The sequence below is a fragment of the Conger conger genome, chromosome 2 (assembly GCF_963514075.1).
Source record: "Conger conger chromosome 2, fConCon1.1, whole genome shotgun sequence".
NCBI classification, from domain to species: domain Eukaryota; kingdom Metazoa; phylum Chordata; class Actinopteri; order Anguilliformes; family Congridae; genus Conger; species Conger conger.
This window is the reverse complement of record NC_083761.1, coordinates 63,900,358-64,044,536: the sequence shown is the minus strand read 5'-3', so window position 1 is coordinate 64,044,536 and position 144,179 is coordinate 63,900,358. Positions and strand designations below refer to the sequence as shown.

Sequence of the window (144,179 nt, the reverse complement as noted above, 5' to 3'; positions counted from 1 at the left end):
CAGGAATTGTTTCATTTCAAGTTTCAGAGGAATGCAGTGCTAGTACCCACATGACCTTTCCAGAACAAACGTAATTTGTTTTTCTGATCTTTTTTGAACATGAAACTCAATAATCGTTAAAATATTTCCCTATTTAGATTTTAATAGGGATGTGAACCCAAGTAATGAGTTTCAGATCTTATTGCAAATAGACAACATTATCTTATTTGCAGCCCTGGTCCTAATGAATGATATTCCTAGTCTAAAGTCCCATCTGCTGAATAACATGCATATGAGACTTTAGGCAAGCACAAGCCATTAAATCTGTGTATCACTTTTCTTACAAAAACAAAGTGATGAACAGTTGGTGTGTTTACACAGTTACGCAGGGTAAGAAAAAATAAACAAGTTTATGCTACATTTCTCAAATGAAAACATCTATATCTTGTGATCAGTGTCCCATAGCCTGCAGTCAATCTCTCTGCATTGTGTGAGAATATTGTGATTTATAACATCACTTAAAACAAATAATCATAAATAAATAGCATCATTTGGTCACTTACATCACTGTGCCATGCAAATAAAACACAATGAAGAAGCCATGACATGACTCATAATGATTATGAATTATTCTTAAAATAAACTAATATTACTAAATAAAGTGCTTCAGTGCATGAGTGACTGTGTAACTGGCCCATAGTGTGCAGTTTAAAAATATACATTTGGAAATGCTTGCTAACCAACATGAATATTAATTACAAAACATTGGCAGATGATTCACAGATTTCCAGACCTTTAAAGGTTCCAGCTAGCAAGCTAGTATCACTGTGAGTGGTGTTTCTAGTTAGTTAGTTTAGTCTCTAAGTGAGTAGTTCTAATAAATGCTAAAAGGAATAAGGAGATTAGTTCATTCCAATTAATTAGTTCTAATTAGTTCTGCACCTAGCTAAGTAATTTCCTTGCTGTTCTACCTATGGGGTATAGACATTTAAACTGAATTCAGAGTATATTCAGAGTTTCCAATCCAGTGTAATTATCTGACTAGAGTAAATATTTATCCAAGCTTCAAGTACTTTATGCAAAGCAAGGCAGGACAAAATAACTATTACAATGTGTGTCTTTATACCTTTCAGGAGCATCCATGATGATCCACTCATAGTAAGCTAATCACCCTCCTATCACAGGAACAGGGATCAATGTCACGCTAATGCTCAGACAAAATGGCTGTCTGAAATTCCAAAAGAAATGTCAATAACAGATGTGAGATGCCAGTCCATTGTGTAATAATTCAAGAGAATCAGTAAATAATATGTACAATACTGCTTAATTATTCGAATAATGATTTTAATAATCAGGATATTAATAATAAGAAATCAAAAATGGTTTAACTATTTGCAACTTCACCACTGCACCTCTTTTAGTTTAAGCAAGCTTACATACTGGATAGAATGTCACACATATATAAGTAGCTGCTGTAACTAAACTATTTCACCGTTTCTAGAGCTGGCATTTTTCCAATCGACGCTACTTACAGTAAGTACAGTTTTACTTCATGTGTCATGACCATGGGTTTTGAATTGATATTGATACCCGGAGAAATACAAAGAGAAAAGCAATCCATTAAAAACCCATGGATCGATGCATGGATAAATCAAGTCTGGTAATCTGATTTTGGCCATTCAAAGAATCTAGCTTCAAGCAAATCTGAAGATCTTCCTGGTATACCACTTTAAAACAATGGTGGGTTTACTGAAAGAAAGCCAAAAAAGATCTTAAGTAAATAGTTTACATAGTGTAGTGTAACTCTTAAAATCATAATGTAAAATGGTGTTTAAAATTATTGCTGCTTTTAATAAAAATAAACTTTTATTTAATCTGTCAGCAGAACATTAAAGGTCATCTGTCACCTCTTCTGTTTGTTCAACATGAAATCATAAAATATATCAGTTTGGTGCACACTTTTCTATTAACTCAGAAGAAAGCAATTCTGTAAAATATTCTACGTACATGCATGCGGGAGAAGAAAGTTACACCTTTCAGAATCCTATTGGGTCAACTTTACCCAGTGGCCACAAAGTACCGGGTAATGGACATAAGCTCAGCCTTATGAAATGTCTTTTTCATTTTTGCTGCACACCCAACCCCCTGTCCTCACGACACTGCATGTGAGAAAATAATGACATTTTAAAGCATTTTTCAATTCTCCTGGTTTCAAAGAGAATATCTGTAAACAAAGTCATCAAGGAGTTTGGTCCTGGGTTTAAATCTCTGTGGAGTTTGCATATATCTCCCCATATCATTGGGTTTCCTCCACGTGCTGTTTCTTCAGGTTAGGTTAATAGGAGAGTCTAAATTGCCTAGTTATGAGTGGGTGAGTGAATGTGTGTGTGCACTGCAATAGTTTGGCGACCTGTCCAGGGTGTATTCCTGCCTATCAGCCAATGCACGCTGACCAGGAGTAAGCCTGTTAGGTAATGGATGGATGGAAGTTTGGCAATGCATAGCTAAGTGACCAGCACAAGATGGAAGTTGGGCCCATATCAAACTGAACTCTTCAGAAGGTTCTCATTCTTCAGGTAGGATAATTGCTAATAACAGGAGGGCCCAAACATTGATTTGACCGCACGTGGGGTCCCTCCCTCTGGGGTTACTGTATCTTTATTTGAGATACCAAATGTTGCCTGTTGGCCTGTAAACTCAGAACAGCTTCACGTGACACACTGAGTCAGTGGGTGACTCCATAAACCACTGACACACACAACCAAGCTTGCATTCTTTTCCACATACTCTTTGAGAGGAGTTTAGAACATGAAAAAATTAAAAGCAAAACAATCACAATCTGCTGGTCACAGACATACAATCCCTAATGTTAAGATTCCCACACTGTTCTGTTTATTTGGAGATAATTATGTGTAATCTAGGAAATATTAAGTGAAAAGAATCATACTTACGAACAGCACTGGAGCTACTGCCTGCTTTTGGCTGTTTTGGTTAAAACATAATAAACATAATGACAATAATTACATACAGTATCTCCTTGAAAGTAGAGGCACATGCTGAGGTGCTGGTTCCCGAGTGAATCCGAGTCTCTAAATTCCACTGGCGAGCTTTTGCTTGTGTTGGAAATCGAACGCAAATCAACAGCAACAAGCAGAAAAGATAAGATTGCTCTACCAGCGTCAGAATGTTCTCATGTTTCTCCACAACTATAGGCAATTAAATATGTCGTAACAGTTTGTCCCACATGTGTTATTTGTCATAAAAGTTTTAAAAAATTAAAATAAATACTGATCAGATTATATTTCCTCAGTAATATCTCGGCTTGATTAGAAATCCAACTTAAATCATAAATTGAGACTGAGCCTGATTTAATTGAAAGTTTAAATCAGTCTCAGTCAGGAGCTTAGTATCAAGGAGCTTATACAGTCATGTGAAAAAGACACCCCATTAAAACCTTTGTCTTTTTTAACATATTTACGCATATTTACAGACATGGGAGATATTGAGAGATGGAGGTGATATAAATAATATAGTCCGAAAATCACAGGCTGAAGTACAAAAATGTCGATGAAGGCAGAAGGAATAAGTCAAAATAACCAAATAATCAGGAGGCAAACAAAACAGAAGGGTAAGGAAAACTCAGAGTCAATGGCAAAGGGTGTCGTTCATGCATCTCAAATAATCAGGCTTACTATGAATCAGCAACTGAAAATTGATCAACGTTCTGACAAAGTATCAAGCAGAGACTGGGGTATAGATACATGAGGGAAGGTGAAAAACTACGTGGGGCATGGGAGAGAGGTGGGCTAAACAAATAAACAACAGGTGGAAAACATAATAGGGTAATGATACGATAACAAGGCGGAGACCAAAACTCGGACTGGATGGACATAGACCAACTCGTAATACAGACGGCTCCGGGTTAGGGAGCAGACATTTGCATAGAGTTAGGAGGCATAATGATAGTGAGAGACAGGTGCGAACACTTGGATCAATGATCAGTGATAGAACAGAGAGGCAGAGTTTTAGAGCAGACTTGAAACGGGAGATAACGTTAGTAAATTAGTTACATATATCAATCTAAATTACCCAAAACAAGTGTCTGTTAGTTCATAATTTGTACTGTACAATATCTATATTAGTAGTTATTAGTAAGTATGGTGCTATACAACATTAACTAACGAGAAAAGCAGGAAGTAAGGAAATGCGAGACTGGGAAGGAATCTTGACACATAACAGGGGATGACGAAATGCAATGAACAGTAATGGATGATAAGCAGAAAACTAGATATGATAATGAAAAATAATAAATTACAAGAAATAAACAAATAAACTAACAGACAAACTCAGACACATAACAAAGGTTAGGACACCCCCGCATTTATTACTACTTGAAAATGCCTCCAATTAGAATCAAGTGCACCTCATCATTAGAGACTATTTTGGAGAAGCCTGTCTCATCTAAACCTCAGACATTTAGCGTGATCAAAAGAGCTCTCTGTGAGGCCTTCAGAAAGAAGGTTGTAGATGCGTATGAGTCTGGGAAGGGATTCAAAAATATCTCCAAACAATTAGAAATCAGTCATTCCACTGTCCCGAAAATAATTTACAAGTAGAGAACATTTAAAAGAACTGCCAACATGACCAGGTCAGGCCGTCCTAGCAAGTTCCACCCAAGTGCTGACCGCAAGATGCTTAAAGAAGTCTCCCAACAATCCTAAAATCTCATCACGGGACCTACAGGTAGCTCTTGTCACAGTTGATGTCAAAGTACATGCATCTACCATCAAAAAGAGACTGCAGAAGTTTGATTTTCATGGGAGGTATGCAAGGTGGAAACCCTTGCTATCAAAAAACAAACATCAGGGCAAGACTATCACCTAGACGAAGACCAGGACTTCTGGAACAATGTGCTTTGGACAGATGAATCCAAAGTTGAATTATTTGCGCACAGTAACAGAAGACATGTTTGGTGTAAGCCAAAGACAGCATTTGAGCACAATAACCTCATACCAACTGTGAAGCATGGGGGTGGAAATGTCATGGTTTGGGGTTGCTTTGCTGCAGCAGGGCCTGGCCAGCTCATCAACATAGAATCCACTATGAATTCTTTATTGTGCTTGAGGATAATGTGAGACCATGCTGAAGCGGGTGTGGACCATGCAACATGACAATGACCCAAAATATTCCAGTAAATCCACCAAGAAATGGCTCAAAATAAAGAAATGGAGAGTTGTGGAATGGCCAAGTCAAAGCCCGGATCTTAATCCTATTGAGATGCTGTGGGATGATTTGAAGCGGGCTGTGTATGCAAGAAACCCCTCAAACATCACACAGCTGAAGTAATTCTGTATGAAGGAATGGGAAAAGCTTTCTCCCAGTTGATGTCAGAGATGGGTAGACAGTTATAGGAAATGTCTATTTTAGCCAAAGGGGGCAATACCAGCTTTTAGGCGTGTGGTGTCCTAACTGTTACCTCAGTAGGAGTTGGCATCTTTGTTTATTTTCTTGTTCAATACACGACAAAGTTAAATTTTCATTGTTTTTGGTTCAATTACATCACCTATACATCATCTATATATATTGTTTGAAAGACGATCACATTGTCCATATTTCTTAAAAAATATTCCATGGGGTGTCCTAATTTTTTCACATAACTATATGAATGACCTACTCCTTTGGATAAAACCATGAGAATCTTAGTATCCACCTTCCATGATACTTTTTCAGGCTTTTCCCCAGAAGCGGCCACATTTTTTACTCTTTAGTAATCATATCCACTTGCCAATTTAGCTAGCGATCACCATATTAGTATCAGCCGTCCTCTGCTTGTCTCACATTTTGTATTAATTATTTGCACAAGAATTCTAATATCTGCTACACAATGTACAAGCACCAGATACCCTATACTTGTTTCATAATGACTTGATATGCCCCAAAACATAGAAAATAACATTGCGTAAGAACATGAAAGCAGAAATAATTAAGCTTAATCTTAAACAGCAGAATTTAACTGTGTAAGTATTCCTTTCAAAAAGTCCCAATATTTTACATGCTAGTAGAACATCTGGATGAGATGACATAGAAAGAACAAACCTTCTTTTTTGTAAAAACTATGTCAGCGATAAGCATATCATGTTTTACAGTAACATAGCTTTACCATGTCAGGCACCTAGACAGAATTCTGCCACTGCAACTCTGGCTTGCACAAGCTCAGTTTACAGGGGCTGAACATTGTTGCGCTGTAAGTCTTGGAAACAGGTTAACTTATGTAGTCAATAATATCCATAACCCACAATAGTAAAATCTAACAAAAAATCCACACATGGTCCTTGTCAAATTGCTATGTGAAGGCTTTCAAGAAACAGTTCTGTAATCTGTCACTACACTGTTTGTCTCAAGGAATGCACTGGTGTGTATCAGAGCATTACTTCAGCTTTCCATTTTTATTGTTGGTTATGTGCGTCGGGCGGCACGGATGGCGCAGTGGGTAGCACTGCCGCCTCACAGCAAGGAGGTCCTGGGTTCGAATCCCCGTCGGCCAGGGCTTCTCTGTGCGGAGTTTGCATGTTCTCCCCGTGTCTGCGTGGGTTTCCTCCGGGTACTCCGGTTTCCTCCCACAGTCCAAAGACATGCACGTTAGGCTGATTGGAGAGTCTAAATTGCCCGTAGGTATGAGTGTATGAGTGTATGAGTGTGTGAGTGAATGGTGTGTGTGCCCTGCGATGGACTGGCGACCTGTCCAGGGTGTATTCCTGCCTTTCGCCCAATGTATGCTGGGATAGGCTCCAGCCCCCCTGCGACCCTGTTCAGGATAAGCGGGTTCAGATAATGGATGGATGGATGGATGGTTATGTGCGTCGGTTGCACTTTGTCATTAGTGGCCCGTCATGTATTCAAGCTGATCACAATGAGATGGGATAGCTCCAGCTTAGACATCCTCCAGCTGAGATGGCCTGTGCTGCTCGTTCGTTTGTGCTAGTCTCACCCTCTGCTCACTTTAGGACACCACATGTGATAAAAGCTAAGAACTGTGGGCTAAATGCCTCTCTGTAAGCAGTGGTCTTCATACAGTAGATTCTACATCCTGTAGATAGGTGTTGTGTGCGTGTGTAAGTGTAGGTATGTGTGCATGCGTGTGTGAGATGAATATGTACTGAAGGATGATTCACCCTCTTAAGATCACATTATGTCAGACATGTTATGACATTACATGTTTGTTAATGTTTTGGTTCAACTATAGACTGTGATAGTGTAGTCACCAATTAAAAAATTAATTGAGCCTGTTTGTTAAAAATTAAGATTTCAGTGACACAATGACAAATTGCAATGAGCCAAACCAGCATACTGGAATACTGTCTGTAAAAATGTCAACAAATGCCTTCAGCAACATTAATTGATGAAGATGCTGGTTAATAGACAGAACAGACTGCAGGTTTATTGAATGAAGTTGAGTCTTCATCGCTGAAGCTCTTGTCAAACCCAATTCCCCAACATTCACTCTTCTTTAAATCACCGAGCCCTTGTCTTCTGGCCATGCCAGCTAGTTATAATTGCAAGCAACCAAGCCTGTCCGCCAATTTTTTACACGCAGCTTTGCATGCTGTGATGCTAACTGCTTAATGCTGAATTGTGTTATATCTACTGTTTTGATAGTTTGTATCTGTAATACAAAATGAGAATGTAGTTTTTGCTATTTACTTATGTACTAATGACATGTTTTTGCTATTTACTTATGTACTAATGACATATGTACTAATTACATGAACTTGAATATGATTTTAAATCAATTGGATTGCCAAAAACCCTGCTTTATAGCATATTTTATGATATGTCCTGCTTTTAAACATTTTCGCAATTGACTTAAACCATATTAAGTTACATTCAGTGATGTTCATAGTATACATTATTTCAACTAAAATGCTCCTGTAAAAAAGGGTGACTATTAACATTGTAACAATGTTTGTCTAGACATGATGCATGTGCTGCTCGTATGATGCTTTAACTATAGACTATAGAAGTTTGCATTTCTTATATGAAAATCACTGCCAACTATTAAGACAAATTTTAAATGCCTGTATCTGTCCAAGCATAAGACTATTAAGCCTTTCAGAGCAAAATTCAGTTAATAATTCTGTTTAATTATTACTGTTTTTCAAAAGAATAACAATAAATAAATAAATAAAGCTATTCTACATTATACACCTTAATGGTCACATTATTGGAGTAGAAAACATAATTATTTTATACTTTGAAGCACTTTACAACTTAAGTACTGAGGTAATGCTGAAAGAGTTTCTGTGGGATATGTATGACTGCCAATTTTCATAAGAATCACAACTTTAAAACCACAGAGCAGGGAGAAAATGTGTTCTACGCCACTAACAATTACTATCATGCTGTGACCGTTTCCTTCACTGGTTGCCTTTTTTTTGGAGTAAATTTGTATTTAAAGACTATTACATCACACGTTTAAAAGAGAAAAAAAGGTTATCCCACTTATCCCAAGGGTCTATGAGAGTTATTCTCATGTACTCTGTCTTCCCTGTAACTGTGATCACTGTTGAATCAACCATCGAAAATAAAACAGTCTCCTGAAATGATGTCACTGCAGCAATGGAGGCTGACAAAACGGTCACTGTGATACAGTGTCGGGCAGCCAAATAGGGTTCATAACAATGGGTTAATGATGGTGCAAAGCAGGACAACTTGCTCAGCTTTTCTCTATGTGTATTAGCTTGCTTTGTTTAGGCTGGGGTATTTTAAGTATGTATTTTATTGAAAGGTGCTGACGTCAAAATAAGGTCTGTATTTTGTTCCATTAACTTGTTTAAGTTTTGCAAATGGAGCCACGTGGAAGTGTGACAGGATTACAATGAATGCAGAAGCATATCCTGGACCTTTGCCAAGCGGTCAGGTTTGATTATTTTTCAGTGTTGTGGTCCGTATACAATGTATGTATGTACAGTGTATGGACATTGTATACGGACATTCTGAAGCTGTTCGACATTTGGGAAGAGACGGATACTTTTATTGTCTAGTGTCAAAAGAGTATAGGTTTCTCATTGCACATGGTTCAAGACATCATCTGAACTCCCATTACAATGAAATCACATATACTGTATTTTTTAATACACCATACCGGTTGGAGTACCTCGTATCACACAGTGAAGTAATATTATCCTGTCGTTTTGCATGCAGTGTTAATGATAGACTATAATTTCAGAGCTCATTTCAGCTCATTTCATGCTCAAGCAGGTTTTATTCATAGTGCACTGTGTAACTTTAACCAAAGTCTGTCTGCTTACATCACATTGCTGAGTATTGCTTCTTAAGGATCTGTTCACCTTTATGACTCACACAGACGATCATTTTCTGTTAAAATAATTCTTAACATAGGTGTCATCAGAGCCATAAGTGATGACGTGCAACATTCTGTTCCTTTTAGGTGTTGCATGCACACTACCAGGAATACCTCACTGAGAACTGAGTCATAGCCTCAGTGCCATGATGTCATGTATACGTTTCATAGGCTGCCCAAACACAATAGTATTAAGATTACAGGTCACCTAATGAATCCAGTTGGTTCAAACAAATTGCTGTTATGATTAAAGTACAGATTGGAAATGGTCATTTGAAATAGTAGATGTAGTAAAAATATTGAATATAATAAAATTATTTCTGCATAATTAAATCATTAGTATTTTCACTCAAAGATTGTGTATTTGTTTTTTCTCGGCTCAAACCAATCAGTTATATTTTCAGGGAATATAAAATATCACATGAGTGGAATGTGTTTTTGACCTTCACCATTGTGAAATGTTTAAACAAGTTGTTTAGATTCGTGGTAGACTGCTGCAGGTGTGCTGTATCAAACAGTGTTCCAGCTCAGCTGAGGACTGAAAAGTGGAAGCAGACACTTACTTTCTTGTGATAAGATTACATATGTGGCCAAGCACATTCGCAAAAGAAAGTTATTTTTCAGTTGGAAGATTATTATTTTTGATATAATTTAGCTGTTTTTATGTCATAGCTTGAGACTTTGATCAACGTCATGTTGTTCCATGTACTATAGAAATATGAATTATGCAGGTTTAAGTCATCTTTGGGGAATATGGATAATAGTCCGTAGTAATAATGAATCTTATTATCACAGTAGTATTCTAATGGCCTGAAAATTAACCGTTATTTAAAATACTAATTGTTGGATTGTTCAGCCGAACATTAGACGTATTGATTGTAAATGGGCCTTTTTGGTGATATCGCACTTTTGTATTTATGACACACTGATGGTTTCCCCTTTCCCCACTTTGTGCATTATGGATGTGTTCATATGTGCTTTAATACTTTCTCTTGAGAATAGATGTTGTGTTTGAATGCCAGCCGCATTCCAGTCCCACCCAGCTCTGCTCTGGCAGGAACACTGTGGCAGGCAAATGCTGCACAAGTGACGTGGCCTCTGACATCGGACAGAGCCGAAAAGCAGCCGTGTGTTTGAATACACAGTAGTCTCACGACTTGCGGCCTGACAAACAAGCCATATTAATTGTAAACGGAACACGTTCCCGAGGAGAATGCAGGCTGAGGGGTATTGTGTGCAAATGTATGAATGGAAACTCAGGAGGAGAAAGGATTCCAGGGAGGTCCCTGCTGTTTTCATGATGATGGGTATGGTGCGCTAAAGGTTGTCACACAAAAACTGAAGAGAAGTACACCTACTGTAAACTTTCCAGGAGCTTTTTAAACATTGCTAGTGCCAGCCCACGGTGTCAGTGCTGAAACAGGGAGACTCATGAGAAATGTCACACACAAAGAGTTTGCAAGCCTTGGAACAGATTATATGGTTTCTTGTATTTATATTATCTTATGTATTTAGATAACATGGCTTCTTTGTATTTAGCAAAGCACACTGGGCATTATTCATCATGCCATCTGGATACATGTGGTGTACCAGTGCAATTGGTTGGCACTTGGGAGTCTTGTTAAGTTAGCACTGACCAAATCACTGCGGCTTGAGGTTAACACAGGACAAGCATCTATCAGAAGAAGGCTGTCAGATAGTTGATGATTGTACTATAAAAACAATGATGGAAGAAGGTATTGAATCATATCACAAAGTCTGGAAATTGAAAGTGCCTATTTTATGCATGTAACTGGCTTCATATAATGCCTTAATGGGATTTTTCATCACATATCACACAGATGTTATGTTCCTGTAAACATTTTTACTCATTATAATGATGATGCATGTCATGAAAAGATGGAAAACATGACACGTTGATTGTTTAATTAGTAAAATACAGGTTAATTGCACTAAAACATATGGACCTTCAAAGAAATGGACAAACTATTTGTTTATCTTTTCTATAATAAATTATGTTAACAGTGTGCATTTTATGTAGGTCTCTTTACAGCACTAAAAAGGCACTGAACTGGTTAATGATTTTACCTTGAAAATGTAGGGTTCTCTGTGCCAAGAAGCATTAACGTCGAGCGTATCTTTCCTACAGAAGTGTTCAAAAGTTCAATATGAAAGATCTTGGTGTACTTTGAGCTTGCTTAACCTGGACATGGTCATTGTGTAGACACTAACTACTCTCTGGCCAGACCTGTTTCTCCTTTGTCCGATTTTAAGATAGGCAAATAGAAAAGAATGCAATTAATTTGAAGCACATTAGAATTATTGTGATAAAACGCGCCAAGCTGCACATAGGACTGACAAACATTAAATCAGAGTCTCCTCTACATGGTGTGCAGCACAGGGTCTCCAGGGCGTACATGCTCTTCCCTTCATCCGGAAGATTCCTCCAGAGTAGGCACTGTTCAGCCTGTTTATCATCAGGCAATCATCTCAATCCATGATTTAGCCCAAGCAGGATTTTTATCACTGAGCTGATAGGGCTTCTGTGATATGGATTGGTTTTCACCAGAGCCGCCTAAGAAGTTATCGGATATATGCTGTTTATTTATTAATTTACTTCACATTAACATACAATTATTTCCACTGTAAACTGTGCTTTTAATCCTTCATGGACAGATGCATTGAAGCCATTGTTCCCAAACCCTTTCAGCTATGCATTGTGATGATGTGTGTTCTTACTGTACAGATTTAGCTGCTTATGAAGATTAAGAGTGGGAGACAAAACTCGTCTACTTGTCTGTTACATCTACTTGTATCGAACTTACTTGAGCCAGCACTGTCATATTGATCTTTTTCACTCTTCCTAGGCTGCCCCCAAGCATGCGTCCTCCTGTCTGTATGAGGGCTGTCAATAATCACTCGTAAAAGTAATTATTTTGGCTGTATGATAGAAGTGAAGCATTGCCCTACTAATGTGTACAGTTAAATTAAATATTGGAATTACCAAGTGGCAAGGGTAAGGGCACAAACCTATTTTCTAGTTAAAACAGAACTATGTCACTATGCAAGAATATGCTGTTGTCCACTTCTGGTATCTGGTAAATGTCTGCATTTAGCGCCTTTATCCAAAGCTCTGTGCAATTGATGCTTACCCATACAATCATGCTTGGCTGCCATGCATCAACCAGCTCGTCAGGAGCAATTGGGGGTTAGGGATCGAAAATTGCTCCAGGACACTTTGACACACCCAGGGTGGGATTGAACTGGTGACCCTCTGCCAGGCGACTGCTCTTACTTCCTGAGCCAATGTCGACCCAGTCGTTGATGTGGGAGGAACTCATTACAATCATGAGGAACTTGCTCCCTTGCTTTTTCCCTATACAATGATGCCATCCTGTCACTCATTTTAAGGGCCAAGTCAACTAATTAACTGTAAGAAAATGCACAGAGACATTCTCATCCCCTGTGCCTCAGGTGATGGATTCACAGCACGTTTCTGTTTGTCACAGCTGCTGGAACACATCTTCTGAACTGAGACAGTAACAGATCCTAGTGTCTGTAATGTCTAACAGTAATCTTTCTTGGCAACTCTTGTTGGACCAGCTCATGTTTTTCACATGGAATTCATATTATTTTCAGCTGAATTTAAGCATAAGCACTCTTACATTTTCTGTTGAATTTACATTACAAGTAGTCTTGGAATGTTTTCCATTTGAACTGTTATCGTGTTGATATCACAGATAATTAATTCATTTTGTGTAATTACACGGAGGGTACAACACCGCTATAACACGATAAGTGGGGTCCAAAAACTTAAATCTCGTAAGATGCAGGCTTGAGTTATTGCAAGTTTAATGAAGAATAATGTTTTTTCAGTCAGTCTTCCAGTTACTTTGTGAAAAAAGGGAGAAAATATTTCACCCATCGCCCGAACTCATATGTAGACTACGTGAGAAATTCACTTCTTTTATTCCATTATGAATAAGGAAAACATCATCATTTCTGGTTTAACTTTATACACAGATGCTCACGTATAAACAGAAGTTAAAGATACAGACCGATTATTACAAACAAACAGGCTTGTGACAAATATAACCAAACTTTACAAGAAATGTCATTGCTTTGGGCCTGACCAGGATGTATTCCTGCCACTCACCCAATGCATGCTGGGATATGGTCCAGCACCCACCGCAACCCTTACCAGGTAGAAGCTGGTTAGATAATGGATAGATGGACATTGCTTTCTAATACTAATACAGTACTGAAATAATCTAGCCTCAATTATCATACTGGAGTGATGCTGTTGCATATAGACACTTCTACTCAGATAAATGTCTTCATCGTAACAGTAAGATGTATTACATGCAGAGTGTACATTTCGCAAAGAAATGACTGAGTTATCCGCTTTTTGGCCACCCACTGTTGAGAATGCTATGCTGCATTCACTGGAAGGTGAAGGGACCGAAGCCAAGCGATGATTGCATTATGTATACATTTGCATTAATTCAGTGTTTTATTGTATTTCTTGTGTCATTTTGTGCAAATCCATTGCTTACAGCTACACATTTTTTCAACACTGATCTTTCCTCATTATCTGCTACTTATCCTTTCCTAACATGTCTTATGCTTGCTATTTGAAAGAAAGTTGGCAGTTATTTCATAAAACAGAATTTGTAATTGCTTACATGTACATGACCAAATGACAACCTTTATTCTGGTTGGGATCCTATTTCGTATGCTATTTTGCATGATAAAGCAGCATGTGAAAGGTCTTCCTCTGACTCTGTTTAGCTGGTGTGTGTGGTGTGAAAAAAGCAGCTGGTGAGCTTTGGGTTTGCACATGAACAAGGCTGCGGTTGCTGATAAATGGATATTACAAATTAGGGTGGGATTGGCTATGTACAGCCCACTTTGGGCGCCAAATTTATGCATTTTTTTAAATCAATTTTTTGAAAAACACTATCAACATTAACATTGTTGCAATTATTTTTTTGAATGATTGATTGATGATTATTAGAAATCGGTCATCTCAAATTAGCGTATGGATTATAATACAAAAACAAATAAATTAATTTTGTTTGCCACGCATGCTTTCCTTCTGTGAAAAAGATCGGCAAATAGCTCCACAGCACGAGTGTAGCCCTAGCGTAGCCTGTTATCTACCGTAGTACAAGTACTGTATCTTTAATGCTTTGAATGAGGTACAAAGGCCTGGTGCACCCCCTCTGCACAATTCTTCTTAGTGGATCTCTGCCAATATAGGATTTACTGTTTTACATTGAAATGAACAGTCCTGATAGCTATTCATGGCAACTTGCCATTTGGTCACCTGTTATATGTCGAGTTGCCATGCTTGGCTAGGTCAGTAACTTCAAGTTAGCAAGTTGCGAACATCAGCAGCGATTATGAAAATAAAAATGTTTTTGTCACTTTTGCAGTTGACAGCTGTACTGCCGTGCCATCACATGCAATGCATGCCCTCCTTCCATATTCTCCATGAGCCTGTGATTCCTTTCTGTACTAGCTACATAATTTACAGGTACAACAGGGGTGTTCAGTCTTATTGGAAAAGGGCTGGTGTGGGTGTATTTTTTGGTTTAGACCAGCACTACAACACTTGATTCAACTAATGAACTAATCATGGTCTTCAATCAAGACCTTGATAAGTAGGATCATGTGGCTCAGAGCTGCACCTAAATCAGCTCTTTCTGCATGAGATTGGCCACTCCTGATATAGAAACATGCTAGTTCACAGAAGGTGGATTTCTCACTGATGACATTTTGTAAGCTGTGTTAGAGCAGTACCTTACTGGTAATGTACATCCGGCCTACTATGCCATCCTATCTCAGCTGGACAAATGGGTTTTACTCCTAGTTTTATTGACTGCTATCTGCTCTTCTGCTTTTTTTTTTATTGTGAGGGAGATGTATAAGGTACATTTGTCCACACGCACACACGCACACACACATGCACACACGCACGCACACACACACACACACACACACACACACACATACACAAACTGTTGGAAAACACCTTGACATAAAAATGTTATTTAAATAACCATTAAAAAAATATATTCAACAAATTTCAAACATATTCATTTCAATGTACGTGTTCCATGTAGTTTACGTGTTCCATGTGGTTATTATGTACTGTATAGATCTGCAGTTAACTATGCATAACAGCAACTGAGTCAATAGCCATGGCATTATGTCCTGACTTTAAGAATTCCTATATGTCCTTATACAATAAAGTTCTTACTCTAATTTAAAGAACTTTATAAACTTGATTGAGTAACATTCAAACTAAATTATATCAATGTAAATAAATGGCTAAATAAACTGCTAAATCTAGTTTAAGATAACACTGACTGATTATAGATGCTGTTGATGATTTGACTTTGTAGGCATTTGCTATGGGGACAGAGGCATTTTTATTACTGTACAAAAGCTTAATAATTGTAAATAAGTAGTTAATCTGTGGACGGTTCCATTTAAAATAAACTAATCAGCAAATATTGTCTCTTGCAACCACGATATGTTCAGAAGAGCTTTTGTCCTATCTGTATTTATTTAAACGTTTAACCATTCAACATTATCCATCAGTTTACATAGCTAATCTCACATAAGTTACACTACAGGTCTGTATGCATCAACTGTCACCCGCAGCTTTTAGTACACTTTCTAGACTAAACCAAATTGTTCATAAAAAAGGTAGAAGTAACCAAAAAGCTTGGGTTGTTTAATGTATTTTCAAATTAATATCCCGACAGCCATTTCTGAAATAACCTCAAAATAATTCAACGTTTTAAAATAAAGAGATACTTAAACTGAAACATCACTTGTAAAAACCTATGCATTTTTAAAATAGCATTTTTTAGGAATTATCTGGAACATTCAGCAGCAAAACAGAAAAACCTTTATCAGCTGAGTTCTGGGATCTTGGTGTTTTAGTTTGCTCCTCCGTTTAAATGAAAGGATATTTGACTACTGAGGTGGAAACACAATGAGATCAATATCTGCATTGTGTCTACAGTGTACAGTGAACACCTCCCTTGCATCAACATTTGCAGGTTGATGTTTCTTTACTCGTGCTGCACAGACATTTGTAAATGCACAGAGGGGAAAGTTACATTACTGGAATTATCTGGATTGTTGTTTAAAATCCAAACATTCTTATGACTCTTTTTTTTTTTAAAGGGCTTGGTTTCAGATGTGCAGCCCTGGAGTCTTTTACTGGGTTGTCTTGTCTGTCACTTGACAGTTGACTGCTGTAGTTATCCCAGCTTAGCAAACACTTGTGTTATATTTTCCATTAGAAAAACCGGGGGTCACTGGCATGCCTGACTCTACTAGCCAAAGCCAGATGGGGTTTTCCTATAAACAAGTGCACAGAGAATATTTATACAGGCTGTGGCACCTGACGCCATAACACTCATGACATTCTATTTAGTAGCCAATGTTGCCATAAGTCACTTTGGAGAATTAAGTAAATATTTTCAATATAGCCATGCCATTGTTTATTATAGAATGGCAAAAGCTCTAAATCTTGCCAAATGCTCTGTTAAAAAGTCATTTAATAACAACTTGTCCCGCAAATCGGGGTGTATGTGAAGCCTGTATCTTTTTTATTATTTGCATGTCTATTTATTTAAAACAAATCTTTTTACACAGGCTTTTCCATTGTAACACAAGTATGGTTTCATGGGAGGTAAGAGCAAGATTCTAGTGCTCATCTGGGGCAAATAATTGATTGTTTGGGGGCAAATAATTGAGTTTTGCCAAGGTTTGGAGAATAATAAAACATCCATTAATTAAATGTATCAAAAGTATAATGTACAAGGCAGGTATGACAGATACATACATATATGAGCCCTATGAAAGAGGTTTACATTACCTCTCAACATTGCCAATTCTACTGTCTTAGTCCTTCCATTTCCATTACTGCAGCTTGTTTTTCAGGATAGACTGTGTTTATGCCTTGAAATGTATGCAGAGTTTTCATTCTTTGTGAAATTGTGGAGGAGGTGTTCTTTCGGGGTGGCCTGCTGCATCATTATGTCAGTGTCAGTTGCATGGAAGAACTGGGCACATCCTAATGTACTACAAATAACACCTTCATGTTAATTTAAAGCTGGCTTTTTGGTGCGTTCACAGTGGATTTGGACTAGTACTAGCCCGCTTCCCAAAATAAATGCTGTGTACTTATAGCTATCATTCTAATCTCTGTTAACTTTTTGTAATACACATAATTATTATTGAACATGGCAAAAATTACACTTCCTAACGGTACTTCCCACAGCTCATAAACAACTGTGATAACTATGATAGCTAAATTAATCCAAAATAAAGACATTTGCACTTGTTCCCAACTCATTTTTCTTGGCAACCCACCGCCATGCTCTTTGCCGCACCATCTCTCTGGGATTATCATGCTTTAGAGAGAAAGAATCATGTGTATTAATTTCACAGTTAATTAACACGTCATTTTGGAAGTCCTGGGATAACCCTCCTTTTTATGTGGCATTAATATGAAAGTAAATGAAAACCTCCCATAATTCTGGCAATGGTTCAGCACAACTGGTGGTCTGTAAAAGAGAAGAAAAGAAACAAAACATTCCAGATCAAACAGTATCAGGAGGGAAATAATCTCTGGATGGTGAGGGCATCTGGCCTTGGTCAAGATGGAAATGATTGGTCTGAAGACGACTCTGAGTTCCATTACGCCATATCTGAGCGGTGAACACTCAGGGATCAGCTGTTCTGAAACTTGAACTCAGCTCCGACTTACACTGATGATTAGGCAGGGAACTACCTCAACTGCAGTCCTTTGATGTTCTTTCTTGCTTTCAAAAGAAAAGAGCACGTACTGTACATTTCAGATGATACTAATCAGTCTACAGTGTGCTTGAATCATTGACTATTGCATTTTAATAGACAGAACAAACAGAACACAACTCTGTCAGCATATGGATGTTTACTTGCATGCTATATCTCTTTAAAGTGTTCATGATTTATACACTGTTCTTTGGAAGGCAAATAAAAGTAATTACATTTTTCATTTCAGTCCAATGCCCTTTTAAAATGTCATGCATTTCTTAGAGCTTACCATACCTACAGCTCCACTGCTGTCTCTATAATAAGACCATAACTCAGAGTGTGATTTTATCGAACTTCAAGTGTTTGAGCTTGCCTATATTAGTAATACCTTACGTTAATTTATTTTACACAACTTAAGATATTTTTATTAAATCAAACCTTAATATAATGTAACATCATTTCTGAGTGACTAAGCCTGTTAGAAGATGGTCGCTACAGTTTTAGGTTATACTGTCCGGTTTTGGTTCGGTTGACACTGGTTGGTTCTCATCCTGGTATTTTAACTAAATTTGTATTTGATATGAAGAAAAGAATATCTATTTGATATTCTGGGAAATATGAAATAGAACAGACATTTGGATAGCGGAAATAATGGTGAATAACAATATACAGTGCTGTGAAAAAATATTTGGCCCCTTCCTGATTTCCTCTAATATTACAGATCTTTAGACAATAAGCAGTATTAGACAAATGGAACCTGCGTAAACACAAAACACATTTAAATTTTCATTTAGTTTCACTAACTGACGATGGGTGCATGGAGCAGTAGCTGTCATATCGTGCATGAATGCTCTAATGGGAGAGAGGCGTGTCCCGTCCTGCAACTTCTCACCACCGACAGCGACTTAAACACCTTTACTTTTCACTATGGCAATGGAGGTGATTATGGTGGTGAAATGGTATGTTCTGCCATTATCCCAATCCCCACTGCTGCCATGACGTTGTATAGCTTATAAACTAAATGCGTTCCACAAAAGATTATGCGGGACTGAGCCAAAAGCATTTGCAAGGTCCAAAAACACCACAAGAAGATCCATTCCCTTTTGCTGCCTGAATTTGGTGCCAAATCATACTAGTATGCTCTAAGCACCCTGAGAATCCCAGAATTCCTGCTTTCTGGACAGCTGTGTCGATTCATTTATTTGGGTCTAAATATGCAACGACCCTCCGAGCCACAATGCTAAAAAAGATTTTCTCCTCAACATTGAGGACGTTGATGCATCGAAATTGCCCAATGCCTACTGCCTCCTTGTCCTCCCGTATAAAAATACCCCCTGCTCTCTGCCATGGCCTTGGCATAACTCCCTTTTACCACACCACAGTCATTAACATCCATAAATACTTTAATACATCAGGTGCTCATTTATAAAAACCCGGTCAGGCATCCCAGTAGGTCCAGGAGCAGATGTAGCACTAGCACGACACGGTTTCTTGCACCTCTCCCCTCCGAGGGGGGCTAATATCTATCTGACATTCGATTTATCAAATTGGTGGAAAGTCTGCTGGCAGGACCAGTTCCTTTGCCCTTTCGCTATGTGTATGGATCTCTATGGAGATACTCTTCCACCTGCCTTTCTACAATTAAATTGCCTGATTTGCTAAGGTTTTAGTGAATTAAATGCTGCCCTGGTTCATTACTTCTCGTTCCTCCTTATCCTGAGGAGCTCAGTCCTCCTCAACACAGCTAACCTTCTCTTCATCTCTGCCTGCAGCTCATTAATACCCTCTCCCTCCTCATAGCCTGCTTGCTTCCAGCATTTTTTAAGCTGCCTCATCTCCCGAATAAGCCTCTCTATTTCTGCCTGTCTCCTTGATTTTACTGGACTCTGCTTTCCTTTATTCCTTACCTCTAGAACATATCTCCCTCCCATAATTATAAACTACATTGTCTAATATATCTAGCAGTCTCTCAGCTGTCCCTTTTACATTTGCCAGAATTCCTTTCAAGTCACTGTTAATACTATTCCACTTTTTAGTTTCAGTAGCCCCAGGCCATCTAACCGTCAGTATCTACCCCATAGACTTTTTCTTTCTGAACTGGTAACCTACAACTTGCTCTCCACTTACCCCCTGGTCTCCACCAACCTGTAATTCAGTGCTAGGTCCTGCCTACTCTGACAGGGGTACTTATATCCTGTGAACATTGGTGTGTAACCTGCCACTGGACTTCATCTGTCTGACTTGAACTACTTCTCAGTAGGTAGTGATCAATGCGGGGCCCCTGCTCTCATTCATCCAAGCACTTTTTCCACAAGGACATACCTGTAGCTTCTTCCCTTCCTGCTCCAAGTTAGTTGCCTTTAGGCATTCCTCCTGCTCGAAGTCAAAGCCGTTCCAAGGTCAAAAGCCATGTTATTCATCTGTCAGTCATCTTCCATCCCTGCTCTTGCATATTCTAGGGGTGTCATGAAATTTAAAAAAACCATTGCAACTAGAACCATGTCATACATTTCTCATCGGATTCAACAAGCGCACCTAACTTCAGACATCTTCATATTCCTAAACAAAGATGTCCATTATAATACTATATATATATATATATGTGTGTGTGTTACTCTACATGGGCTGCATCGGATAAATGGCCAATGCGATTTACAAGAACAAGGGATGACTGACACCTGATTGGGTAGACTGTTAATTTGTTAATTCATTATAATATGGAGGACCGTTGATAAACTTTCTCTTTTTTCTCTCTCTAAGTCCAGTGAAATACATTTCTGAAAACATTTGAGGTAAGAAATAAGCAATGCAGTTTCTGAATCTTTATTCATATTTGATTTGTAATGCCTAGCTGGAAAGTTTGATCCAAGTTCTCTTTGCCACGCTAGCTGTGCTGACTTGCATGCATGTGCTGTTCCTACCTAAGAAAAAATTCCAAATAAGAGAAAATTGGTGAAGGCGCCAAGTTATCCTAAATCACTTGTTTTAAGAGATTTAAGCGATTTAAGAATAAATCTGGTTGTACAAGTGGTTCTTGCATGAGGCCCAATGTACCATATAGTGGAGCAATTTTTGTTATGTACTGTTGTGTTCAGACATTTAAAACCACCAGTCATTACAAATCTATTTTTGTTAGTAATCAGTGACAGCAGGGATAGTTAAAGGAATTGATCATTCTGGCACCAATATGTAGGAGAATGTATCTTGCTATATGCGATCCCTACATCTTAATTGCACATAAAGCTCATGTGTCAGCTCTTAATTGTGCTTTAATGCTGCACTTCACTCAGAGTGCAGATACTATCGAGCAGTAACGTATGTCTTTGAAGATTGGTCTCATTTTATTGTGGAGATTAGGGGGTTTCTTATACCATGAGCCACTCAGACTCCCCACCCTGTCTAACCATGGAGCAGGCATATGGCTCAGTGGAATCACTGTCCCCTGGGCCAGAGACCACTGTCAAAGCTTCCCCGGGTCCAGCTGTCACTCCCTTGTAAATTGCCAGGATTCCATCTCTGGGTGGACTTTAAAGTGTGGCCCATCAGTTAAGGTCCATTAAAGAGCGCATTTCTGAGCTAGGAAGAGAGGGTGCTCTCTGCCCTTCGTTTATTGAACATAATTCAAGTGTTGTCTTGTGTCTGAAGTCAAGGGTTGGTTTGTTATTGTTCCCTCCACGCGTGTTTACATGCGCATCCTGTTTCTCTCCCTCCTTAAACCCTCTCAGCCCATATCTGCGGAGTGTGAGGTCTCAACTCAAATATGCGCAAATGTTCTGTCCAGACAGCGCTCAGAATCAAACATGCATATCGTTACGTGCTGCTGCGACAGAGTGACGGAGACCTAAGGAGACCTAAGACCTTAATGATTTAATTCACACAACATAATTTCAGTGGTTGTTTGATACATCAATATTCGTTCATACTTAATAGGCAATATTTTCTACATTTGGCAATATAGGATTTTCTTAACAGTACAATCTAAAACCAAGTTCACCTGGAATTTTCCAGTGGGAATAGTTTATATTATTATATTGCTTAATACAAGGTACTATACTCATACTTTTTAATAATAACTGTTTAATTAGGTCTTTTTAGTGAACAGTAATTCTTGAGTCTGTATAATCCAAGCATCAACTTTGTCATTTGTGAACAAACAAAATGTACCAGTCAAAAAAATGTTTAGACTTTTTAGTTTAGTTTATACTTCCATTAGTCATACAAAATCAGAACATGAAATAGAAATGTGAAAACATTGTTTTTATGTAATAAAATGATCTAGTAACTTTCCATTAAAACTGAAACTGCTATTAGAATAGGGAGCTGTGCTAGTTCTGGAATTACAGATTTGCTTGCAGTCTGAAACAACCAGAGGCACACACATCAGTATTAAAAAGTAAATGTGTACCCATTTTACATGAACCGTTAGCTCTTATGCACTTATTTAACCGTTCGTCTCTCTGATATGTTTTGTTTTTTCTTGTGCTTTGCTGGTGTCTGTGGGGAAACATAGACGTTTGGGTCAATGTGACATATGCCAGGAACACCCTGTATGTTTCTGACCTCTGGTGAAGCCAAGATACTAGCTATTAAAGACTTTATGGTTCCTCTTGAAACACTGAAATGACACTTTGAATGTACACTACTTCTCCAACCCTTGATATCTCTCATCTGGGCTATTCTTACATCATGCTGGCCTGCTTATTGACCTGTGCCATCAGACCATTCCAGCTGATCCAGAATGCTGTGGCCTGGCTCTTCACACCACACCATTCACGGACAGTGATATGCTGGTTGTTAGTAGCAGGTATCACACTTGCCCAGAATAAAGAAAATGCCACTGCACTGCACTCTATTATTCATTACAGATTCAATATAGTAAATATACAGAACCCTTGAAAACTGAGTTCCGGCACAGCACACCAATTTTGCAGGTCACACAGTGAGAGGGGCAGAAAGTGCCAATAGCTACCACTGTTAGAATGGAGTCCAGATTACTAAAAATACAGTATGTATACCTACAATTATTATACTACACTACCCTGCTATGCTCAAGAAAATGTATGTTTGACCTACTTGTACAATATTGTACATTATTCCTATAGTCCACAGTATAGCACTACAATTCTATTGCACTCTACCCTGCTCCCAATACAACATCAAATTATATTGCACTTAACCCAGGTCACCATACAATAACAGGCTCAGGTCCACTCCTATTTATGGTAATAATATTGCACAGTACTCGCAATATAGCACACTCCAGAAAACACTTTAAACTCAGCACTACATTGGCAATTACAACAGGTGTTACTGAGCGGTGTGCAGATAAACTTTAAATACAAAACTACAATATGGGAAAAACAGTGGTTATTATTTATAATAGCAGTTCCACTACATCCGTTTCCCTTCAACACTAATCACTTTTCCCTGGGGAGCCATGCTGGACCAACCCCGTAGCCGTTCCCCTTCTTTATGGAGTAGATTTAGCACACACCTTCCCAAGATGGATATGCGACATGGGGGTGACATGGCTCAGTCAGACTGCAGTCGTCTGGCAGTCGGAGGGTTGCCGGTTCGATCCCCCGCCCGGGCTGTGTCGAAGTGTCCCTGAGCAAGACACCTAACCCACAAGTGCTCCTGATGAGCTGGTCGGTGCCTTGCATGGCAGCCAATCGCCGTTGGTGTGTGAGTGTGTGTATGAATGGGTGAATGAGAAGCATCAGTTGTACAGCACTTTGGATAAAGGCGCTATATAAATGCCAACCATTTACCATATGCCTTACTTTGTGGATGCTCACTCCATTCACCATGCTTCTTACCAAATGATAGTTAAAAACTTGCAAGAGTCACCTGGCTATGAGAGGCAGAGGGCTTAAAGGTACGCAGCCCTATGCAAGGCTATGCTCTAGGTCCAAAGGTCACACCAAAAAACCCATCAAAATGTATGTATGTACAGTATATATACATGCAAGCATGCATGTACATATGTACTTATGTATGTATGTATGTATGTAAAAAAACACAAATTCTTGAAAGGCCTTGAAGATATTTGCTGCAAATAAAAGCTGAGAATTTAGAATTTATGATAAAAAAAAAAAAAGAAACACAACCGCATTTTATAATTAAAAAGATTATTGGTGTTGACATGGTATACTTTTTACTGAAGGAATAGTGAGTGACCCAAAATGTCTTATTTCTTTTTACACCAAGAATTACATAAAATCCTAATGAAAATGTATTCAAGGTCATTAGCATTGTCCTTTGCTTTCAGAGGGAAGAACTGTGCAGACCCATGTTGTATGTATGAAAAATAAATGCTGACGGAGTAGAAAGACAATGTTTTTTGGGACTAGTAATATCACTTTTTTAAGATGCCATCAAATTTCCTTCACGTTTTGGCTACCCAAACATGTAATAAACTGCCCACAAGGCCCTGACAATGTAGCTGTTTTTATTGCATCCAGTGACCGAATGAATCATTGGTCTTTACAAATCTAAATGGCTTTCTAAACACAGCTTATTAAAGAAAACAGATGTGTGTTTGTAGGGCCCTATGGGGTTTGTTTCTGTAGATGATGTACTCTACCCAGGCTTGCAATAGAGAAAGATTGGCCTGTCCAACAGAAGATGGTGGCCTCATCATATTTCACACAGACCCACTGTGGGGGCTCCCAAAGCTACCGAATTCTGGACTTGTGTGTTTAATATTTACTGACAGGTGGAGACCATGCAAAGGCCTGCACTTTGTACGTTCTGTAAATGAATAAGTTGGCTGAAGTTCTTGAGGACACGTTCGTAGGCTCAAAAAGTGTGCTTAAGTTCTGTAAATAACATCTGATTAAGCTACACGTTCTGGGAACTGCAGAATGTCTTCCGGCTAAAAACCGATTCAAAGGAAAACAAAACAAAGAGATTTTCTGTGCTGGAACAACATGAAGGGTGAACTGTCACAATGAAAACAAATAAAAAAGAACAGGCTCATTTCTTAAATCTACACAGAGAGAGATATTGGTGCATTAATCTGTGCAATTTTTTAAAAGGTACATTGCAGATTTCTATGTCATGCCTTTTTCCAGGTTACATGAAGTACACTTCAGTGTTTTGACACTTTTTGACTCCAATTATTTCCCACTGTATTTGTATGGTATCCCTGTCCTTTTATCATGTGACACATGTTGCCGTGTGTGGAGATGGGACTGATTGTGGTGACTTGTGTGACAGGCTGTCCAGACTGCGTCCATGGCGATGAATGGAGCGGTGGCCAATGAGCCGCCCGCACAGGATGAGAACACAGGGCAGCACAGCTGTGCCAAGGCCGAGCGTCTCTCTGACTGCGCTAAGAAGATGAGCCTCCCCCCCAGCACCCAGCTGCCCCCGCTGACTGAGAGGAAGAACGGTGGGTCAAGCCCGTCACCTTCTTCTTCCACTAGTATGTGGCATGTCCATATTCTCCTTGTGTGTTTCAGTTAATATCTCTTGATTATTTATCTAGCTACATTTTGAGAACTTCTCAGTCTCTTCACTGCAATCGGGTCCAGCATATTATGTTGCCTGAACAAAACTTCTTGAGAGCTTTTGGCCCTCATAAAACCTCCTTTGTTCTTGTGGCCTAGTACACATTCCTCCTCTTCAATAGTTATCAAGATTTTCTACACACATTAATGAATCAGATACCAGGGATCATCAAATCTGGCCCTCAAATGCAAATCCAGCCCTGGTTTTTTTTCCTCCTGGGTAATTGGTGCTGTCTTCACACCTCCCAGGAAAATTGAGGACCTAGACTGCTGATCCCTGCAGTATGATATACAATGAATACAACAATGATTAAAATGAACCATCTGAATGATATCTAAGGAAAAGCAAGGTATTTGATCCAGATGAACTTGAAATAAGGCCATCTGGGTATGTCATACTTGATAACAGTCCCAATTGGTTTTAGGTTCAGTATTTCACAGTTTTAGTTTTCTTTAATGTCACCATAGGTATGTTGTGCTGAAAGGGATAGCTCAATCAATAAGGATTACTTTGACTGATTTGTAAATGCACTGTTGAATGATTCTACATGAGACTGGGACATTTAGAATTTTGTGCCAATTGCAATAGCCTGTTTGCAGTTTAAGTGGTGACAAACATTCACATACATAAGCTTGATAATGAGCATACTTTGTGGAGACTTTTTGGAGACTTCAGAACATTTTACTTGATTTTGTTGTAAATAGCAGTCCATTCTCAATCCATACATGTGATATTATTGCCAAATGGAGGTACCATCTTTCCAGCATGTTAGCTTCCAAGAGCTCTCCTCTCTGCATTTCCCCTGTGGGCACAAATAACTCTACAGTTAGTTTGATATTACAAAAATGGGATTTGAAGGGAAGAACCCAGGCTTGCCAGAGTTGTGCAGTAGCCTGCATATTCTTTTTTGCCAAAAAATACAGGCAGACACGACCAATGAAAGCTTATATTTGCCCTTGAAATATGAGGCTGTCAATAATCACTTACAGGCTAATAGGTAAAAGCTCTAAGGCTCTAAAATAAACAAAGGATGAATTGCCATTTGTTTATTACTTTGTGTGAAGTGGTAGGATTTAGTTTCTTTTTAATTAAGATAAAACAGATTGAATACAATAAAAAGAATAAAAAAGAGTAGTCCTGGCTATTGAAACTAGACAAGGATTGGTGTTTGAGTTGATTCCGTTGACAGCTACAGTGTAGCTAGTACACCAAGTCTCTTGCGGCCAGAAATATTTAAAAACCTAAAAAATAGGAATAGTCCTCTTTAAGAAAAATGTGTATATTTGCCAGCATACATACCAGGTAAATAGGTAAGTATGCAAGGCACAGCTTTGCCAAGTAACTCCTTTGGCCAGATAAAACAAGATTGTTTGAACATTTTATTAAAACCAGCTGATGATTAATCCATGCTGAAATATCAGTACGCTCTGCTTTTCAACTTCATAGACTAATGAAACCAGCTTAAATGCCACTAGAATCACAAGGTTCGAGATGAAAGTATTTGAGGAATCCTATGATATAAATTGTATTTTTAGAATGATACACCCATGGACTCACGATGAAAAAAAGGGCAGCATTTCCTACCTTTAAGGACCACTAATCTTTCCATGACGTCATGCGCAGTAGTGGGATGAAAGTAAATGAAAGAGGTGGATGAACATCTTGACCTGCAACCATTATTTATGTATTTAAACAGGTTCAGGGCAACTATAAGATACATTCCTCTATGTCTGCCAGAATGTGAACAAACTACAAAAGGAAAGTAAAAAGAAACTGAGCTATGAAATCGATTATTGTAATTATATGATAATTCCCTGTACATCTTCATTAACACCGCTGTTTTTTTTCTGGGAGTTTTTTGTTTGGGGATATTAGTATCTGTAGTATGTGTGTTTACATTATAATAAAAGCATATGCTTGTTTTATGTAATGTAGTGTGTACATTATAAAATGTAATATACACTTTCATACAGAATTGTATACATTTATGGGTCCAAAAGTAATTACACTGTAAGTAATTAGCTGCTTGGCTGTTTCCTGGCTAGCTGTGTGTCTAACAAAAGGCCTAGATCTGATTCTAGGTGTATGTAGGTGCCATTTGTATTTGGAGTGTGCTGCTCTCATGAGGACCAAAGAACAGGGTTTCCCCAGGGCTTCATGTGGTCAGCCTCCCGTAAATTAACCAGCACCTCCCCTAACCTTAACGAGTAATGAAACCCAGTCTCCGCCCACTGCACAACTTTAAAAGATGCAAATTGGAAGAAGACTGTGGTTTCAGTTGTGGGGAGGGGCGATAGAGCCATTCAGTGACACATTAAAGTCAAAATGCGACAAGAAAATATGGCTGTGGGATTCTATAATGAACAGACTAATGTTAGCCACTGCTAGGGGAGCACCAGTGGGTTTCATTCTACTGGCCGCATGGCAGAATTTACACACAGTATGTAACATAAGCAGGTATACTCACAGAACACAAAAATGAATTGTCGCTTTTGTTTTTTTGCAGCTTTGCATAGTCCAGCGTTGTGTATCTACTGCAGTAAATGTCTCTACCACCGCAGCCAGCTAACGTGGCTGCATTTCCCCTTCAGCGGATCACTTTGAATAGCTGCCCTACCAATCAACAAGAAGGGCAGAGTTGCGGTGTTCACTTGCTTATGTCAAAGTAGTTTCCTTAGCCTGGTCGGTGCACTGATGCCAACAGTGGTTTCTTTAGGACGCACACATCTTTCTCAGTTCTGTGTGAAACGCTCTACATTGTCAAGTGGATTTGATATTGTAAAGATTCCTTAAATGAGGTGAGTTGATTTTTGCATTTCTATTGGCGTCGGTGCACCGACCACATCACGGATTGGGGTGCGGCTCAAACTAAACTTTGCAGTCAGGGTGACAGCGAATGGCTCTTTATTTTTGCTCAAAATGGCTAGCACGGCTTAATTAGATATGATTAATATTATCTATACAATCTAAGGAAGACATGCCACTTTACAACTCACAAAAAGTGATTTAGTGTTTATTACCATTTTAAGGGATTTTATGTTATAAAATATAAAAAACAGGCTTGTGATTATATGTAAGATGCAACAACAACCCACTAACTAATTTCTAACCTAATCACTGCACCGTTTGCTGATATTGTAGACTATTGCCATTTTTGTGTCAGTTCCCACAAATGTGTTCACTCAAATGGGTCCACACGTCGGCTATTAACAAAATATGTTACTGACAGATGAAAATGAAGCGGATAAATTACATGACCAGTGTGTAACAGTAATGAATCAATGTGCTTAAAATAACATAGACATTCACAGATCATTTTTGTCAGCAGTGGTAGTTTAAAGATTTAAACATAAACAGAGTTGACGTGGCTTCTAGGCTACTGTATAAGCAAATGTACTTCCAAATGGTCAACTGGAACGATGGGTCTTCTTAATGTGTGTAGGGCATAGTATGAAACAATACAAACAACAGATTGAACAACATAACATAAGCAACATATTCTGTTATTGTACACACTAGTATGGTAGGCGACAAATAGATTGGGGTCTGTTCAACATTTAAATGTATTTCTTCACATGTGGATAATATCTTGTATGATGCTACCAAAAAGACTGAAGGAACTACTTGCTCAAGGCGGCACAGATCCAGTTAATTTTATTTTCATTCAGCTTCTACCCCAGGCAACCACAACTATACTAGGTCATTCACATGGGTAGAACATGAGATTCACACTTTTCACACATCATCAGTGCATTTAGGCCCTATTTTTGCAGTTAAGATGCAATTTTCACACTCTCACAGTAACTAGTAATGTAAATTAGGACATGCCCAACTCAATTCAGTTCATTTCTGGACTCCATTTCTGGAGTTATATGAGTACAAATGAGGGTGGTGGGGGTTTGGTTTCATTGTTGCTAGTTGATCACCCCATTTCTTTCCCTTTGAAGAGTAATTGCATTTGCTGTTTCAGCCTTGCTCTGCCTTATACACAATATTGAAAAAATGTGTTCTGGGGTGAGTGGAGTAGGTGTGTCCATTTCATTAGCATAAAGTATTCTCTAACCAATCAGGTGCTGGCAGTGTCTCATTTCGTATCCATCCGTAACAGCTGGCTTGAATTTGTGTATTACAAATGTAGACTTATTTGTTGCACTTGCTGCATGTGTCTTTGTGTCCTCTGATTGTCTTCTTCTGATCATATTGATGGATTATGGAAGTGATGCACACTTCCATAATCCATCAATATGATCAGAAGAAGGTGGGTCACTCGGCTTGGGACATTTTCTTTTGGCCATATGTGTATAACATGGTGAAGGTCCAGTTCATGAAATATGCTGCAAATCTGATTCTTAGAAAGGCAACAATGTGAATGTAAGTATTCATGTAAATGTATATGCAGAGGTGTGAGAGTAAATTAGAGATTAATGTAGTGTGACAAGAAGAGAAGAGCCCTTTTGGTTCATATTTACCGTGATCTCTTGGTTTTCACCAACAGTTTCAACCCTTTCATTATTGCCCGGTCAAATTGACCGGAAAACATCAGATCAGTGACGTAAATTTGTAGGGGGGTGTGGCATGGGTACTCAATTACAATGTGTTCTTTTACATGTTCTTTCAGGTTTTAGAGTGTCAGGTTAGAAAAATAATGTCCAGTATCACTTTTCTTTTAAATTTATAACGGGTCAATTTGACCTGAACACCACATGAGGGTTAAGACAAAATGATATTATTTCACAAATGTTGAAATGATGGCTTGGATTATTTAAAGATTAATCCAAGCCATTATTTCAACTACATTATGAGCATCTCTGCGAACCATTACTTGTGATATAAAAAGAAGCGTGCTACTGAATCGTTTGAATTTTTATATTAATCTTCCCTCAAAGTATATTTTCCGTTTATTTGCCAGTGCAAAGAACCGTAAGAAATGGTTCCCATTTCACAACAAGTGCGCAGGGTGAATATTCCCAGTCTGGCCAGGGGCAGGAGGCACCATGGAGGGACACCCTCCCTTATTCCTCTCCATCAGGGATACTCAATCTTTCCCAGAAAGGGCCAGTGTGAGGGCAGGCTTTTGCTCCAACCAAGCGCTGATACACATGATTCTACTAATCAAGGTCCTTGTAAAGACTCCAGTGGTTGATTAGTAGAATCAGGTGTATTAGTGCTTAGTTGGACAAAAGCCTGCACCCACACAGGCTCTTTCTGGGAAAGATTGAGTATTCCTGCTCTCCATTGTGCTGCCGACACAGAAAGCATCATATGTGTGAACGGGAATGAAGATGGTTTGAATTTAGTATAGGTTTTTGTTCATTTTTAATACCCTCAGAGACCTAAGCATATTTTGGCACACACCACACTCCCCCCCCCCCCCCCCCAGTTTTTAGCTCATAACTTCAGTCGGTCTTTACTTTCACCACCAATTCATGGCTCAATGTATAATTTAGAACTCTCTGCTACATGAGCAAACAACTGAACAGTCATTTAATTGTATTATGTCTGTGTGAAGTTCAATGAAATACCCAAAAAAGAGAAAACATGTAAGTGAAATTATTGTATTTTATAACACACAGCCAACACATCATGTGTTCCAAGGCCTTTTATTCATATTTCTGTCACTCCAAGGTCTTGCCATGAGAAACAACCAAAGCACAATATCGCACATCACAAAAAACTAAATATTTATATAATTATAAATACTAAAATTGGAGAATAGAACGTAATTAACAATGTACATCTAACAATTTAAGTAGCCTAACCTACATGTTAAACTACATACAACAAGCTGTATATACAAATATATAGTATATACCCAATAGTGTTGTACATGCTATATATACTCCTCCCACATTTTTGAGAGGGTATCTGCGGCTCTGATTGGTTTAGAACCGTGATTAAGGTGTCTACGCAAAGATACAAGGATCAATTTTCAATAGGTTGAGAAGCAACTTTCAGCCCAACTCAACTCAACATATGCCCATATTAATTTCAGCCTGAGCCCGACCTGAACCTGAACCCACTTGTTGCAGCATTTTGAAAGTTCAACCCAGTTTGAACCTGGCTTTAGTAAGTACGTCAGTACACCCTGGTTTGGGGTGTCAAGCCCAAATGTTCTGTTTTTGGAGAAGATGCTAGTGATATCTGGGTTGGATCAGTGGATGGTGCATGGCTTATGCAGTGTACCATACATGGTCACATCGATATTCCTGTTTTACAGCTACTGTACACTCTCAGAAAAAAGTGGTTCCAAAAGAACCTTATCTAGTTCAAAGGTCCTTTGTCTGGGAGATTTCACACTTCACACCTATGATATAGGGTTATATAAAGAACTGAAAAGGGTTCCTCTGTGGAGACAAGCCAAAGAACAATTTTTTTTTTCTGAGTGTGTTACTGTACTACATGACAGTGACACACAAAGACAGCTGTGTGAAATTAATGCAGTAATGCTGTATAAGCCTGACGCCGCAGGGCATCAGATATAGCGGTTCTACTGTATGTAGTAACACTTCTATGGCATTTCTAGTGTTAAGCAAAAATTCAGCTACATTTTACTGTAGCACTTACTGTATGCATACTGCATATGAGCCATCAACTGAGGGAGAGGTCAGTTCACATCGCATTGTTTATTAGAGCTCCTCCAATGTCACATTTGTCTCTTGTCCATTAGCAGACACTTGTTGCACTTGCTCTTGTGTTTGATTTGCACTTTGTTGCACTTTGTTGAGTGTCTGCTAAATACCACCATGTAAAGGCAGAGGACAACATGCTCCAAAATAAAAATGGCTTGGACATCATGTGGTCAATAGTATTATCTCAAGTTGAAAGATAACTTGATTTTTATGTCATGTAATTATGTATTAGGCCCATCCATCCATCCATTATCTGAACCCGCTTATCCTGATCAGGGTCGCAGGGGGGCTGGAGCCTATCCCAGCATACATTGGGCGAAAGGCAGGAATACACCCTGGACAGGTCGCCAGTCTATCTCAGGGCACACACACCATTCACTCACACACTCATACCTACGGGCAATTTAGACTCTCCAATCAGCCTAACGTGCATGTCTTTGGACTGTGGGAGGAAACCGGAGTACCCGGAGGAAACCCACGCAGACACGGGGAGAACATGCAAACTCCGCACAGAGAGGCCCCGGCCGACGGGGATTTCGAACCCAGGACCTCCTTGCTGTGAGGCGGCAGTGCTACCCACTGCACCATCCGTGCCGCCTGTATTAGGCCTACAACTGCAAATTTTCACTGCGGTTTCTTTAAGAAACACACATCTTTATTCGTTTCAAATCTGTGTGAAATACAGTTTGCATTATGAAGTGGGATTTGATTTAAAGATTTCCTAAATGAGGTGAGCTGATTTTTGCGTTTGATTCTGGCATCAGTACACCGACCAGCACCTGCAATAAAAAACATAAAAGGTGCTTTGAAATGCACTCCGTGCTGGTTTTTTGGTGATGGTGGCTGAGAGATTAAACGCATATGGATATAATTGTGCCCTGCTTGGAGGGCTCACAGAGACGGCTACGAAGAAATTATTTCTCGGGTTACCGGGCCTTTCGCTTCAGCAGATTAAAATATAAGCATGACCAGAGAGCTTGTCATTAATAACAGGGCTTATGTACGTAATCTGCTCACATATAAATGAACTCCTGGAGTTCTCATGTGATATCCTTCCATAAATCGTATACTGTTTTTACATTTAAAAACCTGAGTAAACCTGGACAAATGCAGTGATCATAGATGACAAAGAGCTCATTTCTACTTTTTGTTCATTCATTCAACATTTATTTTGGTAAGGCATTATAGATGAATGCTTAGGCCATCATATGTATTCTAGTTTGTTTTTAAATATCGTAAACATGGTGATGTGACATTATGAGCAGCACAGGATAAAGAAAAGAACAGTTATGACATATTTTAAATTAAGCAACAGGCATATTGTGTACAAGTACAAGTTTTCCTGGTATTTTGGACACTTATCATTTCAATTCAATTTTGCCTTTGATGGAACCCTTTTAGGAAGATTGCTTCAATGATACTTCAAAGTTTTCGGGCACAAGGGTGTGGGTTTAGTCAAACAGGCCTCAATCCAAAATCATCAGACAATACAAGTTATTAATGAATTTAAGATTAAAATAAAGAATAAATACATTTAATTTGGGATGGAAGTGTAGAATTCCCACCTTTGCATACAGTGCCATGAAAATGTAATCACATTATTATTTTGAATCACATTATTACTATCATGCTGAAACATTATTGAACGTTATGCTGTGGTCTGATCTCAGGCACATGAATAAGGCATCATTACTGTTGCTGCCAAAACGTTATTCACATGGCAAGTGTTCAGTGGTCTGGACATTGATGCTTAATTTTGTGGTAAGCTTCAAAAAATCCAAACCCACAGCCAAGAATTGTTCACCTATTAGGAATGTACAGTTTGAATCTGTTTTTTGCTAATATAAATAAGAGCAACGGCACTGCAGTATGTATTGTTAGGTGATGGTAGCCATGCACTGCAGCACTAATGAACATTGGATGAGAGTACGGGCACTGTCACTGAACTTGCTCTGAGATAATAGAGAGGAAATCAATGGCCCTGTAAATGTACTTGCATGCAGTGAAACACTAGATTTCACTGGAAAAGATTAGTGTGTTACTGAATACTTTGTAATTGGCTGTATGGCCGTATTTTAAGCTGCACTGATGGCTTTTATTGTTGCTATCCCACGTATCTCAGTGGGACCAGAAGAGGCAGTGACATTATAAAATTCTGGTAGACCACTCATGTAGGAGGCACTTATGTGGAAGTTTTTTTTCTTTTTTTCTTACATGTATGTATGGGTATCTTTATATTCATGAATGTATTGGTTCAGTAAGTTTTCAATTACTGGCTCTTAATCTTTGACTTTACGTATGTAGAACAGTGATATGAAGATCTGTGGTGGTTTATGAACCAGGAGATGGCACCAGTGCTGTCTATTTGAAACAGTAATCAGGTTCCTGGATAAGGATTTGTGGGTGTGTGTGTGCGCGCATGTGTGTGTCTGTGCATGTACATGTATGCATGTGCATGCATGTGTGTGTTTGTAAGTGTGCATATCATTTAAAGTATGACATTGTTTTTGGAACTATACCATTAAATTCATAGTGACATTATTTACTTAGTATTATCAACAATTTGCTAAATAAAATAAATGTATTTCCATTCTTCACTTTGAATATTATTTTATTCAATTGCAAAGTAACAAATCGCCCAGAACAAATCTACAGTTTACAAGATTGTAGAAGATTTGCTTTCAGTGATCTAGTGCACTGATAAGAAAATAGACTTTTTAGGGGAAAAAAAACTATGTCTTGAATAAAAACCGTCTGGAAGAAATTAGAATGTGCATGCATGCACACAAACCAGAGCAAATCCCTCATGTTTTATCAATACGATTTCTGAATAAATCACTATTTGTTAAATATGTTACATGGGATGATTTAATGCTCATATTTTGAAAGAATGATCTGATCTACAGCAGCGCATAATTATTCTTTCAGCGTTCAATAGAAAGGGAAATACGGCTGTCAGATTTTAAATGTCCAAAACTGTGCAGTGTGACTGGAAAAGATTAGGTCATTTCATCCAGTCTATTTATAGACATTTAACAGCTGCATGTTAAACAAAATGGTACAAAAATCAATTAAGGAACTACTGGGCCACGGCGACCTGAAAACAACCCGCAAAGTTATTCTAAAACAAAGGGCCGCGGCGTGCACGGTACTTGATCACATGTGGTTCGAGAGGGAGAATGCCTAAAACCGTGGATTTTGCAGAAGCAAAGATTAATGAACGGTTTCTTTTTCCAGGTGTTGTATTGTGGATACAAGAGATTTGGGTTGTGCATTTTACCAAGGGAAAAAATCCCTCTCCCTGGAAATGAAAACAGTAACAGAATATACAGCCCTGATCCAGCTCAACAGGGAAATGAAATGAAGTTTGTGTTCCAACTAAGGAGGTGATTTAGTGACGTGCCGCAGATATGAAAGGGTCGTGAATTCCTACATCCCTGCACGTAAGCACAACGCATGCCGTACGTATGTATAAAAATCGATAAATTGCTGTTATTGTTTGCCTTTCTTAAATATAACAGATTTATTGTTTGGATTTAAGACACTGTCAGAAGGAGTTGCTTGGATTCACATATGATGCGAATGAATTTAAAAGAAGGTATTTGAGGAATATGCCAACATATGCCAAATCTGAGTGGTAGCTTTAACCACACGTATGCCCAACAACATATAATATTGAGAATCTTTTTAACAAGACAGTGTCTGTTAGAGGTGCATGAAACTGAGAACAACTGGCATGTAATTGAAAGGGAATGTGAATGTGTGTTTCACCAAATGTAAACAGATTAATTCATCAGTATATGTAATAGAGAAGTTGATTGTATACCGTACACAGTACAGCTGTATAAAAACGATGTGTACACCAGCAAGCCATTTGTAATTGAGTGGGAAAAGGAATGCCTTTGCATGCAAGGTGAAATCATTTTCAGTTAACTCCAGACCTGCATTTTGAAACAATTTCATGTGTTGCAAATCAAAAATAAGAATTCATTGTAAGGTTTACAAGTCAGAATCCAAGGTATGTATGAAAAGAAAAAAGGAGGGAAAGTTAAAACCATATGTTAATTTCAACTGGAAACATATGCTCATGATTAAAGACATGGAGTTCATGATAGGAACACACTTGAACATGGGCTTTACGAAACATTTGGCAGAAAAAAGAACCCTTTTAATAGAAATAAACTTTTTATTACAAATGAATGAATGCCGCACACCAGATATGCATATGTGACCCGTTCTATCAGTCATAAGTTGTGACGGCCAATTTCACATAAATCGATGTTGATGTAAAAATATAAATTTTGGGCTGTTTTAGGCTTTCATCTTCATTTTGTGAAACAATAGGCTTTCATAATCTGCATGTCTTAATGCCAAATTCAGAGTAAAAATAAAGTTTTTATGCTTTTAAACGCAAGATGTCAAAGTGAAAGTAACACTGGAGTTGTGCATTGTTTGGAGGCTAGCCAGCTTGTCACTGTTCCCCAGGCAGCTCTGTTCATTGCTACATGTTAATGTGTTTTCCTTCATGGTCTGTATGTCTTAAGGTCAAGAGTAAATGTTCAGAGTAAAAAAAAAGAATATATATATGTATAGTTATAAAGGGTTATACATAAGATGACAAGTTATAGCAAAGTTTCGGTAGTCTCACAACATAACTTTGAAGCCATTCTTTTCAAAAACATGGTTTGGTGGCTCTAAAAATGCAGACTCCCTTGATATCTGGAGTAGTGAGATAACTTTGATACTGTTTGAAAGCTTACATTCTCTTCTTTCTAGTAGTGTCTGAAACTGAAAATGCCTTTTGGAGTCAATGTGACTGATTTTCATTGAGCGGGTGACATATCTTCCCATTTAATTTGTGTTATTTTGTGTTTTTTTCACTTTGTTTACTGAAAAATATGTAAATACATTAAATAATTAAATAAATAAATGCAAAGTTCATATCTTAAGGACCTAGGTTTATAATGTACAACAAAATAGTATCATTAACAAGCAATGTTAATGTTACTACTACCAAAGAAATGCAGTGCTTTTTTAGTTGCATGTTTCACTGTTTATATGTTTATGATAAAAGCAACATCACACAAGAGGGAACGTACCACGGCTTTAGCTTCTAATGCTTATTTACAGTTCTATTTCAATTATTACTGTGCGTATCACTGCAAAGATAAGTAGTCATTCATGTCAACATGAAAAACCGCTACATGTAGCCGATAAGCCTCAGCAACATTGTCACCTTGCGACAATGTTGTCCAGGATTTGTGAGCAAGCAGGGATGCAGAGCTACACTTTCAAAGCTTGCACATCGGGAATGTACAAATAAAGATCAGTACGTATTTATGTTCATTACTGTGCTGGATTATAATACTAGATAAAATTAGTCAATCCAGGGAACAGGAAGAAAGGGTACAGAGAGGAATAATATTGAGAACAGGCAAAGTGCCAAGTCTCTTGATATTTATTTCTCATGAAGTGAAATGAGAGTTAAAGTATTCAGTCAGATAATGGCCTTTGCAGAGCTTGTTCAAGTACACAGCACAGAATCTTTTAAAATTATTTTTATAACAGCAGTTTGCTGGTAATTCCTAATCTCCTATACGTTTGTCTACAGACAGTAATCTAGGACAAGGTTTCTCAACTCCAGTCCTCGGTGGCCACTTGCCAGAAGGTTTTTGTTGTAACCAGAAACACACACAAACACCTGATCAAGGGCATTAGTTAACAAACAAAACAAAAACAACAAAAACTTTCTTGCAAGTGTGCCTCGAGAACTGGAGAAACATTGATCTAGGACCACAAACCTAGAACCTAGTTAGTTTCCGTGCACAGGTTCATGTCATTGTTTCTTTCTTTAGTTTCTTTCTTTCTTTCGGAAAGCACATTCTCACATTGGGATCCTTGTAAGGCAGTTGCTAATTATCCACTGAAATGCTCAGCAGTGAGTGAAACTGCATACACTGTATGTGGGTGTTCTGCTCAGTTTATGTATAAGAAAACCCTCACAGCTCTGGTTCGCGACTGTCTCACCTGCTCTCTTCTTGTGCCTTGAGTTACAGATCAAACAGATGCTATTTTGACTTGGTTCCTCTGCAGTCTCATTCTTCATTGACATTAGAAACAGTAGGTCTCAGAGTCAAATAATAACACTGCAAATACCCACATTTGCTGTAAGCACATAGAAAGGATTCTATTTTGAACATTCCTCATTTATTTTATTATGAAATGAATCCCAGAGATTGATATTATGAGGACCTATGTCAGAAGAACTGCCATTTAGAATAGTAATAACAGATTTAAGCCAATTACTGGCATGATCTTAAAACCACAGACAATAATAGCTTGGAAAACAAGACTGACATGTACATTACATTAATGGCATTTGGCAGACGCTCTTATCCAGAGCGACTTGATTAGACAATCCTCCCCTGGAGCAATGCAGGATTAAGGCCCTTACTCAAGGGCCCAATGGCTGTGGGGATCTGTGGCTGCACCGGGTTTTGAGCCACCAACCTTGTGGGTCCCAGTCATGTACCTTAACCACTACGCTACAGGCCGCCCCCTGTATCTTGCGTGAATTAAGCCACATGTGATGTGGACTGTTACATCTAAAATGGTGTCCATGAACTAAATGTGACTTACAGTACAGTCTCATACTGACATCCAAAATATGGTGGAATAATGGTTCCATTTATTTGTGTGCTAAATAGTCACTGCATTTCGGCCTGTTGTGCGTATGTGATTAAGTTGCAGGTTAAGCAGTGTATTGAAATGGGGGTACTCAGACAGGGTGTAGTTATTTTAGTGAGCCTTTAGATAAGTCTGGGATCCCCTGTCTTAATGGACCAAGTGGTTGGTCTGGTTCAAGCGCAGCAAAATAAGTTGTATATTTTTAGTTGACTTCGGGATATTGTAAATTCAACATACTGTTCTCAGAGAGGCACATTACTGATATAAGAACCCGGTACTGCATATATTTGGGAACCAAAATTAGCCAGATTAATTTGCGAAAATTCCTGATAGAATGCTTTATCTTATCTGTTGTGCTAATGGGCCATTTGGAAAACATGGGAAATATTTTAATTTTCTTGTTTTTAAACGGGTAAATATTTATGTATACAATAGATATGCAGCTATGGCTTATGCACATAAATATTGTATCAATGAATACATTTAAAAGAGGAATTGCATGTACATAAAATACAAAAATAGTTTGCAAATTAAAATTCAGACCAAGTAACAAGCTGTACATTTTTGTGTCCATGTTCAGTGGACTGTATGAGACACTGTAGGTAGATGAAGCTACTGGTGAATGTGTAGCAAATGTAATCTCTATTTGTCATCACTCTGAAGGAAACAGATCTGCATGTTGGTTCCCTGTATCACAGTGCTATCAGTAACAGGGCTCTGGACACTGTTGTGGCCAATTGATTGCAGTGATGTTTCATCCCCTATGCTAAAAAAGAAATCGCTATATTTTCATCATGCCAATTACTTTGTAGCTGTGAAATTTCTGGGACTTAGCACAGAGAGCATTTGTTTTACACTTTAGCATGGAATAGTATGGTTCCCCTGAGTACTGCAGAGATGCATGGCTTAGTTGACACACCTAAGGGGGAACAGGTGACAATCTCAGTGCCATAACAGAGCAGTTTGATGTTGTATACTGTATGCCGAGCAGTCCCAGAACAGAATGTGAGGTGATTCAGTTATTGTGTGAGATGTGTTAACATGTAGCAGTACATCTGAACCATTTTGGTTAGGAGCTCAAGAATGGTATGAGGTCCTTGACTTTGTTTTGTGGCCAATGCCATTGCTCCTGTCCCAGAACATTAAATCATACAGCAGCTAACTTGATCTCTGTACTTGAGTCATGTGGTAATCTATTATCAAGGTGGTGACTTAATAATAGATTACCACAGTTTTCCAAGTGCCTAATGAATGAAGAATCCATATTCATGCCTACATATGTTCGGGCATGGGTTTATATGAAAAAAAAACTGTTTTACTACATAATCAAATCATACTTTATTATTTACTTGGTATAGTCTACATCATCCAATATATTGAAAACAATATTGGCCTACGTATAGGCAGTCTCCTCAACAGGAAACCCTGCTAAAGTCTTTGAATATGTTCCATGTGGTAAAACCAACATTTATTCTTTAGTTTATAATCTTATTAGCTAAATATACATGCTGGGTCTCTTCCAATTACCTTCAGCCGCATGTTGTAAGACACATTGGAAGGATTAGGTCCCCTTAGTGACAGTCACTGTGGTTATACACTCGCTGAGAGCTTTATTAGGTAGGCCTGTACACCCGCTAGTTAATGCAAGTATTTAATCAGCCAACCAAATGCATAAAAGCAGGCAGACATGGTCAAGAGGTTCAGCTGTTCTTCAGACCAAATATCAGAATGGGAAAGAAATATGTGTGACAAGTGACTTTGACCTTGGACTTTGACCACCAATGATTGAGTGGTTTGAATATGATCTCCTGGAATTTTCATGCACAGCAGTCTCTAGAGTTTTCAGAGAATGGTGCGAAAAACAAAAAACATCCAGTGAGCAGCAGTTCTGCAGGCAAAAGTGTGTTGTTAATGAGAGAGGTTAGTCGAGATGGACCAGACTGGTCAATGCTGATAGGAAGGTGACAGTAGCACAAATAACCACGCATTACAACAGTGGTTTGTGTCTCTGAACAAGCAATGTGTCAAAGTGAATAAGCTACAGCAGCAGAATACCAATAAGTCAAAAAGATAAGTCTAATAAATACCTAACTATGTACTATGTACAAAACAGAGGAAAAGTTGGTGAAAACATGGTTGTATAGACTGCTTCGGGCAAGATCATTTATTTACTTAAGGACAGTATATACCAGAATAATGTTCTGAGAGTGTCATGCAAGACCCCAGAGACATTACCCCTCCATGTTTCTTTTTGCAGCTTTTAAATCTGAAAAGACAGCATGTTTTGTATGTTGTAATTATCTCATATGGTGCAATGCTGTGTAATGTTCTGAAACAGCCAAGCAGTGTGACTAATGTAATTTCACACTAAGAACACAAGTCATGGTGGAAATCCTTGTAAAAATGCCACACAATGGAAAAGTCAGACATTTTCTATGAATGCATCATGGGTTAGACAGGGCCTTACTCCTAGGACTATTTATAATTCGTAATCCTGGGGTCAAGTGGAATTGGCGCATTCAGATAGCTCACATTTATCTAAGGAACAGACTGAGACCACGATGGCCTTTCGCCCATTTCCTTGCCATCAAGCAAAATGTCATGCACTCTGTAACATGGAGTCTAAAGGGGATTGGGCCATACCAACAAAAACATTTCTTTTAGTTGCCTCGGCCTTTCTTTCTTGCGTTACAAATGTGCTGCTTGACAGTAGGTTTCAACCAGGCAGTTTGGAAGTGTTGGGTTCAGTCAAAGACATGAAAGATAAATATTTGCACTATTCAATATCCCGCTTTTTTGATGTGAGGGCAGCTTTTTTATTTCCTCTCAGAGTTATTTGAAGCAGACGATTTTTCAGCGTCGGCTGCTGTGGATGTACGCGGTCAGAGTGAGATGAACGTCACTGGGGTGATGGAGCCAGACTGTGGTGGATTGAAATGAGTGCAGTAACTGGGAGGGGGAGAGAGAGATCCTAAGTCTTAGCAGCTGCAGGTTGACATGGCTGTCTGTGTTTTGCCCTCAGCATCTTTTAGCTTTATCAGTGATCCATGATATCATAGCCTGTCTGCTTTCTCCCCAAGGGTGACAACTGCTTCAGCTTTTGTGATAGGATGAGGGTGACAACAATGACTAGAATAGATTGTAGTGAATAATTTTCACAGGAAAACTGAGTTTCGTCAGACTTGTATCATGGGGTAAGAGATGATGTTGGAAGTGAACAGGGTTGAAGGGGTTTATGCAAATAATCATTGTATTCACAAGTTGTTGTAACCAATTTTGCTTTCGCTACATGGACTGCAAGCCCAGAGCATTGAGTTGTAGGGGGCCTCACAAGCAGAAATGTTAGGGTTCCAAGCACATAGTGCCGGAACGCTATTGTTTTTGCTGGAATTTTTTCATATTGATGTCACTCTGAAAGTCCTAGAGTAAGCATATTCAGTAGGCTGCTTTGGCCCCCACTGCTCAGGGAAGGTATCTGAGCTGGTGTTGGTCCATACCTTTCATATTGCAATTCCATTTGATGTGAAATTTGATACTTGAATTTGGGCATTCCAGATCTGCGACTCCAATGTCCACCATCTTTATTTCTCTTTTATATAACAGTTTTTTTCCCATAATAAAAAAGGTTTGCATTAAAGGTATGCATCTTCAGGAGACCGGGATACACAAACATCCTATCATGCATGAATGGCTGCTATTAACTATTGATATAGTACATTAATGAACTTGCTATTAATGAATTAGCAAAAAACCTGTGGCACTGATCTTTGATTCTGTATGGTGTGTGCAAGTGGAGTGCTATTCACAGATCTATGTCTGCCTCTTCGATTTTTAAGTTGCTTTCTTCACCGAATGAAGCAAGCTGGCAAGCACCACATATCAATGGCAGAAATTAACTCGCTAGTTATTTAAGCCTACCTTGGATAACTTAATTAATTATTTCCATTGCATTTTAATGAAAACAACTACACATATAAGTATTGATTTTTAGCCATGAAACCATGTTTCCTTTGACTACTAATTTATCTCAGAATCTTCAGCTGTTGTGTTAGTATGATTTGAATCATTGCAAAAACGTAGGTCCTATTCAGCAGACGTGGCTGTTTTAAATACGAAATAATGTAATATTTATCATGTAATGCTTCAGAGGGTAGATATCCTGCCTTGCCTAGATTATCTGGAACAGTTTTTTCATGTGTGAACAGACTCTAGACATAATCTTTCCTTAGCCTAGCTACAGGGGGTGAATGGGGAACACCACTACCTATGCCCAGATAATTTAACCTGGCAGTGTTGCAGGTTCCATGTGTGAAAGGGACTTCAGTTAATTATTTGATGTAATCTTGACTGATTTAATTTATGCCTGATTAATCTTCCTACAGTGAGACTATGCCAGGGATACTTCAGCCAGCTATCACCAGTGAGAATGTGAACAAAGACTATGGCTGACAACAACATAGTAGACTAATAATACCCCACGTTACATTCAGAATTTGGAGGACACCTAATAAAACCGCTATCCATCCATCCATCCGTCCATAATCTTAACCCGCTTATCCCAACATACATTGGGCAAAAGGCAGGAATACACCCTGGACAGTTCGCCAGTCCATCGCAGGGCACACACACCATTCACTCATACCTATGGGCAATTTAGACTCTCCAATCAGCCTAACGTGCATGTCTTTGGACTGTGGGAGGAAGCCGGAGTACCCGGAGGAAACCCACGCAGACACGGGGAGAACATGCAAACTCCGCACAGAGAGGCCCCGGCCGAAAGGGATTCGAACCCAAGACCTCCTTGCTGTGAGGCGGCAGTGCTACCCACTGTACCATCCATGCCGCTGTAAAACTGCTATTATGGAGCTTTTTTAGACTAATCAGAGAGGACATGCTTAGTTTTTCAAAAGGTCAAAAAAACTTAAGGGAAGTGGTGGATAATTTGTTTAGTACAAAACAATGGCTCTTGAGGGATTACTGAAGTAAAATTAAACACTTAAAGGAAATATTAATGCTCCACTTAAGAAAACCATTGTATAACTTTAACTGAACTTTAAGGGATTCTTAAGGGTAATTGTGATGGAGAACTTCAGGTGTTTTATTCAATTGGGCACATGCCTTTGAAACAAAAGTTCAAGTCACCATCTTCAAGACATGAGCAGTCAGCTATCAAGAAGCTGTTGGTGCAATTATTTTTATGATACCACACAGTTCAGCTATCACACTCGTTATGATCCAATGGCAATGGAAAAAACTTTTGCTTGTTTGTCTGTCCATCTTGTTTGTGTTCCATAATGTTTCCTCTGTATATTTTTGTGTGCTGTGCATTGCGGCTTGCAGCTATATTTATGTATGATTTCATTAAGCTGGTTCATGTATTTTTGTTTTGGTATTTCTGATATCTGCCCCAGTGTAGACACAGCTTGAATGAATGTCAAATTGGCCTTATCCAGTTCCTCAGAAGCATGACACTGGGGTACAGAAACACAAACACCCCCAGCTAAAGTTAGCTATAACAGAAACTTTGCTAAAAAATACACTGAAATTAGCATTATTTTGGAAGTCTGCCAGGCAGTGCAAGATGGTAAAGATATCAACAACAACAAAAAACAGAATGGCACTTTAGCAAGCAGAAGAGAAAAAGCCCTGGGCCACACATTTGGTTAAATGGGGTTCAGGCATTCCCTGCTACTATAGTTCAAAGTGGCACAAAACCTTTTTTTATAACAATAGTGCATATCTGGAATATATGGTACTTCTTGTATGTGTTATTTAATACTTATATTATGTAATTAATAGCCAAACATTGTCAGTAGCTTATTTTTTGAAGCTTTACAGATAAACACTCAGAATTTTGTATACCTGAACGTATTTGTATGTGAAAATGTACTTATAAAAGTTTAGCAAAAGTGTATATATTTTAATAGTGGTGTGTTTTCCTACTAAAGTAAGCACACAAACATTTTAGTAGAATGGCCCAGCAAATGTATAAAAGGCGTTTGTTTGGTTTTAAAGGCTCCCTCATTTGAGGTGATTTAAAGGCATACTATGCAGCATTTTCAACTTGAAAATATTATAAAACAAACATGCTCAGTCATTACTGATACACTGACAACCTGCATCTGTGTTCAGTTCTGCCAATACCTTGCTTGTCTACTTGTATTTGTGAACTTTGTGGGTTTTTTTGTAATTTTTTTACTGTATCTGAAAAGTATATATTCTATACAATATATCCAGTAGAAAGAGGGCAAGTGGAGACGTGTTTGGATTGGCTACTTCAGTGTTGAGCTGGGTTTTTCAGAAATTGGCCTTCTTGGCAAGAGACTGGCTAGCGATTGGTAACATTACAGTAGGTAACTGCCGTTGTCATTAGCTAGCTAACTAAATTTAGTTTCATATGTCAGCTGACAGGCCATGATAGCTGGGTCCCACTGCACAGTACTACTGCTTATATTTTTGGGATATTCTACTGCCTTATTTCCTCTCCTGGTCAGGGAGCTCATGCCTAGGCTCCCAGACTTTCAGAAGATGTCTGATAAAAAATAAAAGCAATAATGAATTGATGTGTTAGTGAGAATGCATGCTTATGTTACAGAATTGTGCTTTCTTCCAGGAATGCTAGCTAGAGCAGACTGAAATCAACTGGTGTTAGCAGTGGCTAGTATCACCACTAACAGTTTCTGTAGCTAAATACAAACATGAGTAGCATTAGTTAAAAAGCTTACATTAGCTAAATGGCTTGTGTGGAATATAGTGTATAGTGTTCTATCACACTATAGTCTGCATAGCCAGGATAATCTGGGAGATGTCGGTGGGCAAAATTGAGAATGGGCCGCATCAAGGCCTAAAATTCTGCAGTCTGCCTTTAAATGGTGGTTTCTTTTTACGCCCCTTACTCCAGTTGCTAAAAGTTAATACTTGTTCGAGTTTCAATTTTAATGTGAAGCTAAATAAAACATTTGTTTAAAATTTATTTGACTTGAAAAATAAGTAGAAAATGTACACTGAAAGTGTAGGTTAGGTTAGGAGGTTAGGATTTTTGTTCCTGGGGGCTTTGATATGCATGTAAATGAGATCTGTGGTGCAGTACATCAGAGTGCCTGTTCCTGCATAGTTACATAATCTTATAGTAGCACGGTAACCCCATGCTCAGGATGCACAACAACAGAGATGTGCTTTGATGAACAGACGTTCATTACAGCTTCATTAGCTAGCTAACTCTGTAGAGTAGATACTATGATGTAGCCTGTAATTTTCAAGCTGCACGATGTGTCCGTCCATCGACCTAGACCAAAGCCATGCAGCTTTATGTAAGCTGATGATCCTATCTGAAACAAACATAGAAGATCTGACACTAAGCACATTAGGTCTGTTTGAAAGGCTTTATTGCTGCTGTCATGATCCGACCTCTTGACTCTCTTCCTGCAACTGCCATTTTTATTTATCTCTTTCTCTTTATGTTTATCAGTAATTAACTATTTCTGAGACTTGAAACATTTCAATTCCTGATTCAACACGATTTATCTCTTGAAAATAGTTTTCCAACTCAGTTTAGTCCAAAAAAGCTTTATTCTGCTTAGTTTCTTATCATAACGATGTTGTGCAAAAGTCTTATCCCTGCAGCCTACTCCAAAATGTATGCAGAGGCAAGTATGCAAATGGTTAAAAGATTTCAGTTTTCAGTGCAAATGTGCTTTTCTTTACTCTCCATCATTTATATAAGTGCTGGTATGATTGACACATTAAGGATAATACATAAAAAAATGTGTGAAGACATTTTAAGCACAGCTGTTTTCAGGAATACCATAGAAAGTCTCTCATAACCCCAAGTGATATCCACCAGGTAATAGCAGGATTTGGCGATAGCAAGGCTATTCGATTTCTCTGCTTTAACCTGAAGTCACTGAAGTATTTTCTGACTCCTGTGGCATGATGCCAGTTTCCTAGGATGCAAGCAGAGGCAAAGTCAGTTACTAAAATATAAGCACCTCAAAGGCACAAAATAATATTACAGTGCTCAACTTTGTGCGCCCAGATTTTGTGTGCGCAAACCTATGTGATTGCGTCCTTATTTTGTTTGCTAGCCCAAACATTCACTCCAAAGTTGCCTGTGTCTGCTGGACACAGCAGACTTCAGGCCCCAAGCTGCTCCCGTCACTTTTAATTTGGTGCTCCTTTCTTTGTATTTTCCTTTTTTGAAGCTCATCATACTGAAGTAACTCATGTGGCACCCTATAGATCCGCCCTCGTCATTGCCTCAAATTCAAAAACACAAAAGAGACATACACATACACTTACACAGCCATTTCAATCATACATAGTCATACATTTGAGTCATACACTGAATCATACACAGCTATTTGAGTCATACCTAGCCATTTGTATGTTTTGAAATCCTAATGGATGTAAACCCTTGTTGGTCAGAAGTGATCATAACAAACTCTTTACCTCTTTGTACATTTTGAGAGGGGTGGTATATCTGGTATTTGTTTTCAGCACACTTACACGGTCAAATTAAATCAGTGATGATAAAAGCACAGAAAGTCAGCAGTCTTGTGTGTAGACATTTTACAAAAGATTGTTTAACACTCGAAAAAAGGGAAAACCTGCAGATAGTGCTGTCCCTCTGTTAACTGATGAATGACTTAAGTGCACCCTTTCTGAATGTTTACCTGTGGATGCGGCCATCTCTCCAGGCCAGTGCGCACAGCGACAGTAAGCAGAGAACTGTAATTAAAGCAACACTGAAACTGAGACCAATGGGCTTCAGACAGATAAGAGCCAGCTGCTGCTCCAGGCCTTTCTCGCCTGGACAAAGCAATTGTTCACTGTTTGTAACTTTCACGTTGTGTGTGTGTGTGTGTGTCTGTCTGTAGGGGGGGTGGGGAGGGGGTGCAGCCGTTACTGGCCTCTCTGGCTCCAGACAGTATGCGGCAGGCAACATCCATTCTCTGACTGTCTGCACTGGGAGACCCAGTATGACTATGTTTGAGGTGGAGCCAAAACCATGACAGAGGAAAGCTAACAACCCCACAGTCCACTTCCCAAAAATAAGATCTACAATCACAACCAAAAATAATAACGCTAACTAATTTCTGATCATAACCGTTAGAGAAAATTGATGAATGAGAATGGTTTAGGATAATTAAAGCAGGGCCTCATTACACATAACAGCTGATGTTATGGAAACACTAGTCTTGTCACATCATACAAGCTAAATTTGGCTTTGCTGCCGCTGGGACTGAATTGACAACACACAGAGCTAACTAATCCATCTGACTGTAAGCACCATAATGAGCTCTATATCTTTGATTCAAAGACTTAGACCTGTTTCAAACAGTGCTTTAGTTCTACATACGGTATAGTAAACCATACAGTGCATTTTAGTTTTTGAGAATGGTGGTTGGAATTTATGCCAGGACACTTCAAAATGTCACCTGTCAAAGGAATGCCATTGGCCGCAGCAACAAATGAATTCCTTGGGCTCCGTAGAAACTAAGACATGTGAAGCATTTTGAGTATGCCACATCTTTTTTTTTTTGTAATTACATACTCTTGGAGGAATATCCCGACACATGAATATTATATATGCATAAATATTAATGAGACTCATGGCCCAGATTTATGTTTAACAATATGCTTATAATATATATATATATATATATATATATATATATATATATATATATATATATATATATATATATATATATGTATATATATATATCATATGTAATTGTGGCTATTTTCCTTCTGCTTTGAGTGCATCTAACTCTGTGAAAGGTGCCAAACCTAAAATGCATGCTTGAGTATAAGTGTACTTTTTTCCATTAAAATGTAATTGTATTGTAGACCAAAACCTTCATGTAATGTATTCATACTCATCTTTATCAATAACACTAGAAATTAAGTTTACAAAATTTTCATTGTATACTTAGCAAATCACACAATTCAGAGTGCCAATAAACATCTCTTGTAATAAACAGAATTTATACTTGTTGATGAATTCAATGTGGCCAAGAACCGCTGGAAAAACAGTTGTCGCTGATATAGCATGCCTTTAAAATTAATATTTTTCTAAGAACACTAGTTGCCAATTTTGTGTGCACTACTGTATACAAACATTAACCATAAATCCAGCCGAGTGATTTATGACTGGCAGTGTTACACAGAGAAGCTCCAGTATGTCCATTCAGACGAAACATGTCATCTGCATTGACACCAGGCCCAATTAAGGCGGGGATTAAGACAGGGCTCTGTGACCTTCACTGGTATTTCACAAGGATGCTATGTGTTCGTTGTCAAACTCACTGGTGAAACCTTCCTTTAAGCACTTTCACCTGCTAATTAAGCTGTCCAACATCGAGTCAGTAAAATACGTGGGTTTGGGCCTCTCCGAGACAGAACAAATGAATTTGTAACACAAGATGTTTTAATCTAAACAGTTTACTTTGATGGCATAATGGAATGAGGTCTAGCACGTGTCACACTCTGACGCTCTGTGTGATCCAGAAGGCATGGCTCATACACAGAAATGCTGCTCAGAAGATTATTTTTTTAGCCTCCGTTGTAATATATGTCTCTTCTTCCGATGTCTGCATTTTCTGTGATTAGAGCCAAGCCCTCTTAGCTATGGGTGACATTTTGCCAAGGGCAGGGCTCACCGCTGTGTCCGGAATCAGGGGTAGAGAGGGTGGAAGCGGAGGGGCGAGAGGTCTCTTTTCGGTGGTTGTTACTCGGGCTCTGTCAACAGTGCGTGACCAGTCTCTGACAGGAGTGTAGGCACGGTGACATTATACATGTCACGGACATTTGGCAGCTGCATTCTCAGCTGTACCCACAAGAGCACTTCAGCTGGGAGGAGGGAACGACCCGGAACCCGGAAACAACTGTGGCCGAATATACAAGGTCACTGAGAAAGTGGCTCTGAAGCCAATCTGGTGAAAAAATACAGATTAATCTATTTTGTTTTCTTTTGTAAAGTAGTACTTTTTTTTTTTACTACTTTAGTATAAAAATCAAAAACTGAATATTTTGCTGTAATGATTATATTGTTTGTTGCTTGAAGAATTGATCATTATCCTGAAATGTGTTTTATCAGGTAGTGGGGGAACACAAGCAAGCAAACAAGCGTGATGCAGGCCAAGTGGTGCTAAGGCTAATTCAATAAATCTGTCATGTTCGGAGAGATTAGCAGGAATAAATGTTGGAGGTCTCAGAGACAGTTGGCATGCAGTGTGTTAATGTCTCCATGGAAGAATTGCAGACATTTAACAGAAATCTGTAGAAAATACAGACAAATGTTATGATTACAAGTGGGAGCTGGAGGAAGGACCGACTTTCGGGTTTTTTCTCAGGATCATTTTTTTCATGTCAAGAGATTTGGTCAACAGTATTTTCTGAACAAGACCGTTCAATTAATGAATTATTTGAGGTTACTTGTGTAAAACATTACGCGTTGACCTCACAGTGTGTGTTTAAACCCCCCACTTCAACACAAGGCTTTTATAAATCAAATATCTCAGGAGGAAAGACATTACGCTCCCACTTAAAGGCTTTTTTTTATGTTGCTCACGGGCAGCATGGCTTCACAAACCATTTGCCTGTCTCTGTGCAGTAAATCCTCTTTCTTTTTGGGACAGAGAGAGGCAAGGTGCTTTCCTCTTATTCGAGGGCCACAGTAAAGGATTGAGGCTCTTATTCCTGCTTTTTTTTCTGTTTACTTTCACTCCCAAGTGCTCCCCGTCCCCAGACTGGTCTGAAGAGTGGTTTATATTTGGAGGGCAGACTGGGATCCCTGCGTGGTGGCGCTCCCGAGGGAAGGTGGTTTAGAGGGGAGTCTCCAGCTCTGATAGTAAACTTCGGGAGGAGGGTCTACTGAGTCTGGTTTTTTAGACCCTCCCAGCAAGGGGGATATCATTCGCTCTCCGGTGGAGGATCAGGGCTAGATGGGACCAAAACCTTTCACAAGTTTTGCTGGCTGACTGAATCCCTGCTGCGGCTCTCAAGGGAAAGTCTAGTTATTAGTGTGTAGAAGCTGAAACAGGCACACTGCGATTTCTTCTTCTGTCAGTTTTCTTGTTTATAAAATAGTGTTTGATGAAGTGCTCTTTATTAGTTTTGGTTTCTCTCTCCTTGGAACCAGCTATTGGTTTAAAGTGAGGGGTGTGCTTTATTTATGTTGTTGTTCAACTGACATTGGAATTGTATACAGAACACCATGACTCTTCTGGGTTCTGAGCATTCTTTATTGATTCGAAGCAAGTTCAGATCAGGTAAGTCCCTCTGAATTCCCTGCCTGCTCTGCCAATTTCATTTTAGTGATGTTACTTATTATGTTTTTAATGTAATGTGTTTTTCTTTGAGCTTTTACATGGAATGCATTTTATTCATTTGTGATATAGCATTTTGCTGAGGTGGTTGTGTAAAATGTGGTTTTAATTAAGAGAAAGGATGTGTGTAACTGAAAGGTGAAAGGTACTAATAACAGGATAAGGTGATTTGATTTGTCTATAATAAAAACAATATTTTTATTATACTGTATTCTGAAAATAGAATCATGTTAACCATATTATATGTAAAGCATTATGTGATGAATGGCTTATTTATATATATATAAGAATATAAAGATTCACAATTTCACAATTTGTGGAATTATTTATACTTGGCATGATATATTTAACTTTTACATCCATTTCCATTCTAAAAACCTATTCAACCTGTTAAAGTTACATTTTAAGCCACCTAAATATGTCATTGTGTGTGCGTATACATACAGTATATACTCTATACAGTGTGTGCATATACAAAACATGGTCAATACTGCCATCTCTCTGATGAAATTGTAACTGCTCTGATCAGTCCTTTGTGCAAGGATTACAGAAATAGCATTCATATGGATGATTGAGAACATGAATTTATGAATTGGGAAGGGGTGGTTATATGTTTCCCTGTTTTGCAAAAGAGTGCCCTTTTAAACAGGAGTCTGCTGGATTAAAGCAACATTTATCATCTTAATCCATCACAGTTTTGTTTAATTTTGAATTAAGTAGGTAACTACTGGCCCATGAATCCAACACAAACCTTCAGTTTCCCACCAAAATGTAATGCATTTTTGTCGTTCTACATGGTAACTGCCCGCTAGCAGTCTGAATGCAAATTGAGCATTTCCTTTAGCTTGTTTAGAATACCTAACATTGGGGAAATTACACAGCACTCAAAGGAAGTGAAAACGGAAAGCTTGCAGTCAAAACTGTAGCATGGGCCGAGACATTGAGAAGGCGGCTTGTTCTATCCACACACACTTAACTGCTAATACACAGCAGATGTTGAACTCTTGTTTATGCATGCAAGTTCAGTTCGTGAGAGGCTTTCTCTCTTACTAAAATGAAAGTGTTTTCCTACTTTGTAATAGCAGGGATCTATGTGTTCACTATGGATAACAGGCACGTTAACTCAGCTTCAGAGTGTGGTCACTGTACACGTGTCCAGGCCCCGTATTGGTTGTAGGGGCAGGACAGCCCCGTGTTCATAACTTCACATGCTGTGAGATTAGATGACATAACAGCATGTCTGCTCGCACTCTCACAATTACACCAACTGTTTTGTAATTTGGTGTAAAGTTACATAGGAGTTACTTATCCACAGCCACGTTCACCTTGTGTGTGTACCAGTATGACATGATTTTCAATTAATCTACAGTAGGATTGTCCACCAGCAAACAGTCACGCACATGCACATGCACATGCACACACACACACACACACACACACGCACGCACGCACGCACACACACACTGTGCCATGGAATGATTGTGGACAGGCAGGTGGTGGGCTGCCATCAAGCGATTGAAATGTTTTCTGGGAAGAAGTGGGGGGGCTTAGCAGTGCCAATAAATCAATATGTAGTATTATTCATAGTCTTGTCATAGCTATTCCATATAACACAGGCATTGCAGGTGTGAAAGCAAAATAATTTCAGCAAGCACAAAGACAGTATGGTGCAGCCTGTGTGTGGCAACTCTATGTGATAAGCAAGGATATTAGCACAACCTAGCCTTTATCTCCTCCCTAAACGACAGTTCACATAATGTGCTGACTTTTTTAATGATAGTGATTGTGGGTGAAGGATGAAGCATGCTGCAAAGAGAGAATGCCAGTCATGGAACCTCAGTAGAATTTAAGTGGATGTTTGGAGATTATGCTGCAAATTCATTTTTGGAAGGCTATTGAGCTTTTTTTGATTCACGCTTAAATTAAGATACTGCAAATGCATACAACTGGATGATTTTTTTAGGAAATTGAGGTTATTTATACTTACAGTACATACCAGAGTAAAAACATACTACAATCCTGAACATTTGCCAAAAGGTATCTTCCATCATATTGTTGATATGCAACATAAGCAACATCCATCCATCCATTATCTGAACCCGCTTATCCTGATCAGGGTCGCAGGGGGCTGGAGCCTATCCCAGCATTCATTGGGCGAAAGGCAGGAATACACCCTGGACAGGTCACCAGTCCATCGCAGGGCACACGCACCATTCACTCACGCCTACGGGCAATTTAGACTCTCCAATCGGCCTAACCTGCATGTCTTTGGACTGTGGGAGGAAACCGGAGTACCCGGAGGAAACCCACGCAGACACGGGGAGAACATGCAAACTCCGCACAGAGAGGCCCCGGCCGACGGGGATTCGAACCCAGGACCTCCTTGCTGTGAGGCGGCAGTGCTACCCACTGCACCATCCGTGCCGCCCATAAGCAACATAATCTTCTTTTTTATGTTGTGTGAATCTTAGAATACAGCAATTATTTTTGCTGCCTGGAAAGGATACTGTGAAAGCTGTAATGCTAGAACCATGCTTCATTATATTAGTACTTAGGCTTAGTACTCTAGTACACTATAACTGCATGGAGGAATAGTCAAACTTACAGTGCACCTCACGGGAAATGCAGCACATTGCCAGTATTATCTAGTCCAATTGCACTATAATGGCTTTCCATTTGGTTCCTGCCCCATGGTCAGCAGGGCAGAGTAGAACTTATGTTGGCAGGTGTACATGCTGCAGACAACTGCTGTTACTATTTATATGCCATTCGTTTTAATCATCTGGTTCTTATTGCTCAGGGAGATATCTGATCCAGAGAGACTTTGATTACACTAGTGCAGTGCAGTCACAGTTGGTATGATTCAGGCTGGCCTATAACCTGCCCAGGTGGTGCGCAAACCACCGCCAATGATGCATTTTCGTGTAATCGCCCTTTATGTGTCACTGTTTATTAGCCTATATTAAACCGCATATTCTTGGTTTATGTTCCATGTATGTTCACCTGACAGGTCCCATTAATCCTACAGTATAAATGTGGGCAGGATCAGGCACAAGTATATTTCATTTCATAGCTTGTGGAAGCAAAATAAATGTGCAAATAAACTGATAAATAAGTAAATACATTTTCAAGTGCTTTCGCATTTGAAGACTATCTCATGCTCATCTCTGTTTTATCTGGGAGACATGGTAAATAGCAATGATTTAAGGGCTAGGAACTCAGTTCTTGGAAAAAGGCTTTTTCCTGGCCACCAGGAATGGCAACTACTACATATCATGCTGGGGCTAAGGCCTGGACACATACAAACAAAAGATAACATGCTTACAGTACTTCTTAATTTACTTGAAATCAAAGTGTGTGTTCCTTTGAGGGCCATTTCGAGCACAAGTCTGGGGAATGAAACTTTAAAGCTTGTCAGTAATGTAAATAGTGAAATAACTTGAAATGAAAAACACTTAGGCACACGCAAATAAAGTCAGCTGACTTCATGTTTGTGATGAGTGGAAAAGTTTGAAGTACACAGAGGATTTCTATTAGTAATTACAGTAGCATGGCTCTCTACAGCTTGACAGTAAATCTATATGCCCTGTATGAGTCAGTGCCCAGTGAACTCCCAAGCCTCTGGCTTTGCCACGGTGGTGGCACTTGATGCCAGATTCAGAAAGGTTAAAGGTCATCCAGTCATTGCTTTCTAAGCAGCAACAGATGCCCTGCCCTGATTGCTTTCCAGAAAACTTGTGCATTATTTCCAGAATATTTCACATATTTGTTTTTAATGGGGCAGTGTACAACTGTATGCACATTTTATAGACAGAATAATGTCTTCATTGGAGCACAGGACACGTTTATTGATACCACAGAGGAGGATATGGAAACATATTGAAGTCAATTGAGGAACAGTTGGAGCTCACACATGTCTTGTTTGGCAGCCTTCAAATGTGCCTCCTTAAAGCTCAGTAATGACTGTGTCTGGCATGGCAACAAAAGGAATCCAGTAAAGCAGCTGGAAAGGGCTCTGTGTCAGTGTGCAATCCTAATATCCTGTTACTTTGGTATTTGGATATTGTCACAGTCAATTACCTCAAATTTGCTTCTTGGATATGTGCTTTGTAAGTCATAAACAGTTGTAAGTTTTATAAAATATTAGACACACAAATTTGGTTACGGTTTGGGAATGTGTGCCTAATTGGAAGACTTTTTACAGAATTACAGATTTTGCAGAAATATTTTCACTGAATTTCTTCCAAAAGACTCATGTGGTTCTTTTAGAAGAATCCTCTGTAATACACGACTCCCACAAAAGAACATGGCTGCATTTTAGTTTCGACACCAGTTGAAGCTTGCTAAGAAAATAAACGGCACTGGTAACCTTTTGTTTGTTTGACCATTAATTCATAGACAATCAATAGCATTTTAATTACACTGAAATACCTAGAAGTTGAAAGCAAGAAATAGTGAGTTCACTGCACGTTGCATCATTGTGACGGTGTGTCTCGCAAACAAATTTCAAATGCATGTGCAAGAAAGTTCAGCAGAAGAGGTTTTGTATCCTGCTGAAACAGCTCAAGCCAGGTTTTGAAACAGCTGGTAGCTGGTTGACCAGCTCAGACTAGCTCCATACTCAACACAGGTTGACCAGCTCCAGCTATGTTTTGAAACAGCTGGTAGCTGGAAATTTCAAGATAGTTATAGCTTGGTTTTACACCAGGGTAGAACTCAATTTAGGCTTACAGTGGGTGACTAAACACCTAATGTCTGCTTTTATGAAGTGATACAACCATGGAGACCACACACTGCAGAGAAATTTGTTTAAAGGCAGAAACTATGTTTACTATCATTGTATATCCTGTTGCATGTTTCAGCCCATTGCTTCATTTTTGTTTTTGTTTTCTGTTGAAGTTTTTTCACCCAAAACACCTGTATGTGTGTCCTGCATTTATAAGGCAGATACTGATACAGTATTTTGACGATATGAATTTATTTTCTTCCTTGTAAAACAATGCTTCTCATATGGAGCTGGGCAATTAATGCTCAGAGATTACTAGCACATTCTGGATTAGCATTGTGATATACACTTAGTGAGCACTTTATTAGGTATTTATTAGACTTTTATTAGACATTTTTAGATGTATTGGTCTTCTGCTTTTGTAGCCTATCTACTTAAGAAGTTTGTATTCAGAGATGCTCTTCTGCATACCACTGTTGCAATGTGTGGTTATTTGTGTTACAGTCACCTTCCTGTCAGCTTTGACTAGTCTGACCCTTCACCACTGACCTCTCTCATTAACAAGGCGTTTTTGCCCACAGAACTGCTGTTCACTGGATGTTTTTTTTTTGTTTTTCACACCATTATTTGTGAACTGTGTTATGCGTGAAAATCTGAGATATTCAAACCACCCTTTCTGGCACCAACAGTCATTCCACAGCCAAAGTCACTTAGATTACACTGCTTCCCCATTCTGACATTTGCTCTGAAAAACAGCTGAACCTCTTGACCACGTCTGCATGCGTTTATGTTGCTGCCACACGATTGGCTGTTTAAATATTTGCATTAACAAGCTGGTGTACAGGTCTGCCTAATATAGTGCTCACTGAGTGTAAATGAGCCTCTAGAATTGTTTTTACATGCTAGAGGGAACCGTACACTATCATATGGACAACAGATATGGGTCCAGATATTTTTCTTTCTCTGTGCTGGACTGGATTATCATAGGGTGAGTCATCTTACAGTAGCTGTGAAGGATGCGCGTGTCCAAAGTTATCCAAGCTTTAGCCTTCCACCCACTGCACAAAATGTGTGATCATGCTCAAAGTTTGTTTTTGTATGTTTATATATGAAAATTACTGTTTGCTGCATCTACAAGCTGAAATTTAGTAAACGTGCTGCAAATACAAAATAATGTGTGCAAACTATCAGCCAAAATCATATTTTACTGTTGGCTTACACTACCTTAGAGCTCACAACCATCAACACCAGATGCATCGTGTGAAAAAGCATCATAACAACATCAATATGCCAGACGTCAAAGACTAAACACGCTGAGGAGATGGAGCTTAGGGATTATCTAAGGGTTATCATGCTTGCCCTGCTGTGATAAAAAATGCCCATATATCACTGGGCCTATTTACACTTCAGTGTGAAAATCCAGTAATGTCAAATATACCGTATGTCTTGTCAATGTCTTTCAATCTGTGCGTTTTGACAACAGACCACAACGGCGGGGAGTCCTATTCAGAGATTACAGTCATGCCCCTTTAAAGAAAATGGTGAATGTAGTTCTGGAGTGAGTGAGTGAGTGAGTAAGAGTGAAGTGTCAGCCTGTTTTTTTCCCCCTCGTCCCCTAGTCCTGCAGTTACGACTCCAGCAGAGGAGGACACGGGAGCAGCTCGCAGACCAGGGCATCATGCCTCGTGAGTAACACCTCCCTCCCACAAGTGCTTTCGCGGGCCTCCGATCTGCATCATGGGCACAGTGGGAATGCAGCCCGAGCTGAAAGGGCTACGCAGTAATGTCAGACAACACCCGAGAAACACAACACGCCATGGCACTGCCTCCACAAGCCAATGCGCTTACCTCATGAAAAAAAGAGAAACCTGAGCCTCAAAGTGCTTTTAACTCCATCTGTATGCTTGATCTTTGAATCAGCGCAAGCAATAAACATCTTATATGTCTCTGGCAGCAAACAAATAACAGCAAGGCCAGAAGCTGACCTCGGTGGAATGCTCTTGTGCTCGAGCTGCTATTTGGGCCTGTGCTATTCGGCTTTGCGGCGGGATAGATTTACGCCAATGGCACCTGTTTACATCAAACCAGATTAGAACTTCATTTTGTTGATTTAGCTTTGCCACTCGCAGGCTGGCATGTGTGCAACCGAATCTCGAGTTTTGTACTTTTTCAACCAAAATTAAAACACACACTTTGTAACATAACAACACACACACACAAAACAACACACACAAAAGCAATAAATCACATTCATTCGGACCTCTGCTCCCACCCTCCCAGAATCCAGAGTCCTGTCAGCATATATTGTGAGTGTCAGGAGACCAAGGTTTTTCCACCTTCCATGTGGCCGAGGTGGACTTTTAAACGGCAGTAGCAGATTAATGAAATGAGCCTTTCTGGATTGCTTCAGCTGCTGGAGTATGATTTTCACAATCAAAGTAGCGTGTAATGCAGGATAATTAAATATACCTCCTTACATATCTATTAGTCAAACAGAACAGGGGTTCAGGAGTTGGTCACTGAGGCACTTGGATTATTGCACAGGGTACTGAAACATTAGATCTCCACCTCGAATCAGAGGCTTTGCTAGATATTTCAGTTGTGCTGCCTGGATTCGGGAGCGTTGTGGCTCTGCAGTTTTCTTCAGCTGAACAGGGCCTTTAAAGAATAATATCAAACTGAGCTGCATCATTGCTGCGCTTATGTATTCACATCTTTGATCTGGTCATGTGTGTAAAGATGGGGAAGGAACTGTTGAGTGCTGTCTCTGGCACAGTTCTGCAGAATGGCATGAACAGGAACATTAAGATAAGTCTCCCTAAGTGTGCAAGCTAAAGGAAACCAGAGGCCAGCCCTATCAATTTCTTGGAGTCTGCCACAGATAAAGCCCCCCTGAAAATGTGATTGGCTGGTCTGCGGCTCTTTTAAAAGAATTTTGGATTGCCGGTTTATCTCTGGATTGTAGGCGAGAGGCTGGTGAAGCAGATGGAAAGGTTTTTGAAGTCCGTTAGCGTCCCCACACAGACCCCATTTGCTCAGCCCATTTTAATCTGCTCACGTATTGATTCCATGGCTGGTTTATTATCCTTGTTCCTTGATACTGTATTTCTTAAATTAATATAATTGCCTCCCTCTCAAATGCAAGTCACCCTGTGTGTATGATAAATTACTTGATGAAAATTGTAATTATGCAGCCATTGTTGAACAACTCTTCAGCGAACGTAATAAATATTATTTGCTTTGCTGACTGTCTGGAAGATTGAGTTACAGCACTTTACATGGTTCTCTCTCTCGCTGAATTGATATTCCAGTTATTTCAGTAATTTCAATCTTTTTTTGGAACATGGTTGGTGTGTATGGTCTGTGTATACATTTCCACAAAGAACATCTGGAGTGCATTATACTCCTGAACAGGCTGTCAGGCCCTCTGTGGGTCGCCTGGCCTGTGGTTTCAGAGGCGTTGGAGGACATGTGGCTCAGCGTGTGTGTGGCTTGTTCCCAGTTTGGGTGGGTCCTAGAGGGCGGTATCTTGTCTGCTGAAGCCCCTCCCTCCCCCTATGCTTTTTAGGGATGCATTTCCTTTTTACTATACTGTGGAGCTTGTGTTCAAGAAGCTCAATAAAATACTCTGCACTAAACAACAAGATGTGGGTTGTGCACAGGCAAGCTTACCTATATTAAATGTATATTCAGTCAGACTGTGGCTCCTTGATGTCATCAAAATAAAATTCAAATAAATAATGATCACATACTGTTTCAACAGTTTATAGAGGAATACACTAAATGCAAGTCTGAGCTGATTGTGCCAGTATTTTTGAAAGGTCATTTATCCAAGGCAATTAAGTACTGTCCACACAATTAGTGCTGGGATTACAAAACAATAGGAGGGAAATCATGGTGAGTTAATAAAAAATCAAATCAAATCAAGGAAAAGGACATCAGCTGTTATTGTGTCCTGTTGTGTGGATGAGATTGATACAATCTCTACAGTATGCCTGAGATAGAAGGCTAATTTTTAGTCAGTAGGCATTAACTAAGACATTCATTCTAGTGGCAGATTACCACCAGCTTCCTAACGTGTGACAAAGCTATCAGAGAGACAGTGCTAACTCTTAATGATGCATGGGATACTGGGGTAAGGCTGAAGCTTCCATTAATCCCATGGTATAGACATGTCCATATCATACCATAAAACTATTCCCAGCTAGACTAAAGAGGAAATTCTTAATTCAGATACAAAACACACACACACAAATACATATTTAGTAATTAAAGTAAAGAACACAAAAACAAGTATGCAGTCAATTCCTGCTTATTAATATGATTCGGCTAACCTGGATGCGTCGCACTTCTTCTGGTTAATTATGTAATCACAGTGAATATATTTTGCACAATGTAACACTGATGTGAAGTTATCCCTCTTGAGATAATGCTGCATTAAGCTTGTGCAAGAAACTGCATTTCTTAATTAAAGTATGCAAATTAATCCACCCTACAAAAAAGTAGGCCTTACTAAAAAACTGAAGCCTCGTTAAAGCATTAAAAACAAGCTTTTAAAATGTGCAGCTCTTACAGTAAGGTACCACACTGCCGTGGACCAAACATAGATTGTCAATCCCATGTTACTCTAGTCTGATAAGCCATTTCTGATTAAAAATCTAATTTACTAATATGAGAGCTCAAGACCTGACCAAACTGGAGTTGCGCGACAGGCTAGTCAGATCATCGGGGTTGACCAGATCTCTGTTAAGGAGCTCTATGTTAAACAAATGGAAAATAAGGTCACACAAAGTCCTGGTGATTTGGGATTTGTGATTTGGGTCCCTATGGCTGTGCCTGCTCAGCCATAGGGACAGATGATCCTCCTGCAGTAGGGGAAAAGGACTAAAGCTATGCAGGCTCCTTTATCAGGCTCCAATGAGCACTCAATCACAGCAAAAGTAGGCGTATGCTAGTAATACGTATTTACTCCCCATGTATTATTTATCATTTGTGTGTGCTGGAGTTGAATGTCTTTCCTCTTTGTGTACTGGATGTTGATGTTTTTGGTTTTATAGCGTATTTATAGTGCGTAGCCAAATTAATTTCCCCACTGTGGGATAATTAAGCTGACTCGACTTGACTTGATCAGCATCAACCTGTTGCAGATTAAATGAAATGCAGAGGTCTTGCATTAAGCATTTGAAACAGTTTGTGCAAAACCTTTTTCAATGGTGTTCGCTCCCTCATTAAAGTACAGAGAAAAGAAAGAATAAACAGGCGGATGGTTTGGAATAAATCAGTGGTGGCGACAACAAGTGATGTTTCAGATTAATGTAGAAAAACATTTATATCAGAGCTCACTCACAGGCTGTTGCAGTTGTACAGGCAACACAAATAACAAAAAAACAGCTGTTTTTGTTTGAGTGTTTTTCATGTCATATTATTCTTACAGTACATGTAATTGACTATTGGCAATACATCCACGTTCCCAAAACCCAGTTCTTTAACCATTTGGGGGGAAAATATATTAATATCCATTCATAGTGCATAAGATGCTCTCCAGAGAACAACAGGACCCACAGACTATACCATCAAAGATACAGTTTCATCACCCACCTGCTGGGATTGGCTAAGAATATTAGCTTTCTTTCCATTTTTTCAGTTTTTTTGCTTGATAGCGGCTTGATAGTGATCAGCGTGGGGTCTGCCTGTGTATATTTATGTAGGGTAATTGTCAAAGTTTACACACAGAGGATTATCGGTATCAGTTGTTGTTGCAATCAGCTTGATTTCATTGTTTGTTTTCTCAGCACTGAAGAGCCCAGCTGCATTCCATGAACAGAGGAAAAGTCTTGAGAGATCCAAGGTAACAAAAAGGAACTCCACTAACTCCATTTCAATCAGCAGAGAAGCAGGTGCACCACTGCTCAAAAGCAATGCCATCAGAGGCTCTCAGTGCTGAGTCTGCAGGATCAGACAAAATCAAAAAGTGACCTTGAAACAATCAATCATACTGGTGGCACATGACACCTTCATGGCCGTGAGAACGAATTGGAGTAATGGTACTTGATATTAGAGTTTTCAATTAAAATTTGGAGCATTTTTGGAGCTGCCAATGAGGCCTACCATGCATGGGAAGTAGCCCTCACTGACAGTTGCCTCACTAGACAACAAACCCAGTGTATGCATTTGTAGTAATACTGCAAAATGCCCAGTGTATCAGTGGTTGCCTTTGGATAAAGCCAGCTATCACCAATACTTTACTATGTTCTTTGATAGTAACCAATAGCAAACGGTGAATGGAAAGTTTCTGAAATCTCACTTCAACCAACAGAAATGGATAAGATTAGAAGGCTGCACGAGCCAAAGAACAGGCTATAGATAGCTGTCATCTGAAAGGTCAGGAGGCTTTTAGCTTCATTCCCTGTATTAAACCCAAGGGAAATTTGTTTTACCTTACAATATGCTTATGCATTTATTCATGTATGCATTGTTTTCTCAGATGTACTTAGAACACCTCTTGTTATAAATATGCAAGGTTTTCAGGATATTACAATGGTAATGCACTCTTTTAATATTACAAGCCTAAACACCGAAATATACAGTGCTTGATAAAAGAAAGTGAAAACATATTGGCTCTAGCTCAGTAAATGGTAAACAATAAAAAACTATTATTTTTCAAGGAAGATAAAGCAAGGTGGCAGTATTCACATAAATCAAACAGTTTCAGAGGTATCTAGACTTGGGCTAACTTTTTCTTGCAGTAAAATTTTCTGTGAATATAGCCTTTTTAAATGATAGATAAACACTTTAAAATACAATAGTAAACAGGCTGCGGTTAGTACATACAGTATATGACTGTAAAAGTGTTGTGCTTTTTTTACAGACTGGAGATTATTTAAAACATAAAATTAGAAGTAGACCGGATAAGGCAGATTTGGTCAACATGCATATTTTACAAGGTAAGAAACTATGAGTGCATTTCTGTCACATTGAAATACATATTTTATTTTTTGAAAATCCAAAATATAAACCATGGTCAGGATTGTTGAAAGGTTTTTGCAAACATACTGCTGGCACATGCAATAGTTGACGAAATAAACATGTATACAAAAGCATAATGAAAGCAATTTGGCTACCCAAAGCGATAACACATTATATGTATGTACAGTGTGTTGGCTAGACTAAAGAGCTATTACTCATTATTACACATTTGGGAGATTCGAGGTTGCTTTCTCAGTGCCCTTTCTGATTCAGGGACGCAATTTGTTATGCTAGTTCTGGCAAGGATGGTGTCTCCATTAAGTGGAATCCGTGGCATTAAGTCAGGAGTTGTGGGATCATAAACGACTATGTAATGTGAACTAAGGGGATGAGTTTCTCTCTGATACAATGTCTCTGTACTGGAATGTATAGAATAAATAGTATAAAATAGTGACTTTACATATGCAGACCTTACATACATAGCTCTTAATTGGATGCATGTATTAATAGGGGTGACATGGCTCAGGCAGTAAGAGCCGTCGTCTGGCAGTCGGAGGGTTGCTGGTTCGATCCCCCGCCCGGGCTGTGTCGAAGTGTCCCTGAGCAAGATACCTAACCCCTAAATGCTCCTGACGAGCTGGTTGGTGCCTTGCATGGCAGCCAATCGCCGTTGGTGTGTGAGTGTGTGTATGAATGGGTGAATGAGAAGCATCAATTGTACAGCGTTTTGGATAAAGGCACTGTATAAATGCCAACCATTTACCATTTACCAATGCACAGCTGTTTACAGTCCATGTCATGCAGCCCTGCGGATGAGTCATGGCTGAATATTTTAGCATGGACAGAGGCGCTCCTGAGATAGGAAGCACACACAAACTGTTTACGTCATGAAATGACTCCGCTCATGCCTCATGTATGTGGTTCTGTCAGAAGCTACTGCAGTGGATTAACGGTGCTTATCGTTATGTTTACTGTGCAGACTCAGCCACGGGAGGCTCCATACAGGCCACTCAGATGAAACTAAAGCGAGCCAGGCTTGCCGACGATCTTAATGAGAAAATTGCGCTAAGGCCAGGCCCTTTGGAACTGGTAGAAAAGAATATCATTCCTGTCGATTCAGCTGTCAAAGAGGCTGCAATGAAAGGTATCTTAAATAATAGAAGCTATGCTTTTACTCCTGACTTTATCTGAATGGTTGGGTCACTTCCCCCTCCCTCTCTGTAAAACCTAGAGGGCAATAGGGCTTCTTTTTATAACAGCTCACTAGCTTTAACTGATGGTAACATACATAGTGCATCTCCTGTGAAAATCAACCCATAGTCCTAAAAGACCTCAACTAACCACATCCCAACATCTGTTTCAGCTCTAACCAGTATAAATCTAATTTTATACTGTAGCTGTGTGCATGTACAGAATGCAGTAGTACTATAACAGTAAATACCACTAATGCTAGAATGGTTTATAACACCTGAAATCTGTAACATCTATGCCCTTATTATTTTTAGCTTTCAATCAGTAAATTGTCATTTTGTCAGCATTTAATTTAATTAATTCTTGGCATTTTCGTCTGACTACAGTGAGCCAAGTGTTTTAAAGGTCTTTACTATTTTGAATTGCTGTTTTTTGGATCGGTTAAGTACAAAATATTTACTGACATTATGAGTGACATGAGGTTACTGCATAACTACTGGTGCTCTTGTATACACTCACTGAGCACTTTATTAGGAACACCTGTACATTTACTTATTCGTGTGATTATCTAATCAGCCTATCAGGCAGATTGACAGGAACGTGACGGTAACATAAATAACCACACAATACCACAGCGGTATGCAGAAGAGCATACAACGCGTCAAACCTTTTAAGTGGACAGGCTACAGCAGCAGAAGGCCAATAAGTAAAAGAAATAAGTCTAATAAATACCTAATAAAGTGCTCACTGAGTGTATATTCCAATGACAACACAGTTCAAAGCAAAAAGACATAACAATTGTATTGCAATGCCAAAAATAAAGAGGAACCTTCTAAACATTTCCTATAAATGGTGGATTCAAATGTCCACCTGCATCTTCTTTATGCAATTTATTGCAGAATTGTTGGGTTGAAACACATGCACTATTAACTTCTTTCTGCCGAGGTTTCCCCCGTTTGTGTGTTCATACTTGTTTACATTTGTTAAAGAGTGTTGCACAAGACTGACCTAAGGTTAGCTTTGTTAGTTTACTTGACCGACGTACAAACCAGAACATGTTTTATTGAGATAAACAGCAGCTGTATTTAGAACCGCGCCTTTCTCCAGATCAATTGAACGCTCCCCTCTGTTTCTCTGTGTTTTGACTTCTCATGATTTATATGGCATTGCTGAACCACCTACAAAGGTGTTTGACATGACTGTGCTGTCACACAGCTGTCTGTCCTTCTGGTCAGCTGAGAGGGCCTGGCTTTGGGTGGGGAGGTGGCAGCAAAGATTTGGTCAGCTACCATTGCTGGCCATCAATTTCTTTTGGAAAAACTTTTGGTATTTGGCTTTTTTTGATAACTTTATTTATTAGGTAATAGCCACCTATGAATTTGGCTCCTAATTGTATGGACTTTGTTTATTTCATAGTATAACCTAAGAAGACTGTTGAATAAATGAGTCCTTTTGAAAGTTCTAAAAACATCTTTTAGCTCTCCTGGACAAGGCTGAATAATACAGAATATTTTTTGACATTTCAATACTGTAATGTGGAAATCCTTTATTTTAAAATGTGACATTATATAATGGCTCCCTGTATTATATCCCCCTCGGAATAAGTCCTCTAAATGACCTAAAATGACAAAGAGCAGACAGCTTGTGGTCAGGTGCCAGTGTGAATGAGAACAGAATGAACAGGTGGAGGAAATGACAGTGTCCTGACGGCCCTGCAGTTTATGAGCAACACGGCGTCGTCATTTACCAAAGCTGTGGCTGAACCTGTAGCTGAACATGTAGCTGAACGTGTAGCTCAACGTGGAGCTGAACGTGTGACTGAATGTGTGGCTGAATGTGTAGCTGAACATGTAGCTGAATGTGTGGTTGAACGTGTAGCTGAATGTGTAGCTGAACGTGTGGCTGAACGTGTGGCTGACTGTGGAGCTGAATGTGTGGCTGAGCGTGTGGCTGAATGCATATCTGAATGTGTGGCTGAACGTGTGGCTGAACGTGTAGCTGAACATGTGGCTGAATGTGTGGCTAAACATGTGACCGATTGTGTAGCTGAACATGTGGCTGAATGTTGTATCTGAACGTGTGGCTGAACGTGTGGTTGAATGTGTAGCTGAACATTTGGCTGAATGTGTGGCTGAAGTTGTATCTGAACATGCGGCTAAACGTTTGGTTGAACATGTAGCTGAATGTGTAGCTGAAAGTGTGGCTGAACGTGTGGCTGAACATGTGGCTGAATGTGTGGCTGAACATGTGGCTGAATGTGTGGCTGAACGTGTGGCTGAATGTGTGGCTGAACGTGTGGCTGAATGTGTGGTTGAACGTGTAGCTGAATGTGTAGCTGAACATGTGGCTGAATGTGTGGCTGAACGTGTGGCTGAATGCGTGGCTGAACATGTGGCTGAATGTGTGGCTGAACGTGTGGCTGAATGCGTGGCTGAACATGTGGCTGAATGTGTAGCTGAATATGTAGCTGAATGTGTAGCTGAATGCTTAGCTGAATGTCTGGCTCTCATGATTAAAAGCAGGGTCTGTTTCTGGCAGGTCACATGCTCCACCCCCTACCCCCTCTGTGACCCCTGAATTTGACTTGTTCTGATAGTGCTGCATCTCGGTGCTCTGCTTATCAGGGCCCTTCCGTACTCAAGTGTTCTCTGACAGTCCTCCTGCGCTGCACTGTGGCCCTTCCAGGGCTGAGTGCTCAACTAGGTGCAAGTGACAAACAAGCCAATTCTTAATCCCATCATTAGACCGTTGTTATGATAAAGTCCTTGTGCAGTATGCAAACTGTAACTGCATTCCACACAAAAACACACACTCACACACGCATGCTCAAACATCAAACACGCTCGCAGGCACACACGCACGCACACACAGACACAAAAGCTCAGACAAAGCGTTAATATTCTCAATGCATCTGCTAATGTTACTTGGCTGAGAATTTGTAGTATATTTACAAGCCTTACTAAAACAGACGTGCATGCTTGTTTTACCTAATACTAATACAAGTATTTTAATGTGTGTTGGTGTGTGTGTCGTAAGGGGGCTGCAAATTCAGTACAGCACTGTGTGTCCTCTGTCTGTGTAGTGAACCACGGCAAGTTCCCCAAGCAGGAGGACTCGTATGCGTTTGAGGAGGACAGCAGCAGTGACAGCCTGTCCCCTGAGCAGCCCCACAGCAATGAGTCCCAGGGCTCTGTGTGCTCTTCGTCAGAGGCTAAGAGCAGTGACTCCTCTTCCCCAGCATTAACCAGTAGCAGACAGGTATGATGCATGACCAGCCCCCTTTACATTTCACATTTCAGTGTGCAGGGCAAGGCAAAAACATTGTCTGACTCCAGAGACCTGTACTGCCTCATACATTTGTACATATACATACTCATACACAATAGTTAATCGTTGATTAAATCAATCTTCTTTTATCTGGACAATGATCTCAAGCATATTATTTCTTGTTAAATGTGTACAATCCTTGTGGCTCTATTTGTCATTATAGCCTTCATACAAAACCAGTTGTAGCTTGTAGCTTCACATCAAATCATACCAAAGTTCAAATTGATACGGGCTGGCCAACATGCTCACGCATGCGCAGTGTCTTTTCCTCTGACTTCATTCTCAAGTTGTCAGCATGTCTGTACTCATGCCGTATGAGCGCTGTGTGAAGTTGTTTTATGGTCTGCAATCCATGTTTTCCTTGGCAGGAACTCATTTCATTTCGGCTTTTAAATGCTGGGAAGTGTCTGGCATCATACAGAAAAGCAATAATTTTCCTGTTACTATAGATCAAATTCACGTTGAAATCCTCTCATAAATTACATGGCATAATGAAGAATAATTTAAACCAGCAAAAGGATGATTTTACTGAAGCCATGACTTGTATTCTGGAATTTTTCTAATCATTCCCAAGTTGAATGATGCTACTGTAGTTACGTAAATATAAGTAACTTAGCTAAACCTAAATGGTTCACACATTGCATTGTTTATCTCATATAAATCATTAGTTTGTCCCCAGCTTTGTTAAGGTGATTATTTATGCCAATATATGCTTTGGCCATTGTTTCTTGTTAACTATTCCTTTCCATACCAAAAATTGGCGTGAAGCCATTTTTAGACACATATGTGGTTCTCCCATTTACCAAACACACCCCTTGTTTATCATTGTTTATATTTGAAATGAGGTAGAATGAACTTTTTGATTACATTACACTCCAAACAGAAGGAAAAAAGTTAGGATCGAGAATTTACTAGTATTGCGTCTGCCGATAATATGTTATTTGACACAACATCTCTTACATATTAAATATGGGTAGATATATTACATAATCCAGTGTAGTACTGGACATTCTGTACAATACTGAACACATATTTATGCATATATTAATGGAATTCTTATAGCCATGTTTTGGAATAAAATCAAGATACTTAGAGCTGGGTTGGTGGATAAGTTGCCATTTTACTGGCATAACCAACTGTAAGCAACTGAATTATGGCTTCATATGTGGGCAGATTTTTTTACAATTACTCATTGGCTTATACATATGTTGCCTGCAAGTTGTTGACAAAAGCTGTGAACAGTAATCCTTTAAGCATTTAGTTTATAAAGAAAAGACAGTGAGATCATATTTTATTTTGTTCATGATTGTAGGACCCATGACTATTTTATTTTGAGAATTCATAATAACCTATGATTATAGATGGGTTGTTGGCCCATGGGATATAGTTCAAGATTTGCATGGCAAAATACATTTTTTTCCAGACCACATAACTTTATAACATAATACATAACAGCACTGTTCTCAGTACACTTTAGGTTTTTTATATTGCATAAACCATCGGTATTCAGCTGTCATTCCAGTAGTCCAGTACTGTCCAACAAAAAATGGTTTCACAAGGTTTACGTTAAAGGGAATTCCACTGCAAACAAGCATCTAGCTAATTTAACAGATAAAGGCATAAATTATTAATTCTCTCTGTGTGGCTGGTCAAAGCAATACATAAAAAGATATCGGCACATTTTGGTTGAGGTATGCATCATAATGACATACACCTCTACCCTTACTCATTTTTGATAAATACTAGTGGGACAGCTCATTTGAATTTATGAATAGCTCCTTGTACCACCTTCGAGTTTATCTATTTCGGGAAAGATATGAACAACACTGGTTTAGTAAAGCAAGTACCTGGAGCATAGTTTGGGGCTGTATCTCTGCACTTGCTACAGGTACAGAGCTGACTGAGAGCTCATTTGACATTTTGACAGGACAGCTAATCTACAAGTAAATATTTCATTGTATGGTGCAATTTCCCTTTAAGTTAATTAATTGAAAATAAATAAATTGCTGTAACTCGAAAGATATATGTCTGCTACACTATTTATTTCTCAGCATAAGACAGTCATGCTTTCTGTTTCAATGGTAGCACTATATTAATTTGACAGTGATTGATTTGTTTTTAAAGCAAGCTATTCACTACCAATTTAACAGTTACTCAAATCATTCCCTGGAGGTATTTAATTTTTTGGGCTTCACTGAAATATTGAATAAACAATTCAGTTCAGCAGTCATTTGTCTTGAAATATTAATAGACTTTTGAATGTAAATAAAGTGTTATTATACTGTAGAGGCAGGCAGATGCTTCAGGTGCCCACTAACATGAGTGCATGCTGGTCCCCAGTGATGTCAAAGGAGCTTATCAATCATCATTATTTTCCCTGTGCTGACATGCAACATGTGTTTTCAGAAATCTGAGCCATGGATAATATTTATTGAGAAGTAGGCACTGAGTTACATGTTTTTAAAAATGTCATCTGAAGGTGGTGTGGTGACTCAGAAGAGTAGGTGAGGTCTGCCCCCTGTGGCTATTAAGAGAACTGCAGTGTTCTGCAACAGCTCTTGTATGACCGTTAACCTGAATGTGACAGGTCCTTGGCTCATACCTGACCCCTGCATGCCAGTGCCTTTGTTACAGAGTGGATTTGGTGCTGGGCTCTTATTTTCCAGCATGGCTCTAAACATTCCAAAGTATTGTTCATCGTGTGAGTACCAGTGGCACGAGACTGCTAACCTATTATTGGCGTCACACGTGTCTGGGATGAAATGCAATGGAGCAAGTGAATCCACATGTCTCCTAAGCCCATTTCCTCAGTGCCAACTGAGAAATAACACTGAACCCTTGGACAAAGTAAAGCCTGCAATACTGTTTCTGAGACTTTCTTAAGCATCTGACTTCAATTAAAGCAATGAAATAAGGCTTAAATTTGAGTTCCTTATCAAGGTCTTTGATGTTTACCTGATTGATGGATTCTTCTGCACCACAATCATGTTGGGGAAGGGCCTTAGTGATATTTTTTTGCCAAAGGAAAAGTGGAAGAATAGAAGTTTTTTGGGTAAAATTCCATGGTCGTTTTATGTGTAGATTTTCTGCATTATGTTTATTGGGCTGATTTACTTTCATCAAATAGCCTATACTAATCCTTAAAATGTTAACAATAAAAAACAGCAAGAATGTGTAAAAGTTTCATTCTGACATTTACTTTGGAAACAAGTAACAGAATTAAGTGGAACGTCTGTGAGTTTATTTTTATTGACCAATATTTGCTCACTGACTAATAGTGGTAATCCACACTTTTATTATTTTCCAGGGATTTCAAAACAGGGAGATGAATGGCCATATTGCTTCCCCTAATAATCAAACAAGCCAAGAAGAAAGCCAGCCTATGATGAACAGCAACCAACTGAGCCCACCGGTACCTGTTCCTGCAGTTGTCAAGGTAAGGAGTAGTTAACATACACTGGTGTAATACAATAATACAACAAGTGAATCATACACATTGTAGTTTAATTAGCTTTGTTTAATAAAGAAGGGGCTTTAAATGAATGTGGGAGAGAGCCAAGTCTATTTTCAGTTATTCTATCAACAAGAATTATTTTTTGTTCAATATGAGACTCGTCGGCAATTATATTATATATTGCATACCATACATGAGTGTCTAGCTTCTGGTTATCACTTCATGTATAGCATGCAATATACGACATAAGTAGCAGTTTCGTCCGCCGCATATGGTCATAATTATTATTAACATCTGTCGTTTGTCGCACGTACGGTCCTGTTGATGGAGCAGTCGAAATCATCGGATAAAAACCGCCATAAAAAGCTGAAGGACACGAAGCCCAAGGTGAAGAAGCTGAAGTACCACCAGTACATTCCGCCGGACCAGAAGGCGGAGAAGTCCCCTCCCCCGATGGACTCGGCCTACGCCCGCCTCCTCCAGCAGCAGCAGCTGTTCCTGCAGCTGCAGATTCTCAGCCAGCAGAAGCACCACCACAGCACCCAGCAGAGACAGCAGAGCTTCAGCTTCCAGCCCCTGCACTCACTGCCACACAAGTGAGTCGCATACGCCCGGCAAGCCCCTCTCCCACATCTATGGGGCATGAGCCATTTCCCTGAGCCACTTCCCTGACCCGGGCAGTTGGTGAAATATGGAGGGAGGCCAACTAGAATAGCTTAGAATATGTTGCGATTTGTATGTTTTGTGTGTTCAAGGGATCTGTTCAAGGATCATTTTATGTTTGTTCTTTTTAGTAAAATATTTTGTTAGTCATTTTTATTTTCTAGAGCACTAGTGTGTGTACTGTGCAGTAGCAGCTTGCAGTTTTTAAAGTTTACAGTAGGAATGTTATATTTTCAGTCCTTTTTTCCTACTTTGTAGCAACTTTTTGACAGCAAATTATTTTCTGCTTTAAGCAGCTGTTTTAAGCAGCTCTCAAAAACATTTACCATACTTGAGAGATGAACTGCAGTTTATCTTTATTTATTTTTAACCTTAATACAGAGACGAGAGGTTGTTCTGGCTAAATATGTTGTCAAGTAAATATTGTTTTGTTGCATAAACTCTAGGCAGTCCACTGAACAACTTGCAAGGAATTCAAATGCTTCCACAAGCACCGTGACCAGTAGTTCCTCATCACCTGTGAAGACAACTTTTTCTGGGCAAAGCAGCATTTCGCCAATAAAGCCAGGACCCTTACCCTCTAATCTGGATGATCTTAAAGTATGTTCAATTTGGAATATAATTTGGAATGTATTTATATTAGTAGTAATATTAGTAATATACTTCTAAGCCAGAAGCTTGCAGGAGATTTCAATTGTATTTATATCATCTACAGATGCTAGGTCATCAGAAGGTCGCAAGCCTTTAAAACTTAAGCTTCTTTCCATTATAGTATATGGTTTCCATAAATCATCAAATTTACAAGCACATTTTTTGTACAAGGATGTACTGCAAATAGAGAATTGAAGTGCTTTCAACATTTTATAAACTATGGATAGATGTTCTGATGTATTTATGATTTTGTGTAATTTTGTGTAGCTGTTTCTGATGCAGTGATATGTGATGTGCCCCTCGCAGGTGTCTGAGCTGAGACAGCAGCTGAGGATACGAGGCCTTCCTGTATCTGGCACTAAAACAGCCCTCATAGAGAGGCTGAGGCCCTTCAAGGACCCCAATGCGAGTCCACCGTCCAGCTCCGGTGACATCACAACAGTGACCTTTCCGGTGACCCCCACCGGCTCTCTGTCATCCTACCAGTCTTCAGGCTCCGCGGGGGGTGGCGGATTCTACCCCTTCTGCAGCACCAGCTCCACCCCGCCCATTTCACCCGCCTCTTCCGACTTATCGGTCAGCGGGTCCCTGCCCGACAGCTTCAGCGACGTCACCATGTCCTCCCCCCAGTTCGGCCTGCAGCCCTCCCCGGCCCACCTGAGCGCAGACGAGGGGCTGGCGGCCGGCCTGACCGGGGGCTGCCTGCACGGGGAGGCCGAGGGCCCGGACGCGGAGAAGGACAAGATGCTGGTGGAGAAGCAGAAGGTGATCGAGGAGCTGACCTGGAAGCTGCACCAGGAGCAGCGGCAGGTGGAGGAGCTGAAGATGCAGCTGCACAAGAGGAAGCACAGCCAGCAGGACCTCCAGGCCTCTCCGCAGCAGCAGCGCCACCTGCAGGCCTCCCCGAAGCACCCGCTGCACCTGCAGCCTCCGGCCCAGCAGCACTTCTTCGGCGTGTCCATCAAGCAGGAGCACGTGGCCTCCAGCTGCCCCCTCTCCTGCAAGCAGCTGAAGAGCTCCCCCAGCAGCTGCATGGAGGGCCTGGGCCACCTGTCCGGGCTGGCGGGCCCTCGCTGCATGGACCCCTCGGTCGGAGGCAGCCCCTCCACGCTGTCTGCCTTCCTCAGCCCCCAGTGCTCCCCTCAACACTCCCCCATCCCCAAGGCTGGAAGCCCTCAGCACAGCAGCCTGCCCTCCTCCCCCCACAACCCCTACCTGCTGCCCGGCTCCTCAGCCTCTCTCACTGCAGAGAACCGGAGCCACTCTCCCCTGCAGACCAGCAGCAGGCCACAGGCACAGGTAACCAGCAATAACATCTCAGTTTAAGGTTCTAGGATGTCACAGCACTGGTACTCATTATTACTGTTATTAGCTGTACTAGAGAAGCTGATAAATTCCACATATGGCTGAGTAGCCTTTTGAGATATTTTCATTTCATAATAATCTGGGTATGGATGTAATTCAGCAGTTATGACTGACAATTTGTGATCTTACAATTAAAACTGAGAAAATGCACGATTTACAGGGCCAGCAGAAGAACCTTGGGCAGCCTGTGAACTGCTCCTACTCTGAACAGCGGAGCTTACAGTCCCTGTTCCCCAGCCCTGCCAGCAGTGCCTTTCACCACAGAGATCACCCCAAAGCAAAGAACTCAAACATGCAACACAAGGTATGTTCCAATAAAACACTGCCCTGAGAAACAAGCACGTAGCTACTATTAGCAGACATAATTCATTCTTCTAATCTTCATCTACACCAATAATATTTGCCCAGGGAAGTATAACTTCCATCACTGTTTTCACTGTTTTCTGCTTTTCTTGAATTAAGCACCTTTTCCTAAATCTGTTGGGGTGGATTACTGTAAACATATTTTACTTCTGAAATGGCTTCAATCTTTGGAGCCTTCCAGCTGAAATTCTCCAGATGCACAGTCTACCTTTCCTTCTCTCTGTTATTCTGCTGTTTCCTGTTATCAGGCAGCAAGAATGTGAAAAAAGTAGTCATAGAAAGCCCATGGAAACTACAAAATGAATGGATCAAATCTGTGTACAGATACAAGGGCACATTCTCAATTTAAAAAAAAATCATACTAGTCACAGACACCTATGGCAGCTTTCAGGCTCCTTTTAAGTTCCCTTTTTTGAGCAAAAAACATAAACGTAACTTCTTTAATCTATTTCCTCATGTAGATGGCACTATTACACTCTCCCAGGCACGTGGGTCAAAAGTTTCCCATCTCCTCTGCTACCTGCTGTAGCTCAGATTCTGCATCAAAGATTAAACGGCCCCCCTGCTATGAAGATGCAGTAAAGCAGGTAAACTAAATTCAGCGCAAAACTAGCCAGAAAAGCAGATGCTCGTTTCTTCATTAGAGTCCTGTGACTTGAGGCTGGCCTGGAATGTTTTCAGCTTTACCTCCCCGCACTGCTCATTCTGTTTCTTCCACCTGCATTCCACTCCTGCTCCTCTTCTGTAGTAATCCATGATACAGGTTCAGACTTCAACCAAGCTTGTGTTATTGATTTACATCCATTTTAGTCATATCTGGTGACCTGTGAAATGCTAATGCTATGATGCCAATATGGTGCGCATGCTACTACATCCTGAACTTTAAATTAAATTAAAATGAACTTTTAGCTAAATTAATTTTAATGGGAAGAGTAACATCAAAATATATGTGAATATTTCGCTTGATGTTAAGCTCTGTGCTTAACCTGTTTTCTTTTTTTTCAAATGTACTCTAGTAACAACTTATTCAAATTTCAGCAATTGACTAGAAGCCAGCAGATGGATGAACTTCTTGATGTGCTAATTGAAAGTGGAGGTGAGTATAACCTAAAGGATATTATAATGACATTATAATCCAGCAGTTTATGTGCATACTGGTACAGTAACATGTATCATGCAAAACAAATTATCAAGCAAATAATGTTGCTTTTTAAAAAGGTAGTCTAATTACTGGCACTGAATAATATAAATGTTGAGATGCAAACCTCATTGTTATGAGGCATGACAGCATTTCTTTACGATTAAGTCATCTTTGGGTCTCTATGGTGCATGAATTATTGCTTCATAAATTCATAAATGAAAACAGTTTGGGCTCGACAGCCGAAAGGGGGTGCTTTCCCGCTTACCTACAGCACTTTTGACGCAGGGATTCTTTTTTCAAACTTAAGCACATCCAGATTTCACTCCTTCTTGGACATTAAATCATATCTTGTGCTGTGATGTTTTTCCCCCTTCTTTTCAAGAAATTCCAGCTAACGCCAAAGAAGACAGGCCCTGTGTAACCAAAGTTGTGCCTCACATTACAGTTTCTTCAGGAAGCTCCAGCCTACCGGTCCCCAAATTCCACAGGCACTATGAGCACTTGTCCCCATCCCAGCTCTCCTACGAACACGGCACCAGCAGTGGGGACCACCACCTGGAGGCCTTGTTGAACGGTCCCATGGGCAGAATAGGCGAGATCGCCATCCACAAAATGGCCCCCGAGGAAGGGCAGCTGGAGGACACAGGGGAAGGATTCACAGCTGCCCGCCAGGAAAAACTGCTCAACAACCGTGAAATGATGGGCACGCCTCTGTCCCCAATGGATGCCAGGGTCTCTCCAGCCAATGAGGGCCAGGGGCTGAGTATGGCCTTCACAGAGTCACCATGGGAAACCATGGAGTGGCTGGATCTCACCCCTCCAAGCTCCGCCACCGGGTTCAGCTCCATCCCCCCGGCTGGACCCAGCATCTTCAACACGGAATTCCTGGACGTTTCAGACATCAACTTGAACTCAGCCATGGACCTTCACTTAGAGCAGTGGTGAACATGAAGCCCCAAGCACCAACACAGAGCAACCACCCACAGAAATATTTTACAATCACAAATATATTTTTACTTTACATGCCTGATGTTGTTTTATAAAACTTATAAATACTTGCATAGAACGACATCAGGTGCCTTTTCGACAATCTTTGCCTTCTCTGGACATGATGCACAGATTGGCAGTTTGAAGTTATATAAACATTTATATGCATTTTAAAAGATTGTCAGAATGATGCAAAAATGAAAATAAGCTTACACAGGATAACTGTGCACAGTTGCAATAAACATAGTACGCTCACTATGCAATTAGTTTTGGACAAACAAAACTTGAAAAGCCACACTTCAGTATTATGAAAGAATGCATGTATTTTACTGGAAGCAAGAACTTAAAACTGAAAAGATGAAGTCTTTATTTTGGTCTTTGTATTGGCAATAGAAATACATATTTTCAATGATATTAAGTTTTTTTTAAGCATCAACCATTTGTAAATAGCTTATTACTGATATTTGTAAAAAAAAAACAAACAACAAAAAAAACCTATTAGACAAGTTAGTTGCATTTTATTTAGCAAGGTGAGACCGAGCACTTCAGCTGAATTCTCAATATACAAATGATACTCTTGTACTTTGTAAATACAAGAATGTTCACATTGCACACTGAGTAGTGTAGAAAAAGTTGTCACACTTGGTATTTTCATGTTTATTTGAAGGAATAGCATTTTAATTGCCCTTCCATGAAAGTATTTTATCACTTTTTTATTCCCTTTTTGCTTGAAGCTTGAATATATTTATTTGCTACACTGCAGTTGGACTAAAGTGTATAGAAAACACATATTTTATCAACACTGAGCTTTTTGTATTCTCACGGTTCTAGAAAAAAAAAAAAACAGGCAATATTATCACAATGTAAAATCTGTAGAAATAAAATGGACAGAGGAAAATTCAGAGTTAAGTATTCGGGTCACCAGTTGCCAAAACATTCAAAAATATTTAGGGATGAGGTTTTTTTTATTTCCACTGAAAAGTCATTAGTTTGAATGAAATTTGCCATGTGTAGCAAATTAAAATGTGTTGAAGCAGACCAAAAGAGATCACAGTTAAATCAAAGTAGGGAGATGGAGTTCTTTGTCAAACTGTGTGGAATGACAGAATGACTTACTGCCATTACATATGATTCATTGGTCTTATCCTGTATGTCAATTTAAAGACATTTTAAATGCCTTTAATTGTACCTGGATCTCCTCGAATTGTGTCCGCCTTTACTTCCTGGGATCAAATTTTGTCTACAGATTTAATGTGATTTTTACATTTGATACTGACTAGTTCTCCCTCTTGTTTTAGCCAAGTATCTTATAAGAAAGGACTTCTCAGATGTATTTATTATTTTCTATATTAGTATTTATGTGACATTCCTTTGTGAAAAATTGGAGTATTGGTGATATTCAAAACCCAAATCCTGTCATTTTAATCCCCCCTCCCACATTTATTCTGAAAGGCTCACTTGAAAACCGTACATTTATAGACATACAAAATCAATTATTTATAGAGTATATTTTTCTAAAAATCAGGTTTCTTGTTCAAAAGCTTTGCCAGCCTTACCTGCACTTCTAATGTCAATCACTCTATGTTTTTGTTTTTGTCAATTAAATTCAATGGCATGCAAACTCCCTGAAGTAGTTGGTACTATGTGACAACTAAATGGTTTCATTTACCGCCAGATAACATTATGAAATCATTTAAGCTGGAATGATTTCCATTGTTAAGGGGGTTATATGCAGCATAACACTATTAGTCAACTTGTTAATAAAAATGAAAGACTATTTAGACGTGAAAATGATGTGATCACGTTATCCATGGGAAAGCAAAGAAATAGCAGTCACCCAGCAATTTGGTCCAAATGCGTATCTATTATCGTTCTCATCATCACAGATAGAACATGTCACAAATTGACAATAATGGTAAAACCACACAGAAGCTTTGCACGAGCAGATCATGCAAGCGCAGTGAGAATTGTGTATTGTGTCTTGACATCCACCATAAATAGTTTCACCGATGGAAAATGTTAACTAGGAAACCTAGGATGTATTCATTGATGCATCATCGACCAAGTCTCACAGCTTTCCATCTGCAAGCCTTTGCAAATTTAAATGTATACATCTTTCACTCACAAAATACCATACTAAAGCCATTACAGCTATTAACTTTATATTAGTATACATCTCTAATGTGCTGAATGGACTACATGTACATGTAGTTTGTCAGTTGGACCAAAAGCTGTGAAGTATTTTACCCTTAACATTTTCATGGTGTCAACTGATTAGGTGCTCCTGAGGATATGTATTCATTGCTGTTATAGCTGCATTTCATAATGTTGGAACTGTAAGTACAGTATACAGTAGATTACCGGTATGTATTCTAATCGAAGGCTTTTTCAAATATTCACTTTCATCAACACAAGGAAAAGGGACATTTTCTCATTTTTAATAAGTGCCTTTGACCTGTATGCAAATTAAACTTTTACCGATGCAGACATCTGTGATATCTGTAATGCATTCAAAAATAAGTCTCTACTTAAATAAGAACAATGTGTTACATAACAATGAATGCATCTATACAATATTTTAAAAAGTGCCATGATTGAAAGGTTTAAAGAAAAAGTCATGAAACAATATGGTTATATGCAGTAGGTTATGTTTTCTTGTTTAAACAAAGTATCATAGGTGCTTTGGTATTTGGTATATGGCTTGGTTATGGTACAGTTCTTTATAGGTTTAAAAATCATACATTCAGAACAAATCTCTTAAAAATGACCAACCCTTTTGAGTTTCATTTTTTTCCTTGAGGTTTGTAAATCCCAGAGAATTAAGGATGCCTTGGGGTAAATGTCATATTTCATGATTCAGATAGTGACTGTTTGCAATGGGAGCAAACTCGTAGCTTACAGTACATGTTTTGAGGCTAAAACTATAATACAGTTATGAGTGTATTTTGTGATTTTGAACAGGCCTGTGAATATTTTTTTTCTAAATGTCACTACCACACCCAGTTAGGCTATATTTGCCAGTTCTATGTTTTATTTACACAAATTCATTAAAAAGTCCAATTAAAAGTACAATCACTTCACCCTTTTACTTCAAAGAGGCAGAGCAGGATAGAGCAGCTTTACTGAGGCACTTTTAAGTCACAATGTATTGTTGCTTCTACTGATACACATTCAACTAATCTGCTTATTCTGAACCAAAGAACATCCCCTTTGTATCCAATAATGTAATGAAAATATCAACTGAGATTTCTTGCCTTACAAGAAATCACATCTGATATACCCTTGCAGACAATATACCTTGTAATAAGTTGTTGTGAGAACAAGGTTACATTATATTGAGATGAACCAAGGATTAAATCTGACAGAAAGCTTTCTTGTTGCTTGGCCACTGAACTGTTTATGAATGTAAACATCCTCAGTATTTGTCTACACCACTGTATTACTGTAGATGAAAAGACAATAAATTAAACACAATTTTATTTCCATATGGAGAGTAATTTCTTGAGTATCAATGTCCAATATAAATGATGTATATACACCCACAGAAATGTAGGGAAATGTTGAAGATCAACTAATCTTTCAGAATATGCTCTTTTCTCCATCAGGTTGGGCAGAATATATTTAACACAACTGAAAAAAGCACTGAGGCTAAATAGCTAACATTTTAGTACTGCATGTTATACTTTTCAGTCTGTTTTATAGCCAAGTGTTGTTTTCGAGTTAGTTAATAGCAATGACACAACCCTGAACATACCAGTAGCATCGCATTAATTGCAAGTATTTCCCCAGGCAACAAACAGTAAAAGGCTAAATGCACATTGTATCCATTTCATAAAAGTAGCTACTTCATCTGATTGAGAGCCAGATTCAGAAGATGGCCATACATGTCTCACATTTTCCAAATCTTTCAATGAGATTTTAAAACTCTGAAGTATTTCTTGGAGAAATGACTGCTGAATGGGATCCCTATAATTTCTAAATGATACATGCATTTTATCAATATCTGTACAAAAAAATATTTGTATGCAGAACATGGATCGTTTAGTGGGATTTTGACAGCTTTAAATACAAAATTGTAATCAATTTTGCTTTTGTTCTAAAGTCCTGAAGATCATTATTATGAAAACATATCTACTTAACACACACAACTAATCTCTGTGACAGTGCATTGCTTCAGCTGATGAGCAAGCACAACGGGTGATCCCAAAATAAGCAATCCTGTGTTTTTCAAAGGGTAATTTCAAATTACAATTTAAGACCAGTATTCCTACAGATTTTAATCATCATCATAGGTTTTCCTCAAACCGAGTCCTAAAATATGTTTATAAATAATATATTACAAAATAAATCTGTCCAAAATATTAAGTTAATCATAATGTTGACACTTTGTTCTTTTCAAACACCTTGAGTTTGTCAAGGAAATACCTTGTCGTCCAATTAATTTGCACCGCTAACATGAGGGGACTATGAATAAAAAGGGAGGTAAGTCCAAATGGATCACCCAATAAGGAACAAACATGCCCAAATTAAAGTGGAAAATCTACTTTTGCTTTTAACTATTACAATGAACAAATGAGGCAGTTTTGTCCCCGATGGAAAGAGTACAGTATTCAAACACAATGTCAAAGAATACAATTACACTTGTGATGTTCTCAAAGCCTGTACTGCCATCTGCATTTCACTGGAATCATTACAGTTTATAAAAAAAAAAATTAGATCAATATAATGAAAACCAGTAATTATGCTCAATATAACAGTCTACTAATAAGTCTCTCGTTGCTCTTACTCAAGTAACCTTTTTTTAAATGATAAAAGATGTTCTGCTGTAAACTCACTGACCGTCCCAGTGTTTGGATGCTTGAGTTATTTTACTCTGAGACATTAGAGAAAGCATTGGATTTCAGTAGAAATCACAATGAAATAGAGACAAGTTGCAGTCCATTGGCATTATAATGTAATAAAAACAGTTTATTAGATTTACTGGTCTCCAACAATAAAGCCAAACCATATGGATTTGACAACCAAAAGCTATTTAATCCTTAAAGCTTAATTCTAAAGTTTGAATTGTTTTAGACTAAATGGACAAGGTAAATGGATGAAGTATACTACTACTGACCAGAAAATAACTTCTCTAGCTGTGAACAGCTCGAACTTATAAAAAAAGCATTGTAATGTTTAAAAAAAAAAAAAGTTAAACTTAACTTAAAGAGCAGTATACATTCATATATACTGGCCCATATTCAATATTTTCCTTATTTAAAGTACATAAGTGATAAAAAAAATTAGATTAAATAAATAAATAAGACAAACAGAATGCATGTAATAGAAATAAGAATTAATGACAAATGCTCACTGGTCCTGTGCCAGATCCTCTAGGCCTTGGAAATTCAGCTATTATCAATCCTAATCATAGGTAGACCGAAAATGAACCTCATTTAAATCTATTACAATCACAGATGTGCAGAGGGCAGGTAGATTTCAGACTGAGGCTAATTTCCTTTCTTCTTTTTTACCATGCTAGGATAGGATAGTTCCCCACAAAAACAAAAGGTAAATCATTGAGAGAATGAGTATTGTATTAATTACATTAAATTATGATGGTAATAATAATAATGACAATGATAATATATTATTATTATTGTTATTATTTCTATCATTATTATCATCATCATCATCATCATCACCACCACCTCAATCAGCATAAACATTTCCATAATGTCAACATGAAGAGTCTCATTTCTGGCAGATTGATTTGTTTTATTGAACTTTTTGCTTTTGTTTCCAGACCTTACAGAACACAATGACGAGGTCACGGTCACATCCGTATTACAACTGACCTGCAGGCAGATGCTATATCATATCTTTACTACATGAACATTTAGATTCCACTGACAATTTCTTAAATATGTGAAGTAAATAGGGTACAATTCCTCTTTGAATTCAGGTGTTGCGTTACCTGGGCTCCCATTCACGGACATAGAAGGCAAAATCCCTGCACATCTTTAGTTCTTGTTTTATATTTTATACATTTTCTATAGTACAGGAAACAATCAAAGTTCACAACATACAGATATGAGATCTTCACACTATATGTGTGAACATTATACATGTCTTAACTCCTTAATACCGATACAATGTGATACTCACCACCCTTAATAGTATTTTAATATTATTATGATGAATTGACATTTGTACACTATTGTATTCTACATTAGAAACTGTCTAGACAATTTCCATTATGTTCATCTTCCACAACCCCACAGTAAAACGTGTTCAGTATATATAGATCATTTAAATCCAGGGCAACGTTCATATGATTTTTTTTACAAGCAGTCAACAGTGAAAAAAAGCAATGGTACAGCATATTTTCTCAACTCCTCTCGCAACTTTGACACGTTCTATTGTAAGTCACGTCTAAATTGGTTGCTATTATGATGCTGAATATGATCAGGTGCATGCAAATAGTCATCCTGGCATTTAAAAAGATGACTAAATAAAGGTTATTTTTCATTTTCGAAACCCTAATTTTGAACATACAGTACGTTCAAATGAAAGAGCCAAGTATGAGTTGGTGTCCAGCACAGCATGGTTTCGTGACTGTGAGCTCAAATTAACGGACATATTGTGAGTTATTGTCTTTGAAGGGCAAGGTAAAAGCGCACATAAAGAGACCCTCAGGGAGAAAGGGAATAAAACATGCTGCATCGCTCTAAAGATGCCGAGTACACTGCTACAGCTGTAAAAAGGGAAAAGGGATCTGTGAGAATCTAGCATATTAGTGAAAAGGGACATATGCACACATTTGCACTCACTGAAAAATGCCTGAACATGGTGAACACTGAGGATATTCTATTGTGGTAAACAGGATTTGGACATTTCAAAAAAATATTTATGCACTAAATACTAATGAAAATACAAAACTTTTTGCATAATAAAGCCACTTTACATATTCTATATATTTTTTAATTGGACAACATTTTGCATACCTATTTATTTACAAAGTGTAAAGTTGTCCATGACTTTGTAGGCAAGCGTACATGTGTTTGCATCCCACATTTGAACATATATTGCAAATGCAAATACACCCAAGTTTATGCCTCGTGTTTCGTTCACCCTCTAGTTTCTCTGTCCAAGAACATTTTTGGTAACATGTTGGCTGACATCACTTTTAGGTAAATATATACTTTTTTTTTTTTTTTTTACATAAATAGTCCCATAATATCAATCATGATTTTGTGAGCTACTTGTTTTTGATCCTTTTTTGAATAAAATTTCTAAATAATATTCCACAACTGATTTGAATAGAATTTACATTTGGTAAGGTGAAAATATATGATTCACCTTATGGATTTAAGGCAGACATTGAACATTCAAATTAATATTTACCGAGATGTATTTTCCAAAACACTGGACATAATTCCTGATTTAAAGACTATACCATCTACACACAATCTTCTAACATCCCCTCATGTAGAAAAAAAACAACAGTACGACAACCACTGATACAGAAATGGTTGAACTTAACACCACGCTTGGTGTGCATGATGTTAAGGATTATGTTCTTTTTTTTAACACAGTACACATTAAAACAAATGTTTACACCATGTGTTTGTTTTTGAGACCTCAGCTCACTATAGATCCACAAACATGGGGGAGCTGGGGGAGGAGGGCATCTGATCCAGGATTTTACACACGTAGCTAGCAACGTCCACGGTCCGTTCTTCATACATCAAGATGAACGGGTGTTTCTAGAAACATAGCAAAACTTTTTACTTCTTCACTGCTAAGATATTAATGTGCATTGTCAAAAAACACAAAATAATGTGCACCTACTCATGTCTAATACAGTCTCGACTGTGCCATTGCCGACTGTTTCCAGCAGGCATTTTACAACTTCTCTAGCATTGCCCAAGGATGGGAGGGTATAATCAGTTGGGATTACAGAGTGGAATTGCTCACTAGTGACCCCTGCTGCTGGATTGGGTGCCTACAAGTCTGCCTGTTGAACTGCAGATGAAGTGTCTTCACCTAAGTTATGTCAGTGCAAGCCAATTAAACTGTAGCATAAGAAGTTGCAGCAATGCTTTGCAAGGGCACACATTTGTAAAGAGCACTGATACAGTACATGATTTAACATTCCAAATTGGGAAGAAAAGAGAGAAAAGCATACAAAATATTCCTGTATTTATGTAATGAATAAAAACACTTACCAAAAGCTCTCTGTACTTTGGCCTCTTTGAGTCATCCTTTGTAAGGCTTGAAAAGAATGAAAAAAAATATATATATATATATATATATATATATATATATATATATATATATACAAAACATAACACATAGGAGACAGACAGCATTTAACATTACACATCTGTCCCAATCAGTTCATAATGTTAGAATAGCCTTAGAAATGACATTATTCTGATTAAGCTAATGACAATGTTAATGTCTGATTATGCTCATGACAATGACAATGTTAACCTTTGGACCCATGACAGCTGCTGATTTCAACTGTGATCAAAAGACATGTAACCAACGAGTTGTTTCTACATGTAAGTGTTGTGGTGTTTGTGTTGCTTTTTGAATTAAATTCTCTGAATGCTTTCACTGATTGATCGATGATTGACACGTACCACAGATTGACGAAGTTGATGAATTTAGGAGAAAACTGCCTCTCCTCTGAATTGCTGAGCTGTGGGGGGTCGCCCCTCACCACCTGGGTCAGCTGATCAAAAACACTGTTCCACTTGGGGTAAGGGAAGCGCCCGGTAGCCAGCTCATACTGCACAGAGACGGGACACACAACCATAAGATTAGGGTGCGACTTGACTTGTCATGAAGCAAAGGTATTCAAAGCTGCATGCAGTCTACACAGCCCTGTAATTGGCATATGAATGATGATTCTTGAAAAAGAGGCCTAAATTATTCATTTAATGGTAGGAGAAAAATGTCTATCTGTAAATATAGATAAGCAGATTACAAACCTATTTGTAAAAATGTTTATATGGCATATTCAAAAACAAACGCATGAATTCTAGCAGGCTATATGACAGGGCTATTAAGACAGACGCAATATTATATTCAATTAAATTCATTGGACTTATACAAGAAATCAATATACGTATCAAAACGCAAATCAATTCATATTCTTGGCTATTAAAATGTTTCTTTGAAGTTCCTGAAATACTTCATCTTGAAACTGAAAGGGTAATAGACAGTGACTCACAAGTGTGATTCCCAAACTCCACACGTCTGATCTGACATCATAGCCTTGCCTGGAAGCACTGGGGTCTATTCTCTCAGGCTGAAAGAACAAAACAAGGCCATTTAATACAGAGCATTTAAACAGACTGAAAAAACTGCCACTAACATTGACAAACCTTCTTCCTACCATTTCTGGATAAGGGTGAATTGAGATAATTAATTTTTTTATTGTTCGGAAAATGGGAGAAAAGCAATATTATTGTTTGAAAATTAAAATTCTGGGCAATAGGATGTAACATTTCACACGAGTGACAGCACAAACAGCTGCTCCACATGATGACTTGGAGTAACTGTGGGCGATAGAGGTCAGGCTATAGGTCAGGAGGGGACATCCAGTGAGCTCAAATGATATACAATTCATCTGATCTACATCATAAAAGTCAATCTGATTGAATGACTCACTAAACCAATTAGAACTCTGTCGAGCCTCACAATATAAAGTATGTATTGACCGGTCACATCCTGAATAACAGTTATATGAATCAAGAGCCATATGACCAGGATATACTGTCATACATGATACTTCAAATAACCTTTAAATAATTAAAAAATAATATTACAATAACATAACAGCATCTGCCACATTTCCCTAAAAAGGAGGACCAATATAACAACAAGGTTTTATCAAATCATTGATTCAGATACTACCTTGGAAAAAAGTGATTTACTTTTCTTTTCAAGATGATCCATGATTTAAGCAGCATATTAAAATTACCATGGGCTTAACAACCAGAAATGTTTTCATCAGGCAGATGTTTTTGACCCAACCACAGATCAAATAATACATTGTAAAAGGTATTCAATACGATATTTTTTACTTGATTTTCTTTATAAATATGAAATATGCTAGGAATTAAGTAGGCATGAAGGAAAAAATGTCCATATGTACATAAGGACTGTGCAGAGGCCTCTGAGGGTGAGTGAGAAATCTCCCTGTAGAAGGCGATGTGACAGCTGGGCCCAGACTGCTATAACAATGACATCAGCAGCGCAGAACATGGTTAATGAAATGCCTAAGCTCTGAGCACAATCTCACTGGATCAAAGCGGCGACAATCACGTAATGAGGGCAGTGGATGAACCTTCTGCTGACTCATAAGCTGAATTTAGACAGTGATGTCATCCGCTGCTAGTGAGCAGGGCTCACTGATAACTCTTCAGTACCGACACAAGTACAGCTAAATTTATATATTTAGCAACACCGTGAAAATAATGAAACATTCTGAAAACTGTATTTATTCACGTGTACTATGAAGCCAGATTAATAGTATTGTAGAAGTATATATTTGCTCCATAATTGTGGGTTTCATCTGAGGCATAAGAGAAAAAAAATGTCGAAGCTTTTAAACTAGGCAGATAGATAAAGGAGTCACTGAGAAATTAAATTTAGTTGAAGAGATCCAAGATGCTGATGAAAGTCAAAGTGGAAGCATCAAAAGACAGGAGACAGAAAGTATCAAGAACAGCACTAGAGGTGAAACTAGACGAGGAGTGCTCTACATTCCTATGCTCTGAGATCACAGCCTGGGGATGACCAAACCGCTTCACTCTGAAAGATGCAAATATGCCATGTTCAACACTGGAGACGCCTTGCATCACGAGAGCACTACCAAATTTAGAATGGAAAATAGCGAAGGGGCGGGTGGCTGAGGGGACTCCAAGCTCCCTTCAACACGCACACAGAGAAAAAAACAAAAAACAAAGTTATTTGAATGACGACATCGAGCTCAAGTGTTCTGCCAGCAGTTTGGGGCACTTCAACAATGTCAAACATTAATGGCACTGAAACCACACCAGTAAGAACAGCCATGCTGTATAAAGAGCCAATATCCGCAACGAGAACACACTAGCTCCTCAACCTAGTCGAGCTTTTTCATGTTTTGGCCTGCTTGGAAATAATGATGCTGGCGAATTTGCAAGAACATTAAGAACATTAAGAACATTATGTGCAATTCCACCCAAAATGCATACAATATGAGCCAGAAGGTTCCTCGACCCGTTTTTTTAAAACTGAATGTCTTTCTCGCCAAAAATGCCCCGCTGACTTACTGCCATGTAAGGCCTGCATCCTGCATCTCTGGTTTTGGCAATGGAGTCCACAAGCTGTCCGCTAATGCCAAAATCACAGAGCTTAATGCTGCCGTTCCTGTCCATGAGAATGTTGGATGGCTTGATGTCTGGAAGGGGGAAATGAAAACAGGACAAAGTAAAGTAGTGTTCCTGATAACGTACTTACTTGGGGTTTTACTGTTCACTGTAATTCCTGCCTAACATTAACATGATCAGCAACATTTATTTAGCTTACATCTCAACGTGCCTAACCACAAAAAGGAACAAGACCCAACATAACCAAGGCATTTTACCATCACGTTACACCTACAGAGAATGTAGACATCTTGAGCCATATTTCAGCAATCATTGGTACAACAGGAAATATGACTGCAGATTTTTACTGACACATGCTTCTCTCTCAGACTCTATCTGACCAACACCAATCTTGATGGGCAGCAGAGTTTACCAAATAGCTAGACATTCACAGAGCTAGAACAGATAGCTGGATAACCAGTACTAAATAGCCACACCACTACATGTTCTGTCACTGTCAGATTATTCACCAATTACTATGAGCAATTTATGAAGATGACATTCTAAACAAAAACACCAAAGACAGGTAGGCTAATTACAAAGAATGAAAAATAACCTCACCTCTTACTAGCATTTCAAGTTTTTGTTGTTTGCAGAAACCAATTAATATCTTAATTACTGTACAAGTACATACAGTTAAGAACAAATGTTTAAAATGATTTAAAGCATAGTATATTTTATACAACCGTAAAAAAAAAAATTAAAACATTAATTTTGATTGAGGATCATTAACATCAGAATCAGCTCTTTTAAACTTTGCAAGTGGCATAATAGTATATTAAAAGTAGGTTATGTGTTTGAGGTGGGATACAGCAGGTAACCTTGAGCATTCATGTTAGAGACTCCAGTGCTAACTGAAGATGTTAACTTTTTTGGTCAGTGGACTAATCATATTTTTAGATGAATCCACTTACCTCTGTGAATTATTTTCAAGTTTTCTTTTAAGTGGTTTAGTGCTTTCACAGTCTGGAATTAAATAAGGATAGAAGATTCACATGAATATCAGATACATTATACACTCACTGAGCACTTTATTAGGTAGACCTGTACACCGGCTTGAATCAGCCAATCATGTGGCAGCAACTAAAGGTATAAAGGCATGCAGACATGGTCAAGAGGTTCAGCTGTTTTTCAGATCAAATGCCAGAATGGGGAAGAAATGTGACCTTGTATTGATTATAATGACTGTAAAGCAAATAACCACACATTACAACAGTGAGAAAGCATCTCTGAACACACAATGTGTCAAACCTCTTAAGTGGATAGGCTACAGCAGCAGAAGACAAATAAGTTTAAAAAATAAGTCTAATAAATACCTAATAAAGTGTTCACTGAGTGTACATACATCACATATGATATACATATATATACCTTTTATTTTTTGTGAAGAATTCAATGACAAGTATTTACTCACAGTTAATGTTATTTTGCCTAATATTTCCTCAGGAATCACATCATCTAATGCACAATATACATATTTGTAGAATTTGTCAAATGAGGTAGACATAAGTTCCATACATATCCAACAGTCCCCCTGAAAGAGAGAAAACAGATAATATGAAAAAGAATATACATCGAACAAAACTGTCTGATACATTCCAATATTTAAAATATAAATAGAAACACTTTTTGTTATTTATTCCAGGAATTCAAATACTCTGTACAAATTTAGTAAGTCTCTCTTTTAAAAAAATTCTAACACATGGTTAAATCCAAAACAAACAGATTAACATATTTATTCTGAGAAAAAGAAATATATATATACTTATTTTGAAAAAGAATTTCCCTACAAACTAAAATTACATTTAATGTCATTTACATTGCTAGAACCAATAACAGAACAAAGACAAGTGAACAAAATATATTAGCTAACCTCTCTGAAGAGAGCCCCATAAAACTGAACAATATATGGACAATCGCTACTCCTCATAACCACATCTAAGTCCATTAGCAGCTGCTTCTGCTCCTTTTCATCCACGGTCGATCGAATCCTCTGTGACAGGGACACAAAACATTGGTTATCATTTAATGCAAGTTTAAGCAAGCCATGGTTTGTCTATCAACTTAATCAAAATCCAGCTATGATTTTCTTTATTCCCAGGTAATTAATTGAACAATTATTGCTATTGATTGACTGTCTTCATACCTGATGGTAAAGAGAGGGTGGAAAACCAGGGAGAAAAAAAGATTGAATGCTCTGTTCAAGATTGTTTGTTGAATAATAAAAAGAGGGTGGAAAATCAGCAGTTCACAGCCCTCAAAGACCGTGATTTGAGTGTTAGATCAAGAATAGCATTTTTTCCAGCATATTTTTGTAGCGCATGATCTCTTATAATGAGTGAAGAGTAAAGATAAAATGTATTACCTTAACAGCCATGATCAGGCCTGAGGGTTTATGCACCATCTTGTTGACAGAGCCATATGCGCCCCGCCCGATCTCTCCTAAATCTTTCAGGTCCTCAGCAGTGAAGTCACAAAGCTGCTCTGGAGAAATCTTCAGCTTTCCTGAAGACTCAATACTGTGCGTCCGTAGCCTCTCTCTAGAGATGGATAGGTGACAGGCTCAAAATTGAGAAAACATTAGGATACCATCAACACAGATGTATTTTTCAGATTTCTTTTGATGTGCCATAGTTTTTGAGTCAGAGGAAAACATTAAGTCAACAATATTGGAGAATTTGCAGTAAGACTGATAAAACTGGATAGTCATTACCTTTCCTCCTGTAACATAAATCCCTGCATCAAGAGATTTCTGTCCTATGAATACTACCCTGAATTCTGCACTTTGATTGAACCAGCCTTAAAAATGTGGTTAATATTTCTGCCCAAAATGTGGTTAATAGGATGCAATGGCACACCCTTTTCTTGTCAGCAATATTCCCCCACATCCTGAAACCACATACGTTTTTATCCATCTTAATGTGACTGTGTACAGTGTACAGCTACAATACTGTACAATGTGTTCTGTGCAGCACTCCTGAACGTGGCTAGTTTTCAGGTTATAATGCCCATACCAGAAGGCTGTGGCATTCTTTGTGAATCTGTGTTCAAAGCATTCAAGTGTGAGAAACTTGAGAAAAGGCTAATTTAAACACATATAGTGAAAATAAGTTGCTCTTCTTATAGTTGGCAGCCAGCAGATGCTGTCATACAGAGCTGCCAGTCACGACAATGTCAGGCAAAGTCCGGATTTGATACCAGACCGTGGAGCACATCCACACACAAGAAAAATGAACCATACACAAGCCAAACTAACTCTCGTTTTAGTCAAAATGGTGGACATATTTTCACATATACACATTTTTAAATACATTTTGTCCACGAGAGAACCTTCTGGCTCACACCTAATTACAGAAATATAAAATAAGTTCAAAGCCATGAGCGGCAGCCTTGGTTGTCCATTTCATAAACTTCTGAACCACACTTCTCTTAATTCCCCAAATCAGAATGCTGAATTGCAACTGTGAGCCTGTCCCATTCTTGTGACATCTTGTGAAATGTGGGGAGCCAACCACCACTTTTTTACACGGCAGTCCACCAGCCAAGCTGTGTAGCCTCTATGGAGCATGACTGTGCAACTTACAAAGCTGGGGCAGATAAACAGTAGAAAGGCAGTGTGACGACCCTCCTGTTTCCGACCGTTTTGGGTTTTCTCTCTTGCTTATCTTTCAGGTCGGCCAGTGGACGGGAAAGAGAGGATCATCAGTGGTAACAATGAGCACCTGCGCCTCGTGCACTTTGTGCTTAAATTACTTGCCATTCCTGCAGTTCGAGGAGGGATTTTTTTGTCCTTCCTCCCACGCAGACATGAACTTTGTTTGACTGACTAAATAAATGCAATTTTTTTTTGTTATTCCTTAAACTGGTGTGTGTCCCTTATGTTATGATTTCCTAACGGTCATAACAGCAGTCAGAGGTGACACCTACAGGCAATTATTTATCACCCTGTGGGACTAATGCTCGCATCTGATACTGCCAGGCAGGATTCAACACTGAACCAAGAGGCTTAGAACTGCACCAAGGGCTGGTGCTTCTGCTGGAGACCATGCACGAGTCCTTCTAAGTGGTTCTTGTAGACCCAACACTCAAGTAACTATCCATCAGGGCCAGGACCTCAATGACGTCCCGCAATCAGATCGCTACTTACATATGCGGGTTCTGGAAAGGAGGTCCAGATGTGCTGAGAGTGAATCTTGTAGTTGGTTTAATTGTTGGATTGGCAAAATTTAACTTCAGTGCTTTGCGTTTACCTGAGAGGGAGAAAGGGAGAATCATTCACAAAAAGTAAGTTTGTCCAAAGGATGCACCCATTCCTCTACTGCTACTGTGCACAGCAAGCAGGACACTGAGAAAATGCAATTATTTATATGCAGCCAACTAAAATGGTCACAGGAAATTAGAATGTGGTAAGTTGAACTGAGCTCAAAAAAACAAGTACGGTTGGAACATGAGGATGCAAGCCAAAAACAAACACTTTTGGATTGTGAATTTTGAGATCATGTGCAGCGCGCTATAGTATACACTCTTTATACAGCCAATGATCATTTTAAGGAGTGTACAGTATGTAAAACAAAACAGAAACAAATGCAAAGATAAGACGACATACAGAGTATTTAAGTATGTTATGTTATAACATAATGATGAGAATAGGCCATTCAGCCCAGCAATGCTCGCCACTAAAGTGAACTACTCAGTTTGTCTAAAAGCTAGATTGTATCAAACACTGTATCAAGGCTGGTCTTGAAAACCTTCAGAGTTTCTGCCTCCACTACATGTCCTGGCAAGCTATTCCACACAGTGCCCACTCTCTGTGTGAAGAAATACTTTATTCTGTCAATTTCCATTTACGCCCCCTCGTTCTTCTAACCGAACTCACCCTGAATAATCGCCTGTAGTTCACTTAGTTAATCCCTCTAATGAATTTAAAAGCCTCAAATCTCCCCAAAGTCTCCTTTAACTATGTTTTAAGAGATTAAGCAACTTGAGTCATTCCTGATAACTTTTATCATTTATACTTGGAATCATTCTGGTTGTCATCTTTTTTACCTTTTCCAGTGCCTCTATTTCTTTACTGTACTACAGCCCCCAGAACTTCCTTACATTTATACTAAATACTGGCTATGTATCCCAACATCCTGTTGGCCTTTGAGCAGTACATTGAGCAGTAATGTGGCAGTCGGAGGGTTGCCAGTTCAATCCCGCCCAGGGTGTGTCGAAGTGCCCTGAGTTAGACACCTAACCCCTAAATGTTCCTGATGAGCTGGTTGGTGCCTTGCATGGCAGTCAATCGCCGTTGATGTGTGACTGTGTGTGTGAATGGGTGACTGAGAAGCATAAATTGTACAGCGCTTAAATGCAGACCAAGTCTTTTCCAACTTGAGCACATTCCAATTTTGTCCGTATGTTATTTTTTCCCACATGTAGAACTTCGCATTTAAATTAGCCCCCACTCTTAAAAACAGCCTCAGCCTGTATTTTATACTTCTATACTTCATACCTTATTTGTTATACTATTTTTTTTACTGTCATTTAAAGACATTTCAGACTGTTGCTTCTATACATCCTCTCCTGTTCTCACACTTCCTGCTGCCCCAAGCCACCATCACCAAAATTTGTCTTAAAATTTTTTTTACCATTATATCGCATACCGCATCTGTCTGGTCAGTCTGCAACTCCCTACCCATTTCACTCTCTCCTCCCTGCCCCCAAAGTTCTTGAAATAATCCTGTGCTACCCTAAGCATACGCTGACCGAGTGCAAAAGTTCAGCTCCGGTTCAGGTGCAGCCCATCACGTGAGTGCAGCTCACCCCTGCGGTGGAGGTTCTGCACATAATCTTTTCTGCTACTTCCAAGAATGTGTCCTGCAGAACCTCAAACCTGCCCTTACCTATGTCATTGGTCCCTACATGGAGCATGGTCACTGGATTTAATACTGCACTGTTTAATGTAATACTGCACTAAATCGTATGTTATAGCCTATGTGTTGCAGATATTGAGAAGCGGTCATAGCCAGTCAGAGTAAATTCGACCGCAATACATAAAGCAGAGTTTAAAGGCTTAGATTGACACCAAAAAATGTTGGAAAAACAAACAAGGAATACAACTACTTGTTATTCTTATGATTTATCGGATACATTTATTTTACTGGAAATGGTTTATTTGCGACAACAGCAAAAGCCTATTAGTATTATTTCCTACAGTCATACAGCAGCCAAAACATTTATGACTACCACCTCCCCCCCCCCCCCCCCTTTTTTCTTTTTTTTTTTAGGACACACTGCGCTGATGTAGCATTACTTTATCATTACTGGCAACACAACATCCATTAGGGACATTATGAAGGGAATGTGGGAGTGGGGGTGTCATCATCCAAGACATGACAAACTTTCACAAAACCCACATCTTAAACCAAACCTTTCCACATTTTGGACCTTGGTTTATTACTGCCTGCTCCATCCCCTTCAGTTCAGCCCTGTCAAGGGCACATCACCCTCTTCCCTATCTGTTAAAACCAAGTTTGGCCAGACTCCTCCCTATCATACTCTCTCCATATTTCTTCTTTGACTTATTCCTGCTGCTTGGCCTTACACAATTTTTATAAAATTAGCTACATTCTCTTTGCATTGGCCTTTGTCTGTAGTTCACTTTTTTTTTTTTTACTTCTCTGTCTCGGAAGGTTTTGTAGCTGCTCCCTTCTCAGATCAGTACTTTTAACTCACTCCTACACTAATCCGTTGTAAGTTCCTGTTCTTGCTTACTGCTACAGTACCTGTGCTGTATTATCTAAATTAATGCATCGCCTAACATACTCCATGAACTTTTAATGTTGTTCTCTAAATCTTAATTTTGTCATCTTTCCTCCAATGTTCTTTTTCCAGTGTGAGATAATGATCTGCCAGCCAACATGGGAGCAGCACTGACTCATAACATTTTACCTTCTCCTAAATGTAACCGGTAAAGTCCAAGAGGGACTGAAAACAGTGAGCTCATAGTCTCAGACATAATTAGCTTCCTGCATAAGAGACCCTGGTCATAGATCACACAGGGGAAATATCAAGCTCATATGACTCCTAAGGGGTTATGTCACCATCCTCTAATTTTCATTCCACAGAACTCTGCCATCTTAAGGTGTATGGACATTTCACTCTGAATTTCTCAGTACTTCAAATGTGCATTCACATTCTGATTGCTTCCAACAATGTAATACGAAGAAAAAGATATCAGAATAAGTATATCAAGCAATTTACCTAAACTAAAGCCAGCGATGAACACAGATAATTTGTTTTGTTATTAAACAATATCAAGTAACAACAGTTGAATGAGTCAAGAGTTTCAAGGAACCAGAAATGTCCTGGATCATTCAGACCCCGCGAATCACCAGATCTGCGTACTTGCTTTCTCAGCAGAAAAAGAAAATGACAATGCAGACACAGCAATTTGTGGTCTGGATCCAGGGCTTATGATGTTGCCAAAATTGTTTAGTCAATGCGAACACATCACATAATTCACAGTGTCTCAGTTTCAGTCTTAACAACATTTCTCATTTCTCCATTTGAATTGAAGAGTGATGCTGAGAGAAAAGGTTGTCTGTGCTACACACAGATGTTTTAAATGACACACTTCATCCCACATCTGCTCATTTTTAGCCAAATCTTATAAATCATACGTTATTATGGCTGAAATGTAATTGTTATGTTTGGTGTGGTGGATAATCTTACCTATATTGTACAGACGTGAGAACAAATATCTACTGCAAAACCTAGCCGAGAGTAAGGATCATTTATTGAATGCATCTTTTCAATATTATTTTTTTGAAAGTTGGAAGATGTTTGTTTTGCCTAGCGTTCATCTCTCTCTTCTCATCAAAGTCCACACCAGGCCATCCATGCAAAGATGGCCGCCATTTTTGGCTGCCATACCAACCAACCCAACTTCCGCATTTTGATGAATGCTGATGAATGTTTGTACAAATTGTACTATTTAACTGACATTACTTGTGTTTGTATTTAGTTATAGTTAGCCATCACTAGCTACTGTAACAAGAGTGGATTTCAGTTATTTAGCCTGCCTGGAGGCACAATTCTGTGTAGCACACATACTCATAAACACATCAATTAATTGTGGCTTTTATTTTTATCAGACTTCTCAAGTTTTCTGAAAGTCCAGGAGTCTTTTTGATTTAGGCATGACCTCCCTCTCCAGGAGAGGAAATAAGCCAGTAGAATCTCCCAAGAATTTAAACAGTAGTTCTGTGTTGTGGGACATCATGGCCAGCCAGCTAATGTAAAAAACGGAATTTGGGATACAATAGATTGGATCATAGAGTATATGAGTTCAGTGTATTGGACAAATGCTTTTCAGATATAGCACAGAAATAAAAAAAAGGTCCGCGTCCAGAAGGGGCCTGAGCAGTTTTTAGAATAACAAATACAAGTAGTCAAACAAGGTATTGGGCAGAAGTGAACATTGACACAGGTTTCCAGTGTATCAGTGTATCAAATAAAGTTATGTAAATAAGTGGCTTCATTCATGCATTGCCATATAGATAACATCTACCAACATGCACTACTTTCTGCAACACAAGTAAATTACATTATTTCTACTAAAGAGACTAGTCTACCCAAAACTCATCAAACATTTCACGCTGCCACTTTTGGAATTCCAATAATTATCCACAAATACACAAACCTTTTGCCATGCATGGCAATCAAATGCACATATTTTCTTTATATGTTATAGTCCTTTAGCACAGTATGTCAAATTGGCATCTTTGGGATGCCTAAGAAGATTGTCAACAGATGCAATTCACTGTTTGCAGAGAGAGATGCTAATCTCCTATACCTGCCACACAGTCACCACCAAAAAGATACAGCAAATATGTAATTATTGAATTCATTGAAATGATAAAGAACATGAAATTTGTAGCCAAGAAAACATACTGTTCATGTCAATGCCTTCAAGGAATTAAGTGTATATATGCAATATAAAACTACAACTAAAAATATAATAAAATAATCACCATTTTATTATCAACATTAAAATGAAGAGCAACCCATGCAAAAAACTGTAACTGCTTCCTTTATATAAAGAACATAATGTGAACAGTCTCACTTGGTTATTAGTACTTGAAGGTAGTGCAAAAAGTCTGGTAGAGCTTCCATTACGATACTTTAGGGAAAAGGTGTTTTGCATAATGCTCAGAAGGATTGGTACTCAAATAAAATAGAAAAGATCAATTGGAAGCAGGAGCATTGATAGTGTGGAGAATTATCTAAGCACCGTAAGTACCATAAGCAGTGAAGATTTGCTTTATGCCCCAATGTAAATGGAAGCTCGCCAACCACTCCACCTTGGATTAGTCAGGAACAATAGTGGACAGACTCCCCCATACCAGACTGTCAAACGGAAACACAGAAGGTTTGGTAGAACATAAAATACTTGGCTTACTTTGGGGAACTCCAGACAGGTTTATCTGAAACCCTGAGGTGGAAAGAAAACATTAAAAATGTAACTTTTTGTTTTTCCACACAGCTTGCTTGTTACAGGAAAGTTGGCAATAAGATAGCACAAACCACAAATTGTAGTGCAGTATAATGTATACCATAAAACAAGGCCATTCAAGTGAATCGCTTCCATTTTCAGCTGTAAAAAACTTTTTATTATTATTATTATGGAAGCACATGATAAAATGCCCTTATCTCCTTTTATTGAAATACAGTATGTTGAAATGCCCCATGCAAATATCCATTTTCAAATAGGTAGTGTTTGCATGGCCAAGTTTGACACAGTAGCCTAACACTCGCTACATATACATCGATACAAACTGGTTACAATCAAGTTGGCAAAGCTACAGTATATCCCAACTGCATGTAATGTTATGTCGATTAAATGTATTTAACCCCCTATCACTGGGTTCCTGAGAGTTCTTCCCATCACGGAGTTTTTTCTCACCACTAGGGAGTTATTTACCTCATATGCTATTTGGGGGCTTAGAGCTGCTATTTCAACTTTTTTCTTCCCTTCTGTTACTCTGTAAAGCGTCTTTTGGACAGTCTTCTGAGACAAGCACTAAGTTTAATTGTACAGGCCTGTGTCACTATGATACTATGAACACGAGATGGCAACCGTGAGACACACATGGTTTTGTTCCAGTAAAACATTGGCTAGTTTTTCTTGGGTTACATAAGCACCATCTTGATATCCATCTTGATTGACCTTTTTTATTTTATATTTAATTGATTTAAAACGTGCGTGAAGAGTGAAGAAATGAGTTATTGGACAAATGCAGGAGTGTAGTGTGGTCTATTTTTGGATTTGAACGGCAGCTTGCAAAAAATTCAAACATAAAATTATGAAACAAAGACAACCAAGTTGATTAGTGAACTCCAATAAAGCATGAGCAGAAGTAGTCATTCTTTTTTTAAAAGATAATCCAAACAAGTTGGCCGTATCAAGTCAGCTCCTAAAATATGTATTGTACTATTGTCTTAAAAAGTATTTTTTGCCCCCAAAATACATCGAAAGTATATCAAAGTCTATCAAAGTCAATCAAAAAACCTCACGTGACTTGCATAACATTTACTGAATTTGCCAGGTTTTGTGGCAGCAATGCAGTTTAACCTGTTGGGCTCATCCCATACAGTTATATGATTATAGTGGGCAAGAAGTAACATGCTCCAGTTCTCTTCCGCCCAACATAATTCCTATCTTTTACAGCTTGATGAAAATGTTTTTATGTAGAAGGACATGGGAACGACAGCAAGTGCTTATAAAACATGTTAAATTTAGTCACTCTAAATACATAATATTCCACGGTTTGTTTCATAACCTACACTAATTAACCTACAATAATCTATATATTATTAATTGTGTCACTGATTCACTGTGTCACTGACAAACTGTGGCGGAAACTGTGATTACCGACCCGTGCACAAGCAAATGGGAAGGGCCCGTTTCACGGTCATATATGAAGCCTAGCCCAAGACTAAATTAAATTTTAAATTGAAATCTTCCATTCTCTCTATGTTCAGCCTTATTTTGCAGCCTCATAATGGCTTCCTTGACTTTGACTGGCAGAAGTCTGGTCCTCATGTTGACAAATGCCAATAAGACTCCAAAGGTAATCAAAAGCCAAGAATCAAAACAAGATACTGAGAGATTCCTTGTGCAAGAAGCATTTAAACAGGCCTGACTCATCAGAAACACCTATGAAGCATTTTGTCCCAAACATTATGGTGTCCTATATGTTCTGTATCAGCATTTAATGAACATATCTTCAGTTAGTGCACATACTATTAAGGTGCAATATAGGGGCAAAAGAAAAGCAGTTTAATTGTGTAGATGAATGAGATGTATAATACAGATGAAACGACTTTTAGTTCAATTGTGCTTGTTTCACACAAGAAAGCAAGGCGATTCAAATATCAAACGTGACAGTATAATTTAATGATGTCAAGTAATAATATTTATTGTAGGTTGCATCACACAAGCATGTGAATAGCAGCAGAACAAATGATAGCCTAATCGTTAAAATACATAGCAATAGCGGTTGAGTGCAGAAGAATATGAACCGTAGACATCAATGGTAACATTTGAAATGCTTCACCTAAGCAGATCACAAAATGCCTTTTCTTGCATACAATTAAGTTGGTATATCAGATATATCATAAGATTACACTTCTCACAATATACAATACAGGGTGGGATATATATATATATATATATATATATATATATATATATATATATATATATATTCCAACCATGAGTTAAGCCTATACACTGCTCATAACAATGGAATCAACTAAGCGTCGACACCCAAGACAAGAATACGAAACATTGCACACTGCAAATGATGATTCTATTTCCCGGATAGTGATAAAACCATGTACTTTTGAATCTGACATTATATCTTGAAGTCCTGATGAACTAATAATGAGGTTTGAACACGATTAGTCGATTAAATACTTACATTAACAAGTTGGTGTACAGGTCTACCTAGTAAAATGCTCACTGAGTGTATGTGGCCACCTACAAATCCTCCTGTGACCCAGCATAAAGAAAGTTTAAGAATGTCCATTTTGATATAATACAAGTGTCTAGGATGACAAAAATATGTTACAAAGTATTACAACAGTATTTTCAAATATTGCTTTTTATTTCATTTTTATTGAATGTCCCTTGCAGTGGACAGGGGTCAGATGGTATGACATTGCACATTTAAACATAGTAGATTGATTTTTAAACAGTTTGTTTTTGAGACGAATGCAATGAACAAAAACTTGCATCTCCTCAACGGTCAAAACATCTTCAACCTTTTCAGCTGGACCTCTTTTACATCATTTTGTTGTCATATCAAGCAGTGGAATGTTCAGGAATGATACTCAAGGAAGCAGTCTTTTTTCTTGGACACACATAGAAACATGTTGCATTTGACACACTTCACAAAAGTCTTCCCATTGCATCCTGGTCTTCTGCATCGTGATGCATTAGTTGCCTCCACCATCTTTGGCAAATGTACTGATCCATACTTTCTCACACTGTCAGTAGGCTGTGGCTGAACATGTCTTCTCTTGCATGGAGGAGTATATGCTTCATCATCACTGCTCATCACCTCATCAATTTGACGACTTTCACAAGATTGTGCCTGGGTAATCATCTCCTCAGCCAAGAGAAGCTTAAAGTCAAGATACTGGAGTATCTCCTTTCTCTCTCTCCCAGAAGCCTGACTGTCTGCCCTGTACTGAATCCAGCTGTTAGTGACAGACAGATCAACAAAATGGAGCATTGTGCAGACCGTCCATTTCTTTGTGTGGCTTGACATGTGGTAGGAGCCAATCATTCGATCACACAGATTCACTCCTCCTGTGTTGCGGTAATATTCAGCCACAACGGCAGGCCTGAGAACACTCACATGAGACTTCTCTTTGCTAGACCACCTAATGCAGTTATCCTGTGGTTCTATTCCATGGACTGTGGAGGCCATGAAAACTGGTTTGTTGTCCAGCCACTTTGTCACAGCAATCCTCACAGGTTTTCTGATGAACATTTCAGAAGCTCCTCTTGCTTTCTCTGGCAGCTTATAATCCTTGGTCCGCTTTGCCTTGCACTCTGCAGGGATCATATTTTTCCTAATGGGTCCTGTTGCCGGTAGACCATTCAGCTGTAGGGCATCGAGTAATTTAATCGAGGTGAAGTACCTATCAAAATACAAGTGGGTTCCTCTAGGAACAGACTCTGACAATTGAAAAACTGCATTTCCTCTGATTCCCAATTGCTGATCTTGGAATGTGCTCTTGCCCCTGTAAACTTCAAAGTCCAACACCAAACCATTTGGACTGACAAGGACAAAAACTTTCAATCCAGTCAGACTTGGCTTGCCAGAAATAAACTGATGTACAGGACACGGGCTGGTAAAGGGGATCATGTGTTCACCTATGGACACCTTCCCCGGTCTTGGCAGATTGAGGCAGCCTTGCTGTACTCTGTTCAGTACAGGCCTCACTCTCCAAAGGATATCATTCTTTTTTTCTTCCTCAGAGACAATGAGATCATTTGTGACTTTTAGTGAATTTCTAATCTTGAAGAAACGATCTCTCGTCATAGAGTCTGCAATGACGGGAACCCTAGTCCTGGCTGCCCAATACATTGTAATTCTTGGGTATCCGAGACAGGCTACGTACAGAGACACTCCAATAAATGTTTTTATTTCCTCTGGAGTGGTGTTGAGGCTGGCCCCAGTGACTAGCACCTCCCGCTGGTTTGTGAGTGCAGACATTTCTTCAAACATTTTGACATCAATGTACTGCTCAAAGTACTTCCAAGGCCTCCATTTCCTGTGGCTTTGGGCAGTGTCATCCCGCAGTGTACTCTCCTCTACCACAGGGATGAATCTTAAATAAAGAAATAAAAAAGAGTCAAGTATGTGCAGTACAGGAGACAATATAAAATGCATTTGAACACTGAAAGTATACAGCTATGAAAATGCAGAAAATATGAATGTTTTGTTGAAAATCTACAGCTGAATGGTTAAAAAAAATCCTTTCTTGAAAACAATATTAAATTAATATATCTCAGAACCCTAGCTTACATGTTACTTCTGACCCAAAATGGGCCATGGAAGGTGTCATCATTTTCTTCTTCCTCATCCTCAGCCTCTTCCTCTGAACTCTCAGCCTCCTCTACTGCAACCTGTCCTTCTTCATCCTCACCATCTGACAACTCTATGTCTGAGTCACCCTCACAAATTTTCTGCAAAATTCTCTCTGCCACAGTCAGTGCCCTGTCTCCTGAGGTATTATACAAATCAGGTGGAAAAAAATAGTTAGGAAGTCCTCTAAGGACCACAAAGGACATTGCCAAAAGGTGTAATATTCAGAGGGTTACATTTATTACACACCACTGAACACCAACTAAACTGTAGTTAGCACACTTCTTTACAAAAAACAAACTGAATATTAGCTTCAGAAACACCATATCTGCATAATTTGAATGACTTACCTCTCTTGTGCCCATAAAATGTGCTGGTTGAGATGGCTGACATTTTGAAGAGACAGGGCATGTGTTGTCACGGTTATACCCCAACAAATGTGATATCACTAAGCTCAGGTTGTCCTCTACACAGAATAGTAGAATATAGGGTTCTTGAGATTAAGGCCAGAGACTCATGTCCCCTACAAGGGACAAAAATGAATTGCTGCGTCTTAGGAGGATATTACTTCTTAAGAGATGGAACAGACCGTCAGGAGTCATGTTAACCGGGCCTTTCGTATCTTTACCTAATCAGGTCATTTTAGATGATGTTACAATATACAATCTAATCTTCCATGAGAGACAGTCATGCAAATTTACATACAATACCACTAAGCAATTAAAATGAAAAAGGCATAGAAGCATTCCAATGACAAAAAAATTGTGAATGTTTTGTCCATCTTACCACAATCTAAACTAATGGGAAATAAAACACAATACTATCACTTAGCATGTCATGCAAAGCTACTCTCTGGGTTTGTCCATTAGTTATCCGCAATTACAGACATGTATCAACCTATTTTTTTAAACAAATGTGTTGCTAACTTAATTATATATCACCACTGCTGCATATTACAACGACAAGCTGAATAGTTTAATTTTTGGACAGTAAACCATTAAATGTTTAACGCTGTCTGTGGATTTAGAAAACATGACATGAACTTATGATTTTTTTTTTTTTTTTTTTTTTTTTACAATATACTAAGCTATTTTTGCATTCCTATAAAATGATTAAGAGTACCTGTTTCATTCTGACATCTCCAGCACGTGTTGGTTTCTGCAAGGTTTAAATAACACAACAACATGCTTACAATGCAACAGTCCGAAACATCCGAGACATAACGTATCATCATAGCGTTCCAAGAATAGCTACATCTGAGGCACGTAAGCTTGTTGAATGTGCATTAGAGGTATGTTCAGGGTTTTTTGTGTAATAAACAATCATTCCGACCTCTATTTACTGAGTGGAGATGTAAATCCGTGCAGTCTCAGTTAACCACGTAACGTTAGCATGGACAGTAACGTTATTCGTCAACATCTTTCACACAACTCCTCAAAATAGCTATAGCTAGCCTAAGTTCACAACGTTAGCCAAATATAAGCTACACATACAACAATATTTAGCTTGGTCTCGACTGGACTACGGGTTGTGAGATGGTGTAATATAGCTAAATACAAATCAAACCATCCTAGTTATACCAACAAATAAGTTAAAGCCAGATGACTAGCGAAGATGTATGCATTGTGCTATAAACCCTTAGCTATGTTGCAGGCTAACTCTTTCATGCTTTCACCTAGCTGCCCAGCTAGCTAGTTTCTCTGAACATTTTAATTTTTAATCATAAGGTCGTCATGTTTTAAATACATCACTGGCAAATAATGACAATAATAAAACAATTTATGCAGTTACATAGAAACTCGTACTCATAGATATTTAGCTAGAACTTGGCTTAGTTAAATTGCTAGCACAGGTCAGTATGGATGTAGCTAGCTAGTACATGTCAGTGGAAACTTGGCAATAAAAACACGCATATCCAGTGAATTGAACATTTAATTTTCAAACCCACGTGTCTCTCACGATCCTCCATCTTTACATAATCACAGCGGAGATTAATAACTATAAAAATTCTAAACACCGAGGCCTAGCTTAGTATAACGTCGCCCATAACATAAGGAAATGCAAACTGCACCGTTACGATGCAAGTAAGGGTAGCTAGCAACTTTACCAATCATGTTCTCCAGTATTCTGACCAAATGTAAAAAAATAAAATAAAAAAATAGTTTTTTTTCCTGCTCTTACCCTGCATGCTGCTCACAGTCGTTATGTGTTGTGACTGGGATTGGTGGTGGTGTGATGTTAATGTAGATCCTGCGTTATTGCTGTTATTGCTGGAGGAGGTTGTTGAATTGGTGCTGGGGCTGGGAGTCGCCATTGTTGTGCGTTTATGTCAGCAGGCAGCGGCGCTTGGCTGCAATGCAGGGGAGTGAGCAACTTCACCCTCTCAAGCCAGGACACCTACAGGAATCTTTATAGCACAACTATATTCGGGCCTGGATTCAGTCTTTTTTTTTTTTTTTAAAGCACCAAAAAGCAAGATTTCATCAAAAATGCAGTTTGGTTAGTTATAGTATAGTAGTACTGATGCCTGAACTCGCCAAACATTGTTAAAATCAATAGGCATATTGCATTTTCATTCTTAGTCACATATAAGAACAACTTAGTCACATTTAAGAACTGCAGTCAAATTGGAACACTCGTAGGGTAACATTACATTATTGGCATTTGGCAGACGCTCTTATCCAGAGCGACGTACAGTTGATTAGACTAAGCAGGAGACAATCCTCCCGTGGAGCATTGTAGGGTTAAGGGCCTTGCTCAAGGGCCCAACGGCTGTGCAGATCTTATTGTGACTACACTGGGATTAGAACCACCTTGCGTGTCCCAGTCATTTACCTTAACCACTACGCTACAGGCCGCCCCAGGTTAAGAGAGCTCGTGTAGTTGCAAAAACTTTCTTAACCTCTTGGCAGAGTCGATTTGTGAGTATCACGGGTTTAATTCGGAATATGGTAATTTACTAGGATTGCTAAATAACAATCCTACGTGATTGTTCACGCAAAGCGTAATGGGGTTTATGCAAGAGCCTGGTTACAGGACCATTGCTCATTTGCCTTAACAAAAACCTACACACGCACCCGCCCCTTTCAGATAAGATTGCACACCTCTGCTTTAGACGCTTCAGCCCATCAAGACTACAGTTTGACAACCCTGCACTAAATAAATATTTGTATCGTACCTCCTAGATAGATGGCGATATAGTGCAGAATGAGAATATTACACGACCCGACCCTCATTGTGCTATTTCGAACTTCGTCTTTGAGTACGGACGGTAAGATACCGGAAGAGTCGTATTTTGATGTTGAAGTTTAAATGTACCTTTCGTGGACATGGTGTTTCTGAAGGAAGATTCCTCGGGTAAGTGGAGTGACAAGCATGCTCCATAGGAACATAGTTAGCTATGGGGTTTTTTTCGCGATAGCGTCAAGTATGGAATCAGGTTATAGTAACTTATCCATGGCTTCAGACTCATAGCATAACGTACCGGCACGGCAGTAGTTTAGTTAGCTAAATTAACAGGATCATTAGTCAACTAACCATCTAGAAAGATAGCTACCTATCATCGTCAGTTAGCCGGCAGATGATTGGCTAATCGATAAGCTAGCTTGCAGATTGTTTTTCTTACCATTTTTATCTAGCTAGCTATGTCCAATTTGACCAGCTAACCAGAACCATATGTAAACATTTTTTTTCTTAGATGGTGGCCAAAAAGTGGGAGCCTGACCAGCAGATTTACCTGGATTAAAAGAATGGACGAAACCTTGCCACCGTTATTTACATTTGGAGTCATTGCCGACATCCAATATGCTGATATTGAAGACGGCTTTAATTTTTTGCACACAAGAAAGCGATATTATAGGAATAGCTTGCGCTTGCTGCACAGAGCTAATGAAAAGTGGAAAGAAGAAGCAGTACAGCCTAGCTTCATTATCCAGCTCGGTGATGTCATTGATGGGTTCAACAAGAAGTACAATGCCTCGGAAACGGCTCTGGAAACGGTTGTGAATGAGCTGGGCAAGAGTGCAATTGAAGTACACCATGTGTGGGGCAACCATGAATTTTATAACTTCAGTAGAGACGAACTTTTGATCTCGGCATTGAACAGCAGAACCATGAATGATACATTGTCTGAAGACACAACTGAAAGCGGTAATGTCTCTAACACAGAAGAGAGCTATGCTTATCATTTCAGCCCGGCTCCACATTTCCGCTTTGTCGTGCTTGATGCATATGATTTGAGTCTTATCGGGCGAAAAGAACCCAATGTGAGCTATTACCAAGCACTGGAGCTCATACAAGCGCACAATGACAACGATGACCTCAATTTCCCGCCAGGTAATTACGCCTGTAACTTTTCTTCCATGCTTTGGTAAACTATCATTTGCCATTCTAACAAGAGAGAACACTAACGTTATGTGAAATGTGTGGATCCTAGTCGTGTGCCCTAAGATATTTTTTAATTTTTAAATTGCAGTTAAGAAGGGGACAATAACATTCATGTGCTTCTTTGTATTCCATCAAAACAGCACTTGGGGGACTAGAACAAAGATTTGTGAAATTCAATGGAGGATTCAGCCAGGGCCAGCTTGATTGGTTCGACCGATTGTTAACACTCTCAGATGAGAAACTTGAAAAGGTCATAGTTGTCAGTAAGTAAAATCTTTGTAATCCTGCTATTCCTAATTCATGGCTTCAAAATGTTTGCGCTGCCACCACCGCCCCAACATCTACCGGTGAGCTCTGCCTCTCAAGATCTCCATTGGGAGGGGGGGGGGGGAGCTTTGCAACAGGGAGTGATGAGAGGCAGAGCCGACGCCAAAGTTTGCATTTACGTTAAACCTAAATATTAAGCTCAGTATTGCTCAATTCATTGTGAGTTGTCTGACTGAAATATGTTTATTTTTAGGTCACCTGCCTGTGCATCCCTACTCAACAGATCCCATTTGTCTTGCCTGGAACTATGAAAGAGTGCTCTCTATTTTACACTCTCACAAATGTGTAGTGTGTTTTATGGCAGGGCATGACCACGATGGGGGTTACTACAGGGACGACTGTGGAGTGCACCATCTCACATTTGAGGGGGTGATTGAGACCCCACCAGAGAGTGATGCATTTGGAACGGTGTATGTGTATGAAGACAGGATGGCTTTGAAAGGCAATGGCAGGGTTGCTGACAGAGTTCTCCTGTATCCCTAAGGCTATAATAAACCTGCAGGGTTTAAAATCTTCATAGTTTCACCATAAGTTTTAAAAGGATAGTAAATGTGAATATAAGTTGTAAACAGATCGGCATCAATTGCTGAATTGTCAAGATGGACATGACTAATTTGGTTCTGGTATATTCTAGAACGAATTGGCATGAACTAAGTGACTAACCTTCATGTTTGAACTGAAGCTTGTACAGCAGGATTGTACCTCAAATTGAATTTGAGTCTTAAGTATATTTATTATTGAAGTAATCAGATTGTTATTGTTTAATCATGAATCAGAATGAGAAAATTACACATTTTATTTATAATTTTGTTCCGTATTCCATACAGTGCTTTCCATAAGTCTTTAGACAGTGGTACAATTTCAATTATTCTTGCTCTGTACTCCAGCGCAATAGATTTGAAATGCAACAATGAATATGAGGTTAAAGTGTACATTGTCACCTTTGGGTAATCCATTTGCATCTTATAAGAATTGCATCTCTTTTTGTGCATATGTAGACCCTGTTATTTTGTGTGACTAATCAGTCGCTTCCATAGTGCAGGTATAAGAGCCTTCAGTAGGCCTATTGAGTCTTGATTCCAGGCTTTTGATTGCCTTTGGAGTCTGTTATTGGCGTTCGTGAACATGAGGAACACAGTTTTGCCTGTGACAGAAAATGAAGCCATTATGAGTACAGAGCCAAAACAAATGAAATCATGTCGCTGTCCAAATACTTATGGTCTGTGTATATACATCAATGAGCCAAAATATAACCACCTGCCTAATATGCTGTTGGTCCTCAATGTGCTGCCAAAACAGCTCTGACCTGCTGAGGCATGGACTCTACAAGACCTCTGCAGGTGCCGTATGGTATGTGCCACCAACACGTTAGCAGCTGATTCCTTAAGTCCTGTATGTTGTGAGGTGGAGCTGCCGTGGATCGGACTTGTTTTTCCAGCACATCCTTGAGATGCTCAATCAGATTGAGATCTGGGGAATTCGGAGGCCAGGGCAAGATCTTGAACTCGTCTTCATGTTCTTCAAACCGTGCCAGACCATGAGTGCAGTATGGCAGAGTGCATTATCATGTTGAAAGAGGCCACTGCCATCAGGGAATACTGTTGCCATGAAGGGGTGTACCTGGTCTGCAACAATGTTTATGTGGGTGGTCTGTGTCAATTTGACGTCCACATGAATGCCCGGCCCCAGGGTTTGCCAGCAGAACATTGCCCAGAGCATCACACTCCCTTCACCAGCTTGTTTTCTTCCCACAGTGCATCCTGGTTCAATCTCTTCCCCAGGTAAACGGTGAACACTTACCCGGCCATCCACATGATGTAAAAGAAATGGGCACTCTGACCGCTCTGTGGCTACACAGCCCCATATGCAGTGTTATGACACATTCCTTCCATAAACATCATTAAAACAGAATTAAAATATTTTTTAAACTTTTGCCGCAGTAGCACTTCTGTTGGTTTGGACCAGACGGGATAGCCTGATGGGCCTTGGGCACCCAACACGCCAGTTTGTAGTTTGTCCCTCCTCGGACTGGTATCAGTAGGTACCACTGCTGGGAGCCTGGCCGTTTTGGAGATACTCTGACCCAGTCGTCTGGCCATAACAATTTGGCCCTTGTCAAAGTCACAGGTCTTCACACCTGCCCATTTTTTCCCCCTCCAACGCGTTGACTACAACAACCGTTCGTACTGTACTGTTCACTTAAATGGTAAATGGTTGGCATTTATATAGCGCCTTTATCCAAAGCGCTGTACAATTGATGCTTCTCATTCACCCATTCATACACACACTCGCACACCGACGGCAATTGGCTGCCATGCAAGGCACCGGCCAGCTCGTCAGGAGCATTTTGGGGGTTAGGTGTCTTGCTCAGGGACACTTCGACACAGCCCGGGCGGGGGATCGAACCGGCAACCCTCCAACTGCCAGACAACTGCTCTTACTGCCTGAGCTATGTCACCCAAAATGTTACCATCTAATATATCCCAAACCTTGACATGCACCACTGTTACGAGTTGATCAACGTTATTTGCTTCATCAGTGAGTGGTCATAATGTTTCGGCTCATTGGTGTATGTATACATTTTTTTCAAATTTTGTTTTATATAGGTCTGTCAGTTCTGGAGTTACCTCATTTTAAGTTAAAGTTGTCTACTTGTCTATTGTGGGTCTACTGCACAGTATAGGAATGTCCTATAATCAATAATGTTTACCTTGATGCATAAGTCCCTGTTGACTTAACCCTCGCTACTTATTTGAAATGTATGTTGTCTGCATTCTCTACCTCGTCAAGGTGGCACAGTAAATCTGCATATGAATGATTGAGTTAATCAGGCACCATTGTTTTCTGTCAATGATCACTGACAGCCCCACACAGACACATACACTGCTTGTCTTTTCCTATCTGGTGAGAGATAAAATTTCATTTCTCATGGCACCGCTGAGTCTCCTGGTCGTCTCTTTGAGAAAACGCTTGGGCAGAACCCTTGATAAATTTGCACAGAAATACTGTAAAAAAAATAATGCCATTATTGACGTTTATTTTCCAAGATATGTAAAGTAGTGTGCTTAGTAATAATTCAATGGAATCAACCAAATACTGATTTGAAATGTATGTTGTCTGTATAATAAATCCAGTGATGTTGGGATGTATGGTTTCATGTCTCATTTCATGTTAATAGAGTGTCCAGGTGCTGAATTTCCCCCATTTACCCAACCCCCCCTCCGGGACCTCCCCCACCTCCAAAGACTGCATTTCTTTTGCCACGTTGCACAACTGTAATTTCAGTGAATGATCATTAGATGGCAGTAAATTCATATGAACCTTCCTCAAGGATAGGCTCAAGGAAATATTACAGCTCTGTAATTTGTTAAAAAACCAAACCACCTACATTATCTCTTGAAAAATCTGAAATGAAAACTTCTGACATCTTTTAATTTGTCTGTCCCCCACTCCCCCACATGCACATTTTGCATATAATATGAAAATATTAGGTGTAGTCAGGCAGATGTCATGGCTCACTCCAACATCCTACATTCTGTGTGCTTAGTGTACAGATTGCTCAATTCATTGTTTTAATAAAGGCAAGGTAAGCACAACTTTAACTGCAAAATAATTGCTGCGATATGGAAATATAGACTCATTGTTTCCCACTACCTAAAAATAGCCTGTTAAAAAATATATCTACGTCATTGCATTGGACAGCTTATCAGTGCTTTATGCAGAAATGTTGAACTTGAAGTGACATTACCACATAAGCCAATGAGATTTACCCTGCTAAAGATTTTTTAAGAATATGATGCAATTGTTGGACTTCTGGGATGTGGTACCATCATGGTAATTGATGGCATGGTGGTTGAGTGGCGGTGGTAAAGAAGGCGAACATCTAATGTGACATTGACAGTCAGGTCCAGAATTATTGGAACTGATGAACTGGAATCAACCAAAGTCTTACATTTTTCAAATGAAAAAAAGCAGGTTTCACAATTCTTCACATACCTAATTTAATACTTTGTGGCACCCCTTCTACAATTTGGTTTTTGATGGGATTTAAGTCTGGAGATTGTGATGGCCATTACAGAACATGCATGTTGTTTTCACTTAACTATGTCTGTGTTGATCTTGATGTATATTTGGAACCATTGTTCTGCTACATACAACCAAGTCTCAGCTTCCTAGCAGATTAGACACAACCAGACTTTCCACCAACATATCCTGGTACTTAACATAACATAACATAAGGTAATGGCGAGAATAAACCATTCAGCCCAGCAATGATCGCCTTTTCCTACCTCTAAGTGTACCTACTGCCTAATTTCCCTAAAAGCTAAATAGAATCTAATACGGTATCAAGCCTGGTCTTGAAAACGCCCAGTGTTTCTGCCTCCCCCCATGCACTGGCAAACTATTCCACATATTGACCACTCGCTGTGTGAATAAATAATTCTAATATCTGTACGGAATTTCTCCTTTGCCAATTTCAGTTTGTGTCCTCTCGTTCTACTAACTGAACTCAACGTGAAGAATTCCTTTTGTTAATTCATTTTGTTAATCTCTTTAATGAATTTAAAAGCCTCAATCAAATTATCATTGTTTATTATTGTTATTTATAATTTTTCATATTCATGTCCAGTGTTCTGTTTATAGTCATTAGTCTTTGCACTCATCTTCCCCTGTGATGTCTGAGTCTGAATGTTTACTAGCCCAGTCACTCCCCTGTCTGCATGCTCCACTATTCGGGTGTTTACGGCAGTTCTGGGGTTCAACCTTCCTTCCAATCTTGCATTCCTTACTTCCTGCTTTCTCTCCATTTCATGTTTGTACATAGCACTAATATACTAATCCCAACTAACATAGAATTTGTACAGTACTAATTATACTAACACACTAATATGTTTGTCAAACTAACAAACTAACATTCACTAGTTTTGGGTATTTGTAATTTAAATCACTTAACAAACTTACTAACGCATCTCCAGTTTCAATTCTGTTCTGTAACTCCGCCTCCCTATTCTATCACTGATTACTTGCTTAGTTTCAGCGAAGTATTCGCACCTGCATCTCCTGATTCTCTGCAATTGTCTACTCTCTAGTCCGGAGCTGTTTGTATTACATGTGTGTCTTTGTGAATCCGTTCCGCGTTTTCGTTTCCCCCTCGTTATTGTCCTATTACCCTTTCATGTGTCTCACCTGATGTTTATTTGTTAGACCGCCATCACTCCCATGCCCCGCCTAGTTTGTCTCATTCCCCTGTGTATTTATACCTGTCCTTGTCACTTGCACGCTGCCAGTTTGTCTTGTCCTGTTTTCTTGTCCTGAGCCCTTTATTCCTTCCCCCAGTTCTAGCCTCCTTGTTTCCTTGCCCTTGCCCTTGCCCTTGCCCTTGCCCTTGCCCTTGCCCTTGCCCTTGCCCTTGCCCTTGCTTATCTGGATTTCCGGTTTTGACCCCTGCCTGCTTCCCTGGACTCTTCTTTGGTTGTTGTGCATATCAGTACCTCTGCCTTGTTGGACTGACCCCCTGGTTTTTGACCTTGGCCTGTTTTTTGACTCTGCTCTGTCTGCCCCTGCGTTTGCAATTAAACCTGCCATTTCTTTTGCACCCCTGTCTGCTTTTGGTTCTTCTGTCCCCCCCGGCATAACACCTTTTACAAAGCTTAAAGAGATTAAGGATCCTAAGTCTATCCTCGTAACTCTTACCTTTTATACATGGAATCAATCTGGTTTCCCTTCTCTGAACCTTTTCTAGTGCCTCTATGTCCTTCTTATTGCGCGGTCCCCAGAACTGAACACAGTACTCCAAGTGTGGTCTAAGAAAGGTATTGTATAAGATGAGTATAACTTTCTTGGACTTATAATCAATACTCTGTGGGCGACATGGCTCAGACAGTAAGAGCAGTCGTCTGGCTGTTGGAGGGTTGCTGGTTCGATCCCCCGTCCGGGCTGTGTCGAAGTGTCCCTGAGCAAGACACCTAACCCCGAAATGCTCCTGACGAGCTGGTCGGCGCCTTGCATGGCAGCCAATCGCCATTGGTGTGTACGTGTGTGTATGAATGGGTGAATGAGAAGCATCAATTGTACACCGCTTTGGATAAAGGCGCTATATAAATTCCAACCATTTACCATTTACTCCTGGCTATGTATCCTAACGTAGATCTTAAACCATGATCCTTGAGGTCTTCATGGCCTCCCTCACAATATTCCTCACCATCCATGGGAACAACCTGCACTTGCATCCTCTTCCATATGTTTTCTTTTTTTTTGTTGTTGTTAATTGCTAAATATTAAACGCTAACGTTTACAGCTCAGACATGCGTTCAAGATGGCTAACATTAGCTAATCACAAACATATTGTCATATTTTTCTGTTTGTCACAAACGTTAGCTAATGTTAGCTAGCAGTTTGAAAAGGTTGTGCGTGGCGAACAAAAATGGCCGCTGATGGGGAAAACGCAGAGATGACAAAAGTTGACAATTATTTGGCTGTTATAAGACACTTAATATTATGTAATATTTGTTTTTACCTTAAAAAATAAATCACAGGGAAGAAATGAATCAGCTAGCTGGCATTATTAGATCTAAGTCCCATCTATTTGTATTTAAATTGCGTTGGTGGCAAACTAAATTGAATGTTCAATTTAATTTAGAATGTTAAAATCGTTCATAGTTCACCATGAACGTTTGCCCTCTTGAACACACATCAGGTTTAGTAGCAAATAATTGATCCTTGCTTGGTGACTTAACAGGTCTATCCACAGTAATGTAACATTATTTTAGTGAAACCAGTTGTCTGCAGCAAGAAAAAAAATATTGTGATGCAAAATAGTAGATTATACTATACTGTCCATTAGCAAGAAAACAGGTGTAGAAATTTCTGGACAGTCTGTAAATATGGCAGCTGTTCCCTTTCACTCTGTCTCAGTGGAATCACTTTCACACTTCAGCAAGAGGAGGCACATACTTCTATGAGATAATCCCTGGTATTCTTATCTTTCATGCACTGGCGGTCCTTCAGATGTGAGCAAAGGTCAAAAATAAGATTCTCTTTAAAAGAGAACCGTGAATATCAATGGAATATTGCCTCCATTTGAAAAATGTATTATGCTGGTTGCTCAATAAACCAATTAATGAAATTGAATTGATATCTAGATTAATCTTCTTAAAAATAGCCAGGCTTGATTGCAGCCAGCCCTGTTGAATCTAAACCTCTCTCATATTCAACCTGACCATCAGAGTGAAGTGGTCACAAAGTCATCGCACTGTGCCATGATCAAAGGAAATTCCAGAAGAGACACAAATGTTGAAATATAAAGAGTTACAAAGCCCTTTCGAAGGGTGTGAGCCTGTCTACATGTGTGCAGCTCATTCAGGAAGTCATAAAAAATCCCAGAAGAATATCCAGCCTCGGCTAAGGCAAGTGTTCATGATTATACAATAGGAAAGAATGGGATTAATGGAAGAGTAGCAAGGTGGAAAACCGCTGCTATAAGCTATGAGTGTATGAGTGGATGAGACACTGAAGTTGTATGCATACAGAGGACTTCCACATTGTTTGCTGACCTTGCTGATGCTGAACCAAGGCAACTGCACACAGACAGAGCCCTGGGATTCCTCAGTGTTTATGCCTGCTGCTTTCTTCTGGAGAAATCTTAACCTCCAGGGAATGCAATGCAGTATCTGTGGAGCTTAAGATAGAAAGGTCAAAAGGATATCAGGCAATGACCACAGAAGACTTTATATTCTACTTCTTCATCCATTTACTATCTGTTAAAGTTTTCTTATATTTAATATTTATATGTTAATATGTTACTTTTTTACATTCTGTAAGTATTCTTTGCTGCTCTAAAATCAGCACTTTTCTTTCAAGCTGCCTCTTAAGTGTGCATTTGTATGGACTGCCTTTATACACAGCAATGGTTAACAACAATCTACCCATACTAGCCCTACTGAACATTACCTGTGGAGTATGTCTCAATCAGATCAACACACAACAAAAATGCACATCAGCACACTACAAACTGCATTCATTGACTGCTTGGGCAAGTTATCCACTGAATAAACCTTTGTAAAACATTTACAAGACATCCGTCCAGTTGAATTAATTGTGAATGATTCTACAGGTCTGTAATTCACGTGAATGGATAATGAAAACATCTAATTTGTGAGCAAATAATGAATTTTTTTTAACAACTGTCCCTTAGCCATCTTGCTAGCTAACTTACATGTAAATGTAAGTTAAAAATATAAAATATTTGGACAGTGACACAATTTCAGTGTTGTTTCAGTGCAGTACTCCAGCATATTGCATTTTAAATAAAAAAATGAATATGAGGTTATTATGCAGACTGTCAGTTTTAATTTGAGGGCATTCATATTCATATTGGATGATCCATGTAGGAACTTTTAAAATATTTTTGGTAGTTGCCTATATAAAGACTGCACAATTATTTACATGCATTTTGCTTGCTACTAGGTTATTGGTTATTTTTTTCGCTCCTGGGTTTTCAATAGGGGTCCATGATTGCACTCAATATTTGGCTTCTTCCTTCAATCAGAAGAAGGGCCCATAAACTTCAGCTTAATAACAATGACAGCAGCACGTCCAAGAGCTAATGTTAAAATTGTAGCTTAGTAATATAGCGTTTACCCAGTTTTCCTAAAAAGCTTTATCCAATATTGCTATTTGTATTCTCATGTCCTGGTCTGCCATTCAGCCTGGTTGTGGGTCTCTGTATCATTAGCTAAACCCTAATTTTGTCTAACCACTCTCATCAACTGAGAATATATTACATTAATTGTTTTCATAATTTATTTATGAATTGAAATTCTGTAGCTATTCTGGTAGCAGGCTGTGCAATGATATAAGGAATATGAACATTTCCTGTTCTTCGTTAACATGATACTAATTCAGAATACCATCAAATTCCTTTCATTTTATGAAAGTGGCCTGAATTGAATAGTGTAACACACATACCCATACTTTAATGGTAATTCTATTGTTAACATTTGAAGTAGTAGTGTTAAAAAGTAGATCAAAGGATCTTAATCTTTAGCCTGCTAGTTAAGAGCATGAGTATTCATTTGACAGTTGTCACATTCAGGCATGCTGTATATAAGCTATAACTAAGGCAGAGGCCTGCCTGTAAAAGAGGGAGGTGAGGGGGGTGAAACACTGCAGCCTCTTCAGCTGCTGTCCGGCTTAAGCGTGCGGGCAGCAGATTCCACAGTGCTTCGACTGCAATTTGAGTGACAGCAGGATGCAAAGAAATAAACTTTACCACACAGCCAATTTGATAAAATGATATATCCATAGATATACTCCACAAAGGCATGATTTAAGAAGACAAAGACATAGATTTATGAAAATAAACAATAAAAGAAAATAAAAAATTAAAAGTGAAAGATCTCTGTGTATGTGTTGGTATAACTCTATAAATATAAACTGAAGGAACTGTAGGAAAGATTTATTTTCTTTTTTTTTCCAACATTGACCAAGCGGTTCCTGCTTCCACTGTTCCATGTCTCTCCCTTGATTGATGTGGGTAGAGCAGCAATTACATACAGGTCACACAGGCCACTGTTTTCATTACACAGTGGCACAAGTGAGGGCACAGAGTGGGCCCCCACCACTGTTTTTGGGGAGACTGAATGGTATATTTTAGAATGATCTTTTTCATACTCATTCCATTTTTTAAGGGCATTAAATATATATGTATTTTGGTTTTAATGACTGTTTTTTTTAATTAATATAAGCTTTTGTCTGACCATGAACCTCTGCTGGAGACCTTACTGTCCTTCTTTCATATTTAGAGTGAGTTTATTTTTTTATTTAAGAAATTCAATTGTTTTGACATTTTTTAGATGTCACACTTAACCATAATTATTGCAATAAACTATTATACACCAAGTATTTTTCTGCACTCACTAAGAGAGTTGTGTAAAAGTCTGAAAGAATTCCAAAATTTGATGAATAACTCATTTTGAGAGGTCAAAATATTATTGAAGTCACAAAAAAAAGAAAAAATCTATAGAGCAGAGCTGATGTGTCTCTACTTGAAACCTGGAAACAGGTATATGTATAATATAATACTATATCCATGGCTGTAATAAATAGCCTAATATAATTTAAATGAAAAGAATGGCCTCTATTATTAGCAATATTATTTTATTGCTCTATAAATCTTTATTCATTTATTTCTTAGATTAGTTCCAATTTTTACAATCATCTCTTCATATTTCATACTGTAAATATACATCAAAGGGAAGGATTTCATTAAGCTTTGTTTCAGTGACTGAAATATTGAAAACCATTGTACTATTATAAAGTTACTTGCATCCATGCTATTCTGACTTGGTTTCTCTTTATCCTAGATAAATACATTACATTTCGAACCAACCAAATATTAATCAAATATTCCAAAGTAGTTATGAATGACTTTAGAAAACAGACACTGCAATTAATCCATGAAAGGCACGTATTGCACTGAATTCTAAAAATGGCAATCGCAACAAATGGAAACTTCTCAGTGAAGGCAGCACTCTTCAAACCAAATATGCATTCTTGCTTGGATTATATCTTATCCTAGGAAGACAGAGGATTGCCTTCCATGCAATGCTAAGATGGTAGCAGACTTGCCAACTCTCAGATGATACCCAGCTCATGCCATAAATCCTCTTTGGAAGTGAACTTGAAGATTTGAGAAGAATCAACACCCCCAATATGGTACATGCAACCACATTAGACATATTCTTTTCCTTATAGGCCAGTCATCTTTCCTAAGTAAAGAAAGGTCATTGTGATTGACATTGACTGCACATGATCAACCTAATATTAGTCACACACAAATCTCCCACTATCCAAGCTCAGCGTCTATGAAACAAATGTTTCTATATTGAAAATATTCCATTCCAGTTAGAACATTAATGATCATTGTTAATAGTAGGTTTAATATCATTTGTTATTTGGCCGGCTTTGGTGCTATACATTGAAATTGTGGTTAACGCTTTATTTTACAGCTCATTTATTAAGTTACATAATACCTACTGGGTAAACACCAGGCAGTTATTTGGTAGGTAAGTACAATGAAATGGGCTTTCAACCGTACTTATATAGTACTTACATATGGTACTTTGGTTCATAGTACCTTCCCCTAAAATCAAAGTACGAACTTAATAGCATTAAAGTAGCATTAAGTACACAATATAATGAATGGGCTGTAATATGCTACCAAATTTTGCTTCATAATCATCTCCTTAAACAACCACTTGCTTTCTCAACTATATTAAACATATTGAACCAATACAAATCCGTATACCATTTTATTTGCATCATTATGTTTACATTAAAAGTCGTGCATTTATCAACAAGTCTCACTGAATGTGTGACCAGTCTGATGAGAGGGGTCAGAGAGGATTACATGGGAAAAGGCATTCCATTCCAGCACAAAATAAACATCACTTGTTGTATTAGAGTTGCCATCAGCAATGGATCTGAGACATTTTTTTTTTTCAATCAATACTCCCCCCACATACCCCCATGCAAATACATAAGACACCTAAAATCCAAATATAGGTGTTTAATCTTGATGCCAGCCAAAAGGATCATTATAAAAATGGCAACAGTCTGGGCAACCTTGACACTGTGAACAGAAGCTTAATGGGTAAGTGCATTGAAACTTGTTGGATCTACTCGTCTTTCCGAGAACAAAGCTTGTAGTTTAATGTTATATTACATGATGGAAATAGATTATTTTAATCATTTACGCTTTTTTGCTCTTTTTGACTGTAGCATTGTAGGTTCAATCATTTCTTAAGAGGCATCGGAGCGAGGGTAAGTTTTATACTCTATCTAATGGAAGTGCTTGGAAGATGACAGTACCCTCATTTTACTCCTACCAATTCTGAATGTTGAAGTTGAATGTTCCTAATATTATTACAGCTTATTTCTCCTGATGCAGCATGTGTATTAATTGCCCATGATTCTCAATGGATTTGACATAATTATGTCTTCCACTATGAGCAAGACTGAGGAGGATAAGCACATCATGAAGTTAAATGCTTAGAATACTTTTGTTATCACTATTCTTTAACACAAATAGATTTGTTTATAATTGTTGCATAGAACATTAATTACAAGAGGAACATGAACACATGATTACAAACAAAATGATTCCATAGCTTTGGCATATGACCTAAAATGAGAATCTGGCCAAGCGACTGCGACTATACCTGTGAAAAGGAGGCTGCTGATTTTATACACCAGCCTTTTGATGATTGTCAGGCCATGGTGGTCTTTGGGCATAGAAAGTCTCATTCCTTAAGGTGTGATAGAGTTCTAGTACTGGCTGCAAAAAGCAATTTACAGTATATGTCAAAAGTCTTCAGAAAATTTCACTTGATTGAAAGAGACAAGAGTACAATAGTTCAAGAGTCCATGGTCTTTGACACTGAATAGACACTTTGGCCAAATGCAACACCTCAGCCATTAGCAAAACCCATTATCTGAAAATGTCGAAATGTACACAGATACCAGCGTTAATGCATAATCATATTTCCAGGGATAGTTGGGTTTTCATGACATGTCTCGAAACATAAAAATAAAATTTGTTGTAGTATGACTGTGTATTATTCTAAGAGGGAGGAAATGCATGCAACACTTGTATTGTTCTGCAGAGTGTTGCAGCAATGAGTTCGGATGCAGAGATGCAGGCCTTCGGGGTGGCTGCCCCATACTTACGGAAACCGGAAAGGGAGCGAATAGAGGCACAAAACAAGCCTTTCGATGCCAAATCAGCTGTCTTTGCATGTGAGCCAAAGGAGCTCTATGTCAAGGGCAATATTCAAAGCAGAGAGGGTGGCAAAGTCACTGTAAAAACCCTGGATGGGGAAGTAAGTATCACACAGAGAATAAGATAACACTGTACCTTTTCATGAAAGTTTAGAAAATGGCAGAACATCATTAATAAAACATGTTTCTTCTCTAGACACTCTCACTTAAGGAAGACCAAGTCTTCCCAATGAACCCCCCTAAATTTGATAAGATTGAGGACATGGCCATGTTGACTCACCTGAATGAAGCATCTGTGCTGTATAACCTCAAAGAGCGTTATGCTTCATGGATGATCTACGTAAGTTCTATTTGAGTCTGAATTTATTTTCACTTAAACCTGTTCCGATCGAGCTTAAATTAAATGTTTCTTTTGAACAGACCTACTCTGGGCTGTTCTGCGTCACTGTCAACCCCTACAAGTGGCTCCCTGTATACAATCAAGAGGTGGTGGAAGCCTACCGAGGCAAAAAACGTCAGGAGGCACCGCCTCACATTTTCTCCATTTCGGATAACGCCTATCAGTCTATGCTGACCGGTAAATATTCACTCTCGCAAAATATTTGAATAATGTTTGATATATGCAACAATGCATTTTTATACAATTTAACATTGCAGGCCACATTTCAGTCATTATCTATGGTATGCAATTCCTCTGGTTTCTGTGATTCTTTTTATACAGATAGAGAAAATCAATCAATATTGATCACGTAAGTTGCCTATTGTCTCAAAAAACATTTGTGTAGTTTGTTTAAGGTGAAGTTTTGTTATAAATATTGAAATATGTTCTTCGATTTACACTTAGTGGAGAATCCGGTGCGGGAAAGACTGTGAACACAAAACGTGTCATCCAGTACTTTGCAACAATTGCGGTTGCTGGTGATAAGAAGAAAGAAGCTCCAACTTCTGGCAAAATGAAGGTAGGTGTTATCTTTCCATCTTTAAGGGATATGTCCATTTTCTCATTTTTGAAGTAGTTAACTTTTCCGAAATAGACCAACAAATGGAAACATGTTTTCCACAGGGAACACTGGAGGATCAGATCATCTCCGCCAACCCTCTGCTGGAAGCTTTTGGCAATGCCAAGACTGTCAGGAATGACAATTCCTCTCGTTTTGTAAGTTTTTAATTGGCATTGTACATTATTCAATTACCATTTTGTTATTCAAATACCATTATCATATCTCACCCCCTTTAATTACACACTGCTGTTATTGAATAGCCTCCTCTTCTCTCTTTAGGGTAAATTCATCAGAATTCATTTTGGAACCACAGGAAAACTGGCTTCCGCTGATATTGAAACGTGTGAGTTCTAGAATGTTCAGGATAACAACAATTACAATTATATTAGTTATATTACCCTGCTCTGTCCAAAAAAATAATTATTTCTTTGACATGACAGATCTGCTAGAAAAGTCAAGAGTAACTTTCCAGCTGTCAGCAGAACGGAGCTATCATATCTTTTATCAGATCACATCCAACAAGAAGCCTGAACTCATTGGTAAGAGATATACTTTTGAACAGAGGTATTTATCTGCAGCATCTTTGTCCAAGTAAATAATTATTGACTTGGTTTTTTATATTAACTATCTTAAATGCCTCTGTAAAGTAGTTAACATGTGTTGTCTGGAGCCTTATCTAGGTACTAGAAAGAAAAAAGAAGCAATTGTGAATCTATATTCAATGCTCTGAAATGTGAACATTGTGCAGAACATTCCATACATTTTCAGTACATGTGAGAATGTAAGCAAACATACTGTACAGACTAACTTCTAATCTTCATACCACAATAATTCCAACAGCTATAGCCTTGGCAATCTGACATCGCTAATTGATGGTGATATTATATGATGGTGATCTGATTTGAGTAATGAGTTATCTATGACTGGTCTGAGACAGCACATCTGTCTGGTATATCGCTGCCTCCTAGTGGCAGAATGCCATTCAAGCAGATTTCTGAGCTACACCAGATAAGCTCCGGTTTCAGTTTGAATACAGTAGATTCTGAATATATTCAGGTTGAATCACTGGATTGTTCAATTTATTAAAATGAAGTATTTCAGCATTTCTATAGATGGTAATATTTTGCAGCAGGATATCTGAATGATCTGAAGTGCAATAGTGATATGCCATAAAAAGTAGATTATACAAATCTGTAGTTCAGTCACATGCTTTCACCGTTCTGATTTCATAAAAAAACTAACAAGTAATTACAAGATTTCTGTAAATCAATAAATACTCTTCTGCACTTTCTTTCTGTCCAGAAACACTTCTTATAACCACAAATCCATATGACTATCCATTTATCAGTCAAGGGGAGATCAGCGTGACCAGTATTGATGATAGTGAAGAGCTCATGGCCACTGATGTAAGTCAGAACCTTCAGCTGTTGAAATTACAATTGTGTGTTTGGAGAGCTGTTAGAACTTCCACTCGTTCATTTCTATGCATTTCCAGAGTGCGATTGACATTCTGGGGTTCACTGCTGAAGAAAAAATTAGCATCTACAAGCTGACAGGGGCTGTGATGCATGAAGGGAATTTGAAGTTCAAACAGAAACCACGTGAGGAACAAGCAGAGCCTGATGGCACTGAGGGTAAAAATCTATTTTCTACCAGCACTCGACCGATGGTCAACATGCAGCAATTACTATGGTTACCATTACAGTACATGCATCTGTGCTCATATACATGTTTCTACTTCAGTTGCTGACAAAGTTGCCTACCTCATGGGCCTGAACTCTGCTGATTTGCTCAAAGTTCTGTGTTATCCCAGAGTGAAGGTGGGAAATGAGTTTGTCACCAAGGGGCAGACAGTTCAACAGGTACTGTGTTCTAGCAGGAAAATATTCTATGTAAGTAGACTATGGGGAAGTGAGCTGAACCTGTTTATTTCTTTGTAGGTGTGCAACTCTATTGGTGCCATATCTAAATCAGTCTATGAAAAAATGTTCTTATGGATGGTCATCCGCATCAACCAGATGTTGGACACAAAGCAGTCCAGACAGTTCTTCATCGGTGTGCTGGACATCGCTGGATTTGAGATCTTTGATGTAAGAATATAGTGCATTTATGAATAGTCTTTTGAATATTTATGCAGTATTGATACTGAAATAATACTTATTCATTAAAGAAGATTATAAAAATTATTACATTACATTACAGTACAACAGCTTGGAGCAATTGTGCATCAACTTCACCAATGAGAAACTGCAACAGTTTTTCAACCACCATATGTTTGTCCTGGAACAAGAAGAGTACAAGAAAGAAGGAATTGAATGGCAGTTCATAGATTTCGGTATGGATTTGGCAGCCTGCATTGAGCTTATTGAGAAGGTAATAAAAGGATGATAGCAATTACTTTATATGTACCCTATACATCTAAATATAGTCATACTGAAGGTAATGATTTCTTTGGGTTTTGATTTACAGCCAATGGGCATCTTCTCTATCCTTGAAGAGGAGTGTATGTTCCCCAAGGCTTCAGACACAACCTTCAAGAACAAGTTGTATGACCAACATCTTGGGAAATCAAACAACTTTCAGAAGCCCAAGATTGTGAAGGGCAAGCCTGAGGCCCACTTCTCCCTGGTGCACTATGCTGGAACAGTGGACTACAGCATCCAGGGCTGGTTAGACAAAAACAAGGACCCCCTGAATGAATCTGTAGTGCAGTTGTACCAGAAATCCTCTCTGAAGCTGCTGGCCCAGCTCTATGCAAACTTTTCATCAGGGGATGGTATGTGAGCCTCTTTCTTTTAGGACCTGTCAAACTATTGATATGATATGTATGCCCTAAAACTGTCATCCTCAATGCATTTAAGCTACTCATCTGCAGAAGATAATTTCATTACCATATTTTATCTGTCAGTTGTTTCATGGTTTGTGCTTTTGAACTTACAGAGAGTGGTGGAGGGAAGAAAGGTGCCAAAAAGAAGGGTTCATCCTTCCAGACGGTGTCTGCTCTCTTCAGGGTATATACTGCACTACTGAAAAATGTCACTGATACATTTGAAAAGAGAAAGTGATACTCAACAAGCCAGCCCCTATTATTCCTTGCATAACATGAGTTCAAAGAAAAATTTCTTTTGTATGTATATATGAAAAATGACTAACCTACCTATGCTTATATATATTGTTAATAATGTTCTGTTGAGCAGGAAAACCTGGGGAAGCTTATGACTAATTTGAGAAGCACACATCCTCATTTTGTAAGATGCATTATTCCCAATGAGACCAAGACACCAGGTAAAGAGATCAAAAATTATTGGATTAAAATATATTCACCACTCATAAATAATATCCCTCGGTTTTAGCAATATGAACACATTTATAGGTGCAATGGAGAACCAACTGGTTATCCACCAGCTGAGGTGTAATGGCGTGCTGGAAGGAATCAGAATCTGCAGGAAGGGGTTCCCAAGCAGAATCCTATATGGAGATTTCAAACAGAGGTAACATCTCAGCTACATTTACATTTTACATTTTACATTTTAGTCATTTGGCAGACACTTTTAATCCAAAGCGACTTACAAGTGCATAGGTTCTTCCACAAGTCAAAGCATCACATCCATAACTAGGAAAATACACATGGAATGCTGTTCTAAACATAGAGTCATCATAAGTGTAATTTGTTTTTTTGTTTTTTTTGTGTTAGACAAGGAGGATAGGGATATCAGAAAGGGGGGGCGGGGGAAATCAGAAGGGAGGACTAAGGTGGAGTTTGAAAAGGTGTGTTTTGAGTCTGCGTCGAAATAGGGGGAGGGATTCTGCTGTCCTGACAGTGGTAGGCAAGTCATTCCACCACTGAGGAACCAGAACGGAAAACAGGCGTGAACGTGCAGCTCAACCGCCAGGTGCACGTAGAGAGGGAACCATAAGGCGACCAGAGCTGGCAGAGCGGAGTGGTCTAGCTGGGGAGTAGGGAGTGATCAAGGATTGTATGTAAGGTGGGGCAGTCCCCTTAGCAGCCTGAAATGCCAACACTAGGGCCTTGAATCGGATGCGTGCGGCAATAGGTAGCCAGTGGAGGGTGACATGAGCCGACCTGGGCTGACTGGTGATCAGGCGGGCTGCAGCATTCTGGACCAGCTGGAGGGGCTTGATGGCACACGCTGGGAGACTGGCTAGGAGGGAGTTGCAGTAATCCAGGCGGGAAATGATGAGCGCCTGGACTAGGAGCTGGGTGGCTTTCTCCGTCAGGAGATGACGGATACGGCGTATATTATACAGAAAGAACCTGCAGGTTCTGGCAGTGGAGGATACTTGTGGAGCCAGGGTGAGGCAGTTATCAAGAGTCACCCCAAGATTCTTTGCCGTACGGGAGGAGGAAACTACAAAGTCCTCAACAGTCAGTGAGAGGTCAATTGACAGAGAGGACTTAGCAGGGATGTAGAGAAGCTCAGTTTTGGCAAGGTTGAGCTTCAGGTGGTGGGAAGTCATCCACGCAGAGATATCAGCCAAGCAGGCAGAGATCCGTGTGGTGACTTGGGTGTTGGGGGGAAGGAAATAAAAAGTTGGCTGTCATCAGCGTAAGCTACTTGACTTAAATGTTCAATAAAGGACACTTTATTTCACCTTTACTTACTTTTTATTTCCCGTAGGTACAAGTTACTCAATGCCAGTGTTATCCCAGAAGGCCAATTCATTGACAACAAGAAAGCTTCAGAGAAACTCTTGGCGTCAATTGATGTGGACCACACTCAATACAAATTTGGACATACTAAGGTAAATTACATATACAGAGGTTGATAAACTTTAATTTATGATTTGCCACAGCATGTTCTTTTCCAGAAATGACTATTTAATATTCATAGGTGTTTTTCAAAGCCGGTCTGCTGGGTACCTTGGAGGAGATGCGGGATGAAAAACTGACTGTACTCATCACCATCACGCAAGCATTGTGTCGTGGGTTCCTCATGAGACAGGAATTTGCACAGATGATGGAAAGAAGGTATATTACCTGAAAATATTATGAACAATATTGTGACCTGAAAAACATGATAATAAAATATAATAATAATAATAATAATAATTATAGTGGCTATTCCGTTTCAAAATTATAGCTACTGCCCCAGCAATAGAAAAGATTGTTTTAACGCACCTTTGTTGTAGATCCAGGCTCCATGCTCATGTTCATTGTTTGAAAATAATAAACCAAACAAATAAATCCTACCAAAACGTTGTAGGCCAGCACTATGAACAAACAATGTCAAGTGTGTGTGTGTGAAAGAGAGAAAATAGATGATAGATGTAAGATTATAGAAGTTTAGGACATAAACTGTAGATTAGATGCGATGAGATGTGGTGGTTAGAAAACTGTGTTTGCTCTCAACTAAAGCTAGGACTCAATCCCTACCCAAACATTTCTCACTTCCCTTTGTTAACTTGTACCACACCCCATTCCTATGGGTGTGGCCAAGATTGCCAATCAGTGGCCATCTGTCAATCAAAATCAGTAAATCAGAACTATAACAAAAAATATGGGAAGTCTTGAAATTATAATGATTATTCTTTAAATATAAACAAAAAAGGCTATTTGGCTCCTACAATAATAATAATAATAATAATAATAATAATAATAATAATAATAATAATAATATTTGCAGAGAGTCCATTTTCACAATCCAGTACAACATCCGCTCATTCATGAATGTGAAACACTGGCCATGGATGAAGCTATATTTCAAGATTAAGCCACTTCTGAGGAGTGCAGAGGCAGAGAAAGAAATGGCCAACATGAAGGAGGAATTTGCCAAATGCAAGGAGGATCTTACAAAGGAAAAAGCAAAGAGGAAGGAGCTTGAAGCCAAAATGGTCACTCTGCTCCAGGAAAAGAATGATTTGCAACTGCAAGTTCAGTCTGTGAGTGGGATTATAAATTATGATTGAGAACTTGGATTTAGAAGATTGGGAAATTATGTGTAATAGAAAATCCACTTTTATTATTTAGTATTAATGCTTATGGTAATGAAATTTTTGTCCAGGAAAGTGAAAGTCTCTCAGATGCAGAGGAGAGGTGTGAGGGCCTGATTAAAAACAAAATACAGCTTGAAGCAAAACTGAAGGAGACAAATGAGAGGCTGGAGGATGAGGAGGAAATCAATGCTGACCTGACGTCCAAGAAGAGGAAACTGGAGGACGAATGCTGTGAGCTGAAGAAAGACATTGATGACTTAGAGCTCACCTTGGCCAAAGTAGAAAAAGAGAAACATGCCACAGAGAACAAGGTAAATTGCAATGTGATCATAATTAAACCTGGCTGGCTAATCTGAACATAAATGAGCATATTTGCACATCTTTAGGTTAAAAACCTGACGGAAGAAATGGCATCCCTGGACGAAACCATTGTTAAGTTAACCAAGGAGAAGAAAGCCCTCCAAGAAGCACATCAACAGACCCTTGATGATCTGCAGGCAGAGGAAGACAAAGTCAACACTCTGACCAAAGTCAAGGCAAAGCTTGAACAGCAAGTGGATGATGTGAGTTTGAAATCCAAGCATATTGTAATAGCTCAAAATAATTTTGATAAACAACAATGTAACCTTATGTAACCTTACAGCTTGAGAGTTCTTTAGAGCAAGAGAGGAAACTCCGCATGGACTTGGAGAGAGCAAAGAGAAAACTTGAGGGGGATCTGAAACTCACTCAAGAATCCGTAATGGATTTGGAGAATGACAGACAGCAAATGGAGGAGCGGCTAAAAAAGTAAGATTCAAACAATATCACTAAGAAAGCTATACTCTGTGGACATTCCTACTTTTGTTAACAATATTATTTTTTACTTAACAGGAAAGACTTTGAACTTAGTCAGCTTCTTAGTAGAATTGAAGAGGAGCAAAATATGGGACTGCAAGCTCAAAAGAAGATAAAGGAGTTGCAAGTAATTTCAGAGTCAGTCATTATGACAATTGTGTTCTATTGTTCTATGGTCTTGAGAGTATTTTTCTGTTTTAACAGGCCCGCATTGAAGAATTGGAGGAAGAAAATGAGGCTGAACGTGCGGCTCGAGCCAAGGTTGAGAAACAGAGAGTTGATGTAGCTAGAGAACTGGAGGAGATCAGTGAGAGGCTCGAAGAGGCCGGTGGGGCGACTGCAGCTCAGATTGAGATGAACAAGAAGCGTGAAGCTGAGTTCCACAAACTGCGACGTGATCTAGAGGAATCTACTCTTCAGCACGAGGGTACCACCGGTGCTCTGCGTAAGAAGCATGCGGACACTGTGGCAGAGTTAGGAGAACAAATCGACAACCTTCAGCGTGTTAAACAGAAGATGGAAAAGGAAAAGAGTGAATTCAAAATGGAGATTGATGACCTTTCCAGCAACATAGAATCTGTGGCCAAATCAAAAGTAAAATTCTTTAAAATACTGAATGTGATCAAAGGAAGTATGCTAATATTTCTTATTATCTGTCATAACATGCTTTTGTAATTTTATTTGAAGGCACATTTTGAGAAGATGTGTCATACTTTGGAAGACCAATTAAGTGAATACAAATCCAAGTATGATGAGGCTTCTCGCCAGATTAATGAAACCAATGTTCTAAAAGCAAGACTCCAGACAGAAAATGGTAAGAAACACAATTCATGGAACACATTCATTTTCTTTTCATTACAGTACCAGCTCAAAAATATTTCACATCTCCTTCCTCAAGGTGAGTTTTCCCGAAGGCTTGAAGAAAAAGAATCTTTGCTGACACAGATGACGAGGAGCAAACAAGCCTTCACTCAGCAAATTGAAGAACTTAAGAGATTTGTGGAAGAGGAAGCAAAGGTAATGCTTCAGTTTATACTGTAGAATTATAGCTAGTATAGTTCTGGTAGAACTTAAAAATTACTGCACTGTGTCATCCAAGAAAGTGATGGAAGTAATAGTTAACAAATTTGTGTTAAAGCTTCAGAAATTGTGTACTTAAAAATATGTCTGAGTCTGACTGATCTCTGTAGGTATTTCAAAATAATATCTGCTCTAGGTGATCTGCGGACAACTGGCGGAATGTTTTCCATCATTTTTTCCAATCACTTTTTCCATCATACCATCATACTCAGGAAGCAGCAGTGTAGATTATTTCTAAGCTTCTTACTACATACAGTGGGCTCCAGAATTATTGGCACCCTTAATAAAAATTTTGACTGCATTGTATAATCAACATGGATAAAGTTGTATATTGTATGTTCGAACATATAGAAAAAGTACAACTACATAATTTCAATTTACTTTTGCCAAAATGATTGGCTATAGTTATTCCATTACTTCCTGTTTACTAGAGCATAAAAACTAGGTAAGAAGCATGCACAATCCCTTTGTCACCCATCAGCATGGGAAAAGCCATAGAACTGTCAATTTAGAAGACACAGATGGAATGACCATCACAAGTCAGGCACTATTTGAGATCAATGAATGATCAATGAATTCAACAAAGCACAAGGAAATCTTGGCAGAAGATCTGGTTGCATCTGCTAGAAAGCTAGTCTTGGTTGTAGGTAGATTGTCCAGCAGGACAATGAGTCCAAGCATACATCAAAATCCACACGGAAATGGTTAAGTAAAAACAACAACCATGCTCTGCAATGGCCATATCAGTTTTCAGACTTAAATCCCATGAATAACCTATGGTCTGAACTGAAGACGCAAGTATCCAAAGGATATCAATTATGGTGAAAAGTTCTGCATGGAGGAATGGTCATACAAATCCCTCTAAATGTGTTATCTAACCTTATCACAAATTATAGGAAAAGACTCATTGCTGCCATATTTGTCAGGGGTGTTTGCACAAAGTGCAAACCAGGTGTGCCAATAATTGTGGAACCTTTTTTTATTTTAAATATGTAAGACTGGTTTATTCCCTTGAATATTAATAAAGCACATTAGTTTACGCATGTTGGAAAATAAAGCTTATATCAATTACTATTTCAGTTTATTGCATGTTCTGTGCGTATTTATCAAGGGTGCCAATAATTCTGGAGGTGACTGTAGTTACAGGTTTTCAACTTGGGTGAGATGTCGGTGTCACACCCTTGACCAAGATACTCAAGAACTGCATTGAGTACTTTTGTTTCAAAGAACAATTATAGCTTTCCAAATGTAAGCTTTCTGACAGGAAAATCTGGAGGAATATGAAAAGATATTATAATAAAATTTGATAAGAATATGTATGTGTATTATTAAAATATCCGTTTTTTTTTCTTCTTCAAAGGCAAAGAATGCTCTTGCCCATTCTCTACAGTCAGCCCGCCATGACTGTGACCTGTTGAGGGAGCAGTATGAGGAGGAGCAGGAGGCCAAGGCTGAGCTCCAGCGCGGAATGTCCAAGGTTAATGGTGAGGTGGCTCAGTGGAGAACCAAATATGAAACTGATGCCATTCAACGCACTGAGGAACTTGAGGAAGCCAAGTAGGTATTATTTATTCGACACATTTTATATTTGAATAGAAAAGTCAGGCCACAAGCATTTAAAATATAAATACACCTTCCCACAGGAAAAAGCTCGCTCAGCGTCTGCAGGATGCAGAAGAGTCCATTGAAGCAATGAACTCCAAGTGTTCTTCCCTGGAAAAGACAAAGCTAAGACTGCAGAATGAGGTTGAAGACCTCATGGCTGATGTGGAGAGGGCAAATGCTCAAGCAGTTGCTCTTGATAGGAAGCAACGGAATTTTGACAAGGTAGTGGATAAGTGCCTATGATTGATATTGGTGTAGTGGCAATCACAATGATTTGAATATACCCACTTTACCTGTGTTATTGTTAAATCAATTATAGATTCTGGCTGACTCAAAGCAGAAGTTCGAGGAAAGTCAGGCAGAGCTGGAAGGTGCTCTGAAAGAGTCTCGTTCTCTCAGCACTGAACTTTTCAAATTGAAGAACTCTTATGAAGAAGCTCTGGATCAGCTGGAGACCATAAAACGGGAGAACAAGAACTTACAACGTATGCTAACTGCTTAAGATTATATTTTCCACTGATATTCAAACATTAAAACAATCAAATAGACTTCTAAGTTTGATGTTGATGTAATTACAGAGGAAATCTCAGACCTTACTGAACAGATAGGAGGAAATGGGAAACTTATCCATGAGCTGGAAAAGTCTAAGAAGCAAATGGAGACAGAAAAAATGGAACTCCAGACTGCTCTGGAAGAAGCTGAGGTATATCATTATAATAAGAATCAACCTGAAAACTGATGATGGTGAACACTCTTTCAACATTATAATGTATTTTAGGGAGCCTATTGTCAACTGGCCGGGGACTACAGCTGGAAATTAGTCATGTAGGCTAAAGCTGCTCCATTTACTGTTTACAGTTAATTAATGGGGACTGTCCACGACATTATAAACAAATAAATTCAAATTCAAATTCAAACAGTATATTTATTTTGTGGCATATTTCTGTTTTTTTCTTGTTTTAACTATACCAAGGCTTCTTTGGAACATGAAGAATCCAAGATTCTTCGAATCCAGCTTGAGCTTAGTCAAATTAAATCTGAGGTGGACAGGAAAATGGCTGAGAAAGATGAGGAGATGGATCAGATGAAAAGGAATAGCCAAAGGGTTATTGATTCAATGCAAAATGCCTTGGATGCAGAAATCCGAAACAGGAACGATGCTGTGAGAATCAAGAAGAAGATGGAGGGAGACCTCAACGAAATGGAAATTCAGCTGAGCCACGCCAACCGCCAAGCGGCTGAGGCTCAGAAACAACTGAGAAATGTCCAGGGGCAGCTCAAGGTACATGGATCAATTCAGAGTCACATTCAAACCAACTTCCCTGTCTCTTTCATGTATTTATCATAATATGTGCTTATATTATGTACCCAGGATGCTGTTCTTCACCTTGACGATGCCACCAGAGGCCAAGAAGACCTAAAAGAACAAGTTGTCATGGTGGAGCGTAGGAACTGTCTGATGCAGGCTGAGATCGAAGAGCTGAGGGCCGGTCTGGAACAAACAGAGAGAAGCCGGAAAATAGCTGAGCAGGAGCTGGTGGATGCCACTGAACGAGTGGCGCTGCTTCATTCCCAGGTTAAAATGCAGTTATAGTTCATCTTTGGAGCTCAATAATTTCACATGCATGTGACTGATATTTCAAAATGAAACTATTTCCAGAACACCAGTCTCATCAATACCAAGAAGAAGCTAGAAGGAGATATAAGTTCCCTGCAAGCTGAGGCAGAGGATGCCATGCAGGAAGCAAGAAATGCTGAGGAAAAGGCTAAGAAAGCCATCACTGATGTAAGCATTATAGCAAATGTGCCTTTATGTGCTTTATTCAATCAATACATGTGTTTAGTTTGCTACAGCTTCACTGAGATTATGTGTGGTACATATACAGGCTGCCATGATGGCAGAGGAACTAAAGAAGGAACAAGACACCAGTGCTCATCTGGAAAGAATGAAGAAGAACCTGGAGGTCACAGTCAAGGATCTGCAGCATCGCCTGGATGAGGCTGAGAATCTGGCCATGAAGGGCGGAAAGAAACAGCTCCAGAAACTGGAGGCTAGGGTAATCTATGTATTTTGTTAAATGTACAAGCAAGCTTCTGAGGATATTAAAGAATGTCTTTCAGACCTTCAACATACATTTAACTTTACAATCCTGGGAACTTCTCAGCCATGTTACAACGTGGCCAGATTCTAGAGAGATAAAGCAAATTGGGGAGAAAAGATATTGTAAAGAATGAAGAAGCGGATGTGAGAACAACAAGGTAATTTTCATTTGCAGGTACGTGAGCTGGAGAATGAGCTTGACGTTGAACAAAGGCGTGGGGTCGATGCCATTAAAGGTGTCCGCAAATATGAGAGAAGAATCAAGGAGCTCATCTACCAGGTTATGCACCAAATCATCTTTTCAATTAAATATTTCTGAGCAACATTTGCTGTACAATGTTAACATTCATTCAAGCTTCATAGACAAGTAATTTTCTTTGTACAGACTGAAGAAGACAAGAAGAATATGATCAGACTCCAAGACTTAGTGGACAAGCTTCAACTTAAAGTAAAGGCTTACAAGAGGCAGGCCGAGGAAGCCGTAAGTTCATGTAAAAAAAAAAAGGAGGGAGGCCTGGTGGGATGCTACAAAGGGGGTCTCTTTGCATAACCTGGCTTCACAAAACCAAACAACCACTATCGGGCTTAATCAGTACTATGAAGGTGGTTATCAACTTGCTCAGTGAAGACGGGCTTTGTTAACCAAAACAGTGGTTAAAAGTGGCGGTGTATGCAACATATTTCTCACCTGAGAAAAAAAAGTTATACGAATGAATATAATGGATGGATAAGAAGAAATTAGAACATGAAACACTCAGAGGTGAATTGCAAAAACACCAATTCCGCCAACAATGTCAGGGACAAGGGTTGGTAAAAATAGCTAATAGTGTAAATGTGTCATAAACTTATTTAGAATATCATACCATAAATCTATACAAATAAATCTCACAAATTGTCTTACAGATTATTTCTGCTGCGGGAACTAGGCTACACATTCTCTAACTCCTAAAATGTAACTTCTTACAAGATATTTACGATTGTTATGTCTGAAGCTAAATAGGGTTATTTTTAAACTCACACCAAAGTTTATTCTTAAACTCAAAAATCTTATAATTCAGGGAAGTAGAGAGGCTATTGGTGCACAGGGTTCAAGAAGCTTGCATTATTCCGGCTACTGTATTCTCTCTGTTGAGAATCTAACTTACAGTTTCTGTATTGTGCGACTTTAACCACAAAGAAAACCAGCCAATTAATTTAGTCTCCGCTCTGCCAGAAAAACAAGCTGTACAGGAGTGTCCTGGAGAGACATCCATTTCAAAGGAGTTGATTGGTCAAAGGGCGGTGCTTTTATATGTTAGAAGCCGATAGCCTGAGCATAACCTGTCCAGGACCAGGTTAGCTGTGCAACATACTTTGCCCTTGAGATATACCCAGATTTAAAATAACGTAGCTTCATAGTATGGGAAACCCAGGGTTCGAGTTTAAATTACCTTGCTAAAAACAAAAAGCATCCAGTGAGTGGTAGTTCTGTGAACAGAAATGCCTTGTTGATGAGAGAGGTCAACAGAAAAGGGCCAGACTGGTCAAAGCTGACAGGAAGGTGACATAACACAAAAAAACCACACATTACAACAGTGGTATGCATAAGAGCATCTCACACAATGCGTTAAACCTGTTAGTGGATAGGCTACAGCAGCATATATAAGTCTAATAAATACCTCATAAAATGCTCACTGCATGTTCTCTTACTCAAAATGCCACAAATGTATCAACATTGTACCCCATTCAATCCCATTGAATTTTTTCATGATTTTACATGTACAAAACATCTAATCTTGCCCTGGAAAAATGCATTTCAGGGCATTTTTCTGAAGGAATTAGCTTGAAGAAATAAATAATTTTGGTCTGAAATTTCAATAGGGACTCCTGTTTTACTGTACATATACCCTTCATTAGTGTAATATTGCATACTGTATTTTTGCTGGTAGGAGGAGCAGGCAAACACTCACATGTCCAAGTTCAGGAGGGTGCAGCACGAGCTGGACGAGGCAGAGGAGCGTGCTGACATTGCTGAGGCCCAGGTCAACAAGATAAGAGCAAAGAGCCGTGACATGGGATTAAAGGTTAGTTGTTACCCTTTTTCAATGCTTTCCTCCAACATAGTGTTGGGAATACTTTGGAATACATGTAAAACTGGCTTAAATACCCAACTCTGAAGTGCTGGTTACCTCCTTTCCACCCAAAGCAAGCAAGCAAGTGGTCTAATTATGGGTCTGATGCTAGTTCCATATGTGATTGCTTACCTTAACTTCAGAGACTTGAATTCGTTGATAGAAAGTGCCATTAAGTGTCATACTGCCTACAACTGTATTAGAGCAAATTATTGTACTAGCCAGAAATAATATTATGCTATATCAATCATTATTTATTCCATCTGCTAGGATAATATCTAGTGGGCTATGTGAGTAACCATTTTTAGCTGTCAAATGATACCTAAATGTTTAAATTAATGGTTGACTTGGTTCAAAAATACTCATAGGTCACAGTGTTGTTTGCAATCTTTGAATGCATCTATTTTTTCACCCACACACAAGGGTATTGCTGTCAATCTCACCAGTTTGAAAACTGATTTATCATCTTTGTGGAATAGAGATAACCTTTATGTGATTGTGACATTTTCTCTATTGTCATTGCAAGCTCATTTAATTATATTTGGTGCAACTCCAAAGCTCGGGCCACCCATTTCAGAGGAAGTGCATATCTCAGATGTATGCACATCCCACTCAGATGGGACTGCATAAAAAGCACTTAAGTTCATCACGTCAAGACCGGGCCGTCTATCTGCCTATCAGGGTCTTATAGCAAGAGATCATACCACAAAAACCAAGTTAATTTAAATAGTTTAAATTGTGCTATAAACCAGTGACTTGTAGGAAGTGGTCACACCACAATAAAGTCACCCCATTAATTCCTCCCACACATTGAATATTCCAGTCGATGGGTGTGATGATCAACCCATGCCTGCTTCGACAAAATTACTATTATATTGCACTCCACAAAGTTGTAGAATTAAGAGAAAATGCTATTTACTTTCAAGTCAGTAACATTTGTATTCTTCTCTCTCTCACATAGCCTGCTGAATCTGAAGAGTAGAAGACCACTAAATGGTAGTGGATGAAAAATGTGTGCACTATAGTAGTACTGTCTATCAATGGACATTGTAGTGAACATTAATAAAGCAAAGCATCTTAAAGTTGTCTTCGTATGTTCTCTCATTTCAACTTACATCAATGATTGCATTTGACCTAGTTGTAACAAATACAACTTCATTTAAATTCTTTGAACAACAGCCCAATGGGTGGGTGGTGGGGGGTGGGAGTGTGTACTTATTAGGAAAACACACAAAAATGGAGCTGATGATCAAAACCCGCAGACGGGCAGAGCAGTGCAGTTCAGAGAGCGGGAGGTCCAGCAGCATCGAGTCCAGAAGGCAAAGTAACCCTCAGAGCAGGCAGGTGAGTGTACATGGGTAATGAAGCGACAAGACGGAACAGGAAGCGAAACTAGCAGGGAACAGTGAGGTAAGCAGGAGGCAAGGCTGGCAGAAGACAGAGCTGGGTGCGAAACAAAACACTGGACAACTCGAACAGAACTGACGGGACAGCCAACTAACTAAAACCTCTGACATGAAGCAAGCACTTCAAAAGTATGACTGAACTGAGACTAAATAGTGACATGGGCAGGTGTAGGAAATCGAACTAATGATTAACTAAGTGGGAGTGAATGATCTGCATGTGCCAGTACTAATTGAATGATTGACGAGGGCGTGAGGATCAGGACATGTGGTCAGAACTGCGGGGCATATGAAATCAGTGCTAGTGGAATAATGAGGTGATAAGTAAGCGTGTGAAACTGTGATCAGGAAATGAGAGGCGGGGCTAATGAGGTGAGTGAAATGTCTACATGACAGTGGAAAACCAGGAACGGACATGGAACACGAACCGTACCCAACCTATAACATGAAAATAAAAACACACAGGTAAATGAAATACAATACACGACACAAAGGGGAGCCAGGGAAACACATAAACAAAAGGACAGGGATCCAGGATCTGGAGGGCATCGCAGAATTGTTTTTATATATTTGTTTTTACATTATTGGTGATGTACTAATCTATCTTGTTGTTCATATGAACTATTGTTTTTAGTTTTTTTTGGTTTAACGGATATCAACCTTTTTGTATGAACTTCGCTTTTTGATAGTGTTATTAATATATTATTAACTAATGTTATTTTTATAAATAAACAAATGAGAAAAATTTACAAAATCTAAGTGTATTGGACAAATAAGTCATTCAGGATGGATGCATGTCTATCAAACAGTTCAAACAGTATATCAGTCCAACATCACAAAGCAAGCACAAAGCACAAACCACTGTGGACCTCAACACCTTTAAATATGACACCCACCTACACTCAGTGAGCACTTTATTTTTAAACAATTTTTATACAGCTGTAGCCTATCCACTTAGAGTTATGATGCGTTGTGTGTTCTGAGATGCTCTTCAGCATACCACTGTTATGATGTGTGGTTATTTGCGTTACTGTCAGCTTCCTGTCAGCTTTGACCTGTCTGCCCATTCTCCACCCGGACATCTCTCATTAACTTAGATCAAAATGACATTACATTACATTACAAGGCATTTAGCAGACGCTTTTATGTGATCTAAGTGACTTTGACCGTGGAAAGATTGTTGGTGCCAGACGGGGTGGTTCGAATATATCTGAAACTGCTGATCTCCTGGGATTTTCACGCACAACAGTTGCTAGAATTCGCAGAGAATGGTGCAAAAAAACAAAAAACATCAAGTGAGCTGCAGTTGTTAATGGCCTTTTTGAGGGGTCAGTGGAGAGACCAATAGGTCTAAAAGTAAGTCTAATAAATACCCAACAAAGTGCAATGAATGCATGTCAATAACTTTATAGGTCTGATGGAGCTGAAGCATAATGGTGTGCAAGAAAAAATCTGAATCTGCAGGAAGTTGTTCCCAAGCAGAATCCTATGTGGAGATTTCAAGCAAAGGTATGTAGTTAAACTGCTAATGGTAAAATTATAAGTGATAAAGCTTTAACTATGAATATAAATTATATTCACATTTCTTCATATATAATAGGTGCAAAGTACTGAACCGGTTTTACTGGGTTACCAGTTTTATCCCAGAATGGCTGTTCATAGACAACATGAAAGCTTCTGAGAAACTCTTGGGGCTAACTGACATGGACCACACCCAGTATAAGTTTGGACACACCAAGGTAAGCTATTAAAAAGAGGAAACAGTGAAAAATGTAACGGCACTAAAATTACAGCACAACTTTATCAAATGCTCTGGCAATTATTTCAAATGATTATTTTCTTACTGTTTCAATCATGCCTATTTTGCAAGAGTAACTAAAGCAGAGGAGGTACATACAGTGTGTTCTACCTCAGTGTGGGGGTGGGTGAAACTGAGAATACGTGCACATTCTCTGTATCTCCCACTGAGCTACAGCTATCAGCAGTCATGTAAACACAGCTGCTATAGTTTACAACAGAAACAAATCTTTTGCTTTAAGTATAGTCATGGGACCTGTTTTGTATCCAAATGACAAAGTAGGGCTGTTTGTTATGAAATGAAAGGTTGATGTTTTGTCTGTATTTCCATTTGTTTTGCTTATGAAATTCAAAGTATGGTCCCAATTTCAATGAAGGCTTTAATGCACATCATGCACAATAAACCTTGTGTTATGTGCAGCTTGCACAATATGCACAATTGAACGTGCATCCCCTTAGTGTGCTTTGCTGCATAGCTGCCCATGAACATCAAACAGCATCCTATACTTTGGATGCTTCAATAATAAGGGACTATCTAAAGACAAGATACTGTGCTTTTTTGTGCTTCAACATGTTTCTGTACTTTTAATGGCGTGTTGCGTAACACTAACCAGATAAAATATGCTGTCTGTTGGTATATTGTAGCTTGTGTTTAATATTTAATGCAAAAGAAACTAGAGTATTGTGCAATAACAATGGACATGCTTTAACATTCATAATATTAATAATTTAATTGTAAAACTTCTGATTAGAAAGGAAAATTTATTAGAAAAGCACATAATAGCTCATTGTGAAATTAAATGCAATATGTATTTGCATTAAACAAAAATAAAGAGTGAGGGAGTACACCAAGCAAATATAAATGGAAACTAAAAGGCCTGTGAGTGCATACCCCCATGTAAATGAAAAGAGTGAGCTAAAATATGGACGATCTCAGTACTGTAGTGTACTGTGTATAGCGCCCCACTGTCTTCCATCATTGAGATGTACTGTATATGCCAGAATAAAGCCTGACCATTGATTATGTTCTTCAAAGGTGGTCTGCTGGGTACCCTGGAAGAGATGCAAGAAACTGGTGGCACTGGTAACAATAACTCAAGCTCTTTGCCCTGGTTTCCTCAAAGGACAGAGTTTGTGAAAATCATGGAAAGGATTCACTATGTGACACGCAATTGAAAATGCTGTCTTTTTTTAAATGCATGCACAATTTATTTAATTAATGTGTGAACAGTAAAAATAAAATAAAAAACTGTGTAAAATAAAAAAAAGAAAGACTGCCGAGAAGGGTGAAGAAATGGAGCACATGAAAATAGTCAGTGAGTCAGAGTCTATTCAGAGCGCCCTTAATGCAGAAGTCAGGAGCAGGAATGATGCCCTCGGAGTCAAGAAGAAGCTGGAGGGAGATCTCAATGAGATGGAGGTTCAGCTGAGTCAAGCCCACCAGCAGGCTGCCGAAGCCCAGAAGCAACTGAGGAATGTGCAGGGACAACACAAGGAAACTTCACTGTGTCCTGTACACCATCACTCTTTTATGTGTTCTATAAAAGCTTTACCAGCATTCTTTTGACTCTTTTCATTTATTCTTTTCATTAATTTCTTCACCCTGCATTGTTTTGATTTGATTTAACAGTCAGGAATAAGAAATACTTGTTTCTCCAATCTGCAGGTCTTGTTACAGAGGACTACCAGAAATGTTTACAATTGCAAACTCTTAGTGAGTTCACACCAACAGCGATCAAGTGTTGAATTTATTCTTCTCCATATTATGACATTTTAATTTGAGATAAGCCTACCATCAAATCATATTTAACAAACATATTTTAAAGACATGTCTTTAAAAGGAAAATACTGCTATAAATAATGTTATGTAATATATTTGTTCAGGATTCCCAGTAGAGATCATACAACCAAAAGTGTTCGTTTCTAGAATAAAATGCATATGCGTCCCTTCAATCTGTCGATGCCATCTTGTGGCTACTTTTATACCTTTCCTTTCAATGGCAGTGAATACCATGGAAGAATAAGATTATTTTATTTCAGATGATCTTCTTTACTCAGATGAGGGAAAGCAGAGAGGGATAGGGGCAGAGATGGGGGCAGAGACAGTACAGAAAGTGACATGGAGGACAAACCGAACCACCGGCTACACAGGGAGATTTGAATATTGGCCAAAAATCTGCTACCCTACAGACTACATTACGTTCTTCCCATTAAAACAGCATTGTTAAAGACTTAGGTAGCAGTTGGAGCATTAGCTGCAAAAAATGGATTGAGAAAAGAGAAAAGGTAGCATAAGATTTTGAATGGTATTTGCAAATGGTTTTCTTGCTGCATACAACACTTTAACAGCCAAAATTCACATAATCCTTAGGCAAAGTCTTTAAACAATCTATACCATAACCAAAATAACAAGTGTTTCTTTAGATATTTCAAGTGGCATAATTGACAACAGCATAAACTACTCTATAATTATAGCATGGTGTAAGTAGTAATAAGGTTGTTGTGCTTCTTTCACACACACACACACACACACACACACACACACACACACACACACAATTAAAAAAAATTCTAATGACTTTTCCTCGATCTTACTGTAAATGCAGTGTAAAAATAAATATATATTGTAGCACTCAGTACATTTTAAATGTAGTTTTACTTATTTATTTATTTTTTTGAATGATCCTGGAAAACATTTTTGATGAGTGTGATAGATATCCATATTTGCCTCCAGTGAAATATCCTAGTTTGTCTGAAATACTTCCCTTCCCTTCTTTGCGGTCCAAAGTTGCATTTATTTAAATCCCCCACTAGATGACGCTATTTATCTGAGTGGCTGATGGTGTTACATTGGGATCAATAACATCATCATCAAATGTCTCTGTAATATAAATGGTAAATGGTTGGCATTTATATAGCGCCTTTATCCAAAGCGCTGTACAATTAATGCTTCTCATTCACCCATTCACACACACTCACCCATTCACACACACACACACACACACACACACACACATGCAAGGCACCGACCAGCTCGTCAGGAGCCGTCAGGAGCATTTAGGGGTTAGGTTTCTTGCTCAGGGACACTTCGACACAGCCCGGGCGGGGGACCGAACCGGCAACCCTCCAACTGCCAGACGACTGCTCTTACTGCCTGAGCCATGTCGCCCCTAAAGCTGTACCGCAATCGACAAAACAACTGCCTCACCCGACTTATCGAGTGCAGTGGTTAACTAGCCTACATAAAGAGGGGTTTGTATCTAGCCCCTGTAGACAGGCCTATATTTGATGACTCATCATGACTTAGCAATAAAATGGGACACGAGCCCCTAAAACACAAACTTTTCCGCTTTGGCATCAGTAACCTTTTCTAGTTTTACTCAACTGCATTTTATCTCATAATAATCCCCCACAAAATGTGATCTAATTTGACAGAACATTAACTTGAAATGTCACAGTATACTGTCAGTAATGGTCTGCTCCCCCACGTTGCTGACGAATTTGAGGGGACCGTGAGTTCAGTCAACACTTGTTCTAAATATTTTCTATAACGAAATTATATTTGCATTTGCTGAACCCGCTAAAGGAATAAAACCCGTAAAGGAATATAACCTTATTCCGCTATGTGGTCTGTAGCCTACTTGAGAACTGGACCTGTAGGCCAGTGTGAATCCTAATACACTTTTAACCGGTTCTCGTTCTGTACATTTTAATTAAGCTATATCCATTTAACATATGGTACTTTCTCGGCGTTATTTTTATATTTCTCTCAAATTTCGGTGGGGTTATTAATGTATTCGCTGAGTAGCATATACCGCGGGCTGAGTGTGTCGGTTTAACGTTACCATATAGGCTAATTTTGGCTAAAACATGTAGACTGCAAAGCAAAACAAAAACTGGCATTAGTATATGAAACGCGAGATAGCCTTTATAGCCGGCAACGAATAGGCTATAGGAAAAATATTTCGTATAATAACATCGCAGCACTTTCATTAAGAGACGAGAAAATAATACATTAGATTATCCGTATATGGGCTATGTATAGAACGGGCAATAATATATATTTTTAAAAATGAAACTTCCACCGGATAAACCACCTCTTCATACTAGCTACAACCCCTGAATGATGAGATCACTCTTCCTTCCTTCACCCAGGCAGAAGAGCGCAGCAGCGCAGGGGTGAGGACTGTGCACTCAGGTTGGCAACACTGTGGAGTGGAAAGTCTGGGAATTGCGAGAATCTGACGATTTCTGGGTGGATGCTCAGCCATCCCGATAGTATTCAAATATCAGGAAACACATGAATATCGACGGCTACTTTTTAATTCGGTGACTGTTTCTCAGCTTTAAAAAAAAGAAAGAAAGCGAAGTAGCGAGAATTCTGGTGTAGCCTATGCATGTATTCGATTTTGCTATGGCTGGAGCCTACTGCAAAAGTTTATACGCCTTCACTGGAGATCAGCACCAACAAGGATTGAGATTCGAGGCTGGGGAAATAATTAAAGTAATACAAGCATCATCTGGTGGTTGGTGGGAAGGAGAGAAAGATGGAGTGAGAGGATGGTTTCCTGCAAGTTACGTCCAGGTTTTAGAGGTAAGAGTGTTCAACTCACTGAGGTTCTGAGATCTATACAGTAACGTTCCACAAGACTGGCAGCTGAATTGACATGAAAGCTAGGCAAACACACCGAACTCTAGAGATTTCGGCTGCGTTTATGTATTATCACGGGTTGGTAGGTTAGCATTATTTATTTTAAACAGCGGAAGCTCAGGGGGTCGGGATACATAATGCTATAGCTCACAGTGGGAGAACAGACGATAGGACCGGAGATCCGATGTGTAATATAACAACATTTAATTCCATATAGAATGTTTGTGTATACGCCTACTAATGCCAACTGATTTTAAACGCTGTAAACTATTTGGATGCACAAGACTCAGATCTCACTTGCATGATATAGGGTCTGTTTGGTTTTATCAGTTGGTCAATAGGATTTTATGAAACAAGATGACACGATAACATTTTCCATCAATTTAGTGGGAAAAAACACGCACGTACATTTGCAGACCAATAATGGCGTACTCAAAAGTAGGTCTACACATGTCCAGTGGAAACAACCCTGTGTTTTCAGCATATTTGCTGACATTCTTTATATGAAAGTGCTAGCAGATATAGAAATCATGGAACTAATTTTGTTTTGTACATTTGACATTCTCCAGAATGACTAACATTGACTTGGTGGTGCATTCAGTTTTGGATTTGTGATGTGAAGAAGTGATACGATCACCAGGAACTCAATACATTCCCTGTATTGCGTTCTTCAATGAGTTGAGCCGTTTCTCCCCATTGTGATGACTTCCTTGTTACAACATTTATAATAATGCGGAATGGTAGCTTAAGGCAGCATGTAGGCTATTTATTGCACAGAATGGTTACAGAGAAGGACTGATTAGTGAAGAAAACGTTTAAACAGCTACCTGTGATATTTAATAGTACCGTCTTTCCAAGTCTAGTTATGCTATCATCATATGGTTCTGTTGTATATATGGCAGGGTATCTGTTATAGTAAGCTCAGGAGTAATGCTAGTCTAGCAGACATTTGGTTTTATCAGGAAGAAATGTGGGGGCCTACAGTATGACGGGTTTGTCCCACCTTATTCAGGTTTCCATTACAAGTTACATTTATTGTCAACTACTGTCAACTTCCCAATCAAATGTCTTTTGATCTTAAGACATTTGCACATCTAAGGAAAAATACTACCATATGCAGTCTTGTCAGTTACGTGCAAATGATGAAACCTCCTGCAAGACATGAAGAAGAAGCAGTAGTGTGCATACAACTGTCTGTGTCTCTTATGTCCAATAGTTTTAAAATTCTGTTTGCGATTCCGTCCAGTGTTTCCCCTATTTCTTTTCTGGCCTAGTGGTATAAAAAGCCCTAAACAAATGTGGCATGTAGGATGGCATATTGGCCCGGTCATCTTTGATCAGATGGTGCAGTAGGCGGTCAGCAATTTATGCCTTCACATTTGTGTTAGCTCTGTATATTCAGGACATGATCACAAGGAGATAATGACTTAATATGCTGAAAAAAGGTGTGTAGCCTATGCCACATTGTAACTAAAACCACACATACTGAGCATCGTTAACAATATTACAAAATTCAGTGGCAAATATGTTTTTTTTAAACATTCAATAAAAAAATATTAGGTCACGTTAGATTAGATTCAATTAAATTGAAGTGCCAGGGAGTTGTTGGGGTCATTTATGTCAATTGGAGCAACTACATTAGGGACATCTGGCATGACTTTACTCTACCAAGGTTTTGTACACCTTGTGCATTAATGCTAACAATCCACTGACTTTTGCGAGGTATTAGCACTTTGTGAACACAGGAGAAAAATGTTAATATTTGGCTGTCCATCCCTCGCATTAGATAATTTTCTCTTACAGTGCCATTCTCACGTTTGCTGTCGATTCCGTAAATAAGTCATGACCTAAGTTGCATTGTGAGGAGTCTTTGGGCAGGCAAACTCGTTAAACTGATTAATCACAACAACATTAATGACTGATCAGTCTCAAGGTTGAGACACATTTGGCTTACATCGGTAGAAAGTAGTTTTTCAACTAGAATGTTTCGCTCAAACTGTCAAAAATGTACATATAAAACACTCAATAGCAGTGTCTCTTTCCAAATGTAATGCTAAGGTTACTCATGAACATTCACAGACCATACACAGCAAGGTCCGTAGATGTTTGTGAGTAACCATGTCATTATATTTGGTGCTTTCAGCGCCACAAATGTTGGCACTGTTGAGGTTCATTGTTTCAGGGCAAGCTGCAGCAGATATCTATAAAACTAGGCAAATCTGAGCAAAAATGTTTGGATGGATAGATGGCACTCCGTGTAGGTGGAAATATAGCTTTAATTTTGGGTGAACTACCCCAGTAATGCCCACTGCAAAACACCAATGATAATGGACAGAAATAAACATAATACATTGATATCATATTCATAGGTTATCCTGAAAAGTAATTGTCAATAGTGTCCCTTCCATGCTGAAATATGCTTCCTTTAAA

General features: G+C 38.9%; 5 protein-coding genes across 20 annotated transcripts in view; 4 read left to right on the top strand and 1 right to left on the bottom strand.

Annotated features, from left to right (window-relative positions):
• Window positions 1-25,471: 25,471 nt before the first annotated feature.
• On the top strand, window positions 25,472-79,645 carry myocd (myocardin). 4 transcript variants are annotated; one of them, XM_061233263.1, is made up of 14 exons: window positions 25,472-25,559; window positions 57,672-57,737; window positions 61,845-61,900; window positions 62,921-62,996; window positions 63,998-64,162; window positions 67,292-67,467; window positions 70,844-70,972; window positions 71,324-71,586; window positions 72,100-72,253; window positions 72,611-73,603; window positions 73,830-73,973; window positions 74,494-74,619; window positions 75,071-75,128; window positions 75,556-79,645. In XM_061233263.1, exons 1-14 carry the CDS (start codon window positions 25,508-25,510, stop codon window positions 76,116-76,118), a joined length of 3,021 nt encoding a protein of 1,006 aa, XP_061089247.1. In that variant the 5' UTR covers window positions 25,472-25,507; the 3' UTR covers window positions 76,119-79,645. The 4 variants fall into 4 exon arrangements, with proteins under 4 accessions (XP_061089247.1, XP_061089250.1, XP_061089249.1 ...); XM_061233266.1 differs by lacking the exon at window positions 25,472-25,559 and adding an exon at window positions 50,940-51,269 and having other exon boundaries at window positions 75,619-79,645; XM_061233265.1 differs by lacking the exon at window positions 25,472-25,559 and adding an exon at window positions 50,940-51,269 and having other exon boundaries at window positions 75,565-79,645.
• A 2,251-nt stretch (window positions 79,646-81,896) lies between these two features.
• Window positions 81,897-104,090, bottom strand: map2k4b (mitogen-activated protein kinase kinase 4b). Of its 10 annotated transcripts, none has more exons than XM_061228700.1 (13): window positions 103,897-104,090; window positions 102,838-102,873; window positions 102,066-102,101; window positions 91,713-91,815; window positions 89,931-90,105; window positions 89,439-89,558; window positions 88,980-89,099; window positions 88,480-88,531; window positions 87,470-87,597; window positions 85,384-85,461; window positions 84,791-84,939; window positions 84,371-84,416; window positions 81,897-83,908 (listed from the first exon to the last, which is right to left on the bottom strand). In XM_061228700.1, the coding sequence occupies exons 1-13, from the start codon at window positions 104,027-104,029 to the stop codon at window positions 83,792-83,794; spliced, it is 1,293 nt and encodes a 430-aa protein (XP_061084684.1). In that variant the 5' UTR covers window positions 104,030-104,090; the 3' UTR covers window positions 81,897-83,791. The 10 variants fall into 10 exon arrangements, with proteins under 10 accessions (XP_061084684.1, XP_061084692.1, XP_061084723.1 ...); XM_061228708.1 differs by lacking the exon at window positions 102,066-102,101 and adding an exon at window positions 97,014-97,046; XM_061228739.1 differs by having other exon boundaries at window positions 102,066-102,238; window positions 103,897-104,001.
• A 429-nt stretch (window positions 104,091-104,519) lies between these two features.
• On the top strand, window positions 104,520-109,573 carry adprm (ADP-ribose/CDP-alcohol diphosphatase, manganese-dependent). Of its 4 annotated transcripts, none has more exons than XM_061231544.1 (5): window positions 104,520-104,636; window positions 105,413-106,050; window positions 106,242-106,364; window positions 106,622-106,901; window positions 107,728-109,573. In XM_061231544.1, the coding sequence occupies exons 2-5, from the start codon at window positions 105,465-105,467 to the stop codon at window positions 107,798-107,800; spliced, it is 1,062 nt and encodes a 353-aa protein (XP_061087528.1). In that variant the 5' UTR covers window positions 104,520-104,636; window positions 105,413-105,464; the 3' UTR covers window positions 107,801-109,573. The 4 variants fall into 4 exon arrangements, with proteins under 4 accessions (XP_061087528.1, XP_061087526.1, XP_061087524.1 ...); XM_061231542.1 differs by lacking the exon at window positions 104,520-104,636 and adding an exon at window positions 104,848-104,986; XM_061231540.1 differs by lacking the exon at window positions 104,520-104,636 and adding an exon at window positions 104,978-105,072.
• Window positions 109,574-119,105: 9,532 nt separating this feature from the next.
• Window positions 119,106-134,980, top strand: LOC133113015 (myosin heavy chain, fast skeletal muscle-like). Its single transcript, XM_061222928.1, has 39 exons — window positions 119,106-119,309; window positions 119,405-119,548; window positions 119,629-119,785; window positions 119,930-119,957; window positions 120,053-120,167; window positions 120,272-120,364; window positions 120,489-120,552; window positions 120,650-120,748; window positions 121,512-121,615; window positions 121,705-121,843; window positions 121,953-122,071; window positions 122,150-122,299; window positions 122,412-122,582; window positions 122,679-122,985; window positions 123,150-123,220; window positions 123,407-123,494; window positions 123,583-123,700; window positions 124,850-124,973; window positions 125,063-125,199; window positions 125,855-126,110; window positions 126,233-126,475; window positions 126,551-126,727; window positions 126,808-126,953; window positions 127,038-127,128; window positions 127,206-127,595; window positions 127,689-127,815; window positions 127,900-128,018; window positions 129,442-129,638; window positions 129,725-129,908; window positions 130,006-130,171; window positions 130,265-130,389; window positions 130,660-130,968; window positions 131,059-131,262; window positions 131,347-131,472; window positions 131,573-131,743; window positions 131,963-132,067; window positions 132,173-132,268; window positions 133,716-133,850; window positions 134,860-134,980. Exons 1-39 carry the CDS (start codon window positions 119,106-119,108, stop codon window positions 134,878-134,880), a joined length of 5,820 nt encoding a protein of 1,939 aa, XP_061078912.1. The 3' UTR covers window positions 134,881-134,980.
• A 6,289-nt stretch (window positions 134,981-141,269) lies between these two features.
• The window catches only part of gas7b (growth arrest-specific 7b), a 77,017-nt gene continuing 74,107 nt past the window's right edge, over window positions 141,270-144,179 (top strand). Inside the window, exon 1 of the mRNA XM_061222932.1 lies at window positions 141,270-141,692. Within this exon, the coding sequence (XP_061078916.1) occupies window positions 141,492-141,692 (201 nt within the window). The 5' untranslated portion in view covers window positions 141,270-141,491. The remainder of the gene's footprint in view (window positions 141,693-144,179) is intronic.

Coding starts and splice junctions, on each gene's coding strand:
- myocd (XM_061233262.1), top strand. CDS start 51,215: ATGACTCTTCTGGGTTCTGAGCATTCTTTATTGATTCGAAGCAAGTTC. Junction 51,270..57,671: donor TCGAAGCAAGTTCAGATCAG/GTAAGTCCCTCT, acceptor CTCGTCCCCTAG/TCCTGCAGTTACGACTCCAG. Junction 70,973..71,323: donor CTGTTCCTGCAGTTGTCAAG/GTAAGGAGTAGT, acceptor TTGATGGAGCAG/TCGAAATCATCGGATAAAAA.
- map2k4b (XM_061228670.1), bottom strand. CDS start 104,029: ATGGCGACTCCCAGCCCCAGCACCAATTCAACAACCTCCTCCAGCAAT. Junction 102,874..103,896: donor GACTGTGAGCAGCATGCAGG/GTAAGAGCAGGA, acceptor TAAACCTTGCAG/AAACCAACACGTGCTGGAGA. Junction 101,459..101,655: donor TTTTGGGTCAGAAGTAACAT/GTAAGCTAGGGT, acceptor TCTTTATTTAAG/ATTCATCCCTGTGGTAGAGG.
- adprm (XM_061231540.1), top strand. CDS start 105,014: ATGTTGAAGTTTAAATGTACCTTTCGTGGACATGGTGTTTCTGAAGGA. Junction 105,073..105,412: donor TCTGAAGGAAGATTCCTCGG/GTAAGTGGAGTG, acceptor TTTTTTTCTTAG/ATGGTGGCCAAAAAGTGGGA. Junction 106,902..107,727: donor GTTGCTGACAGAGTTCTCCT/GTATCCCTAAGG, acceptor CTGCCAAAACAG/CTCTGACCTGCTGAGGCATG.
- LOC133113015 (XM_061222928.1), top strand. CDS start 119,106: ATGAGTTCGGATGCAGAGATGCAGGCCTTCGGGGTGGCTGCCCCATAC. Junction 122,583..122,678: donor GCATTGAGCTTATTGAGAAG/GTAATAAAAGGA, acceptor TTTGATTTACAG/CCAATGGGCATCTTCTCTAT. Junction 127,129..127,205: donor AGAAGATAAAGGAGTTGCAA/GTAATTTCAGAG, acceptor CTGTTTTAACAG/GCCCGCATTGAAGAATTGGA.